This window comes from Bacillus rossius, chromosome 1 (genome assembly GCF_032445375.1).
Source record: "Bacillus rossius redtenbacheri isolate Brsri chromosome 1, Brsri_v3, whole genome shotgun sequence".
Taxonomy (NCBI): domain Eukaryota; kingdom Metazoa; phylum Arthropoda; class Insecta; order Phasmatodea; family Bacillidae; genus Bacillus; species Bacillus rossius.
This window is the reverse complement of record NC_086330.1, coordinates 107,432,093-107,572,766: the sequence shown is the minus strand read 5'-3', so window position 1 is coordinate 107,572,766 and position 140,674 is coordinate 107,432,093. Positions and strand designations below refer to the sequence as shown.

The 140,674-nt window shown below is 37.1% G+C and overlaps 2 protein-coding genes across 4 annotated transcripts in view; one reads left to right on the top strand and one right to left on the bottom strand.

Moving 5' to 3' along the window:
* Positions 1 to 28,097: 28,097 nt before the first annotated feature.
* LOC134533161 (JNK-interacting protein 1) lies at positions 28,098 to 96,730 on the top strand. Its single transcript, XM_063370560.1, has 9 exons — positions 28,098 to 28,215; positions 39,353 to 39,534; positions 45,477 to 45,614; positions 50,538 to 50,654; positions 54,503 to 54,703; positions 65,466 to 65,749; positions 80,401 to 80,415; positions 95,123 to 95,301; positions 96,658 to 96,730. The coding sequence occupies exons 1-9, from the start codon at positions 28,133 to 28,135 to the stop codon at positions 96,728 to 96,730; spliced, it is 1,272 nt and encodes a 423-aa protein (XP_063226630.1). The 5' UTR covers positions 28,098 to 28,132.
* Positions 96,731 to 112,135: 15,405 nt separating this feature from the next.
* The window catches only part of LOC134541615 (basic helix-loop-helix ARNT-like protein 1), a 453,028-nt gene continuing 424,489 nt past the window's right edge, over positions 112,136 to 140,674 (bottom strand). For all 3 annotated transcript variants that reach the window (XM_063385164.1, XM_063385175.1, XM_063385184.1), the window contains 4 exons: positions 139,190 to 139,304; positions 137,298 to 138,348; positions 134,515 to 134,765; positions 112,136 to 129,829 (listed from right to left, as the gene is read on the bottom strand). In XM_063385164.1, coding sequence (XP_063241234.1) covers positions 129,716 to 129,829; positions 134,515 to 134,765; positions 137,298 to 138,348; positions 139,190 to 139,304 — 1,531 coding nt within the window. In that variant the 3' untranslated portion in view covers positions 112,136 to 129,715. The remainder of the gene's footprint in view (positions 129,830 to 134,514; positions 134,766 to 137,297; positions 138,349 to 139,189; positions 139,305 to 140,674) is intronic.

The window sequence follows — 140,674 nt, the reverse complement described above, 5'->3', positions numbered from 1 at the left end:
CGGCACCTCAGCCGGGCTCCGAGTGGACAGCCGGCGCCCCCACGGCGGCGGGGAGCGGTGTATCGGACGCAAGGAGAGAATCAGGGCTATTTATCAGCGTGCGCGTGTGTGCGCGTGTGTGTCGGCCGCGGCGTGGCTGGGCGGGGAGGGGGGAGGGGGGGCTGGGCCGACGGAAGAGTAGCGCAGCGGCCGGATCACTGAATGTTCATGACGTCGCCTGACGTCAGCGGTATAACTCTCCCCGCCGTCAATTCCCCGGGGCCCATAAAACAAACCTTTGCTGGGGGGGGGGGGGGGAAAACCGAAATGCTCCCGCCATCTGATAAGGCAAGCTTCACTAGCTCGCCTAGCTTTCTGTTGTAATGTATCCCCCTCCCCCCAACCCACTCCAAGGACACGATGTACGGAAATAAAAAACCAGTGCGCCAGGGAAGGGACATGAGCCGGAAAACGAGGAACGACGTGTTCACAGCGGTCATGTTTGGCGTGGAGACCCCACCACCTTCAAATTACTTTACAGTTAATGTACATACATTACGACATAATCACAGAGTCCCCTAATGTATTTACAGTAACTGGTGTTTTTTAACATTGTATGACAAAATAAATTTAAGATAATTAAATACTTTTAACCTTGGTTAACATACGCGACAAAACTAACTGCAGTTAAATATGACGAATTATAAATAACATTCGAAATATCATTTGTGCGCTGATGCGGTCAGATTTAAAAAAAAATGTTATTATAAAATTGAGGCATGAATATATGTCTATATATACACACAAATATATATTATATAAGTATACAAAATTATGGGGTCCGATCCACCTTCGTCATTGAACATGACACTCGCCATACTGAAGAAGCCTTATATTAATTACGAATTTAAAATAATGTTTGTATAGCTATTCTCAGTTTTAAATTCAAACCCATAAGTTAGAAATGTGGTTACATAAAACTTTTTAAGATTATCAAGTGGGCTATTTTTGGTTCGTGAAATTTGGGACTTAATCAAGGTTAAAATGATAAGTATTAATATTAATTAAAATTTTATAAGAGTAAAAGTGAGGTTTAGTTTGCGGGTTACAAAAGATGTTTGTACGCGGTGATTGCAATATTTTCTGATGGCTAGGAAAACTTTCTTTTCCCATAAACTGCTGTTTGTTTAAGCTTTACCCTGCATGTTTTGATCACACTTCACATACCTCACAGAGCTCCTAAAAACCCAAAACACACGGCAAATATAAATTATTTAACGTTTTGCAATGAAACCACAACTATAAGAAGAGTGTACTTATTGAGCAAAAGAAAAATAAAGCAGTTGCTTGAAAATGTTATGCAACTCTGTTTTCTTTGAAATGTTTTGGGATTATTGCGTACTAGCAGTAATGTACTGCTTCTGGGACAGATAATTTGTGACACTTTTTGGGGTACTTGAACATTGAAACTAATTGGACAGGCATATGCTTGCAAGGAACAGAATAACTGTTCACAATATTTTCCAGAAGAGGTTGTAATAAAAATGGGCTCCTTAAAACCCTTCATGTGAATTAGTCTTAAAGCAACCAACTGAATATTTTTTAAAGTTTAATTTAATATTTAATATTTTGATTTACAACCTGGCATGAAATGACAAATTAGTAGCAGTCAAGGAGGTAATGAAAGAAAAATAACAGAGAAAGCGGGGCAGGAAAAGGTTACCGTGTTTGGTGCTGACATCGGGAACTAAACCCGAGACTTATAATGGAATAACAACCGCCCGACAAACCTGACATCGAAATAACGCATTATTGTGAACTTGCTGTATTTAACCACGCCACAAACATAAAAAAAAAAAACAAGTACAATATTTTTCTTCGCATTTTTTACGAGTTTCTTTAATGTACCTGTTCGAAAAAAACTTTGTTTAATCAAAATGTAATATTTATTCGGATTAATAATCATTTTACATAACCGTATTAAAAAATTTCACAAATGAATTGTGTAACAAACAAATAATTACTGTATACCAATGCACCAGGTTTAGCACAATTGGAAAACAAAATCCACGACGTGATAGAAATACGAGTATGTGATATTTCCTTCCTGAAAGTCTGTCGGTTCCGCCATTTTTGGCGCGCTGACGTCACGGATTTGTCCCATGTTATTGGTGACATTCGCTTCACATCCGTAGTGCTAGTGTGGTTCCAGCTTTGTGCATGCGGTTCGTTAATGGATAAAAGGGGGGTGGGGGTGAAGGCGAAGGAGGAGGGTGAACAACTCTCGCATTAAGATGCTCGTTGCTAGCATTTGAGCCATAGCAGCAAATAATTTGTTATGTAAACAAAAAAGGATTAGGTTTGATGGGCTGGTAAAACATTTAATGTGACGTTAATATTTGCACGGCTAAAAGGAGGAAAAAAGTTTGCTCTAAAACCTCGTTTGTCTGTTTTACAAAGCAAGTGATTTAATTTATCCGATTGAAGTGAGTTTAAGTTACTTATAACTTTTAGATAGAAAAATACATCTTTTTTCCCTACCATTTGTTGCAAAAGAATTGAGAAAGAAAATTAATGGCGTATATTTTTAACGTATTTTCATATAACTATTTATTTTTAAGATCAAGTAAACTCAAAAGCAGATTCAGCTTTAATTACTAGAAACGGCCTTCCGGACTATTCCAAATGACTTCGCAGAAATCATAATTCACTGTATTTCATGGAAACGAAGAGCAAACTTCTCGTAGAGCTGCTTGGCGGTAATGGATTCGGTCTATTAACTTGATGGACATGCGAAACTCATCAATCTAAACTCGCGACCAACTCACGAGCTGTGACATCCAAGCGCCCAGTCGTATCGGCGTGAGACCTTCGTTTATCCCTGTTTGGTGGTTGTTATTTGCCTTCGTTGGCACAAACTATTTTACTAACATTTCCTGAATTTTCAAAACCTCTATTAAACTTATACTTCGCAAATCAAGACGTATTTTCTTAATCCGTCACCGTTTCACACGACATTGAGAATACATGACTTATGCGTGGGGTTAAATATTGCAGGTAGATGGCTGTAAGATAATTATTTAGTTAAATTATAAGAGTTAGAATTAAGAGGTGGTTAACACCTATAAAATAAAAAGTCAAAATTTCGCATGGGAAGTGGTGCATTATTTTTTCTAGTTGATAATAGGCCTGATTTCTAAAGTTTTTTTAATTAGACATAATATTCTATACGTCTCTATCTCACTCTATATATATAACTCTATCTCTGTCTCTCTTTTATATTTAAATAAATTGTGTCATGCGTGCGCACTTATACAACAAAAACAGACGAAGTGCCGCTATATAAAATGAAATAAACACATTTTTTGACAGGATTAGTGCTCCAACTATTGAAAAATAGTTATACCATCTCAGTAAACTTCATGGGCATGCGCATAACAAATCACCAAAATTTCATCGCAATCGGATGAATGGTATAGGAACGCATACGACACAAACAAACGAAAATTATAGACATGACAAACGCATCAAACGATGGTGCGTTTAAAATTCAAGGCTACTCTATCTATTGACGAAGTTAAGAACAAAACTGTTATTAGCGCCTTTATTTTGCTGGCCGCTGCGAGCTCCACTAAGCGGACTGGTCTCACTAAGGAGAAAAATATTAATTTGCCAGACCTTACTGTGTGTATGATCGTGTGTCAGACATAGAGAAATGACACTCGCTCACTATTTGTATGTCTATGACCTATGATTTTTTCTGTTATAAAATGAAATTATCACTTTTTCACTCCCTTAGGGATGGAATTTCATATTAATATGGGGTCTATGTTTTAATCCAGGTTATAAGCTAGCTGTAGACCAAATTTCATTCAAATCCATTCAGTAGTTTTTACGTGAAAGAGTAACAAACATCCATTCATCCATACTTACAAACTTTCGCGTTTATAATATTAGTAGAATATATATGTATATTTCTGAAATATATATATGTATCCTAAATATTTCTCAACATTTTAGTTTGGTTTCAAAAGAATGAAGTCACCTGGAACCAAAAGTGCCATCAAAGGTTAAGTGTCGCTGGTGTCGCAGTAAATCAAGTCGCCAAGCGTGTTTGCCACTCACGGACGGCCTACGTGAAGTAACATGCAAAACATTTGTCACTTTACAAAGAAGGTATTTGGAAAACATTTCTTGTTCGTCTACGAATAAAACAGTGTAAAACTTTCAGTATGTTACTGTGGAAATATATAAAAAGTAATTCTCCATGTTAAGCGATAATAATTATTACAGTTTCCCCAATTATTACAAACAATGAGTTACAGCTTTTCTTATATGTCAAAAATACATTTTCTATTTTTTTTTTGTAAATTATTTCCAAAAAAAATCCCTTGTAAAACATACAAACATTTTTTCTGTAGGATTTTATGAGCGTAATAATCATCGTGGAGGTGATAGCCTCTCGTAAGCCCCAATTTTATTATTTTATTTTTAAATTAATGTGTTAAAATTTTTTCACAAAAAGGTTTTACAGAACCATTAAAGTTCAGTGTTTGAAACCATACACAGGAAAAAAAAATTCTGTGCTTTTACAAAAGATTCCTTTGGTAATCGGTTACCAAGAAATAATTTGAAATACTACAAGAAAGATATTGTAACTTTGTACAACATGTGGCTATGGTTATTTTGGCATAAATGAAATACGTTTTTCGAAATAATGCTGGTATGTCTTATTAAAATTGGCACGTGATTTTATTTTTAAAATTGATATACCATTCAAGAATGAATTTTTAAACCGCGGAAAAGATAATAATCGAATATTATATAATTTGACTTTATTTCGTTGTATAATGCTTATTATTCGCACAGTTAATACTGTAGAGTTATTCGGGGAACGGATTACAACGGATTTTTATGAAAATCTCTGTTCCATTTTCCAAAAAAAAAAAAAAAGGAGGGGGGTTGTCTGTAAAGTCGGTTTACGGACGATAAATTTACTTAATAACGTCATATCAAATTTTTTTAATTTCTTCTTTTAAAAAGCCCGCCTTAACCTGTTTGATATTATAGAAGATTTTCCCGCACGGTGGTTGGCCGGTTCTTGCACGCTCGGCTCAGGCGGAACGTGACAATAAGTCATGCTTTTTCATGCGTACAGCCGGCGTTCATCGATTTATAAGACGTTATCACGTCAAAAATTTGTGTACATTTGTAAATATTCCTAGGATAATCTCTGACTTATTTAATGGACAATTGCAACCTTTATTTGAACGGTAGTCCCTCTCGGCAAGTATTCCCGGACTCGATCCTGCCGCAGATACGTACATTCCTTCATTTAAACGCACGCGTTCTCTTTCACGGCGCAATAGTACAATATTGTTACAAACGCGAGAGTTAAGACAGCGATGCACACCAGGTTCGGAACGGGCTGGTGGCCACGCACGGTCAATGACTTCACGCGACGTCCATTGACGTTAGGCATGCCACGCGTGCCTGGTCGGATTAAAAGGGTTCTCCCTACCCCATCCCCCTCTGCCCCCACGCATCGTCCCACCACGGGTTATTATCACTTTTAGCAGCCTGGGAATTCCGGGTTTACAGAGGCCGCCGCGTGGAGTGGCGTAAATAAGCGTCGCCATTCTTGATGTTTCGGGCGTCGGGTCGGCTCATGATGGCGCGACTCGTCGCACCTCCTCTCGTCAGTTCGAGAAGGGCGTCACAAGTATATAAGCAGCGATTCCGGCCTCCGAGGGAGTTCCCAGCGAGTTCCTAGAGTTCGGAGAGTTCCGCGAGTGAAGGGAATTGCGACATCGGTGAAGAGGGTGAGAGACCCCTCGAGAGTGGCGCGACGAGTAGCGATGGGATCGAGGAGTGCGACTGAGTGGCGCGAGGCTGTGTGTGTGGACAGATACGAGATAAGGGCCGAATCATTGTCGAGCCTAGATCCAGTGAGGAGTGCGAACTGTGAAACTTGACAGACTTTGAGTAACTGGTGAATAATCATTTTTAATTGCCAGTGATTGGTGATCAGACATTTTTAAGTAAAATTATTTATTAGTAATGTAAATACTAGTAATTAATAAAACTGTTGCAAAATAATTTATATAAATAAATAATAGAAATAATAAAAATAATTGGGTGATCTCTTGTGAACCCAGTTCCGCCACATTAAATCGTAACAATATTTACACTAACAATTTATCTTTTATTTCAAGATATAACCGCGTATAAGAGGCACATTAGACCGACGTTTCATTCTGCATTGCAGCAGGCATCTTGAAGGTCGATAAATTAACTGAGAGTAATAAAGTGGGTAGTCTTCATACATATGTGTGTATACACACACGCGCGCGCTCGTACACATACATATTCGAGGGAATCTTAGGAGGCCAGTCAGGAGAAAACTCCTCTTATTGGCTCTAGTATCAGTGGGCTCCCCTTCCAGTGGTTTCTGTATCGGCCAACCATGTATGTTCTCATTTCATTGCTATGTTTCTCAACCTTTTAGTCAAGATAGTTTATTATAAAATGGTTGCGAAAGCCTGAAATACATATATTCACATACACTCGTACATAAACATACAGTATATGTAATGTTGGTAAACTATTCGCGGTTTATGGTTAATTTTTTAGCCCTGCTATCAGCAGCTGACGAATGTTCCTTTACGTCCTTTACAAACATGAGCAGAGGAATAGTGTTTTGGGGTCTCAATTGAAGGTTGTACCATATGCACACGATGATTTATAATGGTAAAAATAGGAGGTTATTTTAAACTACACTTTTATTCAGGGGAAAAATTGCGGTGTGGCTGATAATTGGTTGGAAATACGTAAGTGTCCTAAGAAGAGACAAAAAAAAATATCAAATTGAATTGTGAGCCTGCTATTTAAATGCCTGACATTTCGCGAGACAGAGCTGACTGCGCTACTCGCCACTGCCGCGCTGCTGGCAAAGACGCTACTCGGGGCCACATGCAGGCGCACTCCAGATGACGTCAGGAACGAGGTCTCAGAGGACACATGCGCTCGAGCACACCTCCTCTGCCACGTCAGGCGCTCGGTCGCCGGCGCTGAGAAGCCGGCCTGCCCGTTGCTGCGGAAGATACGGCGGGCTGGGTTGAAGTGGAAGGAGGGTTTAGGGGGGATTGGTAAATTGGAAAGCTACCCCGTCCAGGAAGGGAGTGTATGGGGTGGAAGGGAGGGGAGGAGGCTGGTGGCTCTCGGCATCGCTGCTAATGTGCTGCATCTCGTTTGTGGCCGCGCGCGCTTTTATAGCACCTCCCTCCCGCGCCAGAGCACAATCGCCGGTAACACTTGCGTGGTGATGGATTGTTTTGTGCCGGGCGCCGTAATGAACGAAGCGCTCTCTTCGGCCGACACTAACAACTGCCGCGCCGGCAGGCGGAGTTGTCCGGCTGCGACTGTTCCCGGCGGATTGTCCCGCCGTCGGTCCTATAGTCTGTCCCACGCTTAGATTGCAGTACAGTACATACACTGTTGCCAGAGTGATACTACTCGGCTTGTTAACATATTATTTTGTACACCATTGATAATTATAACAATATTAAATATTTAATTTTTATCATTTGTTAAATTTCTTAGACTATAAATTAGTGTCGTTTGACAGTATTAGAACAGTTAATATACATTCCGAAAATAAAATGTGAGCGAGTCTTCAGTACTCGAGCGTTGTGTAAATACCTAACCTAAGGAACGAGCAAATTCATGTGCTCTCATGTTGTTTATGTTGCAAATAAACTTAAATAATTATTCAACATAGAATTCTTCAAAATAATGCAGAGAATCATAAATATGTTGATAAATAAAATATTAGCTTTTAAAGTAACAAAATTCCTGGACGCGAATCACACACGTAATTTCTGCGCCCGCCGCTAGAATTCTCTGCCTGAATTGTAAAACTTGCTTGCCACAATTACGCGCAGATAGTAGCATGAAACAACCGGAAATTTGAAACTATTAGAAACGGCTCCGATAAAAGTGCAAAAAACTTTTAAAAATCCTAAACGCTAGCTTTGGAACTGATTTTCAACTAAAAATTTGGTTAAAATTCCGTAAACAGTTAATGCTATAAAGTTTCCGCACACGTTAGAATTCATACTTCTATGGCATTACTAAAATATCAACCTGAAAAATTTAAAACACTTATGGCCGGTTTCACCAATGTCCCCTAACTTTTAAGGGCTGCTTAAGGCATGTATAAGGGCTGCCTAGCACATTGAATCGTTTCACCAACAGTTAAGGAACTCTTAAGTAATCTTAAGCATCCCTTAGTTTAAGTGGTGGAAATCGGGCCCCTAACTATTTAAGCGGCACTTACTGTCACAAAACAAGAAAAATAAAATGGATGCCGTGGAGGAATACGAAGAACTAGCCGAAGATGTACATTTTATTTTTGATATAAATGTTATTGCTGAAGTTTCGGAACATTTTTAAGGTGAACTTAATGTGAAATCCTTTATTATAAATACATTCGAGAATGTTCGCATACTCCACTTTTATTTAAGAACTCATTTAATAAGGAAGTAATTAAAGGTTTTTCTTTTGAAAAGTCTTAAAAGAACATTTATTACAAGGAATTTTGTATGTCCTAAAGGAAATAAACTGATATATTTTTATTTTCATCTGCTATTAAAACTTAGTTTAAACTTAGACAAAATTACAATAGCGAATAAATTCTCCCATGCTGCGTCCTTTTCTTTGCTTGAAACAGCATCCGTCCTCTTATTTTCTATTATATTTTTATGCCTCTCAACTAGGCTCAACACCTTCATTTTCTCATCAGAAGAAAAGTTTTGCGTTTTCATTCTCTTTGTTTCAAACATTTTCACACTACTTTGCAACGTCCATATAGCTAGTACTTTCTGTGAAAATACACTAACATCGTAACATCCAATTACCGCGAAATTAATAAACATTCAGATATTTGATTACTGTTTAGTAAAAATATTTGATTGGCTTATGTATGTCACGTGACAACAAGTTCGAAGTACCAACCTGAAAACTATTAGTACTTATATACGTACGAACCCTCGCTCTATGGCAAGCCAGTCCCTAACTAAGCAACCCCTACATAAGTAAATGTTACGATGGTGAAAACCAATTTCGTGACAATTGACTTTAAGGAACGCTTAAACTTAAGCAGTCCTTTGCTGAGGGTGTGTTTAGGAGGCGTTGGTGAAAATGGCCATTATTATAACATTAAGTGTATGTTTGTATATTTGCTTTGAAATCAGTCTCTAAATACTTCCTACAAACAAACCTTAACCTTAACCTGGTTAAACATTATTATATTACAGTCGAACTTGGATAAGCTAGAGTTCAAGAGACCACGATTGTTTTTCGCTTATGGAGGTTTCTCACTAAGTACCCGAGTTTCTAGCTTATAGAGGTACAGGAGTGGCCTTTTTCAGTTATAGTGGTTTATAAAAGAACAGCAAATATGTAGTAATAGACATACATATGTATTGCATAGGTATTACATATTCATTAGAATGTCATAGATGCTTGCAAAAAAAATCTTACACTAATTTTTAATTAAAGAAATCCGCTATTTTCTTCTGCGTTTCTGATTTTGCATGTGTTTTTTCAGTTCATAAATTTTATCAAATACCGTCGAGTATTCAAAAAACTTGTGGACCGTCTCCAGTGCATTCAAAGCGTCTTGCTTCTTTGTAATGTTCTCTACTTCTGTATTCAAAATCTGTGATCGTTCGGCTTCATATTCACTGTCATTTCCGCCAGCATACGTGCCCACACAATTCTGAACGATATCTTCATCAGTGTATTCTCCAGCGGTAGCCACATCGTCGTCAATCTGTTGCATTTTGCACGAAAATCGAATAAAGTTGGTTGATAATATAAATTTAATCTCTAAGCAAATCAAGCGGAAGGTAATAAATCGAGGACGAATAATGTAGAACTGAGAAAGAATAAACTTCAAAAGAGAGTTAAAATTTAGTCAGCTTTGATTTATAAAAAAATATTATATAAACGAATCTAATCAAATTGGGGGGGGGGGGGAATATTTTTAGGGAAATTTTATTTATTGGTATTAAGCATAACTATTAATCTACTTACATGTACGATAGTAAAATTGATGCCTATCTGTATTATACATTTCAAATTAAGATGCGATAGATTTCAAAATCTTACAATAATGTAGGGGTCCGTAATGAAGTGAAAAAGGGTAAGTTTAATTTTAACCATTCCGTGAATATAATCAAATTAAATGAAAGTGTTAATTTCGGAGATTACAAAATATAAATTAAAGTTAAATAGACGCGCGTTTCACAAATTTTAAAATAGGCTAACTCATAAAATGCAAAAAAAAAGTTTTATTTCAGTGATTTCATATCTTTGAACACACTAAAACGAAAGTTATATAATTGGTGTTCTTAAACAATATCAAAAATTAATCAGTTTTACTTTTGCGGTGACAACGTCAAATAAATCGATGAAAGCCGGCTGCACGCACGAAAAGGTGTCCCGTAACACACATTGTCCCACTACGATGTGTCCCGTTACACTCATTGTACACTTGCGTCGCATCTCTCTTCCACGCGATTGGAACAACCATTGATTTGACTTTTCAATCATGTTTTCGTCGTTTGAATTATTAATATTATGTAATTTAACGATCGTCCACCGATTTTCAGCACAATCGGTATGGTTATTTAAAAGTAATGTTGAATTTTCAAATACGTTTTTGTACGAACAATGGTGTTTTACAGTTACACATAATAATTCAAATTACACCCGGGATATTTTGCACAATGTTTTAAAAAATATTGTAACACATTATAAATACGTTTGGTGTATTTGGGATGCGTATATGTTATAAAATCGTATTATAAAAACGAAATAATATTATTCCCCTACGGTGCTGTAATCTACGGTGACGGACGCGAACCGAACGTATCGCGCTATCTATCCGCTTCCGCGGCAACCAAGCACTCGTTAATACATATTTTCCTTTGTTTATCGCGAGGGGCGTTATTATTAATGAATTATAAATAAAATTTCGTGCCCGGGGCACAATTGCATATCATTTTGAGCACTGGAAGTCAAAATCGTAAAATATTCTCGACGAATTTTAATCTCGGCATCAGCGCACCTCGAGCGTCTGGGTTGGAGATTAAAGCCGAAATTCTTTCTTAAACTTACTAATACTTATTTTATTAACTGCAAGGGCATTTTTATTAAATTCTACGTTTAATTTCACGACGAACAAACTTCATCGTTAAATGTGTAATTGCGAAAAAGCGTAAAACTTTCTCGACGATCTTGAAGTTAAATAGCAAACATGTATAAAAGTTATAGTTAAAATAATCTCTTCGTTAACGTAATAAACATATTTGAATTAATGAGTGCAAATAAAAGTAAATTTATCAATTAAAATGTAGAATTCATTTCACTCCTTTGTATCCAAACAAAATAGTGATAATTCAATAAAAATGATTCAATTTTATTCATAAATGTATGCAATCATTTCATCAATGTTTTGTTATGACGTCACGTTAAACTATCGTCCGTAAACCGACTTTACAGACAACCAATTTTTTTACAACAGAAAGAGGCGCGGTGGTCGAGTGATTAGAACATTCAACAACTCCCTCCCCCCCCCCCCCCCCCCCCCCACCTTATACACCCACCACAAACCGAAGCGACCCGGTTTCGATTCCCGACGGAGTCGAACCCGGGATTTCGCAAGTGGGAAATGTGGTGGACGATGCCATGGTCTGTGGGTTTTCTCGGGGTAATCCCGTTTTGCCCACCAACTCATACTCCATCTCACATCACCTCATCTTTATCCAGGCAGGACGGGAAATACAGGTCTGTCCCCCGGGCGGGGCAGCCGGCTCCTGTGAGTGTCAGCCCCATTCCATCCATGCAGACCCTGTCTCAGGCAGGGAACATACACGTCGATTATCGAGGTACTTTTTGAAACATTACAAATATCAATCTTACATAATTTTGTTATGAACGAAATCTTAAAAATATCTCGTATTTAATGTGATTTTTGTTAGTTTGAAATATTGTAATTATTTACAAAAATGTCTGGCAGCTGTGCAATTATCAGCGAGGTCTTGAATCTGCCACGAGCAAAGCCGTGGGTTGTAAGCTAGTTGCGTACACGGAGCCGCGCCTGGTGTGTGCGGGGCTGGACCGGGTCTGGGTGGCAGAGGCAATCCCGCGGCCTGCTACGAGCAGATAACAAACAGCGCGGACACAGGCTCGCGCTGATTGCCCGCCGCGCGCTCTTCAGGCTTGAATGGACCGCCTTCAGCGCGGCGCTCAGGAAACTCGCTGTGGCAAGTTGTTTTGTGTTTCGCTCGGGCTTTGTGAGTTACTCACACACGAAAAAAAATAATTGTACCTTTAAAAAAGATTCCTTTGGAAACCAGTTCCCAAGAAATAGTTTGTATTATCTACCACAAAAACAAAATATTTGTACATTGGCATGACACAACCATGTGGTTATATTTGCATTTATGAAATACGTTTTTGGAAACAACACTGAATATTTCTTGTCGTCCTGAAAATTATTATTTTTTATTTGATTGATTTTTTTGTGCAAGCTTTAAATAATTGTAATCCACGTGAAATTTAATTGAATATTCAACCATGGGTGTTTATTTTGTTTTATAATGCTTATTATTCGCGCAGTTGATACTGGAAACCTATTCAGGGAACGGTTTACAAATAACTTTAACTAATTTAGGTACAGAGACAACACAAAGCATAAATGCCCGGTCAAGAATCCGAACCCAGTATTACTGCAAACCTTTTTTTATGTAGCGATACAGTTGCTTTCATGTTAATGCACAAATTTACAAATATTTGTAATTTTACATGATTATATCAGTTAAATTTACAAAGAATTTCTACAGTGCAGAGACAACTAATACAACAAAGGACAAAGAAGAAAGCGCACGAAAGCACGAATCAGTCATGGTCTACACAGTCTTTTCTTTTCTGCATTAGCATAAAAATTTCTTCAAAAGTGATGTTTTAACGGGGATTAGGCCCTGCCATATAATAATTTCTAAATATTTGGCCACACCTTACGATACAATTCCCGTATAACATATTTTGACTCGACATGGTATAGTTCATAGTTTAGGGCACGTATTGAAGCCAACTTTCGCGTACTGTACTAACATGACAAGTTCTTGATGCTTGTGAGAAATATGCCTACGTAGATATTTTTTCCCGGCGGTTACAGACTGGTACCTGCTAGTATTAATTTGTTACACTACACGTAGAATAGTGTAAATTCTAAAGTACATTACCATGATATAGGATATCAATCTAATGATTTAATTGAACAATAAATAATTATATAGTTTTCATTAGTGATGGGCCAAATCCCAATTTTCTCGAATACGATTTTCGAATCTAAATCCCAAAGAGTACCTCGAATACACCCCTTGAATCCGAATTTAGAGCACAAGGATCAAAAATAAAATAATGCACAAGAAATAAAAATTTTTGACTATGGTGTTGAAACATTCAACCATTTAAATTTTTGTTTCACAAAATACGTTTTCAGAATCAATACATATTGTAATGTTATTTATTTAAACACATGTGAAATTACAATATCTTGGGGGATTGGTAACAGGGTAGGCATGAAGAAAATAATTTGGCTAGTAAACTTCAGAGTTATCAGTGTTGAGTTTAAAAAAAAAAATTATTATTTCCTTTAAAATTTTTCTTTGAATATCGAATCCTTCGAACACTAAGGATTTGAGTTTTCCCAAGTTTCCATTCTTATGACAAGCATGGAGATTCTGCAGATTTTTAATGTTACAAAAATACATTGGCTGCTAATTTACGTAGTTACGGTTTTTGTTGAAACGTTCAAAACTATTTACTGCGTATAGTATGGAGCTACCCGAGAACTGCCAGGAGTGCGACTTGGGCAGAGCATGGCAACTCTGCACCGGGCTTGTTGATCCGGGAAGGCGCGTAGCTCATCCAAAACCTTGACTGCTCGTCACGAACTACGGCATCTGTTCGCTCCGGATGCCGAAACCACACCAGCAGCAGCCAAGACCCAGCTAGCCATGTGATAGCTGTAATCATATCTACTTTGGTCCAACTGGAATTCCACTCACATTTTCCTCGTTTAAAATGGTTTGATCAAAGAATACCTACTTGAAGCAATTGTACGGCCTGTTGGAATAATATATCACATTGTCCAAACTCAAATGTTGAGTTTGACGACTGCGCCGGAATAAAATCATGAAAAACTGAGTCGATATATTTGTTTCAAATTCATTACATTAAGCAATAAAAGTTAAAAAATGACAATAAGGGAAATAACACAATTAACATAATAATTTTTGTTTATAAACAAGTCGGAGAATTTTACTAACAAATGTTTTAATGCTGAAACATTTATCTGCCTTTTTTTTTCATTTTATGATTCATCTCAACCCATATGGATACATCTTCATTTTTAATACACGTTTAATGTCATCATTGCTACAGGAACTAGCATGTTATGTAACTATATATAATATAAACAATAATAATATAGGTATACTGAAAATAGATATTTTTACGTACGTGATACAGCGAAATACTCTAAACAAACTGAAATTGTCAAGGTAAGTTCCTAAGGACAACCCAAAACACGAGTCGACGACATATTCAATAAATATCCAAAACCATAATATTAAAGTATCCCCCCATTTCAAACCAAACTCAAACAAAGTCTATTTTTATGCATCAGGCTAATTATTATCGAAGTTTCATTTCTTTCGTTCATGTTTGGTTTTATGTTCTCTTTTATTACTTTAGGGTAATTTAAATTATAAATAAAAATTAAAACATTATACCCATCGTCATCACACTATTAATAAAATATATTTCTCTTGTTTATGCTTAAAAGCAACATGTATATCGTTATTTGCTCTCATTGTTAAAATAATATTGTCACTTGATTTTTGTTTTCGCAAAAATGATAACTGAAATGTTGTTTTATACAACGTATTTGATTCGTTTGAAAATAAACACGTCATATAATTTTTTTCCAACTAAACTTGTAAGAATAAATTGTATCAGTATTTATCTATGGCAGAGAATTTTCTAATAAAATATCTAGACAAATATTATAAACAGAGAGGGATATGGATTTTTTTGTAAAAAGTAAACTCGAAAGCTACTTGTGTGATTTAAAAATATCTTTTAAAATGTTGTAAATCTAATGGTTCCAGATGGATAAATGAATCGCTTAATTATGAAAGGGCATAAGTCAATTTACTAAAAGTTGTGGGAATATGCAAAAAAAACTATATATCTGTTATACGTTCAATACATCAAAATTAATATTTTTTCATTACTCTGTACCTAAATGTTAATACATTGACAAGTGCATGCCTTGCAAGTATTTCATTTACTGCGAGAAAAAAATTGTGAAATATCACAGACTTAAGCCTTTTTATAACTTAACCTTGCAAGTCAACAAAAGTTATGTAATAAAACATTCCAATCGAAAAACAATGATGTAATTCAACCTACATATAGTTTGGAAAACATGTACACAATGGTATTGAATACTTTAAAGCATTTCCGCTGACCTAATAATGCATAACATCACAGGCATAACCTTTTTACACAACACTACAAAAGTTATGTAATAAAGCATCATTCCACTTTAAACAACAGTGACGTAAGCCTACACATTGTTTTGAAAACATGTACAAAAGGTATTAATAACTTCTCACTGTGTATGTTCTAATGTAACAATGCCTGTTACAGTGACATGCTAGCTCTGTCTGTTTGCTTGGTCGGCCACTGGATAATCTCATCATAGAAGTCTTTGTGTTCATTTGAAACATAACGGAGAACCTTCTTTAAGTCGGTAATCTTGTTTGCATTAATTGGCACTTTTTTCGCAGGATACGCCTTTTGAACAGGAACAGTAGGATTCAAACCTTTGTTGGATGTTTGACAAAGCACAAAAGTATGTGACGCAAGGCCGTCAATGAATTCGTAAGCAACTACAGTACCTTTATGGCGACTGTTGTACTGGAAATCGATAAACTTTGATACAGCAAAATCTTTCTTTTGGCTCCGCGGAACTGCGGCTTTCCAATGACAAGCATGTTTTTTTTTATAATGGCTGGGCCACCAATTCTTGAAGTCCAACACATCAGATGTTACCATGTTGACTGTGAATTTTCCAGCAACCCCTGCAGATGTAATAAATTGGCAGACTTCCATGGGTACATAATACTATCGGTCTTTTTAAGAACACGTTTCACCAGTGCAAAGTCGCGATCACAAGCAAGATATGAATGACCACGTATCGGAAACCGATGGATAATAATGTCAAATCTGTTGGTGTCAGTAAGTGATAACAAGAATCTTACCATGCAATTGTTCTTATTCTGCCCTCCGCAAGCATCACTGTAAAGTTGTAGTTCTTTAACACATGGAGGCACGTTGTCGTTTAAGTATTTGTGGAAAAAAGAGCATGTTTCATTTGGCCCTTTATTTGCCTACCCTTCGTGATACAAAAAGAAACTCGCCTCATCTGTTTTCAGGTTATGTATGGCAAAGGGGAACACAGAAAGCTGGCGGTAGTAGAAAAGATCTTGTACTGGAATGCAGGGCAGTGAAATGTTCTGCATATAATCAAATGTTAACCCTAACACACTATCATTGGTTTTGCAAATGTTTTTCATGTCTTTCAAACTTGTGTAAAACTTTTTAGTCCTTCTTTCATGAATGGCCAGCTCGGCCATAGCAACTCGCTTAGCACAGTCATTAAGATTAGGATTTTTTATCTTGACCTTCAGTTGTTCTCTCCACAAGTGTCGAACTGTGGTCTCCCAAAGTGGAGGTTGAAATTGTCCCTAAAAATCTTGTAATAGAAAGAATACTTCAATTTAGAATCAGGAAATTTCTCTTTGAACATTGTATGCATCTTCATGTCCAACTGTGCATCAAGATATTTAAATTCTTTGTATGCATTGTGGCTTATCTTGACAGAAAATGAAGATATGTGGTCTTTGATGGCCTCAACATCACCAACAGGCACCGACTTCCCATTGTTTTTTTTTTGGCCCCGCATGTCTTTTGGAGATGTCCACATTGTAACAATGTTTGCAGTCTCCTTACCCTCTTGGCAGATACTCCATATAACTGAATGAATGCTTTCTTGCACACTTTCACTCTTCGTTCTTGAATAACTACATGGGAAGTGAAGGAGGATAACCTTTTCCCGGACTTGTCACCAATCCTTGGTCGGCGATGTTTAATTGGCACAGCATCAAGGAACCCCTGAAGAAATATGTCTTGCTCACACTTGCATGAAAATGAAAACGTTATCTGGGACCGTATTAATTTAAAATATTAGTTTTTTAATAATGATTCCTTAAAATACTGGCTCTTTTTCTAACATTTATCCACCCTAAGCTTGGCACCAGGCTGGTATTCCAAGTATGGCTACTTTTGGCGCACGAAGTTGAAGGGGGTTTTAAAGAAAGTCTCTGTGGACCACGATGACGCGGATGTTCTCTTGCGGTGTTTGAACTCGCGACTCCTCCCAGCGCGGAGAACGCTATTAAGCAGTGCTTGACCTGGGTTCTCACCCCCTCACCCCGTGCCAAGGGGGAAGTTGGCGCGGGACTGCGCGGCGTGTTGGCACAGCCGATGGCAGTCCCGTGTCCGTCAACAGTCGCGGGATCCCTCCAGCTCGCCGGAGCGCACGAACACCCGCCCCAGCCCCGCGAGACGGCTCTACCCCTCCCTCACCCTTCCCCTTCCCCCGGCCGCGCGGGTAGACTGCGGCCGGTATTCCAAGACGCCCGGCTGAGGTAGCGAACAAGCACTGCCTCGCTGGGACACAACCGCGTTGCAGAACGTGTCCAAACCGAATACCAGTAAGGAAACTAAACGGAAACCGTGTCAATAAACGGTGCCCTGCGCGAGGCTATAAACTGGTTTTAACGATTTATAGCGCGGACGTTTCGCAAACATCGATACGATTGTTAATGCAAAAAAAAAAAATACTGTATATAGCAGCATCATGTAATTTTCTCTAGCACATTTTTAGTTGTGATTATTTCTTGTTATGACCATTAAATTCTAAAAAATGTATTCCAAGATGGATTCTCTATTTTAAAATTTAATTTGGCACGTAATACGTTTGGTACGTCCCCCCAGATTCACAAAAAAAATGACTATACATGAGTAAATGGCGCCAGATGCGGCTCTGTCATCTGGACGAAATCAGCGAAAAAGTGAGCTCTGCGCATGCGCGGAATTTGGGCAATATATCAGCAACGGATAGGACATTAAAATCCGTTCCCTAAAAATAAGGGACTGGCCATGTCCTATCTTTCACTAGGAATACGGTTAGGGCACAGGTGTAGCATATTCAACACCCGAACTCATATTTGTGTATATTGGAATACCGGCCTGCATCACTCTTTTTTAAAGACATGAAAGAGATATAAGGAAATGCCATAGGTAGTGAGGGACAATTTAATTTATGTTTGTCTTCTTACCAGATAAATTATATATTACTCTATGAATTACATAACTGAATACTATCACAATTCATTTGTACTTCAGCAATCAACAGCTTTAGATTTTTTTATATCTTTAAGAAATATTACGAAATTATTTTTGGAAAACAACTGCAATGTAATAAAATTAGTAATTTTGTTATTTAGAAACTTTTGGTAGAATGTTCTCAGACTTCGAGAAGTGTGTAATCGGGCTGTGTGTAATATCAGGCTCATGTAAATGTCATATTAATTATTGAACAGTACCATTGATATGGAAGTATTTAATTGGATTCTACAGACAAATGCGGAATTTAACTAGTTTTTCAACGAAGAATAATTAATAATTTTTATCCTGCGAATGTATATTTGGAGAAGTTTCAGTTGGATCATCGTTTTGAACACTGGATTGTTCAGATACCAGAATCTACATTCCCAGCAATAGAACCAGACACCGGAGTAAGTGAGACTTTGAAGATATATTTCGTCAGTGACCATCAATTTGTGACAATGTTCACCACACAATTTTAATCAATACGCACTACTATTCGAGAGGCGTCAGTGTTAGTTGTATTTAAACTATAGTCGAAAATCTTTGACGGGGACTAGAAGGTTGTGTCTACGAGTGTAATATAAACTTTTCTTTGAGGCACGAATTCATTCAAGAGGTACCTGGTCTACATCTGAAATGAATGGACTTAACTACATAAATTAAAAGACAGAATTGTTCTGCAGTGCGACTGAAGATGCAGCTGAAATCGTAGTTGATTTCACAAGCACTAGTTTGGCAGCATCGGACTTAAATATGCTTTTATATAATTACAGACTTGGGATCCATTTGTCCAAGGTTATCGATGAAGAGGTGAAACATACAGGTATTTCCGGTGTAAACTCACGGTACGTACCATATATTAGTTTTTATAAGGATAAAGTACTATATGTGTTGTTTGGTTTAGCTTACAAAGTTATATTTTCTTCTCTACAGTTTCAGCCGCGTGTTAATGAACGCTTTACTATCACATGCAATTAATATCTTCTTTCTATAAGTTTGTGCACTCAATCTTACTTATTTTAGTCCAGAGGTTCCTGAACAGATAGTAGTTCTCTTTCCATATGCTCAATGATTTTAACCAGCCCATGATAATTTATAACTTATGTGTCCAGAGGTTTGTTTTGGAAGGATTGAAGAGATACAGTCATATATAATTAATTTGTTTAACTTTAGTAACTTTGTAGGTGCAAGAAACAATTTTGAATACCACATACAAAAGAGATCATATGTCCCTTTACCTAGTGTTTTGTGCGGATAAATCCATGTTTTTTTTGCAAACTGCTTTAAGCTTGTTGTCACGCCACAATGCATATCTGTGGACATTATTATAGATATAATACATGTTTTATTTCTCAAGTTTTATATTATTTCATTGCTAGGTATAGTTTATCATCAGATAGTTTCGTATACCAATAATAGTTCTAAATGTTAGATTGGCGCCTGGTAAATCAATTTATATTGTCAATCTTCCCGAACCTAACACACTGCATTATTTATTATAAGTTAATATTTAACAAAGAGATTGACGCCATTGCGAGGCGCTTGTAGCCTTGCAGTAATTTTGGCGTCTACGAGCGTGGTGTTACAGAGGAAATTCGTCAATGCTTCCAGGAGCGTGAACCAGGGAGAAGGTGGTGCAGTGGTAAGACGCTGGCCTCGAGTTGTGGGGGACCTGGAGTCGGTTTCCCGAGGTTTACCGAGGTTTCCCGAAGTCACTGCAAGCGCATGTTCGCATCGCTCCTTGCTGTGTCCTTGCTGTATCCTTGAAGTCCCGTCTCCACGGCCGGGCTGGCAACGAGACGCCACGTTTCAAATATATAAGCGTAACAATTAAATAAGCGTAGCGATAACAACTCATAACAACAAATACAGCGTATTTATTTCCTATGAGAGTCTTATTAATTACAGCTATTCCAAAAATTACTTCTCGCTAATTCCACATAGGCTATTTAATATATTCTATGGGCATTATTGGTGTGTAACATCTTAGCTCTCGGTATAGTTATTTGGTAGGAATCATTTCATGAATAGAACAGAAGTCGCATGTAACGAGTATGTGTAACCACGGTGCTGCCATCTGTGGCGGATGGCGCAAACCAAAATTCACAACGACATAGGGAAACTTTATAGTATTACCAGTAGCTAATATTGATTTTAACAAGATGGGCAGTATTTTAATCAAATTCTTTGTTGAAAATCACGTCCAATGTCGAGATTTAGAATCTTTTAAAGTCTGTTTCGCTTATATCGAAGCCATTTTATTATGTAGTTTAAAATTTCGGTCCGCAAATGTAATGTTTGTATAATCGACGTAACTGCTCCAGCAACGAATTTTAACGGCGGCAGTGGAAATTACTTGTGATTCGCGTCAAGAAATTTAGTTAAAAACACAATTTTCGTGTGAATTTATCACGCTCAGGATAATTTTTAAAAATTCTACGTTGAAATTCATGTCCGGGTTTTGTATATTGTATAAATGTATTTGCAATATGAGAACACAGGAATTTTCTCGTTACCGAGGTTATTTACATAATATTTTCTAGTTTTAAGTGACGTAAACGTTCCATTAGAGGTGTATACAAAATAAAATTATTATCAAGTGCCAGTTTAAAAAATGTTAAAGCTATGTTCCTTGAGAGAATGTGTATCATCGATTATGCAAGCATATTTTTGCACGTATTCAGACGCGCAAATGGTTTGCGAAAGGTCCTAGCCTAAAGCTCGCATGTATGCCGAATATGGAGCGACGACGGAACTAAAACCGGCCCGGGAAGGGAGGGGGAAGTCCTGATAAGGCACATCTGCTCACAATAAGGTCCGCCACTTGTCCCATTTGCGATAATATAGGATTTGACGCCACCGGAGTGTCTGACCGCTCGAGCACCGTGGTCTCTATGAACTCTCCGTTTGAATGAAATAATCTAGACGTTTCTCGTCTAATAATTTACATCTCAATATTAATAATATGCCAGTATATTCTTCGTGTATGTTGCTGTTGACGTGAAAATGAAAATTTGTTTGTCTTACGGCAGATTTGTAAACTACGTGAGAAACGCAAGAACGCAAAGCAAGCATCGGCTAAATTTCATCTTCTTGCGTCTCGACTTGTGTCTCCGCCTTCAATATTTGAAGTGAAGATTCCCAAAAATTTTGTTGACTTTTCAATTGTTGAACTCTCTCACAGTAGAGGAAAACTATACTTTTAATAAAATTATTGACAATGTTACATAATGACGTTAACTATCAAAAGTACCACAGGGAAGAATGTTTTCCTACTGTTTCACAATTTATATTTGTAGGGTTAGTGACGGTTTGCACAGCCATCATTTTCTTGCGTTGGTTGCGTCGTCGAGTCCATTGCGTATTTTCTTACAATGACTTGGAGCAGGAGAATAGGATTATAGTTGTATTTACAACCTCTGCCCTTTCAAGCTCAAAAGGTCTCCCCTCCCCCACTTATTTTATTCGTCCCCCTCTTCTAGTCTTCGTCGTCGTGACAGGTTATCGATGTTTCTCTGCGGCCTTGTTGGGTGTGAGTTGGGGCGACGCTGAGCGAACTTCATCCATCACTTTGTGTGGACGCGTCTACGTCATTATTCCGTGCACCGCGAGCCCACCTCGACACTCGGTTGGTTATTGCATGTTCTTGTCATCACTATTAATAATATACGCGTTAATATCACCCGATATTTACTAAACGTTTTTTTTCTAGCTGTAGAAAATCACGCAAGTGATCGTAATTACAAACACTTACAGACATTTTTACCGCTTTTACATAATATTTATCAAATTTCTGATTGGAAAAATTGAGCCAAAACATAAAACTTTAGAGAGATGTTGCGTTAAACTTACTAGTGAATCCCTTAAATAAAATATTGACATGTCCCGCTTTAAGCCCCACAGAGGCGAGTGGCCGCCAAGACTGACAACTAGTTTCAATGCTCGCGCGTAGAGGCGAAAAGGCAAGTGATTAACGTGATAGTGTCGCTCTTATCGCTCCCGCCGTTGCTGACCTCGTGCACCTAGTCGGCCGGCCACCTTAAACATCTAAGTAGGTATTAAGCGATTTTGGGCTACAGTTGTGTTGGGGTGTCGCGCTCTTTGTGGCCGCTTGTAATATCTACTCTATGGCAGTTCACATGGGCGGCGGTTTAAACGTTCTATTGGATTACTGAAGTGTGAATTTTCACTTAAAACTCGCGTGGTAACGCAATTATTTTTTTAAAAATAAAATTTGTGTCTCGAATTTTTACGCCCTCGCTCTCCTAATACTTTCCACCGAAACATGTCGTGTGATGGAAGAAAAAACAGTGCAAGGTATGGTTGAGTTTGAACGTCAAAATCATAGTGCATTTTTACTTTTCATGTCACGCAGAAAAATCATTAGATAAAAGTATACCATCTCAAAACTGATATGTTATGGGAAAACAACAATTTGAATTAAGTTCTCTATGAAGGATTTTCATTTGTACCCGAAATATTAGGTTACAAGATATAAAATGTGCGATTCATTTAAAGAAAAACTATACACTAAATTATAATAACCAACTATAAAAACCAAAACAGACATGCAAAGTATCACGTACACTTATCTAAATCTTCTTCGATGGAATTCGTTCTTTCGGCTCTGTGAACGCGATAATTTAAATATACACCGTGCATTACCTCGTTAGGAATTCCCATCGTCAAATAAACAGCAGGTTAAAGCTGGATCACTTAGTTACAGAAACAATAGTTTTGATCAATTTCCAAGCGTTTTTGTTAAATAACTTTGCTTAGATTTGCAGTTTTAATTTTGTTACTATGCCCAGTAACTGGATGGGTTTTTCTAAACCTAAAAACAATAGATGAGGCGCGCCTATGTACAAGTAGAATTTTATTCATGAACGGGCATAAGATATAATATATAACCCAGAACAACGTATATTATATAGCTCTTGCTTCACATAATTCTGGACGCTTTTATTGGCTACTGCACCAAGATCTCTCCATGCCAATACTGTAACAAAGATATAAAGTACCAGCATATCGGTTATAAAATAACAACACAAACATTATAAACTTGGGTTTTGTTTTTTGTGTGCACTGCAAATATTTTATTAACTGGTTATCATTATCCGGCACTAACATCTTATCCTAATTGACATACACTCGGTCAGAAGTTACGTAAAACTATTTTATAATCAGTTTTAAGAAGCTAACTCAAATGTACCAAGGAGCAAACTCGAGCTGTTTCAATAAAAATAATTATTTACAAATTAAATTGTAGCAGCTAATTGCTTTTCAAATACAAGTTGACAATCACACTAACTATTACTCAAATTATTGTTTCAAAAATTAAATAATTAACCATTTTATCAGCACACTATAAAATTCATAGTCTTATCCTATTTACTGGTATTATTTTAAAATGTTATTTTAAGGACACAAGATATAATAATACTCAACTTGTACGAAACTTGCAAACGTCTGGGTACTCTTGAAGGTCCGCGGGGGTTTATAGCCCCTCGTAATCAGAAGCTGTTAGCAAATGCCGACGCTTGCCTTGTGATCGCCGGCTCGCAGGGCGAGTTCCCCAGACTCGCTCGGGGCGGGCGAGTCGCTGCTCCGGGGTCGGCACAGCCGTGGGTAGCGAGTAGCCGCTTCCTTGGCGAACTCCCTGAAGTTGTGCCACGATGTCTTCCCTCTGGTGCAGCTGACGGCAGGTATGTCACTAGCGAGCGAGCAGGCTGCATCGGCGCCCTTGAACTGTCATCAAACACGTGGCTTACCGTTCACTAACGGCGAGCACATGCTTACCCCGGCAATCACGGAGTACATTACACTCGTTCCTCTCGCTCGTGCCGTAATACGTATCTACATGTGCAATTGTAAACACAAAGTATCATTTTTGAAATTCACCAAAAAACCTGTCATTACCATTTTTGCCCTTTCATGCAGAAGGGATTCTACCACAGCGGTTTTTTTTCCAAAACCGTAACCGTACTTCCGCTTACGTAGGCTACGTAACTGAACGTAGCCTCTTCGTGCCGGGCCTGACAAGTCTAAGTCCAGAGTAGGAAATGTTACAACTGCCACGCCGACCACCCACCAGCTCAACGACCAGACATGCCAACATTCATCATATGCCACCCGCCCATTTTTGTAAAGTCCCAACGTGGCTGCCATTTAGAAAATTGACCAGTTCAACTGCGACTCGTTAAAAGTTAATGTTCATCCCGGGCTTAGAATATTTTCCACCTGGGACTGCTGCACCTGAAAATATTCTATCACCGACTCCACTTGCTTTCATAAACTCTAAGTCGAATTTCGACTTAGTTTCTGGCTGTCATGCCAGTTCTGACGGGCAGCATGACGCCCTCGAAGAGTCGGAGGTCGGGGCGGCGCGAAGTGGGCGTCTCCGCGCTTCTCGGAGGCGGAGTGAGCAAGGAGCCAACAGTAGAGCCCCTTTTGTATCAACGTTCCGCGAACCTCATATAATCTGGAAAGTTTGGGCGAGAAAATATGGCCGACTTACTATGACGTCACTATTACTTCACTATGACGTCGTTTCCTGGCACTGGAGGGTGTTTTTACACTGCGACACTTCTTTTGCTGCCTTACGGCGGGTGGCCTATACCTCAGGCTTCACCCGCAACGCCGGTAGTCTACCTCCCAGGTTTCAAGTCGCTAAGCAGACAATCGCCGTGACGGCGATCAGTAACTTCACCCCATAAAATTTTAACACAAGGACGCCCCTCATGCTATGAATGTTCCTAGTGATTCAGAGATGTAGTAATCAGCAATTTTGCACAAAATTCAAAACAGTTTAGATGCGAACGTGTTAATTTCACTGGAAGAGCGAGGTGAGGGGGGGGGGGGGGAGGGGCGCGGCTGATGCTCTCGGCCGACCTAGAGAATTAATGGACAGAAAAATAAAAATGTTTGAAACCACTCAAAATATTTCTGTCATTACAGACATGACCAAATATTTCGAGTAACAGGCGATATGCCTAACGGCGGTTTGCCTAAGCATGAATTCTTTACGGTGATTTGCCTAAAGTCATTTCGCCTAAAGGCGTTTTGCCTAACTGCGATATGCCAAACGGCGTTTTGCCTAACGGCGATTTGCCTAACGGTGATTTGCCTAACGGCGTTTTCCCTAACGGAGTTCTGCCTGACGGCGATTTGCCTAACGGCGTTATGCCTAACGGCGTTTTGCCTAAATCAGATTTGCCTAACGGCGTTTTGCCTAAAATGTTACTATGATGGAAAAACCTCGTTTTGCCTAGCGGCGAATTGCCTAACGCCATTTTGCTAATGGCGATTTGCCTAACAGCGTTTTGCCTAACCTAACCTAACCTAGCCTAACCTAACCTAAGCTAACCTAACCTAAGCTAACCTAAGCTAACCTAACCTAACCTAACCTAAGTTAACCTAACCTAAGCTAACCTAACCTTACCTAACCTTACCTAAACTAAAAGCGTTTGCCTATCAGCTGTTTGCCTAACGGCGTTTTGCCTAACGGCATTTTGCCTAACGGCGTTTTGTCTAACGGCGTTTTGTCTAACGGCGTTTTGCCTAACGGCGATTTGCCTAACGGCGATTTGCCTAACGGCGTTTTGCCTAAACGGCGTTTTGCCTAAAATTAGGCAAAACGCCTTTAGGCAAAACGACACATGCCCAATATTTCGTGTTGACAGTAAAAACATTTGCATTGTCCACTTAGTGGATTATAAGTGGTAGTAAGTATTTTTTATGCTATATATTATTTTAATTTTGGCTATAATAATTAATTATTTATGAAGTCTAAGCCGATAAATATTTTTTCAGAGTAATCTATACTTACATTATAGTTTTTGTGGGTTTATTTGTAATAAATAAATTTAAAAACTACTGGCTGATTTCAAAAATTAAATCACTCTTATGAAGCTACATTATTCCAGATGGACAAGGGTTACTTTTATTTTTTTAATATATATATTTCCGTCAAATGTAGCAATAATTGTATCTAATATTGGAGAAAAAGAAGAATTTGACTGTATAGTATTGTTACGATTTACCACTGGTTCTTAAAGTATAGCCCATTTAATATATTTTACTACACACACAGTTTTATTTATTGTCACTATTTACATTACTAGCAAATAATCTAAAAATGACAATTAATCAATTGTACTTAAAAATGTTGCTTCCCCAGTCACTCGTTCCACACACCTCGCTGGGCCGCACCTCTGGCGCAACTCTCGCCGCAGCACCCCTCGTGGGCCTCTGCCGCGGGACTCCGTCGCCGCACTCCGCCGCCACCGTCGCACTTCCCTTCACCGAGGTCCGCTCGACGCCTCGCTCGGAACTTCGCTCGGGACTCCGCCACGCCCGCGACACTATCGCCCGGAACTGAACTCTCTGCCCTGGAACCTTCGTCCAGGGACTTCGCCGCTGTATCGCCCGGAAACTCCGCCGCGGGAAAGCTCCCGCCTGAACTCTGACTCAACTCCACTAAAACTCTCACTCTCCTGAGGCCGGCGTCCTCGTCTTATATATCAGAGACGCCATTTCTAGAATGCACGAGCGTGGCTGGGGCCTGTCGCGTCATTCCACGCCGACCCGACAGCAGAAATCTCTCGAAACACGTGTCGGCAGCTGCCAGGTGGCGCGCGGGACTCCGCAGCTGTGAGGTGTAAGGTGTCTATCAGCGCCGCGCGGGGAGCGGTGAGCTGGAGGGAGGGTAAAGCGGCGCTCCTTGTAATCTACCACACGTCTCATGTTGCGCGGCCACATGATGTCAGCCAACTGTGCACCTGCACGTGTCGCGGCCTTACTCACGTTCGTAACAGTATGTTGAAAAGTTTATGTTGTGAAATAAATTTCCAGAGCAACTTCCACTGTGTTTCTCCTTACCTGTACGTTAAATAATTATATACACGTACTTATACAACATATTTTGAATATGTGAGCCATCTAATGGAGTTTACTTGGATCGCTCACTTGACACAAATTTAGATGTCTGTTTTTATATAGATTCTTAAAATAAAAATGGGCATGTTAAAAATCTCAGCCACAGCAGGTGTTTGATAAAGATGGGTTCAAGATATCCGGTGAGAGGTGAAAGATATCCGGGGGAATAACGACTGACAGTGCAGTAGCGTCCAGACGCTACCGTGGTGGTAATGCCCATTAAAGATCCCTTGACTTGTTAAGGTTTGGAATGCAACCAGTGACCCTAGAAGCAAAATTATTTATCTTATATTATTCTATAATCTTTTTATTCCGTACATGTATTTATTCATAGGTAACTATATTTCAAGAATATGTCGGCACTCTTTAGCAGAGTGATGCTTTTAAGAGAGAGCTATTTATAAGCGGAGCTGCGTCTGAGCGGCGTGGGGAATTTAGTGCGGGCAAGTTGTCAGCCATCGGGAATTTCTAAAAGCAGCTGAGCTGGAGGTGCGGCGGCGACCAATCAATACCTTGTCTGGAGGCGGCAGCGCGCCTGCGCGGCGGGGGATACTGAGGAAGGGCGCAGCGGGACGGCGGTCGCCGGCTGGACGGAGGCTCTGCGCTGAGCCAAACAAACATGGCCGACACGGAGTTCGAGGAGTTCCGGCGCCACTTCGAGAGGCTCCCGCAGCACATCAAGGCCTCGGCGCACGTGTACACGTGAGTAGCCGCCCGCTATGCAGGGTCGCCCGCGGGGGAGGCCACTGCGCCGTCTGTGTCGGTGGTCACCCTCTCCTTGCGGCGCGCTGCACCAGTCCGCACTCGTGCAGGCGCCTGCTAGACGTCCTAGCTGCTCGTGATGGCCTTGTGAACTATCACGTCAGTGCAATCACAATCTTACGAAACCATCGTAACTGTTTGCTCACGGCGAAATTCCAAAGAATTCGCTGTTCTTTGAGCAACAGTTCTGTGGTCGACAAGCTGTTTCACTAATATGCGTCTCTCTCTTCCCAATTCAAACTCCAAAAATCTTGAAAAAGTTGTTTTCTATTTTCTTCTGTTAATCTAGTGCATTGGAACACCGATATTTTATTCGTAGAACAGCACAAACATCGTGATTTCAGTTCTCTTTTAGCCCCGACTTACATCGAAAACACTTTTTCCTGCATCATTCTTTCTCCTCCCAGGATTTGCCTGTCCTATCATTCTTTTAAATTTATTCTTCTCTGCTGTCCATGCATGTTTCTTTATTTTTGCATTACGTTTCTTTTTCCCTGGTATTACTTTACTCCTGTTTGGTTCATGAATATTTTCATTATTGTTCTGTTCAGAATGTGTCTGAGCACCATTGTCATTTGGTCTAGTGTCTTGTATAAAATTGTCTATAGAATCAGATTGTAGATAATTATTTACTATTCCATCATGTGGGATGTCTTCTATATTTGTCATTTCACTGCTTCCTTCTTTCTGCTCATTCGCTACAGTCTTGATGAAAGTTACTTCCATACCACATTCTGCAATACTTTCCTCTACTAAAGGCAAAGGTATTTCTAAATCAATAATGTCTTCCATCGACAATTCTTCAGACATCACATCTGTATTAGAACAATCATTATATTGCATATTCTCATATGACATTAAAAATCATTTTCTTCTGCCAAGAACATTTGTCGATCTAAATTTCCATCATCGCATGATGTATCTTGATTGATTTTAGGTGAGTTCTTTTCTGATGACTTTGAAATTGACTGTAAAATATATTCATCACCACAAGGAACCACAATGAATTCAGTCATTTGGAAACTTGCTGGATTAGTTGATCCTTCCATTAGATTTGAAGCATAATCATGTTCAGATGTTACATGTTCTGAGCATAATATGTGTTCATGGATGTCTAGAAAACACAAAATAATCCCTGCATTAATAATTATAAAGGTAGGCCTACTTACTACTAACCTACATTAATAATGTTTCATCTTGCATTTTTTGTAACGTGTAAGAGTTTCAGGTAAGAACATCAAACTGATTATACCTAGCCTACCTGTATTTGAACAGCTGCCACCACGGGACACAGTGCCAGAAATTAATTCCTGTCCTGTTAACATTACTATTATTTCTGTTTATCCAATGGCTTCCGAGTCGTGTTTATCCGTACTGTCAGCATTTCCTTTAACTTCTGAAAGAGAAGAAAATAATCAGATTGTAACATTAAAACGTATTAGTAAATAATGTAACATAATTTTACCATATCAGGATAAGGTGAAACTTTTTTGACAGTTCTGTGGAATTTAAATTTTTCATTGTTCGTGTCAAAAAGAGTCTTCATCTACGATCAGTATCAATGTATAAATACACCAGCATTATTCTCATTTGGCCAGTTTCGGTTACATTTCAGCCTGTCAGACTCTTGTTAAGACTAACCTAACACATTGTTTTGGTCATCAGGTGTACGCATTGCAACAGATTATTAAACTGGGTAGTTTTTTTCATTCCTACTATACACTGTCATCTGTTTTCATTGATGACCACTAGTACATAAGCACGATCAAAACAATTATAATTAAACTGTCTAAATAGTCCACCTTATCCTGATTGATAATTAATGTTAATAAATTATGCATACCAGCAATTTTAGAAGAGTTACAATTATTCTCTTTCTTTTGAACATTGTTGTCTTCTTGCATTTGGATAGCCAACTGGACCAGCAACTTACTTCTAGAGTTCATGTCCTACAATAAAAATAATATTTTATATTGCTTTCAGCCATTTATTTCCATAACTTAACTTATAATTTAACTGAATTTAACTTTTAATTTAACTTAATTTAACTGAAAGAAAAACTCGGATAACATTCTTGTTTCTATTCAATTAAAAGTGAAAACCTCGTATATATGATGTACGAGGTTTTCAGAAATACTGCAGTGACCATATAAAATGTACAAGGTTTTCAATGATACAACTGCTTTTATATTATGCAAAATTAGGTAGAAATATTATCACAATACAAGAAATAACTAACTGGCTTATCTAAGAGTAATTGACTATACAGTAAAACTGCTGATAAAATGATGAACAACTTCAAAAACATTAGAATACAGACCAAGTAAACTTACCGAACATACGAGGTTTTCTCTCTACAATGTGGAGTGCTACTGATATACGTGGTTTCTTTTTTTCCCGATATAAAGCAGTGAGATGCACATTTTATTTCTTTCAGCCCAATATTCTGTGAGATACGAGGTTTTCTAGCCAAAAACATAAAAAAAACGTATTTTCGTCTAAAAATTGAGATACGAAGTTTTCATTCTAAGCCATCGTTATATTTTATGGGTTAAATATTACCGCAGTGAATTATCATTAAAGAGTGTTTTTACAGCAATTTTATTGAAAGTATTTTAGTATTTAATAAAACAATTCTCTCGTATCAAACGAGTTATAGAATCCATATTAATGAATAAACATTAGATTATTACGAATATAAAAAAAATTAGAACAGGTTACAGGCTAAATCTTAGTTGTGTTTTTAAAACTATTAACGTATAAATAATTCGGTATTTTTCTGAAACATGTATTGCTTAGTGCAAAGAGAATCGTAGTCTACGTCTACTAAATAAGTTTAAACCTACTGTAGCATTAAGAAACTTAAAAGGCCTTAAGGATCTAGCACAGGGAACTAACGGGAGTACTGAACACAAACAAGTTCATTGCAAAATAAACCATTAAACATTAATTTTATTAATTTGTAATGAAGTTAAAAATGAAATTTTACTTTATAAATATACTGTATCCTATGTTTTGGCTTATTTTTAAACGATATTGTAAACATCGCATCGATTTTATGTGATGTGTACTTATAAAACATTAGTTTTTAAATTCCTATGAAAAGTTTTAAACTTGACTGTTTATTGATGGTCTAATCTTGACGTATAATGAAAATATGTTTTTTACATTTTTTTCAAAGTTTACTGCTGATACGCAAGAATAATAACAAAACAAGTCTGTTGGAAATAGCACAAACACATTGTTTGTTTCAGTAGTAGTACAACACCTGAAAACACCTTGTGTTTCAATGAACACAGATTTAATATCGCGCGATAATATATCTTTACTTTTTCTTTACCCTTGGTTCTTATTCAGTCCTATATGGTTGGTAATATTTCTCTGGACACGTAATGCCTGTATACCTCACCTTTAAGTTTAATTAACTTGCATTGATTAAATCAAACATAAAGCTGATACTCATGATGCCACTGTAGATTTTTTTCCCGTGTGTTTCCTTACAAGTAATGGCTTGGGGAATGTATTTTGCGTGAAAACATTTAGAGACTAGCTGAGAGATGAAACACTGTAACATTGTAATATGTGTTTCGTTATTGGGTGAGTTGCTTTAAGGTACATGCCGACTTTTACGAACACCAACAGAAACTCAGTGCTGAAGCAAGCGCGTCCTGAGCTGCTCGGTCAAATAAGGCAGTGGCTTCTCTCGCAGACGGCCGCCAATCACAAGGAAGAAACCGCTGGCACAGGCATACCATAGGCGTTCTTTTTTTCCTCACGAAAAATGCCTGCCTCTAGTAATGACTTATTTTCTTTGCCTGACCGATTAATCTTGGCGTTTCTCATCTTATTCCAGTATCGATAAGACCTTTTCAGAATGATTTAAAAGAATCTTGATGCTGACGTCACCACTTATAACCAAGCGTTAGCGATGCGTCACTCCTGAAGTCTTGTAAACCTGTGTTAGATCACACTTTATGTTTCGTTTTAAGCAATGATATTTCCTTCGCAAGTTAATATTGGACATCCCAGAGAACGAATGTATTGTAGGCATTACTTTAGTAATCTCAAAACATAATTAATAACCTCTGGTTTTGGGAAACAATAGATACCCTGCTATCTCATACTCATAAATCCAACCATGATTCACTACACTCAGCATGTACAGCTAGAGTGACCAATTAAAAATAACTACATTTTGAAACAAATTATTTCATTTATTACCAGATTGTTCGCTCAAATTATTTTTTCCATACCTTTCCTTTATTAGCATTTAATTATTTTTCCTCGCGCATCAATTAAAACCTACTACTTCGCCTGTTTAACTAAAATATTTGTCCTTGTTAAAGACTTCCAGGCTAGGTTGTTTTATTACTTTTACTATGAAATTAAGTTATTTTTACAATAACTTGAAAATGTGATTTAAAAATGTCTGAATATTCATTTTTATCTCTTTTGTTTAATTTAATATCTTATAATTTTATATGAAATGTTTTTGTTTAGGATCACACCTTTGTTCTTAATCAGTACATAAAAATAAACATTATTTTGTTTTTATTTACTGTTTTATCAATTTTTATAAAATTTTATACTTCAATGAGTAATTCTTTATAGTTTTGAAATCCTTAAAGGCCAATTCAGATTTCAATCCTAGCAAGAATTAAAAGCAAAAATTTGAATTTACATTTTTATTTTACTGTTCGTATTTAAACTGTGTCGTAAAATTCTTAATTTTAAGGTTAACATTTGGTTAAAAATAACTATCAAAACTTTAAATCATTTGCAAACACGAGGAAGATATTGAAACAAAATAATGTTGATACTACTCCTTTAAATGCAATTTCTTGGTTGTATGTTATTTCTGTCGGCTATTGTCATGCTGTATTTTGTTTTGTACTATAAGTATATTCGATTTGAATTTATTGTTTTCAAAGATTTCAGTCAATCGAAAGTCCCGTTTTGAAAGCAGGGTACTTTACAGCTACCAGCCTCTCCACCTTGGAAATTCAAATATTTTGAAACCGCTTGCAATAAAGCTTCCCTGCATTGTTTTTGTTTGGCATGGCATAGGACTTAGCTTTGGATACTTGCAGAATTCAACACTAGTGAACTAGTGTGAGTATCATATTTGAAGTCGCCCGCGTGAAATAATAAGATGTTTCCTCGCGGCGCTTACAGACTAGAACAGGGATAGTGAACCTTTATTGGCGAACGTGCCATTTTATGGAGAAAAGTGGCTAATACGTGTCAAAGAATCTTGATTTAGTTATAATAATCTAATATATAAAAATCAATGTTTGTGTTAGTATTCTATGCGGCGCTCACGCATGATTCATCCAATTGAGTTGAAACTTTGCACGCTTGACCTTCGAAACCAGGGGAATGTTACTGCCTAGGTGAGATATCGATATAACCAAGCTACAAAGCAGAATTTAATTATTTCTGAGGAAATTTAGTCATTTTATTGGTAACCAGCGACCCGCCCCGGCTTCGCACGGGTGCAATGCTGATACTAAATATACTACAGAATGTCTTTATATACAACGTTCATGGCTTTTTTGTCAATTGACAATACAAACATGTTTTCTTTAAAGGTTACTCTTGAAAGAGCGACATATAATTGGCCATGTGAAAAATATTCAACGCTCAAATCTAAGCCTGCAACGTTGAATGTTTGACCCTGCGATTTTTTAATGGTCATTGCAAAATATATCTTTACCGGAAATTGTAGGCGTTTAAATTGGAACGGTAAATCCGATGGTATCAGAGGAATTCGTGGAATCAAAACATCTTATCCGGTACCACATCCGGTGAGTATTGTCATATACCATCGTGGACTTTTTTGTAGACCTTTTTAAGGTGTACAATACTGTAGTACATTATTTTGATCTATCTCGTAGGGGTCAGGCAGTGTTTGCAATGTAAGCGCAAAAAATGTGTTTTTTTACATCACATTATAAATCTCTAAAAATATCAGTGTTTCTCTACTGTATTATGCATATAAACCTTCCTCTTGAATCACTTTATCTATTAAAAAAAGCATCAAAATCCGTTGCGTAGTTTTAAAGATCTAAGCATACATAGAGACAGACAGACAGCGGGAAGCGACTTTGTTTTATACTATGTAGTGATGCATTATGCCTCTGCATGGCAACGGGCTTTTTCATTGTTGATGCCTTATGCGTATCCATGGCAATTCAATGTGATGCGTGATTAGTATCGGATAATAAATTACCAGTAAGTATTTTATGACAGTTCCTCTACTTACTAATGGTATAGCACGCGAGTCGAGAGAGAGAGAGAGAGATAAATATGGATACGGAAATATAGAGAGAGTGACATATAGTGAGATAGAGAAATAGAGAGAGATATAAATACATACAGAGACAAAGGTAGATATTGGGAGATATGGAGAGAGATAGGGGAGAGATTGAGACATAGAGGCTAGAAAGATAGTGCTATGGAGATATATAAAGATATAGAGATATTGTTAGAAATATGAGTTAGAGCTATACAGGGAGAGATATAGAAATATATAGGGCGGTATAGAGAGATATAGAGATGATTTGTGTATGTGTGCCTACTTAAAACTAATTACAAAAAAAAAATGAATGAGGCATTGCAACGCATGCCGAGCATTAGCGTACACTGGATAAAAATAAATCTAGATGCTATTAACTTAAAAACTCTTTATTTGCAACTCGAAATTTGTACAGCAAACGAAACGTTTACTATTTTATGTTTATTTAAATAAAGTAAAGTTTAGTGTGATCTGGTGTTGCAAATTAAATGCTAAATATATTTTATTAGGCTCGTACTTTGTTACTTTTACCGATCAGGTACATAGATTCTTAATGGCGTGCCCGAATTATTTTGTCACGTGCCACCTCTGGCACGCTTACCATTGGTTCGCTCTCCGTGGACTAGAGCCTGTTAGTCAATATGTGGTTGCAACAGGCACAGAAGGGCTGAGAGATATTATTAATGCCTTGACATGCCAAAAATTGTGATAGATAGCTCAAAATTAGAATTACGGCAAAAATATGGGAAAAGCCAAGACGGCGGAGCCTAATTCCCCTTAAGAACAATTCAAGTAAAACTTTCGAAGCAGGGACATTTGAGGTGATGTTCAACTCTGTAGTTAACCGTTCTCGAAGCATTTTTGCTGTATTGTGATGGCTGTATTGGTGTTCAGACAACCCCTTACCCCTCCCCCGGAGGGAGGAATGTGGTAAGACCCTGGACGCGCATCACAGGGGACACGGGGTCGGCCTCCCGGTCCGGCCATCTTGACTTCGGCATTGCAGGGTTTCCCGAGTCATACCAGGCCGATCCTGCACTGTCAAAATTCTTTACCTTCAAATTACGAATAACGCTGGTTACAGATTCTCCAGGGATCTTCGTAAATGCACGGCTGACACTGAGTTCCCTTACTTTGAACATGAATCCAAAAGAATATTCTTTGCATATTAACAAAACATTCAAAAACTGGTCAAGTCTACAACAAGAACACTCATCTTTTGTGCACGCGTGTGTTTACATTTGATTATAACGAAACATACAAATCGGAAGTCGAAATACGGCGTGGTTTCTACGAAGATTCAGTTATCAGAAATTACGAAGAAATCTTCGTTTATTTGAGCTAAATTGTTCGTTGGAAAGTCCGTAAATTGACTGTGATCTCCAACAGTGAGGGCCGGCGGACAAACACACGGCGTGCAGAGCTCCTGAAGGAACCACGCTTCCCGCTTCCAGGTGTCTGTTCACGGAAATAATACAAGATTATGACGTTCTGTTTCCACATTTCATTTATGGAACGTTTTTATAGAAGAGTTGAAATGGCTAAAACGCGTGTTTTCAGAACAATTTGAGGCACGAAACTTCCGGTACGGACTCCTGAAAAGCACTCAAGGGACTTGCACTACACCTTTATCTCCATTTATTTCTCAACCATATTATGTTATGGTTACTACTTAAATATCATAGTCAGAGGCAAGGTTGTGTGGTTAATAGCGATAGCACCGAAACAACGGCGAAATTTAGTCAAAACACAGCCAAACACTGAAGTGGAAGTCAATAACACCGCATAACACCGTAATGCAGCGAAATTCCCTCAATTACATAATTATTGTGGTATTAAAATATATAATTAATTTCATACATCTATAGTATGTGTTTATCGCTGAGTTGTCCAAGCTTGTTGTTTGGCTTCTGCCTTTGTATCTGAGCCGTTATGTATGTGTGAGTATATATATATTTATATGTATAAATTTCTTCCACGGAATTCTTTGGGCTGTCAAGGAATTTAAAATTGGGCATAAGCTGATTTTGGCTTGTTCTCTGTTCTCTGTTTTGACCATTCATAAGGTTTTTTCAATGACGTGTGTCCGTAAAATTGATTTAAATCGATCTTCCCCAGTGCAAAAGTCAGGTTAAGAGCGGGCCAAGCCGCGACAAGCTCTCGTAGCAGAATGAGACGAGCACAGGGAAGTTTATTTGCCAGCCTGGTTGTGTTCGGCCGAGGCCTGGGCGTGCAGCCCTGCCTGGGTGACGCAGGCGTGACCTGACCTTTACCCGCGCCCCGCCGGCGAACACAGCCTCTCTTTGGAGAGTCTCCCGTGGGTAGTCGTTGATGAGAGGCCGACTGTTGCACTTGATAGCTACAACAGTTGCATTCAAGAGCGCGTACAACTCAAAACGGAAAATGTGCGAAAGGGTTGGGGTGGGGATATTTTTTTTTATATAATTCAAGTACTTTCGTCGGAGAGGGGGTTCCATGGTGCCCTACAATAATGAACAATAAGAGCATGAAGAAAATAATTTATTTAAAAAATAAAACAATTTTTATAATAAGTAACAATATTTCTCTAAATAGTCTCCTTAATCCTTAATTTGTTTTACAATTTGACCCCCCCCCTCCCCTTGTTAAACATTGGTTGCATTCCAAGCAGCGATTAATATACAGCATTATTTAAATATGGTATATTATCATTAGATCGATTAGAATATATACAAAGTTCTGATTATGAACAGTACAAATTTGCGAATGTGAATGTGGCTAACTTTATCTTCGACAGGTTAGTGCATACATCTTATAAAGCATGTTACCCTCCTCAGTTAATACGTTACTACGCCACTGCCCGTTACCTTCACTGAAGGTTTTACGTAGTAGCTTTGGGTTTGCATCGTGCAGCTTTTAGTAGGAGAGTTTGGATGTGCAGTTTTGTTTATAAGGATAGCGCTGTATTGCGGTAACTTCTTATTGAAACCAAATACAAAATTACGTTATAAAAAGGTTTATGATAGTTTAAAAATAATCTTTGCGTATAGTGCCTTGTTTAACACGCTCGACAGGCACTTCACGTATCAGGGACCCAGCGTATCCCAGTGTTCACGGTAATGGATTTAGCGATAAAAAGAAACAATGACGAACTTATGTTATTTGGCATTTAAAATTAATATATTGTTTTATACAATATTTTAAAACGCCATTAAACACGCAATTTTGTTTCTTAGTCTATACAGTGGTAAGAAAACTTCATTATAATAATTATATCTCTTCTAGGTTTGTTTATAAATGTATCGAATGTAAATGTAATTTACCATACTTGTATGGCAAATAACATATTCAATTATTTTACCAGAAATTTATTATGGTGAAGTAATGTACGTCGATGATTTCTATTTGTATGGCTGAAAGCAGATGAGCATTATTGTCAGCTTAAAACATATGTGCATTGCAGAGCCTCGGTTTTCACTCCAATCTTGCATCTGCAGCAAGTTTTCAATTGTATGTTGGATACACCCTGTATTAATGATTAGTGTATAGTTAAGAGGCCCGTCTATTCAAGGCGGGAATATAAGTACGATGTTCGCTGGTGCTTCTAGCGCAATATCGCCTCTAAGCGCTAGTTCTGAACTGGCATGCAGTCCTCTCGTGATGCATAGGACAACTATGAGATATAAGTGTTAACTATAACATTCTATGTTATATAAATAAAGATAAATGTGTAATTCAAGTCCGTTGAGTGCTTTCAAGAATCTGTAACAGGTGTTTCGTGCCTAAAACAGCGTTTTAGCCATTGTCGCGCTTTTAAAAATATAGTTTAAAAACTAAATTCTGAAACAGAACTACTCATCCACCCTCAGGGTATTATTAAATACCTTTCGTATACCTTGAGCAGGTTTCAAATCGCGTGGTTTTTTTTTATGAAACTCTGCATGCCCTATGCGTGTTCAGATAAGCGAGGGCCTTAATAATCAACCATTTCATTCAAGCGTTTACGTTGTAGAACTAAATCGGGTAAAATTTCACTTTTTATTTCCGGTGAGTGTATTTACAAACTTTGCGCTTTGTAAATCTGAATTCTAGAGATAATGATGCGCAGTGTTTGAGCATTTCCTAGCAGTATCGTGTTGTGTGGTATTTTTTTATTCAAAGTGCTGCAATCCGCCATGTGTACGCATGGTTGCCAACATTACCAATCCCTCCGATATGTCTGTCACATATTCAGTTGCTTGTTGTTTTTTCGCTATTGAATAAATTTCAAACTAAGTAAAATATCACTGGATCATTCGCACATTCAACAGGTTCGATTTAGTTGTTTTAACACCATTGTAAATATAATACAACAGAAAACCTAAGATTCACTAATATTTTTGTACACGCCCAAACCCTCGCCTTCGTGTAAGTCATGATTTTTTAACTCCGCGTGTGATTCCGTTCCAACGCTCGCCTGTGCAGTGACGCGGGCGTCGCCTTGGGACAGCAAGTAGGGCGAGTGCTTGTATCCCTAGAGACAGTGATTTCACGCGAGAATGTTTCCTCTTGAATCTTTTCTGTGTTCCGTGATTTGTTGAGTTTCTTTTAGGTACACGCCCTCCAGGGGCACACGAATCACAAATATTCTGCGCGGGAGAAAATACTTTCTCAATGGCCTGGCCAAACAAGGCAATGCCTTCCGTTGCAGACGGCTGCCACTGGTTCAGACATGTCGTGTTGCGTGAAATCACTGGCTGTAGCTGGCCGCCACAGTTGCGGGCAGCAGCGCCGTGTGTAGTGAGCCGTGTGCCCGCGCAGACTCGTGCACGACGTGTCGCCCGACGCCGGCTCCCCCTCGCCGCCAGACGGCGCGGGGCGCTCCCCCGGCCACGTGACGGCGCTGGACGCCGTGCCGCCGCCGCCGCCGCCGCCGCCACTGTGGGGCGACACGGGCCAGCGCCGCCGCCGCCGGCTGCCCGAGATACCCAAGAACCACAAGTGTGAGTCCGCCTGCAGTCCGCTCTCTGACCTCTAGAAAACTCACTATGAAAACTAAGTGTTTATGCCTTTTTTTAAGCAACTTAAATGTTAATAATGTATCACACACAAGCACTAAAAAGTAAAACAATTCGTTTAAAAAAAATTGAACTGACTTCACAGTTAGATACGGACTGAGGTGGGTTATTTTTGTTATTATTTATGCATATTTTTTAAGGTTAAGGAGTTACCGTAGGACCGCCACTGTGTTAGTCCAGGTTAATAATCTACGCAAGGACGCAACAAAATCACGTTAGTTTATAAAGCAAGTCACTATATGTCACCAACCCTTAACTTAAAAATGTAGAACAGTATAAAACAATTGTTTGTGGTGTATATAATAAAAGTAACAACCATGCTTCTATGCATAATACTTATTCGTCTTTAACAGTTTTCTGAACATTTTTATTTCAATATGGCCCTCGGAAACGCAAACCAAAACGCAAGTTGTAATTTGAACAATACTTACGTTGCGTTGCTGCGCTTTGCGTAATTTATAGACTAGTACTGGTTGCTGAACATTTAGCGTCTTGCGCTATTACGTTCTTGCCTGAGTCGGCCTGCTCAGTCGCGACTCGAGGTGACCCTGGGCGTAGCGGCTCTGGGTTGGGCTGATTGTTCTGGGGTGAGGTCGGGAAGGTCAGGACGATGACAACAGAGAGTAACAAGTGCAAGCTCTGGAGAGGGGGCGAGAGTCAGACAACTGTTACACTATCTGGAGGGTTTTCGTCGCCGAGCTTGTTAATAATAAAAACCTCCTGTGTGAACCTCGAGTATTTAGTTGTAAAGCTCAATAACTCATTGAAAATTTAGTATTTTAGTTAGAGGCAGCTAGTTTTTAACGAAAAATTCAGACCACTCATTATACTGTAATAATGTTTGCCAGGAACAACGGTTTCTTCCTGTTGACTGGCGGCCGCATGCAAGGGAACTTGTCCGGCCCATTCATGGCGCGTTTGCTTCCGCACAGAGCGGCTGAGATTCGTTTGCCAACAGTAGACATGCACCTGCAAGAAACTCGACCAGTCACGAACCTCAGACGATGCTACAGTGTTTTAACACACAGCCTGTCTCCAAATATTTTCGTGAATATCACATGCCCCTATTTAAAATTCAAGTGGGTTATTGGAGTGTGACGTTTCACTTCTACCGCGCGTAGCGGCCTTGAACCCATTTTTGCTTGTATTTTGTTTGCTTCACTGTCCAAGCCGACCTCATCCTGCTGTTGTTGGAAAAAGTTGGTGAGTCCAGTTTTTGGAATCTGTTGTTTAGTAAAAACCTCAAGACGAAGAGAGCGGCGTCTGTGCCCAGAAGAAGTCAGGAAGTGCAAAGCATATTATTAATGTTTTTTAAGGCATTAAATTTTATTACAAAGGAAAACCATGTTTCGTAGTTGACAAGAAAGTAGTTGTACCTTCTGCGTTAGTTTCCATCATTTTTTCCAGTATTCCTTCGATGTGTCTTCAATAATATTTTGAATTTGGAGGGGGGGCGGACGTGGTACACCAGATATCGTCACGATATTAACAAGGAGCAGAGCCAAGCTGTAAGATGACTTACAGGTCGTTTGGTTCCAATGACTGCTCAAATACAAGCATCAGAGACAAAATTGCATATGCATTAGCTCGCATGGCAAGTGGATATTATACAAAATGTTTGCACCAGCATTTCCTACATACAATTAAAACTTATACGATTGAGCACACGAATGAATACACGCGTTCCTGATTTAATAAAAATCAAGCTAAAGCAAAAACCCTTAAACATGTAGAATCCTAAACCCAGACGTAACTAATTGTTGCTTAAGCATTTGTGCTTAGTAACCTTAACATTCCAAGGATGTGAATAACAGTATACAACATAGACTACCAAACATGGCGGACAAGGGTGAACTAGCGAGGTGATTCTGCGCTGACCCGCCGTTGCCTTCTGCAGTGTGGAAGCGAAGGGAAAAGGGACAACCCAAACACCCAGACCTGAATCACAGCATTAAATTTTCCACGAGTTAAACACGCCCTGGCTCGGCCGGGAATCGAACCCGGGACCCGTGATTCACCGGCCAAAACTCTACGTAACCGCTGAGACAACATGTTGGGACTTTTGTGAGATAGACACCCTTCCATATCTACTCTGTAATGTCACCAAAATAAATTTTTAGTCCTAAAAATCCCGTTTGTTAGTGACACATGTATAATATAGGCCACATATATAATTAACATATATTACCACGCTTAAAACGCAAGAATACTAGGAGTTAAATTATTACCTGTTCATATGCAAAGCGTTGGCCAAATTTCAACTTCTTGTACTTAGGTTTGCGTTTCCGCCTTTTGTATTTCAAGTGAAAACTTTTAAAGATGCAGAGTTTAGGCTATGTGTATAGATAGAATGCCACGATTTTTTTTTTACCACACACATAACGTTATCACTTATTAAAATATAGTGCAGTGAAAAAAATGTAAATAAATAATTTAATAAAGAATGTAAATGTTTTGTGAAAAAAAAACATGTACAGGTGCGATATAAAAACTTTTTTCAACAATTTTAAATTTTCAATTGGTATAGTTGGTGATGTCTTGTGATTTGCGTGTTTTATAAACTACAGTGGTTTTCTTGGGTTGTTGCGTGTTGCGTCCTATTGCTCTTGTATTCCTCACAAAGTTCCAAGCGATGGTTTATTGGAGCCGATTCCCGCGGCGAGGTTGAAACCACGCCGGTTTGCGGCGCGAGAAGCAAGCAGTCGTGTGAAAGTGCGCCGTCTGCGATCGACACCAGCACACGCCAGAATAAACTCGAGCTCTCGACATCAGAGCACTCGCCTCGAACTGAGACCAGCCCCGTCTGCCCCCGGCTACGCCCGCCTCCGTCTCCGATCCCCGGGTCGCAGGCTCGCTCATTCCTTCACTGTTTGGCAGCCGTAACGTGTTTTGTCTCGCATTTAGGACAACCCAGCTTTCGAACCCTGTTCAGCTACCCCGATTTATGTTTCAAATATGTTACACATAGGAACCTGAAAAATTCGCGGATTCATTTCGTGATAGGATAAACTTCAAATATGTATACATCTAAACTGCTTCCGCTATTGGCACACAACAGGGAATCATCCTTGCCAATGAGAAACCCTCAACTCAAAAATCACCGAATCACAGGCTATCCAGCTGAGACTTCGTACCACTCGACAGGCAATGAACATGTGACATTTGTCCAAGTATACACTGGATTGTGGAGTCTTTCCTAGAGGTCATTTAAAACGCAAATTTTTCCAATCTCTACTTATACTTAGGGACTGGAAAAATTCGTGGTTTAGATGACCTTCAGGATATACTGCACAGTCATTTGTTTACTAAGGTCAATAACGTTACTTCATTGGCTGTTGGCTGGTGTGTCATCTCAACTGGTTTACCTGTGATTCGATACTTCTTAGTTGAGGGTTTCTCATTGGCCCAGAGGCGTCCAAATGAACAGTGAGCAATCACAAAATAAGCTTAAAAGTATATGTATTTCATTTTTAGCCTATCGCTAAATGAATCCGCCAATTTTTCCAGTCTCTACTTATACTGAATCACAACGCTGGGATAGTGTTTCACAATACGACTTAGCTGTGTACCCGACTCCAGCTACAAATAACACATGTAGGTCCTAACGTTACAAGAACAATAATTTCTTCACTCCACAAAACTAAAATAAACTTTCTCCATACGCTGTGTTCTTGTATTAATATTGCAGTCCTTGCTGCGTGACAACAGGACGCACCAGCATGTTCAGGCGCTGTGTTTCACCAGATCACGTGACGACTGCCACCGAGGCGATCATTTGTTGAGTCTTGATGGGGTTACGCCAGAATCATCCAAAAATTAGGAAACGTGGCGGACGTTTTCGTGAAACTTGTTGGGTTTTCTCCGGGTATTCCTGTATCACCACACTCATTCATTTTGTCAATGATTCATTCTCAACCCAACAATAAAGACAGGAAAAATTCTCGTGTTCATTTCGCGATAGGCTAAAATTCATATAGATGCACCTTTAAGCCGCTTTCGCTATTGGATCAATGTTTAACGGGAGGACTCGGGGCCAATGAGACACACTCAACCGAAAAAGTATCCAATCACAGGCCGAGACTGCTCACAGGCCAACAACTAACGAACTGGCGTTATTTGCCCGAGTATACTGAGGACTGTGTAGTTACCCTGAAGGTAACTGAGTCCGCGATTTTTTCCAGTCCCTACCAAACACCTTTCAACGTCTATTTGATTAGACATGCAAATGAGCGGCCCCCGAGGATTTGTCTACAACAGTGGTTTCCAAACATTTTCAGCCGATGCCCCCCTTTGAGATATAGCAAGTCACCACGCCCTTATAACTTCTTGTCAACGCCGCGTGGTGAAATGTAAACTGGACCTTACTTAAAAAGGAAAAAAACTTTTTTTTTAACAAGAATACAGTGAATGGTTAAATGAAATACCTTCCTACAGTATGTTTATATTCCAGCAAAATATATACAAAAATTAGCAAATGAGCATACCTTAGTATTGAAAGAAAATAAGTACATAACCACTTAAAGCCACACATTTTTATATTACAACATGTTAAGATACATCAGAAAAGAATGGAGGGCTCAATCATTTTATTATTATTTCCAAGCAACTTCAAGTACGACTGTGAGTGTATGTTTTTGGTCTATATATTTTATATAAGTTAATTAGCTTAATGTGTATGGTTAAACAGTTTTTTAGTTTTTAAAGTAAAACTGAGTAGTTTACATAAGTTTTATTTTTGTAAATTGTAGTTTTAGTTATTGTTTATTTTTTAATTTTATATTTATATTGTGTACTTTTTCTCTGTAATTAATCAGACCACCATTTAAGAGCACATTTGGAAAAAATTACTAAGTTAACTATACCAACTTTTTCCCGTAGTTAAAATGTGGGGTATTTATTGTCTTGGTTTAGTGATTTTTTTAAATAATCACTTCTTTGTTTTTTTTCTATTTATGGGTCCGCCTAGCCGGAGAGTATTTGTGTTGGTGAGGCGGGATGATAAGCGCGATATTTGCTGGTGCCTCGAGCACGGTATCGCCTCTAAGCGCAGTCTTCTCGTCGTAAATAGGACAACCATGAAATTTGAACGGTGACTTAAATATGGCGGAGAAATTAAGATAAAGGTGCAATGAAAGTCTCTTAAGTGCTTTCAAGAATATGTACTGGTTGTTTTAAGACTAAAAAATTACTTTTAAAATACGCCTTTAAGCCATTTTCAATCTTCTAAAATAACAGTTTAAAAACTTAATCCGGTAACCAAACCCACTTAGCCATCCTCAGCCAATTCTTAAGAGGCCACTCCAGTGTTTCAGGGGCACTACGCAACCCGCGTTAACCTCATAAGATTCAATGCTATTTTCATTTTGCTTATAACTAATTAACTAATATAGATTTCGAAATGATGCTTGCTTGATATGTAAGACAACGACGCTCTTATCAAAGCCCCTTTCTTCAAAAACGTGCATAAATTATGGTTTTATACTAATCTTTACTAATATGCATAAGTGTACTGTCTAGGTTTGAACCATAATTTATGCACGTTTTTGAAGAAAGGGGCTTTGATAAGAGCATCGTTGTCTTACATATCAAGCAAGCATCATTTCGAAATCTATATTAGTTAATAAGTTATAAGCAAAATGAAAATAGCATTGAGTCTTTTGAGGTTAACGCGGGTTGCGTAGTGCCCCTGAAACACTGGAGTGGCCTCTTAATGTTTTTCGTAACCAGACCCCACTCGGATCTCAAATCGCGATGTTTCGCCTGGAGCTCTGCGCACCGCGTGTGTGCCCGGGCAGGTGAAGGAAGTATTGTTTGAAAGGTGTGGCCAAGTGCGAGGCAGTGAGACAGGGCGCGGGTGGTGCGCGCAGCGACCCTGGTGGCGGCGGTACAGCCCTCGCTGGCGGACGAGCTGGGGGGCGCGGGGGAGCGGCCCGACTCCTTGCAGTTCGCGCTGGGGGCGTGTGCGCGGCCCCTCGTCGTGCTCAAGTGCCGCCCCTACCTCAGGGGTGAGTCTGCATTGCTGCACAGCATTCACGTCACCTCAACAAGTCAACCTCCTCAACATCCTCATTGACTTAAAAAGCCATAAGGAAAAATCTTCATTGACCGGAACTGGGCGTACACAAATATGTGAATTCCTTCTTTTATTTATTTATTCGGTTCCGTAATATCCCACACAGAGCCTAACACTCCTAAATGAATGAAACACATCAATAATCACCCTAAATACTTTTACTCACATGACTACATGAATTGAAGTTGACTTAGTGGTCTAGCTTATTCAAATACTATAAAAAATATATTTCTCATAATAAAGCTGTACTAAGTGTACATATTAAATGCACAAATTAATTCTTGGTCATGTTTCAAAATACAGTAGTTGTAATCAATTATTTGTGTTAAAATTTACAAATCAGGTCAATTTAACCATCGTTCCATTTCGAATAACTTCTGTTAGATAAAAAAAATTACTTCACAGAGTAGGAATTATGTTTTTTAAAGAACTTGCTTTAGTGCTTTTTAATATTGTTTAAATGTTAATGTTTGTTTTATTTTGTGGTGATATAATGGATAGATTTTTATGTTTTCTCAAATTCCATGATATTAATATCTGGTTTCGTCAATTTTTCTGAAATTGTTGATGTGTTGTGTATGTAAATATCTTGTATATACAGAATGAGTCTAAATTCAACCAACATACTTCGGCTACAGTTTATTCACTACAAAATAGGGTTAAACCTCTACACAACTTATGGTCTAAAGTGCTTCCCAAGTCTCGTATACGCATTTGAAGTTGGGGTTGAACAACAATTTAATTGTAAATAATAGATAAAGTATTTGAAGATAAAAAAACTGTTTTAACACTGAGAATTTTATGGCTGTAGCTAATTATTTCATTGAAATGATTGGGATTAACACCTTTATTTTAGACATAATTTTATGTGTAAACATCTTAGCTTCTGGTAAACGGCATTTTGGTATGCGTAATTTCGTGAATGAAACGAAGTCAAATGAACATAAATGTGTAACCACGATTTTATTAATGCCATAGAAGTATAAATTCTAACATGTGTGGAAACTTTATACATAATGTAAACTATTTAATGAAATTTAACAAGATGGACAGTTTTTTTTTAAATAAAATGCATTGTGAAGAATTAGGTCCACAGCTGGAGTTCAGGATTTTTTCTTTCAAGACTTTTTCGCTTCTATCGGAGCTGTTTCTTTATATATTATAAATTTCCGTCTGTTTCGTGTTCCTATCGGTGCATGATGGTGGCAAGCAACGTTTACGATTCAGGCTGCGCATTCTAGTGGTGGGTGCAGAAAGTAAGTGTGTGATTCACATCTAGAAATTTTGGTGCTTGAAAAGCGAATATTTTATTGATCAGTATATTTATCACGCTCGGCATTATTGACGTGACAACGTCTAATAAATGGATGAACGCCGGCTGCACGCACGAAAAACCGTCCCGTTACGCACATTGTCCCGTTACGCTGTGTCCCGTTACGCTCATTGTACGCTTGCGCCGCATCTATCTCTCTTCCACTCAATTGGAACAACCATCGATTTGACTTTTTCGAGGCACATTAAACTTGAAACACTCCCATTCGTTTCCTACTTTTCCTATCATCGTTCTATCCTTAACAGAATAACACAGATTAGAAGAAGTTAAATAGCAAACATTATAGTTAAAATAATCTCTTCGTTAAAGTAATAAAGATATTTGAATTAATGAGTGTAAATAAAAGTAAATTTATCAATTAAATTGTAGATTTCATTTAACTCCTTCTTTGTATCAATACAAAATAGTGATAATTCAATAAAAATGATTCAATTTTATTCATAAAAGTATGCAATCATTTCATCAATGTTTGGTTATGACGTCACGTTAAACCATCGTCCGTAAACTGACTTTACAGACAATCAATTTTTTTTAAAGAATTCTACTTTAAAATATGTGTTGTACGTTTATTTGCAACGTTACCAAGGTTAGAGATTTACACATCACTGGCGAGTACGGAAAACTCGCTGACCTTTTTTCTTTGTGACGTGTTACTACCCCCGATTATTTCAATTTAAAAATTTTTCCACAGTAACAAATTTTGCAGTGGTTGTAGAGCTTTGATCAATTAAACATAATCCAAACGCTCAAGACCCATCTTAAATACTTTCTCTATTATTTGCAATAATATTTGTTGTTCAAACCCAACTTGAAAGACGTATACCAGGCTTGGGAAGCTCTTTAGACAATACGTTTTAGAGATGTTTTAAATTTATCTTGTCTCGTAATGGACCTGCAGCCAAGGTTTGTCAGTTGAGTTCATACGCACACTGTGTATATGTTAAGGGCGATGCTAGAAGAAGTGAACATATGTTTACCCGGTTTAAATTAGAATTATCCACGTTTGTTGGGCAAAGTAAAAATAATCACAAAAATAAATTTGAAAATCCGTGTACACTTATGCCTGTCCAACGCTGACTGGTGTAGAGGGATAAATAGTAGTATAGTGTTTGCTGTGTATATATGTATAGATAGATTAGTATGATAGAGTTGTAGTAAACAATATATTTTATATATATAGTTATCAGATGTGATGTGTGTGTATGTTAAGATGGCAAAGACACCACTTAAAACTATTACTGTGTAACTTGTAAGCATACACAAACAAATATTAAAATAAATAAAGTTGTAAAACAAGATTATTCAATCATAGGAAGTAACAAAATAACGAATAGCAGCTGCTGCTGTTTTTGAATCTGTGATATACTGTACGTTTAGTAAATTGTAATTCTTGTAGTGTCAATTGATGATATAACTTTATTTATATCACTAACACATTGGCAGTTTTAGCATAGAACATGTACACTAAACAAACTTAACCATTATATCATAAGAAACAAACAAAACATAAAAACATCACAGAACAATCAGCACGTGCAAAAACAGAATGTTTTCAATATTAAGATCTTACCTTTACAATTGTTTTATTTACACTACATATCAAATGATAATCGGGACCTTCTACAATTTTGCTCGAATAGAAAAAATATATATTATTTTAACTATCTAACTGAACAGTCTGTGATCACTAACTTTTAAAAATCTTTCTATATTTTATATTATTAACAGGGTATATTTCAAAAACAAATTATTTTTGTCCACGACTAGCTGGAGGTTTGCATGACAAACTAATCCCTAGGACTTCTAGACCTGAACTCACAAATCTGCAAAATATTATAGTTCATTACCAAAATAATGTCTGTGGTGCGAGTATTATGAAAAATATTTGAACAGATGAAGTTCATTTAAATATTTTAATTGTTGATTAGCAATACTTCATCAATTCTAAAATGCCTGTTTAATTCAGTACCAAAACTGCTAATAAATAAAATATGAAGGCTCACCAGTCTCTTCTAGTAATGGTTATAACATATAGAACCAATAACATAGCCATACATACATATATGTATGTCTGCAAACAAATCTTGATTAAGTTGCAAAATTTCCACGCCAATATTACGATAGCTTAATGCACTCCAATATTCAATGTTGGTGTGTTAATCAAAACAGGAATCGGCCTAAAAGCCAAATAATTCCTTCAAAAACTAAAGCCAGACCTGAAAACTAAGGTCTTCCATCATGGTTTACAAAAACTTTTTTCTACTAAACAAAATTCTCTCATACTGTGAAAATTTCACAATATACACTCCAAACATGAAAAACATACTCATATTAACATCAATCTCTCTACAGCATGGATGTCTGATACTATTATAATATTAAAATTAATGTTATGACTTTTTTCAATACTATGCAATAGTATTGACAATTAAATAACATTAAATAAAATTTTATACAAAATACTTAATTGTCCAAAATAATACATGAAAATAAAATATCACTGAATACAACCAATAGATTTGCCAAGGAGAACATTTTAAATTCAACATATATTACCAACTACAAATATAGCTTTGCACATTAGTCCAGAGAGAAACTAGCTAAACAATATAAAACTTTATAGGGTAGCCCTGTATGCACAATGCGTACACAGGGTAATGTTAAAAACGCCATTTGATTGATAAATTTAGTTTAATTTGTAATGAATTTAACGACCGACCAAAATTAACCAACATAGGCTTACCCTATGCAAATAATTTTGATTGTTAAAATTCATAATGGAATATAATCAAAATTATAATTATGTTAATAGTTCACTAAATCGCTTTAAATTAATAACAAAGAAATTGTTATTTATTTGAGTAAGACAAACTGCCGTGACACTTATAGCAAAATTTCCCTGTAGTCTTGCATTTACAATTCTTTGTACACGCTTTGTTTTAAAATTACACCTTTTATAGCCTTGACCTCCTGAAAGCAATTATTCATTTGCAATTTGTTGTAAGCTTTTTTTTCGGGCGATACATTTTCAATATTAATCAGTTTATCCTGACAAACCGAAAATTGGTTCCTTGAGAACATTTCCTCGATAATTCCATGTTCGTTAATGTTAATTGTTAATATTTTTCGTTGTTAAAGTAAAAGCAATCCCGTAACTTCAAAGACAATAACTCTTGGAACTTTAAATAAAAACGTTCACGGAACGCCGTACGTGCCCTCTGTTCGGCCGCTGTTCTGTCACCGAGCGGCGTGGGGGATGTCGGCGCCCGCGTGTCTTGTACCACGTGCTCGAAAATAACGCAACACCTAACATCACCCAGTCAGCGGTGGGTAGACATAGGTGTGCACAGGTGAACGCCATATTCATATGTATTTTAATAATTTATTCGGACTTGGATAGTGCTAAGTTAACCCGGGTAAACCTATGTTTACTTCTTCTTCTAGCATTGCCCGTAGCATGTGCATGGATGAATGTGCCGAGCGTGGCTGGGGTGTGGCTAATGAAGCGCGTGCCTTGCGCAGACGAGGACAGCTCCCCGGACTCGGAGTTCTTCCACAGCACGGACGTGGACTCGGGCAACTCGACTGCGCACTCGCCGGACGGGCCCAAGTCGATGTCCCCGCAGCTCGCGACGAGCGGTGAGCGGCGTCTGTGGCCCCTCGCTGCGTGAAGTCTGGTGCTACAGTGTCCCACTTACACACGCAGAAAACAAGCCAAAAGCAGCAGATGCCCAATGTTACATGTATTGACAGCAGTACAGAGAGTTCCGTTTCTCTGACTGATTCCTTCCACGGAATTCTCTGTATGTCTATACTTTTATATTTGATGTCGATTGATCTTGGCTTTATTTTGGTATGTTTGTGTACTCATCTTTTGACGTGACAACGTCTAACAAATCGATGAACGCCGGCTGCACGCACGAAAAACCGTCCAGTTACGCACATTGACCCGTTACGCTGTGTCCCGTTACGCTCATTGTACGCTTGCGCCGCATCTATCTCTCTTCCACTCGATTGGAACAACCATCGATTTGACTTTTTCGAGGCACATTAAACTTGAAACACTCCCATTCGTTTCCTACTTTTCCTATCATCGTCCTATCCTTAACAGAATAACACAGATTAGAATAAGTTAAATAGCAAACATGTACAAAAGTTATAGTTAAAATAATCTCTTCGTTAAAGTAATAAACATATTTGAATTAATGAGTAGAAATAAAAGTAAATTTATCAATTAAATTGTAGATTTCTTTCACTCCTTCTTTGTATCCAAACAAAATAGTGATAATTCAATAAAAATGATTCAATTTTATTCATAAAAGTATGCAATCATTTCATAACAATGTTTTGTTATGACGTTGTCACGTTAAACTATCGTCTGTAAACCAACTTTACAGACAACCAATTTTTTTTGGTGTGTTCTTCGGGTTTTCTCTGTCACATAGTGTAAGCTAGCAATGGTGGTTGACCAAAATAATTATGTAAATTAATATTTCCTATCGCAAAAATTCAAAGAAAGTACAGTATTTTTTTGTATTTATTAAATTTTAAGTGCAGCTAATTGACACAGTTCATAGTTAAAACTTAATACGCCAGTAATGGAATGTCAAACACCCACTGACATAAAACTCGGACATACAAAGTACCTACTATGAGATATCATAAGCTTTACAACTTACCAACTGCGTCCGCAATGACACATATACTTGACAGTTCTATTGGCATCTATTTTAGTACTAGGACCAAAAGTATTTTACTGCACAGCTTAGCAGTGATGTCTATCCATCATTAGTCTATAGTGTAGCGCGCGTCTGTACGGCGTAGTCTGCGCCAAGTTGTTAAACGTACCATAATCGTGTTACTTGTACTATTATTGTGAATGTCGTGTATTATGATACGTAGAGCCAGGATTATTTCGTAGATTCATTGGGTAGCAAAATAGACTTGAAGCACACGTACATCTGTTTCACGTTGATGATTGGACTGCAGTGTTCTTGACGACCCTGGGCCAGTCGTAAACAAGGAGAAGTGTTGAAACACTCATGTGTAACCCGCCAAAGGATGTGACCATGTTATCGACCAATGAGAATTTTTTTTTAATTATTATTTGAGACTTGCAAAATTCGCAGCAGCAAATGAACACGTGAAATCAATTTAATTACGCACACGGTTATGGATTCTAACTTGGCACCAGAAAATGACACAAACTTTTGCAGGTGTCTATTGCTTACACACAGGCATGCCAGGTATGCCAGATGAGGGCCAGACGACGCATCGCCCCTCTCCTTCTCGAAGCAAACCCGTCACTCGTGTTTACAACAATTCTGAGCCAATTTTTGCGTGTTTCACACACAAACAGATTATTTAAACAAGTTAAACAAACTAATTATGGTTGCACTGTTAGAAAATATAGTAAATTTATGGTTTTTTAACGAAGAAATTACTTCAAATAAACTAAACGTTCTTCGTAATTTCATATAACCGAGTCATCATAAAACCTACGGGGTACTTTGACTTTCTGGTTGCGTGCGCCGCTGTGAACAGGGTCAACAGTCAAGTGTAAGTATAAAGGGCATTCTTGCTGTTGAATTAACAAGTTTTGTTGGGTTGGCATGTTACATTGTGGAAAACAATATTTTAAAAGCATTGTATTTGGCTTGGAAACGCTTAGCACAAGTATTTATGGCTATGAAAAATAAAACAACAAAATCCGGTGTGATGGTGATGGTGGTGCGTGCGCCTGTGAAGCAAGCTGAGTCCAGCCTGTCCTGAAGTGACCGCGGAACAGCACAACAACGAGGACCGTCATGGAGGACTAGTAGGGGCAGGTATCTGAACACTATAGACTGCAATGAGGTATGCCCGCATCAGCAGTTTCTTCTTTGCAACTGGTGGACGTCTGCTAGCCATTGCCTCGTTTGGCAGGGCCATACAACCTGCTTTTGCTTCCGTTCGAAAGTGCTGTGTTTCGTATGCGTACAGTAGACATGTATATCTGAAAGAAACTTAACCAACTAAAAAACATAGACGATGCTTGAGTATTTTAACAAACAGCTTATCTCGAAACATACACAAGCACCTAGGGATCAGAGAAGACTACAGGCTTCCATGGCCATAGTCAAGTAAACTATCTTAGGTTTTGAGGGACGAGCCACGCCGAAGTGGCGGATTGTCCCGACATGTCGCTCTGTACCACTGCAGGCGTCCTCACGGTCTACAAATCATCTCAACCTTGAATATGCATGCTGCGATGCAGAGCGAAATGTCGGTACAATCCACCGCTTCGATGCGGCTCGAAGCCCGAAAGCCAAGAAATAGGTACTTATAGGAGGAACATAGAGACTCGGAAATTTAGCGGATTCTTTTGGTCACCAGTTAGAATGCAAAGATCTGTACCTCGACAAGGCCTTAATGAATGGACCACAATTTGCCCTACACTTCCCTCTACGACTCTTAAGTCAGTCGACTACCAACTAGCAGAAGAGAGACCGAATCATGTAGACACACGCAATATAACAGGATGTTCCACAGCAGTAAATCAGCCAATAAGGGAAAAGCGTATGAAGGTAAATTGTACATAGGACTGTGAATTTAAGCCTGACGCCAAATGAATCCTCAAAATTTCTGGGACACTCAAACACAAGGTAGAGACTGGAAAAATGTGCGTTTTCAATTACCTATAGGAAAGACTCCACAATCTTTTGTGTACTCGGGAAAATGTCACATGTTCATTGGCTGCCGACTGGTAAGAAGTCTCAACTGGATAGCCTGTGATTCAGTGATTCTTGAGTTGAGGGTTTCTTATTCGCGAAGATGCGAGCCGATGTGTGCCGATAGCGGAAGCAGCTTAGATGTGTACATATTTGAAATACATCCCATCACGAAATTAATCCGCTAATTTTTCAGGTCCCTAACAATAGGTCGTGAACTGTATTTTTCGCAAAAATCTCTGATAGCTCATTAGACTGCAATAAAGCATGCATGCGCTAGTGATTGTTCCCTTGTAATTATCGGCCTTCTGCCTTATCTGGCCGGGCCATTCAGAACATGTTTCCTTCTGATCTGGATGGCTATGATTGGTGTGCTGACAGTAGGCATGTATCTGAAATAAACCAAGCCAAATCACGAAACACAAACAATGGTACAAAGTTTTAAGCCACCTTTGGACAGGAAATATTTTCGCGTAAATACATGGCTTTAACAATAAGTACTTATGATCCGATCTCAAAGGCACCAAAAAAAAATTGTAGAGACCCGGATATGTCTCAGATTCGTCTGGCCTCATCAGGGTTGGATTCAAAGACATAAGATGTGCTCAACCCATGTTTGCTTTCCTATTGGTTGAATTTTTAGCAAAAAACATTTTTATCCTTGTTAATCGGCACTGCCTGATTCGCTTACTTCTCTCCTGGCCGGGCATCGTTGGCTCACGGTGGTGGAGGGGCGTGTCCAAGTAACCACGGTGCGAGAGTGTGGACGTGCCGCAGCGCCGTGCCGCTGCGAGTCGGGGTCGCCGTCGCCGCCGTCGCCCGCCAGCTCGGCCAGCGTGCCCTACACGCAGCTGGAGCTGCTGGAGGCCACGCACCGCGGGCTGCACAAGTTCGTGCCGCGCCACCGCGACGAGCTGGAGCTGGAGATCGGCGACCCCATCTACGTGCAGAAGGAGGCGGACGACCTCTGGTGTGAAGGTACCGCTGCTTCCAGCGCCGTCCGCTGTTGCCACGTGCACATTCTCATGTAGGCCTGATAACCGGCGTGCGTTGCAATGCCGCAATACCTACATTTTTTTTTTTTGTAATTTGTTTGAAGTAGGTAATGTGCCGCCAATTAGCATTTCTCGGCACAATTGGAGATTTGAATGTTTAAATTATTATTTTAGCAGGAATTTTACAACCAAAATTTTAAACTTGTTCAGCACACTACACACACCCACTTAATTTTGGTTCAATTAGTTTCTCGAGTCGTTCCCAGCGCCGTATCTGAAACTCTGCCTCATTTTTCCCCGTGCCCCGCGCCAGAATCCTTTTCGCAACTCGGTAGTGTCCTGGCCTGCCCACTGTTACCCTTCCGCGGACTACTTGTGAAGTTGTATATCTACCCCCCCCCCCTCTGGCCCTAATACTTCCATGTTTGACCTGCCTCGAGCTCTCGCACTACTTTCGGCTCCATGCGCACTGATACACAATGCATCCCGTGTCCCTCGGCTGCCGCCGCGCCGTGATGCTACATAGTGAATCCTTCACGCCAGACGCAACCACCGTGCTCGTCGAGTTCTGTTGTTGTGCAAGTGTGAGTGCCGGATGTGAATCAAGATGTAGTCATTCCAGGATGGGATGAGTTCCAAAATTTTATTTATTTTTATTATGTAGTTATTTTGCTGGCATATAATTTTTTTATTTTAATCTTCAAGTGTGTAAAACCACGCTTCTAAACTTGAACACTAACATGTTCCAACTTCTTCTCGTCATGTCTTGACATGTTTTCTACCCACATAATAGTGGGTTCGCGAATATTACGAGTTTCCAGATGTTCACGATTTTCCAGTTTTTCAACTCTTTTCTACTGCATTCCTGTGGAAGTCATCTCAATGCACAGCTTCCGGGACATCTCCTGAGCTCCTGTTTAAGGGAAGCACATTTTTTTTATAATAAAATATCTGAGAAGCACTGAAAATTCGATACTCATGACTATTTAAAATCAATCATTTGTTTTATTACAATTTTGTTATTTTAAGTACATTTTGTACGACGGGCCCTTTATTTCTATTCATTGCGTGATAATGTTGATAATTCAATGTAGTGTTAAAATGCTTATTATATGTCCCAAAAATAAAAGACCAGCAAAATACATAGTAAAACGTATAGTTGTTTTATTTTTATTTATTTAACTACAAATCCTTAGTATTTATAAATACTCAGATTCACTTAGTACTTTTGTAAAATCTATCTCAACATCTATTGATTTGCATTTGTTAATTAATTCTTATTTATCAATGTGCTACAGACAATAATCTGTTATTTATAAAAATAGATATATTTATTACATCCAATGTGTAGGTAATACTTTAGCATAATAACATAGTACAGTAAATATAAACGATCCGACATGTCGAGAATGTTCATGGGTTATAGTGTTTTTGTTAACCTTCCAAGTCATCAACGTGGTTATGTGAGATTCTATTGTGCGGACCCTTTTAGTGCTTTGTTTTTGCGAATGTCGAATGTGGGGAAACTTAATGTTATTACAAATGCCCCCCCTTTGATGGAGACAATTTAATTATGTTGGGCTTACTTTCTCTGTGTAAAACAATACTGCTTAGGTAACATACAGTTGGCATGTGTCAGGAATAATTATGCCACAGTTAGGGATTGGCTTAAAAACATAGGCATACATAGGTATACACTTGGATAGATGAGATAATAAATAACATAAAACCAACACACAATTAAAAAATTCACTTATTTATTTAAAACAAAAATATTTCAAATTTTCGCTTACTATTAATATTTAATTATTAGTCTCGAATTTCCTAACTGTTCATTGGCATCGCATTACACATAAAATTACCAACTGACAGGAGTGACGATGCGCACATTTCATAACCACGCAAAAGTCTTTGGTTAGGGTTCGACGATATTTACACAGTTTTAGTTCATCAAATTTGGGTTCTTTATTGATTAATTGCCTCGGCTAGATAGGTTTAATTAGGTCGGTAGAGCTCAGAGTCTCTCGCTCATCAGACCTCTGAGTTTAGTTAAATGTGTGTAAAAATAAAATAAATTATATAAAAAAAAATACAGTTTCTCGTAGACAATATTATTTAACTTCAATTCTCAATGTTTATATTTCCTTTAGGCCGCGATGTGACGATTTTATGGGAGGTACGTGACGATTAGCATTGAATTGGAATGACAGACTCTTACAATTCTTTTACTCACGTATTTATCACTCCTAATGTCTTCTTTTTAGATAAAGCCTACTTATGCATATATATATATATATATATATATACCCTAATAATACATCATTACCATCCTTAGTCCAGGATGCCTACTACTTTCCAGCTATTTCGTAGGAATTAGATTCATCGACGTCACGAAGCAGTTCTAAGCCGGCCATTACATTCCTTATCAACCTTCTCAAATTAAGTCAATTAACAATGCTTGACTTACTTTCAAATAGCGGGCCGCGATTGGCCGATTACCAAAAACAGTTACATTAATTACTAATAAACTTCAGAAATCCGCGGGCAACAATAGCGAGGAACACAATATTTCTCATATATTTTAAATAGACAAATATTAAAATAATAATTTACATTAAATAATAACGGCGTTAATTTTACCGTTTACCGTTTCAAAGTCATTACCTCCTTAGAGGGGTCTCGGTAATTGTTCATATTTCAAACGTCTATTTAGTCCATAGAACAACATTCTCATAGATATGCATTTAACAGTAATTACCGTTTTTAAATAAATCTTTGACATAGAGTACACATTAAATAAAACATAAATAATAATAATAACTTAACATGGTAAAAACATTAAATGATGCAGTACACTATAATCGCTGAATGAATTCCAGTTCCAAAAATACATGTAATATCAGTACACATATACAAAGCATCTCTCTAGCTCTCTCTAATTATCTATCCCTCTATGTATCTCAAAGTTTATCTATAGAACTGCATCTCAATTTATATATATCTTCTCTATATGCATGTATCTATATATCTCCATATCTATGTATGTAACTCTATAGCAATGAAAATATTAAAAATCAATGTTTTTATCTACCTGTATTTTTATATATATTTTTACCTGTCACAGATGTGTAATAGGTATATAAAAACACGCGCGTATTTAAATGCAGCAATGTGTCAAAATTTAAAAGCAATTGGTGAAGAACTTTCGGAGATTTAAGATTTGGAATGAAATATTTACATTTTTATTTATACAGATGTATAGAAATAATTGTATTTTTAAGTCAAAAAAATGGAATATGGGATTGTCAGAATTCTTTTTACTGTTGTATTTCATTGAGAGCAGCATCTGTTAATTTATTTTCTAAGGAAACGTACTTACTTGAAAGATACCATTTGGTTTAAACCATTTTTGCTGACTAGAATATTGTCAGTAGAATTATTTTATGGTCTTAAAAAAGTATAATTAAAAAAGTTAACATTATAAATAACGATGGTGTGCAAAATAAAACTTCAAATGTTAAGAAGCTGGATAGTATCAATATGGCAACAGTGTTCACCATTTACTCTGCAGATACAGCAATCTAAGCATGGAGCAGACTATAGCGTCGCTAGTAGCAAGCACTGAGTAAAATAGCGCTTTAGCGGATCGCATGTGCAATACGCGACTATATAGCGTCCCTAGTAGTTCCTGCAGATATTCATATCTAGAGAGACAGGAAAATTTCGCGAATTCATTTCTTAATAGTATAAAATTCAAACATGAATACATGTTTGCTGCTTCAGCTATTGGCTCACAGTTTATCCGTATGACTCAGACCCTGAACCAAAGAAGTATTAATCACATAACCCCATTCCCCAATTTTCAGGTCAGCAGCCAATGAACACGTGACTTTCACCCAGAATACAAGGAACTGGGGATTCTATCCTAGAGGTATTTGAACCCGTGAATTGTTCCATTCCCTATTGATATTCATTAGCCATTTATACAAATAAATAAAAAATCCCTTTCGGTGCAGTCTACAGGCGTAGGTCGATTTCGAAGTACCTATTTCTTCTGTACATACTTAATTTAGAAATTTTTATAATAAACTACTGGAACATTTTAAGAACTTAATGTAGCCTACATAACATCATATATGTTCGCCAATATAAAAAAAAATATTTTCTTATACTCCATGCAGCGAAAATGTTTTGAATGCTTTTAACTTATTGCATCCACCATTTCATATTACCTATGCTTACTAAGGTAGTTATGCAATTATTTTTTACCTTCAAACACTATTTTTCATCCCTTGCACTAATACTTGAGCGTATAATTTTTTTTAGACAAAGGTTTAAGTTAACATTAAGATGGTTATTAGTAAAAACCGATGAATTTGATACTAAGAAAAATTGAATTTTTTTTTATATTTCAACCGTTGGTTTTTACGATAATAGTTCGTTTCATAAAAATATTGTTTCAGCCAAATGTTTTAATTACAATTTAGGCATTTTACAATAAATCATCATTATTTTGATAGTGTATCTATTATAAAAAAGTAATGACATTTTTTTTTCTTTCTACTTTGTTATGTCCGCCCCTTGAAGCAACGGTTTCCATTATCAAAAATTGTTTCAGACAAAAGTTTTAGGTAAAAATTATATTTACAAAAAATCTGATATTTGATAAAGTACGGTACCTACTAAGGGAATTATAATTTTTTTTTTCTATTTGTCTTCCAACCCTTGTTTATTCTACCCCTTGCAGTAATGGTTGGTCGTATAAATAATTATTTTAGACGAAGATAGTAGATAATAATTTAAGATTTTACAATAAAACAAAATGGATTTAACGGTATACATGGTATGTAAATTATGCATTTTTTTTATTTTACCCCTTTATTTTTCTACCCCCAGCAACAATGGTTCGTTAGTAGTACCTATGTAAATGGTACTGGCACTGGTGCCAGTGTTTAACTGTGGATGGGGTCAATGACCAACCGAACTCTATTGTCACGGCAGCCATTTTTTAGTTAAAATTTCATAAAAATTCCTCAAAAAATTGACTCAAAATGACACAAAATTCCGAAATAAATTTCCCTATTTCGAAGGAAAATTTTTCCCTTTTCATTCCAAAAAAAGTTCAAGAATTAGAAATGCCCCACTGAGGATTAAATACCCCATGGGCAAGCCTTCAATAAGCCTTTGGTGGGGAGCTTTAACATGACCTTGAACTCAATCGCCATCGTAGCACTTCTCGTTATGGCCGCCATATTGAAAATCTTTAATTATTATTCAATTTTAATGGGATTGTTTTTAATTAATAAAAATTGTATAATAAACTCATTTTTTTAAATTCCCTCATTTTTAAAACTGGCATCTATTTTGAAAATGCATAATTATCCTATTTTAACAGAAAAATTTTAAAATTAATAAAAAATTCATTTGATTAAAAAGTATTTGCGTCATGGCGTCCTTTGTTCGAATCTGAAAATGGCGACTGATAAAAATTACGACGGATCCTTCCTCTGCTAAAGCCACCGACAGACTAAACTCTAGTGGTGGGCAGTGAAATCCATACCTGTTACTTTTTCACCGATATCAAAATTTCACGGGTATACCTGCGACCAGTTTCTAAAAGTATCAGTGAAATTCGGTGAAATTGATTACCTACAGTAATACGACCACTAGCTTTTAGTGTCCACATAATCGTTGAATTAAGTTTCTGACGTTTTCAGTCTTAGTACAATCATTTTTTTATGTATATATTTTGAAGTAAAACTGTATGTGGAGTATACGAATTGCATACTTGTAATAATTACAGTAAAAAAAAAAAATCACCGTTCACCGAATGAAAGCCTAGCCGAATATCACGGAAGATAATGAATTCTCATAAATGTTTTAAAATTAATATGTGTTCGTTATATTATTGAACTGAAAGGACAGGGATATAAATATGGAATGAATATTATTAAAAATATTTTAAAAATAATTATTATGTAGTATTTTTCAATTTTAACTCGAAATAAACTCAAAACAAAATGAAAGGTTTCTGTGAAAAACATTGCATGTATTTAATTTCATCATTCACCGAGAGGCAGTGATTTCACTTATCCCCTTTATTTCACCATTTTTCGGTGCGAGGAAGCACTTTACGATTACGAGCATTACTAGAGAGAGATTTCACCGTTCACCGTTTAATTTCACAGGAACCTAAATTTCACTGGAACCGATTTCACTGATACTCAAAAGTAACAGGTATGCCCACCACTACTAAACTCCCACCACTAATGCCAATGTAGATATTACGTCAGTCAGTATAACGTCATGACAATCATCTTGTTTTCGCCTGCTGGAGGCCGCCATATTGGATACGACATATAGTTTTCGTCTGCTAGAGTGCGCTACCAACATATTAGTTCAATTTTTACCCGCTGGAGTACAGGAATAATTTATTAAAGTGGCGTCCACCATCTTTTCATTTGAGTGCCATTTTAAAATTCCCTAATTATTAAGCTAGATATTGGGGGAAAATTACAAAAATAATTTTAAGAAATTATTAGTTAAAATAATGATTAATTCGATTGATATCAGATTTTGGTTCAATATTTGTTTGATGCAGTAAAGTATAATTTAATTAAAATTACCAAATTATAAATAGAAAATTTATTACAGAAATTTAACAAGTACAAAAAACAAACAAAGTACTAACATTTCTCGATGTTTACAGTCTTCTTAGAAAGCGAAGCGAGTCCTTTACATGCCTTGACATGTGTTTTCATGCATTTCCACATGTAAGTCGATTAACCAGCTACGTCCAGTCGGTGACCATGCACATCAGTCGGTTGGCCAGACACGCACGACCAGTCGGTTGGAAAAGAAATCACGTCCAATTGGTGGCAAAGTAAGTCAAGTCGGTAGCTAGACACGTCTATTCAGTGGTCAGGAACACATGGCCAGCCACATCCAGTTGGTAGCCAGGAATATCTCTTGGATACTGACTGGATGTGTCTGACCAATTACTATATCATCACAGGGATACGGCACAGGGATACAATCTCATCAGATGTATACGATCTGTCGCAGGATACGATAGGATTCCAATAGTATGATGTGTTCGATGGAATCCGATTGGTAGGATATGATATGATACTTCGAGAACTCATTACTAGTTAAAAATCAGATTACGAAAAATAAAAACAATACTTTTTTGAAGTCAAAATAATTGATTTATTTGTCAATTTAATACACATTCAGGTAAAACAGGTCATTATTGTATGTGGCCTGCATATCTTAGTTCACGTAGTATTGATTCATCTTAGGAAACTTGTATCATTTTCTTCCTGTAGTACGATATCTGGTGCCATTTCTGCGATGCTGAAATCTCATTACATTTCAATGCAGGCGATGCAGATGACCAAATGTGATTATTTATGCCAACGGTAAATATATTTTCGTCCCAAAAACTGACTTTTTCTCAGTAGACGAAAAAAGTGTAACTTCGCAGGTTTTCATGTTTTTTTTTATATCACTTCGTCCAAACTGAAAGCCACAGTTGTTGCAACGTAAAATTTTCAGCAAAGGACTCTTTGCACAATTGCCTTTCTCATGACGTCCAGCATCATTGGTTTTAGTGAACGAAACGCCACAGTACCAGCACATAGGCCCTACATGCCGACGACGACACTAGGACTGCTTTTGGAACCACGCTGACTGTTTGTGATGACATCAAAATCTTATTCCATATTTCCACCAGAAAATTATATAACCAGTGTCGACTCTCACTTTCAACGTCTTTTTTTGCCAATATTATTGCTCTTATGTGTATGTATTTAGATATTTCGTCAGCGATTTGTTACAAGTAGTTCAGATTATTGCCAACAGAAGTCACCACATGTTATGTTGAGATAAATATTATTATTATTATTATTTTTAATATATTGGATGCGGGATGCTCTCTCACTGTTGCAAAAGAAGGATGGCGTCGCTAGACATCAAGGAGAAGGAAATTCGATTTGGAGGATTGTGTTTTTCAGCTGGCTTAAGGCTAGTAATTGACTGAGTAATTACTTATTTTTTGTTTGAATTCCATCTGATTAAAATAATATTAGTTTTAATTCGGTAACAGGAATTTACCGATTAAAGGAAGCTCTTAATTGAATTGCATGTCTCATATAGAAAATAATTGCTTGCAGCAATAACGCGAAGCACACGAACACCAGCAGTATTCTTGCCAAAAATAATCTGGATCCCACGGGGAAATCCAACAAAATATTGTCAGGAACAATCAGGAGCACACGGAGAAAACCAACGTACGTCTTGCTAAATCAAGCTCAATGAATCACAAAAAATTATATTTAAAAAATATATACAAACAAATATATCGCTTTTGCTAGAACTCTATCCTTGCTGAACAAAGAAGTTCACAAGCTGACGCCGTGGCGGAAAACACCTCGACACCTCAACCAGGAACCATGTTCCAGGAGCCCTTTTTATATACTAAGTAATTACGTATTGGATTATCATTTCCTTGGAAAATTTCAGAGTAATGATTAAATTGTTTTACATGAGTTTTAAGAACCACAAAGCTATAATACAAAATATCTGAACGACCTACACAAACACCATAGGCCAGTATTTTGGTAAAAGTTGACTACCGCGGGAAAAACGAAAGATATTATAATCTGTCCGTCCGTCAAAAATAAGAGCTTGTCAAGCTTTTGACGAGCGGACGGAGACGATGCTATTGTTGTTCCACCTTTAGTAATCAGGTCCGCTTTTAATAGACGTGTGTTTGTTGTTCCAGCGGTCTAAAATGGCTTATAAACTTAAAGACTGAAAATTCCCACCAAACCTTAAACATATAGACATCATGCAAAAAAAAAAACCTATGGCGTGTGATGGATCCAGCAACCCAGAATTTTTTAATATATTGTAATATTGTACTCGTATGCATACTGTGTTTAAAAATTATGTTCACCCGATTTCGCAAGGCTATAACTCCTATACAACATCGAGGCAACCTCGGTTGCCGACAGGTGTCATCCTGTTGCCGCCACGGCCGGAACTGCTAGCACGCGGTCAGTATGCAGTGATGTGGTGACAACGCAGCTACGTAAAGCGTTTTACGTTCTTCATTTCAATGAGTGCGAGTTAGTCATAGATATTCAACGGGTTTCCGTCGTCGATCATGGCAGCAACTTTCCTGCCGCTCTGAGCCTTCGACGGTGGCGTCGGCAGTTTGAAGAGCCAGATTGTTTTACGAAAAGTAAATAAAACTTTTCATGGGCAACATCTAAGCTCTCGGTATACGGCATTTGGTAGGAATAATTTCGTGACTGGAACGGAAATCGCATGGAACGGAAATGTGTAACCATGGTGCTGCCATCTGTGGCGGATAGCGTGCACATAATTTCACAAAGCCAAGGGCAAACTTTGTAGTACTTAGGTATTAAAGGGGTGTTTACGATTTAAAATTAAGAATTAAGACTTAAGACTTAGTCGTGTACTTACCATATGACTCTATGTAAACTAGTGGAATGGTTTATGATTGTCGTGTGTGAATTTTGACGGGTCGTGTGCGAACCATATGATGACTTAAGACTTAACAGAAATGGTTATATATTATATTTTTCGTTAAGACTTAAGGGAAGCGACCAATCACAACAAACCGGAACCTTTCGACCGGAAGTTTATGCCTTATTATTGGACCGAGCGAGGCAGTATTTTGGGTTATAATTCGTATATTTGTCATTTGTAATCATCATCCATTTCGAAAAATAGATATCCCATTTGTCAATAACTTATTTCAAACCTGCTTCTCCGTTTCGAACAATGGCCGACCATGTGTTTTGTGCTGTGATTGGTTAGAATTAACGACTTCTATGTCAATCATAAACTGGAAAATGTAGTTTTAACTTAATCGTGTGCTCGATGTTAAGTTATAATTCTTAAGGAAATCAATCGTAAACCCAGCTTAACTGTTTAATGAATTTTAGCAAGATGGGCAGCATTTTATTAAAATTATTTGTTGACAAAATTAGGTGTAAAGAAGGGGGTTAGTATTTTTTCAAATCTTTTTTCGCTTTTATCGCAGGTGTTTAATTATATGGTTCAAAGTTTAGCTCCGCAAACTAAGTACAGAGGACTTCTATCATACTGGTTTTTAGGCCATATTACATACATTCTGTTTATGTTAAACATGCACGAATTCATAACAGCTGTGTGTATCCTAAAAATAAATTTATTTTTAATCTTTACAAACAAAACATACAAAATTATGTACCTGTTGTATTTTAAAGGTAAATAGGTATGTACATATTATTTTGTTTTAAATAAATAATTTAAAAATTATTTTTCAGATGTTGGTATGATTTTTGATATGTACCTAAACTGTAAATATTACAATCATTCATGTACAAAAGACATATTACACGGCCATATAATTAGGGACTGGAAAAATTTGCTGGTTCAATTCGCGATATGATAAAATGCAAATAATGATACCTTCGTGCTGGTTCTGCTATTGTTTATCTGTTAATCTAGATGACTGTTGGCCAATTGGAGACCCTCAGTGAAAGAAGTATCGTATCACGAGTTACCCAGCACAAGTCAGCAGCCACTGAACAGGTGATGTTTGCCCGAGTAAGCAGAGGATTGTGGAGTCCATCCTAAAGTCATTGAACCCGCAATTTTTTTCATTTCCAAGCCATAGTAAAAGGATCGAATGAATAAATAAACAGTGAGCAAGCAACGAACTGTTCCAGGAGTGAACCTGAGGTCCGGCGTGCAGGGCATATTCCCGTCGGCGTACGTGGTTGACATGGACTACAGCGACTTCGACCCCAGCACGCCCAAGGTGAAGCGGGAGCGCTTCCTGCTGGGCTACCTGGGCTCGGTGGAGACCAGGCAGCACAAAGGAAGCTCGGTGCTGTGCCAGGCGGTGCGCAAGATCGTGGGGCCGAGCAGTGCGCCCAAGCACAAGCCGCACTCCTGCATCCTCGAGGTGTCCGACCAGGGCCTGCGCATGCTCGACAAGCGGAAGCCCACGGTTAGTCGTCCCAGCCTCTTTCAAATACACTCCACTCGTATCAGCACTAAGATGCCATTCTGTGTTGGAGAAACACCTGGCCAAATAAGTAAATTGCTTCTCTTGCAGACGGTCACCAATGATAAGGAAGAAACCGCTGGTTCGGGTGTACCTTATTAGAGTCTAATGAACTTCCAGATATTTTTTTCACGAAAAATACATGGCCCTTTATTATGGTATGAGTAGAACCATGCACTTTTCGCGAAGAGTTTTCCAGACCAGATTTGTGTTAACACTTTGTAACATTGTCTGTGTTTCTTTCTTGGCTGGGATTATTTAACATTCACGACTACTGACAACTCTCAAATCATCAGTGCGGAAGCAAACACGTCCTGAATGGCCGGGCTAAATAGGGAAATGGCTTCTCTTGCAGACGGCCCCAATTACAAGTGAACAGTCGCTAGCACAGACATACCTTATTGTAGTCTAATGAGCGATCAGATTATTTAGCGAAAAATACACGCCCTTAGGGATGAGTCTTGACGTGAGTACAGTCAACACCATTGTGATAATAGCCATGACATTCCTTCGCATGCCAAGGAAGGATGATTCTATGGTGGTTTGCCATCCATGAGATGAAATTGAAAGACACATCACAAACACTGAGTCCTGAACCCAGGGAGAAGGTCTGAAGGGTTCCCTGGCCCACCAGCCAGACACGCTGACCACTGGTCCAAGTGTGCGGACATGGGAAAGCTTGAGACCTACAAATTTAGTGTAATTTTCTGGCACCAGGTTACAATCCATAACCTTGTGCGTAACCAAGTTGATGACGTGTCCATCGACTGCCGCCACATTTCCACCTCTCCAGGTTTGGTAGATTCAGTCGGATTCTTTCATAGGTTTTTGTCATTGGCTTTTCGTCCCTCAGAGAGCATTGAAGAAACCACAATCCATTGAAAATGTCCACAAAGTGTACAAACAATTACATTTTAGATAGTCACGAAATAACAACGAAAATTTTGCAGAGCTCTAGGGATAGCCAACAGTGGTTTATGATCCTGCTGTGGGGTTAGTTGGCACAGAGATAAGACACTGTATTCGCATTAAAGGGGACATGAGGTCGGATCCTCCAAGGTCGGTGTCACACTGTGGGGTTCCTCCAAGACTGGTGTCGCTCGTGCAGTACCCCAAGGTTGATGTCACAATGTGTGGTATCCTCTAAGGCCAGTGTCACACTATGCAGTTCCTCCAAAACCTGTGTCAATCTACGGGGTTCCTCCAAGACCAGTGTTAATCTACGCGGTTCCTCCAAGGCCTAGGCCTCTCTGTGCAGTACCTCAAGACCGAGGTCAGACTGTATAGTACCCTTCAAGCCTAGTGTCACACTTTGAGGTTACTCCAAGACAGGTGTCAATCTGTGGGGTTCCTCCAAGACTGGTGTCACTCTGTGCAGTTCCTCCAAGGCCGGTATCAGAATGTGCGGTTGAACCGGAGTGGTTGCCTTTTTCTTCTCGGTGATTTATTCTGGAAATCAATTGTTAGGCAGCGGAAACATTTGCTGTTTCAGTGACTTCTAAGATAGACTCCATAATCTTCAACATACATAGGCAATAATACCTTGATTATTACTTGCTAATTCGAGATTTGTGCAGACTTTGTTTCCTGTAATTCGACGCTTCGTTGGCCCAGAGTCTTACAGATAATCCGTTTGTCAACAGCAGAAGAATAATAGTACTAATTGAATTTTAGCCTATTGCGAATTGAAGCAGTGAAATTTTCCAGTCTCTGCTAATGGTTTGCATGCTGATAAATTTATTTAATACTAGTGATTTCTGGTCTTGTTAAAAAACAACCCAGCCAAAAAAAATGTTGCCGGAGTTTTACCCGCAGTGACAGAAACGCATAGTGCAACACCGGACTTAGGGCATCCTAATTTCAGAATTTCGTAGTTTTCATAAACCACTACAGGCAAAAGCTGGGACGTTTCCTTACAATTGGTCATGCACGGCCGATTACTAGGAGCATGCATATTTCGCGAAAATATTCCGAGCCTATTCGAAAGTTAAATACTGTAGCATTTTCTGTGTTTCGTGATAGGGTGAGTTTCTTCACCGATCACAGTAATTCAGTTCGGAAGCAAAGATGTCCTTAATTGCTCGGCCCAATAAGACAAATAGGTACTTCTCTCGCAGACAGCCGCCAATCACAAGGAAGAAACCGCTGGTGTGGTTAAACCTTGTTGCAGTCTAATAGGCGTTCAGATTTTATCGCGGAAAATGCCAGCCCCTTGTATTGACGTCGTCCGACCGAAGGCCACCCTAAAGTCCGATCTGCAACCGCCAGTATCCGATCCCGCTAACGGAATGCACCCCTAGCAATTGCCCACCTGAGTCAGGCGAGCACCGCGGAGCAAAGGTAGAATTAAAGCCCATGCCTTATTCGACCAGACAACACGATTCCAGTACATTGTAAATTCAACATTCATTAATGATCACATCACTTTTAATTAACAACCCCGTGCAAAGGAAGTGTGATGTAGGAGTGCCTGGGTCACTCATGTGTGGTTTCTTATTGATACAATTGTGAGTGCTCCCCTTGCGGCCTTCAGCCTAATTTAAATAAAGTAGTGTGTGACTTAATTAAAACCGTCCCAAATTTTCATGTATCATTCGCCACTGGAGCAGTCATCAAGCGACAAACAGTCTCCAATGTGACTCAGATTATTCAAACTCAATTAATGTAAACTTGTTAAATCCAATTTCCAAAATGTATATATGTATTAAGTTAATTGTTAATTTTTAATGTGTGAATTTAGAGTCACAATATTTTGTTAATATAATATTTTACGAATAACGGAACTTTAGAAACCTGGGTGCGAGAGGATGCTTACTCCTCCCCTCGCGCTAGGGCCAGATGCCAGTACAGAGCGACTCGTGGACCGGGACGGACGTGCGTCCCACGGCGAGCCTTCGACCATTGTCTACACTGATTTCATTCTGGTAATTATAGTCATGCTTCAAAACCTTTTTTTTAATTAACTCCCTGTGTGCGCCCGGTCCTTTTACGGTGTAGGGCCTATCCCAGCCGCTTAAACATAAAACTCCCCGCACAACGCATTATGTGGGGCAGTGCAGCATACGGCGCGGGCCGACTCCCGCAATAACAGACATTCGATTAATTGCCGAAGTGCACAGGCACTGGCCACATCTAGTTAAAGACTTTTAACTAATTTCCTAGCGAGCCGCGGTCCACACAGGTGGGCCCGAGCGTCGCCGTTCGCAATTTACGGGATTGGCCGACTCCAATCGAACTCTCCCCCTCAACCTCGACTGACGTGAGGGCTTAACCTTAGTTACAGCGCATCAAAGCGCTCAGTTTAAACATAGTGTAATTTGTGTAGGGAAAATAGTGTACCTGTAACTGCAAGTGTAATTGCCAAAGTTAATTAAACGTCCACTCCGCACACTCCTTGCGCGACGTGTATACGACAGTGCAAACCAGACTCGTGTATGTTATTTGTGAACCTCCCCAATCAAGTTAGGGATCAGAGTGCTATGCTGTGTAGGGCCAGTAGTGCATCATTAATCAGGGACCCCTAACATCACGACCACCGCCGCCATTCATAGTGGGCCACGCAGGGGCATTCGTACCCAACGACCCACCTCGTGGTTAACCACCGAGTTAGCCTGGCGCCCTCCCGGACACGTTTCACGTAAAACACCAGCCTTCCCGCTAGGAACTACGCCGGATCTCGAACACGAGAACCCGGGCGACGGCATTATGTATCATCTTAAAAATAAATTTCCATAGTCTCTTGTATTTAGAGTCTAGTCCAATTTGTTTGGTACTTATACAAAAAAAATCTTTAGAAACCAGTTGCCAAGAAATACTATAAGAACACCCTCATAAATTTGTTCAGTATAAACAATTTTTTTTTAAATATATGACATACGCTTTTGGAAACAACACTAAATATTTCTTGTTCTTCTTAAGATGATTTTAAATTTTGATTTATTTTTTATACAAGCATAAATCTTTTAAACCATGGAAAAATATTTGAATATTCAACATTTTGACTTTATTGTTTTATTATGCTTAAAACCATAAAACAGGGTGAATATTGCCATCGTACGGGTTCTCGTGTTCGAGACCGGGCGTGTATCCTAGCGGGAAATTGGTTCTTATTGAAATTACGTTCCGGGAGGACACCAGGTTAGCTCAGCGGCTAACCAAATGTGGGTCTTGTGGGTGCGTTGCCCCTGCGTGGCCCGCTAGGATCGTCGGCGGAGTTCGTGGTTGGAGGGGGCCCCTAGCTGGTGTAGGGATGCTGAATTCAATAATAGACACGGACTCGAAATTTAGATGGTTATTGGCACGTCGCGCATGGGGGGTGCGGAGTGGCCATTTAATTAGATGAATTATTATAGTCGCAAATTACACTTACACTACACTTGCGCGTCGCACACAGAATTACCCTACAAAGTTACAATTAGTTCAATATGAGTGCTCTGACGCACTGTCTCTAGTTAAACCCTCACGCCAGTCGAGGTTAAGGGGAAGGTTGATTGTAGGCGGCCAATCCCGAAAATTGTTAATTGGGCGGTGTCTGGATTCACTTGTGGGAATCGCGGTCCGCAGTTAAAATAGATACAAAGTTCACTCGTGGTTGTCGTCGGTGTCTATGCACTCGACGTTAATGAAAGTTCACTGTTAGCGGGAGTCGGCCCGTGCCGTAAAGTGGACTACCCCGCGTAATGTCTCTTGCGGGGAGTTTAAAAATTAAGCAGCTGGGTTAGGCCCTACACTGTAAAAGGACCGGGGACGCACGGGGAATTAACATAACGAATAAAATAGGTTTGGGTTGTATGACTATAATTACCTGAAGTACTGTTCAGTATGGACAAAGGATGATGGCTCCCCTTGGAACGCACGTCCGCCCCGGTCTGCAAGTCGCTCGGTACTGGCGTTTGCCGTTGGCGCGAGAGAACGCTGAGGCCTCCCCTCGCGAGGGGAGGCCTCAGCGTTCTCTCGCGCCAAAGTTGCTAAAGTTACGTTATTCGGAAATTATTTTAATAATAAGAAGCTGAGAGCAGCTCTAAATTCACACATTAATTATTAATACTTAATCTGATTGGCAGATACGATTTAATAATTATGGTTAACAAACTGACGTAAATTAAGTTTAAATATTAAGAGTCACACCAGAGACTGTTCGTCACTTGCTGACTGCTCCAGTAGCTAGTCACACATAAAAAACAGGGAGGTAATATTTACGTTAACACAACACTATAATTAATTAAGGCTGAAGGCCGCAAAGGAGGCACTCACAAACTTATTAAGGTAAGTTCCCACGTGAGTGACTCGGGCACTCCTGCGTCGCACTTTCCTTAGGCGGGGGTTTTAATTTATAGTGGAGTTATTATTAATTTGTGTTTGATTGTTCATGAACTGCGGTCGAGGTGTTTAATTAATTAGACACGGCTCTTGGTTCTACCTTGTCAACAGGGGCTCGCCTGACTCGGGTGGGCCATGGATAGGGGTGCATTCCATTAGCGGGGTCGGATACTGGCGGGTGCAGGTCAGGCTTTGGGGTCAATATAAACAAATTAAAAAATTTAAATAAAAAATTTACTTATTGTTTGTTAAGTTAAAACAAAAAACAAAAATACTACCCAAACCTCGGGTCTCTATTGCCCCATATCAGCTTATGATATTATTATCACATTATTGTTTTTTCAATTTAAAAAAAAAAACATGGTGCTTCTGATTACCCCGCAGACAGGTGTGAATAGAAATAATAGCTATAAAACCATGGTTGTTTCTTTAAAACTCAAAGAGAGATGAATAGAAACCATGAAATATGTATATTTTTTTATTAGAAAATAAATAGATAAACATTTATTTCACAAGATAATGATTTATTAATGTAAAAAGCAAGAAAATATTGGTACAAAAATTTTTATGTCACAGGGTTAATGTATTCAAACTTAAGGTGAACAAACAGAACACAACTCTTTACCATGACCCTGATGCCATATCATTAATAAACTGTTAAATCAGACAGAACATCCTCAAAACTTAGCATGTCTTTGAAACAAGCACTTGAACTAAGAACTGGCGGCGACAGTACTTGTACAACATCGTTTGTCGAGACAAAAGAATCTTCTTCAGTCATTAGGTTTGTTTGACTCGAGGTCTCTTTTTGACCTGTCAACTCTCGGGGCGCCCTTTTCCGGAAGCAGTATGGCGGATGGTCGTTTTACTCGCGGGGGCAAGTTGCTCTCAGGTCACTCAGGACATGCTCTCGATGCTCCTCCTCTCGAGGAAGAGTTGCGAGGGCAAGTCGTCTGCTGGTTGTTTTGGCGCGACTTTGACGATGGAGTCAATATGTTATCAAGCTACATTTGGTGATGACGGTAATATTTTAATAGATGACGACATTGAAGCGGAAAAACATTACAATATAACTTATTTGGCGTCCTTTATTTAACAATCAAAAGATTTGCAATAGTTTCCTAGTACAGGTTAGCTTATGCATACCACAGGCGGTTTAAAGTCAGAAAGCAATATTTATATATTTTTTTTACCTTCATCAAGCTCTCTCATAATTTGTAGTCCATTATATGGTAAATCAATAGCTACTTCATCTTCAGATGAATCTTCATTTCCAAACAAATTTCTCACGATGTCTGCTATATTTTTCGCCATCATTGTTTTACAACAAATCGCGTTTTCTTCGTGTATTAAAAGTTACCGACTCTTTTTGCCCTCAGGTCAACTTGCTCCCAACTCTTTCAACTCCCGAGGAGCACGAGAGACCTCGAGTCAAACAAACCTATTGTGAACTTTTTGATTTGAGGAACTATTTTTTTTTAAATGTTCCAACAAAACCATCATCAATAAGGTATCTAACTTTGCAAACATAACACCTAAAAGACGTTTTTGTTTTTCCATATACTTTGACCACCATATATTCACCGTGGCTTATGGAAATACCAGTATTTTCATCTTGATCAGAAGAATCTGAAGATGATAAAATCTGATCTTCATCATTGTCCTGCACTGAGAAGGTACAATCATCCTCTGATGATGAATAAAGGTGTTTTCTGTTTTCCTTGTCATTTTTTTTCGTTGGCTTGGCCTGTTAGATGTTAAAGGGCTTGGGTCACTGTAAACTTTTGATAAGGGCAGGGGGGTTACATCTTTCCCATCCACATCCTGTCATCAATGGTAACACTTCTGCCAGTTGGATATTTACTTTTGTCCTTTTTTCTTTTGGTTAAGGAATCTGGTTTTGCCTAAGATTTTGAAGGGATTATTTAAAGATCTTGTCAACAGCATTAGTGGATTCTTCAAGCTTGTTCATATACTGGTTTTTGTGTATACCATACCTGGGAACATTGACAACACATTATTGCGGTGTAGAGGCGCAGTCCTGCATTTCCTAAAACCTGAAATAATATTTTCTTTCTTCAAGGAGTGACACAACGTTTTCAAAAGCAAAGGAAATTTATCCTTAGGAACTGTTGCTTCATTTCTTCCTGGACATTTCTTCCATTCCTCTAATATTTGGCGTCCAGCAGTTCTAAGAGGCCAAAAAAAAAAGACATGTCCAACAGCTGTGTTAGGTGTGTTGAATTTGCTGTTAGGAATATAAATATTATGTCGTTGTCGTGACACAGAGCTTAACTGATTCTGATAGGTGTTAAGATAAATTGTCTCCAATGAGAAAATTTGTCTCTTGTAGCTTTTTCAGATATGGGACAGCAACTATAAGGACCAAATCCTCTAAGCATAACGAATCGAAACAGCCAGATTTCGTCAGATCATATCATGCATATTTTGCCCCACCTTCGGTCCAGATTTGATTTAAATGCAAAGTCTTATACACAACATATGGGAGTAGTACAGTGTCATCTACAGCAGCTGTAAACATCACGGAGGTTGATGCCTTTAAGGAGTTCATGACCCTTTCAGGATTTTTAGTTCCCCCTCCTTATGATTACCTTTCGTTTTCTTGGATCATCCATGAGCTTGGTCTCGTCATAATTTATTATATTAGACGGCAGAACATTCTCCATTTCGTTTGACAGTTCATCGAAGTAACTGTTGAAGGTTTCTTGTGTTACACCGGTTCTAAAGCGTTTTATGTTTTGGCATGTTAGCACTGCCAATTGATCTTTGTGTCGTCTAATAAAAGATTCTACAAAATCACGACAAGGCAGATCAGCCTTAAATCTTTTCACTTCCCACTTCTCGCCAGAAAGTCCTTTACTAGAAGTTTTAAGGTTGCAGAGTCGATATGATAGCCCCTTTTTCTGCATATTTTCAATCTAAAAACAGCTTCTCATCTTAAAAGGCAAGGCAGTTAGTCCACCCTGATGTTTATTGTCGGGTCCTCTTTTTAGGAGTCTGAATTGTATATTATAGTGAATTCCATGTTTTCAGCTGCTTTCCGCAGGCTAACGTCAGATTAGATGTCAGAGGGCATTTTTTATATTGACAGGACAGTGTTTTTTTTATAACCGCCTCCAACGATGGGTTTGTATTTCCATGGAATATTGTAACAGCAAATCTAAAACAAGAAAAATATTTTAGTTATGCATGTAACATAACTAGATAATGGATGATAGGTTTTTATATAGTATTGCCGTCGTCCGGGGTCTCGGGCTCGAGTCCCGGTGTGGCTCCTAGTGGGAAAAGGCGGCTCTTGATACGTATGGTCCGGGTGGGCGCCAGACTAGCTCGGCTCTAGTCGTGAATTTGGGGTCGTGGATGTATGTGCCCCTGCGTGGCCCACTAGGGCCGGCGGCGGTGTTGCGTGAGATGATTTTAAATAAGAGACGTGGAGTTGAGGTGGCGGTGTCGTACCTTTTATTCATAGGAGCGAGTAGTACACAATACAACACTCTACAGAGGTCCCGGGGGGGGGGGGGTTTACTCGTTATTCCGTGGCGCCGTATTGTTTGTGTTCCGCGTTACGTGGGCCTCGGACGCTGTTATGTCTCATACGTCTCACTGGTTACGCGGGTAACGTAATTTCGTAACACAAAGGCGGGACACAAAAGTACACTGAATTAAGGGGGTGCGCACAAGTTACGTGGCACTCGTTACTCGGGTAACGTAAGCTAGTAATACAAAATACGGGACACAAAAATACACTGAATTAAGGGGGCGCGCACAAATTACGTGGCACTCGTTACTCGGGTAACGTAAGTTAGTAATACAAAATCCGGGAAACAAAATACACTGAATTAAGGGGTGGACGGTTGGAGACGGCCAATCCCGTATACGAATGTCTCTGCGCGGGTGTTGTGCCCACTGTGGTGAAACACGCACCGCAATTAAGTTTGTCCAAGCTCCCTTGCGGGTTTGTGGTCAGCGCCGTGCGCGTGACCTTAAGTAAAGTTCTGTGAGTTGCGGGAGGCGGCCCGTGCCGTATACTGAAGATCAACCCCGCTGACCAAGTGTGGTGCGGGGTGTCTTTAAACTGATGCGGTCGGACTAGGTCCTGGACCGAAAAGGGGGACCGGGTACTCACGGAGAGGTTAAGTAAAAAAAGGGGTTCTGTTAATTAGTGACTATATTTACCGGACGTTACTTTCGATGAAGACAAAGGCTGTTGCCCCTCCGTGGGACGTAGGTCCGCCCCGGTCCGTGAGCTGTGCTGAACTGCCGAACTGGCATGGCGTCCGAGGGAGGCTCGGCCTCTCTTGCGCCAGGTTTGACCTCATTACGCTAGACTCTAAATGGGTGTGTCTGGAAGAGACTTTATTGTCGCTAAAATCCTAATTTAATGTTTCAGGAGGAATGGGTACGGTTCTTCTCTTGTCTACTCAGGTTTTCACGGGTTTGCCTTTAATCGCTGTTCAGCTCGCCTGACTCGGGTGGGCCATGGCCAGGGGTGTGTTCCGTTAGCGGGAGCGTATACTGGCGGGTGCAGGTCGGGCTCTGGGGTGGTCGTCGGCCGGACGACGTCAGTATTAACATGGCATACTGGATTTTTTTATTTTGCTGATGGATGAATAGAAACACCAGAATTGTTGTGTTTCTAATCACCCCCACAAACTTTAAAAACATAACCTGACAAATTTGAAAATTCTCAGAGCTGATTTAGTTAAAAGTAAAACTGTTTAGGTATATTGATGTTATAGGTAGTATTTACAATGCCATTAACTATCACATATAGAATACATGTTTACTTACCATAGAAGTTCGACATAGGTATGAAAACATCTTGAAAACTTCCAAGACAGTAACTCGGATAAACATCCACCTACAGTTCTGCAAACAAACAAAACATAATTTTATTGTTCGTCTAAAGTGTTGCCAATCCAAAAACAATAAAAGTTAAAAAAAAAATTCCAGTACAAACTTAAAGTGACGTTCCCAGGGGCCCTTAGCCCCTTCCCGGTCCCCGATTTATGTATGAAATATGGATTATTACGAATAACCCGGCTAATCCAGTGAGAGTGTTGGGGTTCAGGCCTACTGTGGTCGGGACCGGGAGCTGAGGAAATGAGGTTCAGATTGGCTGGAGAAGTTGGATGTCGGGTCGAAAATTAGGAAACGTCTGCTAATTGTTCACACACTGATTTATTTTGCGGCTTGTCCGCCTTAGCCCTGACCGCACCTGTCCCGCAGTCACGGAACACACACTTTCCGTCGCACCGCGAAAAGAATCTTCCGCCGAAACTCTTATTCGTCGACGTAGATGGACGAGTATTTTAACTGTCGAAGACTACGAGTCGATACATAAGCCCGTGCACGGCTGCGGACGTCAGAACTCGCGGATCCGCAGGTCCGCACTCCTCGACAGCCAAGCAGTGATTGACTCGCCCCTCCCGCGCCCGCCTCGCGAGCGCCCTGCGCCGTGCTAGGGGAGAGAGGTGGAGGGGGAAAGTCGGTGCGGAGAGACCGCCTGTTCGCTGCGAGCCAGGTGCGGCCCTTACATAACTATACATGAACCCTAATTAACATATAATTATTATTTAAGTAAAATTTACAATATTGAAGTGTTTTCAGAATTTTCCCTTTTCTTCTGTTATTTTTCAGACAGCTCCAAGGATGAGCGACCAAAATTTCAAAAGGGTGTGTCACCGTTGGGTGATCAAAAATTCTATAAGTATTTTTCCTAAAATGCCAAAATCTCTGATGTAAAATGTGGTCTAGTTGGGCGCCGTGAAAACTCTATAAAGTACTAGTGCTGTGATTGTGTATGTAGCACAACTACTAACCTCTACAGAATATTAACTAAAATATGTCTTGTTATGTTGATAGTGAAAATAAATTATTCTCAAGTTGTATGTACTGGTGTAGTTTGACTCAGTGTGAATACCAAACAATAAAATGTCGTATAATTCCTTAGCAGTATGTCTCCTTCTCTTTGGTGTAAGTATTCTGACCTTAAAATCAACAAATATAAGTAGTGTGTTTAAAAGCATTAACTTCTCTATGACTGCTGATTTCAGTGTAATAAAAACTAATTATTCTTTCAAGACAATCCAAGCTAAATATTTCTGTCTATCTGGTTTAACATACACATGATATGTAAGTATGGTTATCAATCGGAAAAATAAAATATAATGAAAATTTAACTTTTTACTAGGGTCAAAATCATGGTTGTATGGGTGACAATACTCTTTTGCAACATATCCAACTGTAACATGAAAAGTGACAGAGTCAATGATTAGCAAGCAACATACAAATAACTTTGAGACAATTATTCATGTTTACATAGGTTTTTCATTAAACAAAATTTCAATATCCGTTATACTTAAATGTCTTTCAGAACTAATTACGTTTTACGTAATTGTATCACTGAATAATAGTTTGGTTATCAGTCAATATTTTAAATATTATTGAAACACATTTTAACTGGCAAATTAGTCTTTTCTTTGTTTTTACTAGCTCAGTCTCTTTCGGTAGATCAAACTGTCTCAAGACTTCTGGACCTGGGACTATTCTTTAAACATTCAAGACAATTAATGACTTTAACAGATTTTAACTTTGATATCGTACATATTACTGATCAATGTCAGTTAACCAGGTCCAGTATGTACAAGCTACAAGTCTTTACGTAGTTAAGTAGTATTAAGTTGTTTTAGCGAGTTTCAAATTAGGTCTTGATCGTAAACATCATAGTTTAAGATATCTTGCCATTAAAATAGGACAGGTAACTTCTCGCTGTTCTTGTTAATTCGGGGATGGGGCAAACAAACCTCGTCGCGTCGTTACAATACCAAGAGGCTGTGGAAAACCTCTCCGAACCCCTGTCTCTCCTCCGATGTTGCTGGTTAGATCTCACTCTCCTCCGATGTCGCTGGTTGGGTCTCCGTCTCGATGCACCTCCTCTCGTGCTGCTGGTACTCCAGCAGGACTGGCGTCGGTCACCTGGAGTCGTCTAGAAGGATGATGTCCTCCGGTACACCGTCTACGATGCCGTCTACCGCTGTCGAACTCCTTCCATCTCGAAGATTGATAGTCCTTTTCTTCTTTTCTTCTTAATTCGTCGTTGATCCAGTTCTATTTATGCTGTTAGTCAAAACTTATCGTCGTCGTCGATTCTTTAGTAGAGCTTCGAACATCAGTAACTACCTCTTCTTCATTGTGTAGTTCCGGTATTTATTATAAAATCATCAATTTCACGTAGATTCTAGCTATTCAGTCGTCGTACCAATGTTTTACGTGATATTCTTACATTCATTTATGACTAAATCACGGAGCTCTTTCTCTCTAATCCTTCTCCCATGATAGTAGAACAGAAACTCCAGTTCCAATTTGTTTCAAACAGTCAAAGCTTTCTCTATTGAACACTCTCCGAAATCACACTGGAAATACTAAATTCTTTAAATAAAATATATGCGCAGTCGAGCGTCCAATCACATATACTCTTTCCTCAGTAATGACCCAAAAACAATATTAAAAGGTGTAAGCTCATTTCCTATTCGTCGCCGTTTAACAAATGTTTGCAAAGACATTTCATAAAATTATTACTTAGATAAAACATGAAAATACTTAAAGAGTAAAACCAAATTGACCTGACCATAGAGATACAATACTGGTAAATATAATTCATAACAGGACTAAGACAAAGTCATAGAGGTAAGAAGTAAAATAATAAACGTAAAATTCATTTCTATTGAGGGCTTCTCAAATACCTCTATAGAATAGTCCCCTTCAGAAATGTGACTAACGAACTATACTCTGATATAGGTCTTAGGACCATTTCTCATCATACAAACATCTCATCTATATTCTAATTATTTGCAGAAAATTTACATTTCATATTATTGACCTTATTTACATACTTACTTGCAAACATAGAGTATTGTCACCGATATATGTCTTCAAACGGACATATGTGTAACAGTGTATACTATTCTACAGGAGTGTAATATTTCCTCAACTGCGTTATATTATAGTGTCCTATTACTTGTTTCGTTTTAATGTCAGACAGTTCGTAACAGTTACTTCTAATAATCTTCGTGATCATATATGGTCCATCGAAGAGTAGAAATAGCTTCTTAGTAACGTACTTCCAAAATTGGCTTACTGGATTCGTTCTCTTGAGTACTAAATCTCCACAATTAAAACTCATCTTGCTGGAATCTTTCTGGTATTTTCTCCGAAGATCCGCCGTGGATGTCAACTTGGCTGCGACCAACTCTTCAGTTTCCTTCTGTATCTCGACTAATTCTTTATCTTCTGCGGCCAGAGCTTCATCGTGATGTCTCGGTAGTAACGATGACGGTATTATCAATGATCTTTTTCCTGTCAACGCTTCATATGGAGTAACACTGGTAGAACTGTGTACAGTATTATTCAAAATGCATTTTTCCGAAACTTCCCAATTTTCAGTAGTTTTCGTATTTTCTGTGTCATCCATAGCAGTTACCATCCAACTTGCAAAATTCAAAATTATTTTATGGCTAGTTAGAAAGTCTACACCGAAAATTACTGGTTTAGCCAATCCTTTTACGATTAATACATTAATGTACTTGGTGCTACCTAAACCTTCTACTTCCAATAAGGTCTGACGATTAATGATGGGACTAGCCCTTGATGTAACCCCTAGAATCTTTAAACTCGGTACTGGCATTCTCGGTAATGATATTCCGGTGCTCTCTATCATGGCTACGCAGTCTTCGCTGATGCAGGATATCTCTGAGCCGCTGTCTAATAGTACAGGCACTTTAACTCCGTTTAAAGTTAACGATATCTCCGGGCATAGCGCTTGTTTCGCTTGAACTTCGGTTTCTGTGGGCTCGCTGAGTAAAAATTCACGCTCGTTTTCTTTGAACATAATGGTGTGTATGCTTCGACAATTAGTCTTGTCATTTGTGTCGGGATCCAATTTTATACTAGCCCCGTCTAACTTACAATTAGGGACTGACGTGCGGAGCGGGTTTTCGCCATCCCTAATTAGTTTACCGCACTGTCCTTAAATCCTCTAATTTGCTCTTGTGACAAATTAGCAAATCCATTATTTGCATTCGGTGAAATCAAAAATGTGTTATTACCTCCTTGGTTTGTATCTGAGCTTCTGCTAGATTGCATGCGCGGCCATTCCGTGTTGCTTTGCTCGTGACTTGGCGCTATAGAATATGAATTTCTTTCTCCTTGTCGCGCGTCGTGAATGGTGGTGCTAAAGCTGTTCCCTTTTTCAGACGGTACAAACGTTTGTGCATTTATGCTGTACTGACCTCCGGAATGATTATTGTAATTTGCCGATCGTTCTTTCGTTGTTCGATTTTCGCCTGAATTCTCTCTGAAATTAACTGTCCCCTCCTGACGTTTATTCTCCCACTGTGATTCATTTTCGCGTCTGTCTTGTCGCTTCTCGTTTCTACGACGATAGTACTGTGGTTTATAAAATCCGTTACCATATCGCTGACCTCGATATCCATTGTGATACCAATTACTTCCGCAGTTTTCAACGTTCAGTGTGTGAATTTGAGGTTGTTTGTGTCCGCTGTTCTGCCCTTCATTTCGGTTACGCCAGTTATTGTATAACGGTGTCTGTTGGTTCGTGTTCTTGCGCTCGTTAGTTTCTTTGTGCGTTACCGTTTTATCGAGCTTAACGAGTCGTTCATACGTTAACAGTTGTTCCTTGAAATCTACAATATTACTGTATTGCCGTCCACTAAGTTGTAATTGATAATTGAGTGGTAATTGCGAAATTATCATGGCAATAAACTCTTCGTCTTCCATACGGCAATCAAGATAACGAGTTCTCTCGTACATATCGCTGATATGCGCCTCTAAATTTTGAAATTTACGATTTTCGAATTTTTCAGAATGCAACTGTATTCGCAAATTGCTTTGGATACGAGTATTCCAAAATTGGGATATGAAAGCTTTCTGAAACGATTCGTATGCGTGTACCGAATCTTTCGCCAACTCCCACCAATAATATGCCGTGTTTTTCAAGCAGTGGCTAACGCATTTCAATTTTTCTGCGTCTGTTAACTTAAATGTGTGGCAATATTCTCCAAACTGATTTAAGAATCTTCGAGGGTTTTCATTACTTTTCCCTGAATATGTTGGAACGTCATCCAACCATTTCTTAGAAGGGTGGTGTAGTGTAAGTACCGGATCTGCTGACATAATTGCAGTACTAATATTCGCGGGATTTCGCTCGGCTTCTATCGTTATCGATTTGTTTACCGGCGTGTCTTCCTTGTCGGTATTACATTCGCTAGTGTGGTGAGTCGTTAGTTGGGGCGAGAATGTTGCGATGTGTCTGGATTCTCTTTCTATTTCCCCTATTTTCGCCTCTACCATATCTAACCTTCCTGTTAGACGCTCGCTTAAGTGTACTACTTTATCGTCAGTGCGTTTACTGAATATTTCTACACCTTCAATACGAGTGTGTACACTGGAAAACTTCTGTTGCATCTCGTGCTGTGTTTCAGTTAAGTCATGCCTGATTTCTGCTGTTTCATCTGCAATCCTGCCTAAAGTGTTATTTAAGACTTGCACTAAATTGTCTAGTCTTTCGGCGTTTTCTCGCTCCTTTTGTTCCCTTTCTAACTTCTCCTCCTGTTCTATACGCTCCCGTTCTTGTTTCTCCCGTTCCCGTTCTCGTTTCTCCTCCTGTTCTTTACGCTCCCGTTCTTGTTTCTCCCGTTCCCGTTCTAGTTTCTCCTCCTGTTCTTTACGCTCCCGTTCTAATTTCTCCTTATTCATGAACTGGAACAGTGCATCTAGGGTAACAGTTGGTGTCGGCGGCGAATGACCCAACTCCATTTCCTGCTGTGACTCCATACCAGTAGTCTCGATGTGCTGTTCTGGTACTACTTCTCTAGGTTCTCGTTCAGGACTAGCGTCAGAAGTGTCATTGCTACCTCTCAAAAAATATGACTTCCTACCTGTGTCTGTCATCTTGACAAAATAAAATTATTGTCTGTATTTTTCAAAGTGTCTTGAGTTGTTCAAAAAAAAATCATAAAATAGTCCCTAACGTTGGCTTACACGTTGTGCGCCAAAAATTCTGAAGTGTTTTCAGAATTTTCCCTTTTCTTCTGTTATTTTTCAGACAGCTCCAAGGATGAGCGACCAAAATTTCAAAAGGGTGTGTCACCGTTGGGTGATCAAAAATTCTATAAGTATTTTTCCTAAAATGCCAAAATCTCTGATGTAAAATGTGGTCTAGTTGGGCGCCGTGAAAACTCTATAAAGTACTAGTGCTGTGATTGTGTATGTAGCACAACTACTAACCTCTACAGAATATTAACTAAAATATGTCTTGTTATGTTGATAGTGAAAATAAATTATTCTCAAGTTGTATGTACTGGTGTAGTTTGACTCAGTGTGAATACCAAACAATAAAATGTCGTATAATTCCTTAGCAGTATGTCTCCTTCTCTTTGGTGTAAGTATTCTGACCTTAAAATCAACAAATATAAGTAGTGTGTTTAAAAGCATTAACTTCTCTATGACTGCTGATCTCAGTGTAATAAAAACTAATTATTCTTTCAAGACAATCCAAGCTAAATATTTCTGTCTATCTGGTTTAACATACACATGATATGTAAGTATGGTTATCAATCGGAAAAATAAAATATAATGAAAATTTAACTTTTTACTAGGGTCAAAATCATGGTTGTATGGGTGACAATACTCTTTTGCAACATATCCAACTGTAACATGAAAAGTGACAGAGTCAATGATTAGCAAGCAACATACAAATACCTTTGAGACAATTATTCATGTTTACATAGGTTTTTCATTAAACAAAATTTCAATATCCGTTATACTTAAATGTCTTTCAGAACTAATTACGTTTTACGTAATTGTATCACTGAATAATAGTTTGGTTATCAGTCAATATTTTAAATATTATTGAAACACATTTTAACTGGCAAATTAGTCTTTTCTTTGTTTTTACTAGCTCAGTCTCTTTCGGTAGATCAAACTGTCTCAAGACTTCTGGACCTGGGACTATTCTTTAAACATTCAAGACAATTAATGACTTTAACAGATTTTAACTTTGATATCGTACATATTACTGATCAATGTCAGTTAACCAGGTCCAGTATGTACAAGCTACAAGTCTTTACGTAGTTAAGTAGTATTAAGTTGTTTTAGCGAGTTTCAAATTAGGTCTTGATCGTAAACATCATAGTTTAAGATATCTTGCCATTAAAATAGGACAGGTAACTTCTCGCTGTTCTTGTTAATTCGGGGATGGGGCAAACAAACCTCGTCGCGTCGTTACAATACCAAGAGGCTGTGGAAAACCTCTCCGAACCCCTGTCTCTCCTCCGATGTTGCTGGTTAGATCTCACTCTCCTCCGATGTCGCTGGTTGGGTCTCCGTCTCGATGCACCTCCTCTCGTGCTGCTGGTACTCCAGCAGGACTGGCGTCGGTCACCTGGAGTCGTCTAGAAGGATGATGTCCTCCGGTACACCGTCTACGATGCCGTCTACCGCTGTCGAACTCCTTCCATCTCGAAGATTGATAGTCCTTTTCTTCTTTTCTTCTTAATTCGTCGTTGATCCAGTTCTATTTATGCTGTTAGTCAAAACTTATCGTCGTCGTCGATTCTTTAGTAGAGCTTCGAACATCAGTAACTACCTCTTCTTCATTGTGTAGTTCCGGTATTTATTATAAAATCATCAATTTCACGTAGATTCTAGCTATTCAGTCGTCGTACCAATGTTTTACGTGATATTCTTACATTCATTTATGACTAAATCACGGAGCTCTTTCTCTCTAATCCTTCTCCCATGATAGTAGAACAGAAACTCCAGTTCCAATTTGTTTCAAACAGTCAAAGCTTTCTCTATTGAACACTCTCCGAAATCACACTGGAAATACTAAATTCTTTAAATAAAATATATGCGCAGTCGAGCGTCCAATCACATATACTCTTTCCTCAGTAATGACCCAAAAACAATATTAAAAGGTGTAAGCTCATTTCCTATTCGTCGCCGTTTAACAAATGTTTGCAAAGACATTTCATAAAATTATTACTTAGATAAAACATGAAAATACTTAAAGAGTAAAACCAAATTGACCTGACCATAGAGATACAATACTGGTAAATATAATTCATAACAGGACTAAGACAAAGTCATAGAGGTAAGAAGTAAAATAATAAACGTAAAATTCATTTCTATTGAGGGCTTCTCAAATACCTCTATAATATATACAAAATTGTCCGTCTTTGAGCGGTCCTTATCATAGCCGTAACGGCACATGCGGGTGCGTCCCTAATACGTCGCACAGCACTGCACTGCACTGGGGGAAACAGGGTGTGCCCCCTCAGGTACCCAGCGATGGGCAGAAACGGCCTCTAAGCCTAGGAGGGCACGATGACTGTCGTCAATAGTATTCAAAGTAATGTATGTAAATATATGTATATGAAGTTTTGTCTCTATTCACCCCTCTGTTTCTATTCACCCTGTTTTACGATAGTACTGCGAATATTTTTTTTTTGTAGCGGTACAATTTGCTTTCATGTAAATTCACAAATATATGTAATTTTACATGATTTTTGTTTTTATTTACGAAACTTTTTACAGTATAGTGCAACAATGGGTTGCACGCTTAAGTATTTGTTATTTGAACCTGGAGCATGGGATAAGTTTTGGTACCAGTATCAGTGTTTGAATTAAACCTACAATCGTGTTTGAATTGGTTACGATTTTGCTAGAAACTTACACAGTATTTTCCAGTTTCATCAAGTGATTATATTGTGTTTCTGCAGCGCAAAAAACTTTAGTTTCCAGTACCGTAGAATGGGGTGAATAGAATCACTAGGGTGAATAGGATCAATATTTGGGAAATTGTTTTATGGTTATACATTGTTCCTAAATTTATAAATATACAGCCACATGTTGCTCCTTTTTTTGTTAGTATATCTATGACTCTATATAATGGTATTCCCAGTCTTTATGTTGGTTCACCTGTTATATTAAAAATATTCAACTGTTTTGGAGCGAAAAAACATAACCTAAAAAACTTTGTGTACCTATTCACGTGTTTTATTAGCAGGAGCTAGTAAATATTTTTATTTTGTGCCTCAAAGGATCATGAAAGTAATTATTATTGCATTTTTTGAAAGATATGGCTTACCAATTTATTTTAATTGGATCAGTGTAATTTTCGTATTTTGTCGGGGTGAATAGAATCACCATGCCACGAAGTTATAAACTAGTTCCAGGTGGTAAGACATACACAGAATTTAACAAATTGGACGTTATGTATGCAAATAATGCCATAAAAAAGGTAGGCGTAGTATACGAAAAGCTTGTAAAGAATATAATTTATCATAGTCTGTGCTTTATCATTTTAAAAAAGGAGACAATGTGAAATAACAAGATCTAATAAACTCCACTTTCAGAAAGTGAGAAAATAATTGTTGACAGGTTATTAGTTTGTGCTGAATAGGGTTATCCCATTGATGCCTTCTCTTTATGATTGTTTATTAAGGACTATTTGGAAAGAAAGGGCAAAACAGTAAAAAAATTAGCTAAGAGGCAATATGCTGACGTCCCTCGGCCTGAGGTCCCTAAGTCCCTGTTGCGAATTGTCCTGAGACTCGCCCTGATTTGCCCGCGTAGCTCAAGTCGGAGAGAAAGTGGAGTTCAGGCCAACGTGGCTGGAACTGGGAGGGAAATTTGTATAGGTAAGAGGAAATGTAGAAGGTTGGAAGGAGAAGATGTTGCTGTCCGTTTTCACGAGCTCCTTTATTCCGTCGAAGCCCTATCGCAGCCTGGTCGACACGTTGCGGAACGAGTGTCTTCCCTCGCAGCGACCTGAACTCCCGGAAATACACTATTAACAACTGGAACACGACTCGATGAGACTGCGGAGGCAGTCCCGTGACAAAACGTACTGATTACGGAAGTTCAGTTGTGCAAAGCGTGCGTCTCGAGCGGAGCAAATTGCGAAGTGAAGAAGACGCGATCTGGTTGACGAGATTTATCACTGGAAATCCTGTCACAGCCTGGACGATCACGTCGGGTGACGGACGTTTCATCCACGCTGCGACCCGGACTCCGTAACGTACTACTTCTCGCGGAGCGGAGCGAAGCAGGTCTGCTCCGTGCGGCAGCCAGATGGCAACTGACACAGGGTGTCCACAAGGAAAAAATATTTTGTACCAACTTAGGCGAGAAAAAAGTACTAGATTAGAAAAAAAGTACTAAATTATAATTTGTTATGGTTTTTAACAATTTAAAAAGTTATTATGACATTGTAATGCTCGAACTTAAATATCACACCACACACACATACATTCCATAGTTTTTTAAAAAATAATTATGCTTAGTAATAAAACATATTGGAGTTACAATAATATTATATTAAAGAAAAATGTACTAGATCTGTACTAAACCACAAAAAAAGTTATAAAAGTACTAGATCTAGTACGAAAGTACTAACTGTGGAGACCCTGAACTGACACTGCGCCGCCCGCCCGCCCGCCCGCGCGGGCTGCGGAGACGAAGGGGAAGCGGGCCGGCGTGGGAGAGACGCGACTCGCGCGGCGGGCCAGGCTTGCGGTTCTACATGATAACATAGGCACTGAAAAATATATACAAAAATCTTTAAATGCAAATTATTAATGAATTACGAAACATAAATTACTTTAAAAGACGTAAACACAAGTTAAGAACTATGACAACATTACAAAGTATTATACAAAATGTATTTTACAACAGGTAATACACTGACACGATAATTATAAGATAGAAGGAATTATTTACATACACGTATTCGTTTAAGGACGTTCCAGGGCGCACACGGGTGCGTCCCTGATCGTAACCACCACACTACACTTCACTTAATGCAAGAGAGGACGCTGACGAGGCATAACGGCCTGAAGGAGCCGGGGAGACACTATGGTCGAGTCAATGCCTGGAAAAGATTTCCCTGCTAGTTTCATAAAAAGACAAGGATAAATTAGCTTTAAGAATGTGTCAAAACATCAAAAGTTCATGAGCAATTGTAACTTCTACTACCGTGGAATGGGGTTACTTTGATATTGAGGGGTTTCTTTGATCAGCTGCTACTCATATTAAATTGGCTCCATAACATTGCCAAATAGTTGAATGCAGTGTTGCTTTCATAGTAAATGCCAGCACAAGTATTTTCTAGGCCATAATATCATTTCTTGGTGCCATTTTGTTTTTGTTTTCTAAATGGAATGCCTATTTGTTGATGGGAGCCAGTTCATACATTAATTTTTGTCCCAAAAAGTGTAAGTATTGTAAATACTGCTAGCTTGTTCTCACTGTTTTAAGAGTTTAAATGTTTAATGTATGGTATATATGTTTTAATTTTGTGGTTTGTACAAATTTATGCATACCCATATGTTTATTATAACCAGTGGCGAAGGGTGAATTTCATAGTGGGGGAACCAAGTATGTTCACTGTTACCCCCTATGAAGGTGAGGGGGCCCGGGGGTCCTCCCCCGGAAAATTTTGATTTTAAGGTGCAAATTGGTGCTATTTAAGCGGTTTAACGTATCTCTTTTGTAGGAAATTTTATGCTCTTTAATTTTGTATCAAATTTATTTATTTTTTTTGCTAAAACCCATAGTTTGGAAAATACTCAAGCAAAAGCGATGAATTGTACCTTTAAACAGCCCTCCCATCTCCCATTCACCACCGACCAATGGGTCTATTAGTATGTTTTTCATCTATTTTTCTTTTGTTGCCTCGACTAATAAGGTGGCTTCCGCAGCAAAACAATTTTAAGTGTCGATGAAAGCTAGGCCTAAGAGTTTCTCTTCAAAATGTTAAGTCAACATTTCCTATATTATAATAAAATTAAAAATCTGGTATGACTAAAACTTGAGCAATCGTCGTTACACGCAGCAAGATATTTTAATGAGTGAAACAGTGAAAGATACGCTCGGAAACACATCACCAGCATACCTATATCAAAATTCACGAAATTATGATTTTGGTAGTCAGTGCAATACATGTTATAGTCACACAGAATTTAATAATCTTAACTCTTACTTTCAAGCATGAGCATGTATGGTCATTTTGTTAGGCTATTTCACTTATTAGATTTGAAGCGTCTTTTGCACTGCACACCGCTTGATTTAGCATTTGTTACCATACACGATGGCTGTATCCGAATACTGGCCTAATGGATCCCTTAGCTAAGGGATCCACTAAAAGTGCATCGTAGTGGACGCGGCCATTTTTGTGTTGAATCCGAATTCTCACAAGGGATGCCGATGCATCCCTTCACGCATCCACTAATTCGAGATTTCTAGGGATGCGACACTCGCATCCACTAACGCGTCCCTACATCCATTAGCTTCGGAATCGGGTTTTATTTTGTTTGTGTATAATATTACTTCAGATTTTCAGCATAATATTTGTTTAAAACATTATAAGCGAAAGTGATAACTTAAACAGAGACAAATGAATACGTTAATAAATATAATAAAAATACGAATTTAAACTTAAAGGATAATTCAAAACTCATAAGTATTTTTAAAGTTTACAATTTATAAAATGTATTTTATTTGGATCGCTAACATGTATAACATACACGTTACATTATTTTTTAATTCGTAGGTATTTATTATTTTCGTTTTGCTGAATATTCGTAGATATCCCTACACAAAATGGCTGCGTGAACATTAGTACGACTGACAGTCAACAGGTGGTGCTAGTAGTAAAAGTATTCGGATACTATCCATCCATTAGAAATGCGTCCTCTACATTGTGGCTGCATTTGCTAAGGGATGTAGGGATGTGTGTGCTAAGGACGCATCCCTATGTATTCGGATACAGCCGATATGTCTGGCGTGGGTCTACCTTGCAAAATTAAAACTCGTTTTTGTTCGAAACTTTTAGCAAAAAGATGAAACAAGTAAATTTTCTAGAGCTGTAGAAAACCGTATGTATTGGGTACTGAGTAACGGGTGCGCCATCTAGTACCGAGTAACGAAACGTTACACACTAGAGCTGTAGCAAACCGTATGTATTCGGCACTGAGTAACGGGTGCGACATCTAGTAACGAGTAACGAAACGTTACACACGGCTGGATTTCGTTACTCGCATTTTTCGTATGTTTTACGCATGCATGCGCATATTCGATGAATTTACGTTACAAAGAATGATATTTTTTTTCTTAAGTAAAGTATAATTTGGAAATTCGTCGTCCCAGTTTTTTACTGTTTATATGAAAGTATTTTTTTTTTACAAATTAGAAATAAGTATGTTTTTGTTTTTTATTATCGCGTATTTTCACGTTTTTATCTTAAAAGAGATAATATAATAAAACCGCTGTAATAGAGATTTAATTGTTTCTTGGTTACCATAAAATGTTAATTATCAAATATTGTTAATTGTTTATATTCTATTTATTATTATTTACGCGACGTCATACTGTACGTGTACGCAATACGACTCGATTCGTTGCTGCAACATAACATAGCATGTTATGCGGTATCAGAAGTAACGAGTAACGATACGATAGTAACGAGTACTAATTGTTATAGTAACGAATACATACGGGTACGCTTTTTTTCGTTACTTTTACACCTCTAAAATTTTTCTACCACGCAGTCACAAGCGCGTCTGTTTCCTGCCGCTCCCTCCCCTACTGCGACAGCTTCGTCCCTCCGCACTCCCCTTAAAAACCCTTCCATGGCCAGGGCCCGCAGAATAGACTGTTGGTTCCCTTGGCCAAGCCTACCGCAATGAGAGAGTTCAACAATGCTGTAGCTATGTGGCCACTTTTGAATTTGACGAAACTCTTCACCAAAAACTTGGGACGTAATTAAGTATTATAAAGTACGTATTCTTAATGTAGTAAATCTGCTTTCAGGCTGTCAGGCGAGTTATTTTACGCAACGCGAAGCACACAATTTCTCTAGAGAATATGCCACGCGGCACGCGATGGAACCAGCCCTCTGGCTTGGTTCCCCAGGTCGGAAGCCGAAGCCGAGTGCTCACGGAAACACCCGAAGGCGAAGGCGGAGAGGAGTCGGCCACCAATGAAGGCGCAGAAAGCAATGGTAGTGCCGGGGGGGGGGGGGGGGATGTGAGAGCGGAGAAGGCAGAGAGAGAAAGAGAGGCGTGAGAGAGATAAAGCGATAGCTGAAGAGGTTCAACGCGCGAACGCGCCTACACAAAGTGTTAGGGCGAGCTGTTCAAAAAATACGAGTTGAATTATTTACGACAGTAGACAAGTAGTAATATATTTATTTTATTTATTTGTCAGCAGTAGGGAACCAATGGTTCCCTTGGTTCCATGGAATATTCGCCCCTGATTATAACCTATAATTTAGTGTGGGGTTACTTTGATCACTTTAGTTTGAAGACAAGTACAACATGTACCTACCTACTGTAATTTTGTAAACATAATATTTAAACCATGTAAGCATTATTACACATATTTTTTTTCAATGTTAAAAGAACTAAACAGATAGGCTTCTAAAATAAAAACAGTTAAATAGTTACAAAAACAGAGAGAATGTGGACCTGTCAGGATTCCGAGAAAGAAGAAAATCACTGTCACACCTGGCAAAAGTGTAGTAGGTAGCAAGCTCTTCAGAAGATAGTGATGACAACGAGAAATTGGTGTCTTCTAGTGAGAGTGAAAGTGATGAGCACTGTGAGGAAGAGGAGGTTTTTTTGGAACCAGTCTTAAGTGATGATATTTGTCCTGGCCAGTATGCCCTGGTAAAATTCTACGGAGGATCACGAAAAAAAAACTGTTTTTAGGTATGCATGTATCATCCAGGAAGTCAATAATATGGATATTAAGGTAATGGGAATGAAAAGTGTGGATAATGGGAAGAAATTTTTCAAGGGAATGGAGAATGATATTTCAAGCATTACAAAAGAAAATATTCTCGGATTTTTACTGATTCCAAAAATTCAAATCGCAGGGCAAAGAGTACTGTATGACTTTGCAGCAGTGGTGGATGTGAAAGAAAGTTTAAACTATGTCTTCATTTGTTAGATATTCGTAATGTTATGCTAGTTCTGTTTTATTTTCCAGCATTCTTGGAATACAAAATTAATCTGAAAGTAGGACAGTGCGCCCTGGATATCTTATGTGAAGCACCACAAAATAAAACTTTTCATACAGTATGTTTGTGTGTTAGCAGGAAGTTAATTATAATGGCATTTTGAGCTAAGATAGAAACTGTGGCTGATAGGAAGAAGTTAAGGCAGTGGAGAGTAATATTGCATGCATAAAAAAGGACAGTTTTGGATTATTACCAACCCCACATATTTTGAACATTGGGGCAACATTGCAGCAGAAGTGGATATGGAAGAACATTGAATTGCAGTTTTAATGATAATGGATTTTTATATATTTGTATAGAAAAAGTAGAATAAAAATCAAATGTTTACTTTTGCTGAAGTGTGTGACCAAAGTAACCCCCACGACATAAAATTATATTGTGAAGATACTATCAAAGATGTTCTCATGGGGGTTACTTTGATCTACTCCATAAGCTTTAACCTTACTTTCTGTGTAGTTAACCTCATAGTGATCAAAGTAACCCCAAACCAGGTGTATCATTGATCACACATTTAATAAGCTGTATCATTTAAAAAAATATTAATTAAGTGAATAACTAAATTTTAACAAAAAGTAGGTACTTGTATGGCTACACCAAAAAATAATTATTTCATTCCCTTAAATAAAATACTTTTTATATGGAAATGAGAACAAAGGGGACATGTGATCAAAGTAACCCCATTCCACGGTACTGTTGTAGAATATTTCAAGAATTTGGAAGCAGGGATCAAAGATGTTCCACATTGTAATGTGGTTAATTACGATGAAACGACTCATAGTGACGATCCCACACACAAGATAATCATTACAAAACGGGGTTGTAAATATCCAGAGAGGATAATGAACTTTTCAAAGTCGGTTATGTTTGCTGGTTCTGGAGATGGTGCCCTCTTACCTCCATAAGTTGTGTATAAAGCAAAACATGTGTATTCAACATGGATTGAGAATGGGCCAAAAGGATGCAGATATAATCGTAGCTCATCATGATGGTTTGACTGTGTATGTTTTGATGACTGGCTCATTAAAATTGCAGTTCCTTATTTCAAAAAGCTAGAGGGGAAGAAAATATTTCCTGGGGGTAACTTATCTTCACATCTGACAGTGCATTCAGTTCAGAAGCTGGGTCTGGAAAGAATGAAAGTTCTGTCCCAAAAGATGTGTTTCCACACCTTCTAAATACACTGATACAATCTATCTCTGAACGCTCAGCTTCAAACATCAAAAATGAATTTGTGAAATGTGGGGTGATTCCTCTGAATGCAGACAAAGTGTTAAATCGTTTACCAAATGAGAACCCTCACAATATGGATGAGATAAGAACTGCTATGGGTGACTCCCTGAAAGTGCTGCTCCAAGAAATGAGACATAGTTACTCTTCCACACCACCAAAGGAAGAAGCAGCTTGATATTCCGGCTGGAAAAAGTGTGTCAATGGATGACTTTCATCTTGAAGCTGATGGAAGAAAGAAATGATCCTAGTACTCCAAATACCAGTGAGCCTGTTGACCCCTCATCTAGTGATGAAAGTGAAATAACTTCAAGATCGACTAAAGAAGCAACTTCGAACACTGTGAGAGTTGCAGTTGTTAGTGAATCATTTGTTGATTTTAATGTTAGGGGATACAGGCATGTTTGCCTTGTGAAAGACACTGATATCAGAGAACAGGACTGGTTACTGGTTGCTTTAAACTCGAATGATACTTACTGTGCCTGGTTGTAGCAAAAAAACATTGAATTTTATTGGTGTTATGAATATTGTAGATAGATGTGAATGGTGTCAAGGAATTGTATGGCTCTTTCCTAAGGCCAAAATGTACAAGAGACAGTTCTGGTTTCATTTTGGGCTTTCCTGACATCAGAGATGAATGTAATTTTGGCATTGAAAATGTCATTGGTAAGCTAGAGGAACCTGAGAAATATGGCAAGGGTTTGCTCAAATTTTTCTGTGTGCCTTAAATATATTTGTTAAAAGACCTGTAAGTTTACTGCCAACATTGTGTATGTGTAACTGATAATGGTACTGGTATGACTTAATCCATTGTGAATGATTGTTGTGGGTTCCATAGAACTCATACAGCAACACTTAATTTAGCAGTGACTTGTCTAACACTGCTTACCTGTAAATTATTTTTTTTTAATATATTTATAAATAAGTTTTACAATTTTGAATTTTGTAATTTTGTCTTTTTTCATTAAAAAATGTTTTTAAGGTGTCATGAAAGATGGCCTATGGTTAATAATGATTTAAAATACCTTTCAGTTATTCTATTCACCCCAACAAGAGGTTGAATGGAAGATACATTGAAAGTAGTAGACTGATTCTATTCACCCTGACTTATATATAATTACAGAATCATAAAGTAGGGGTTATAACTCATATATTGGACCAGTGTAGATTGTTTTATAAAATTTATATACATTCAGGGATAGTCACAAAAGTTAAAAAGTGGTCCTATTCACCCCATTTTACAGTATAAGATGAAACAGACTTTTGAATAGGCCTACCTACTTAATACAAATAGAAAAAATTCACGATCATATAAATCGTAAGGCTACTTGAATTTGGCCGCGAAAGTAGCATAACTTTGCTTGTTAACATGCAGTCAAAGATATTTTTGGGCACATTTTATGAGGAAAATATGTATTGTGGAAATGACCACACTGTGTTTATGAATATTGGTGTCTATGTGTGTATTTCACTGGTCATCCAGAAGTTTTAAAAACAATGTGGAGAGAGAATAGTTTGAACAAATTTTCTTTTAAAATAAGCAGTATAGTGAAAGACAACATATTATTAAGTAAAGTGCGAGAGATATAGCACAGAGCACCACCATCACTATCTCACAGCTGTTTCGATACAAACATTACGAAACAGGCTCAAGTTAAGTCATCTTTCTAAAATTAGTTACTCCTCACCCCCCTTTTCAATGTACAGCCGTCCCAGTGAAGACGTAAGTATACTGTGACGTAAGACGACTAATCATATAAGACGAGTAGCAACTTTAAACTCTCCAAAGTGACACAAATTATTGGATTATACACAGAAAAATACAGTGCATTTTCAACAAATTTAACTATTGGAGCATTTTTTTTTGTCCGAACAGAAGGATAATTTCAGCCTTTTTTTAAACTGGGGTGGCAAAGCATACCGGAGGGGTGGGGGGTTTGGAATACCTCCACGTGAAAGGGTTGGCTGGGGGTCCTCCCCCGAAAAATTTTAAAAAACAAGTCTTAAATTGTTAGTTTTTTTTTTTAAGCTTTTTCAGATTATTTTCACTACAAATCACAAAATATTTGCTAACATTTCCTATTTATCGTAGAAGATTCATTTTTAATTATTTTAATTAATAGCCAAACCATTTGTAAAGTAGATATAATTAACACACAACTCAAGAGTATGCCTATTTTTAATTGATTGAGTGTTCTGCATGAACTTTTATCATGTAAGTTAGTTGTAAATTATTGATTTTTTTTTTACTTTGAAATGGGGTGACTAAATACTGGTTTGGACAATGCTGCGCTGGCAACTGCCACCACTTGCCACCCCCGAATTATGCCTATGCCAAGGACCCAACTTTATCATAAAATCTCAATATGAAGACACTTTGATAATAATAAAAATATTTTGAAATTAATTTAATACAATCTGAAACCAAACACCACTTTATTTTATGTGTTGTATATTTCTCATGAACCCAACTAAATTTTGTTATAATTAACATTGGCACCTATCAAAATATTGTAAGAATATAGTGGTACCCAAACGCATTGAGAAGAGTATCAGGGGACTGCGGTATTCAACCATCTACGTGAATACTTTTATAGCAATGGTAAGATGTACTTTGTAAATTATTTCTTCTTGTGGACTTTCAGCCTCGTGACGTACCTTGTCACGACTACTTCTACTCGTTGAAGAACGTCTCTTTCTGCGCATTTCATCCCCGGGACCATCGCTACTTGGGCTTCATCACCAAACACCCTCAGTTCCAGAGGTTTGCGTGTCACGTGTTCATGGGTTGTGAATCTACACGGCCTGTTGCAGAAGCTATTGGGTAATGAGTTCTGCAATAAGATTACGTTTTTAATATTTTGTTTCATGCTCCCTGTTTACAATAAATTTAAAAAAAGCCTAAGTACGATACACACATGTTTTTTTGTAACTATTCAACTGCATTGTTATTGTGTAAGTGTGGTACATGTGCCAGCATTAGGTAAGTGCTATGCAAACTAACAATCTTCCTTGCAAAATGTAACAGGAAACTAAACATATTTTAGCTGTTACTAACAAACAAAATGCACAGTACAAAAATTATTTCATCAAATATTTTATTAAATATTAATCAGCAGCAAACTCACCTTAAGGCCCACTTATTCTGGGTGTATTTGTGTCAGTGAGGCGGGATGATAAGTGCGACGCTCGCTGGTGCTTCTAGTGCTGTATCTGGCTCTGAGCTTGCGCACAGTCTTCTCGTCGTGCATAGAACAACTATGATATTTGAGCGGTAACCATAGCATTACATGGTGGAGAAATCAAGATAAATGTGTAATGAAAATACCTTCAGAGCTTACAAGAATCTGTACCAGGTGTTTCATGCCTATAAATTATTCAAAAACACACATTTTGGCAATTTTCACTGTTCTAAAAATACAGTTTATAAACAAAATACTGAAATAGAAGTATGTACTCATTCAAGCTCAGCGTAATCTTAAATGCTTTTCATAAACAGACACCACTCTTGATATCTTATGCAGTTTTTAAATCGCCTGGTGTTTTCTGAAGTCTGGACACTGTATGTGTGCTCAGGTATGTAAGGGCCTTAAGGTGTTCAGGCTATTCAGTATTTCTTATTCAGATGTTAAGTGAGGCACTGTGATAAAATCTAACATTTTCTACTGATGAATCAATTTTAATTTCATTTATATCCCAAAATAATATCAAACATTATCATTATGTTTGATAGTATTTGTCCAACATAAAATCATTCACAACATTTACTGTACCTATAAAATTGCGAAGCACACCTGAGAGCACAGATCTTCAGTTCCAAGTATAGCTTGAAAATCTCCTGCCAGGGTGCACCGAGCGTTGGCTGAGCTAGCACAAGCATCGCAAACATGGAAAACTATGGTACATAACCACTGTTTGGTACATAAGTACGCCTATTTAAAAGTGAGATTGGCCCAAAAAAAAATCCAAACTCACTATGAACATGGAAGTTGTGCTATCTTAATCAAACATTGTCTCTGATCACCTTGATGGTGATATGTTAAACATTATCACATTAATGTGATTAAATCATCCTCCCTTTACATAACCCAGGACACAACACCCTTACATTAGTTTCAATTTTGTTGGAAAATGTATTGAATCATAAAAACACTGCTTACATAATGCATATTTGTTTCAGGCGAGCCTTTCAACGTTTCTACACAAAATTCATTGAGACAGCTTATCCAATCGAAGACATCTACATTGAGTAAACATTCAGATCTACTTCACGAAGAGGATCACTTCAATGTCAACCACAAAATGAGTGGTACATTAAAATATATAGTTTGAGTGGAGATGATAGAATTATTTTGTAGGCATTCCCTTACATGTAAACTTTACCAAACTTTTGATATTTGAAATACTTTTTTTTTAAAACCTATTGTTTTTAGTGATGTTTAGCTTTTAAATTCACGTACTTTTACTTTAAAAATAATTTAAATATTTTAATGCAAAAAAATTTCATTTGCTGTTTAACCCATTCGTGCACAGATCGGTCTGTCAGCCGTCGCATTCCTAAATGACCTCGTGCACGAGTCGGTCTGACAGACGTCCAAAATCCATAGCATTTTTAAACTTTTTTTACAAATTTAGTTCCTCGATTTTTCACTAGAATGCGTGTTTACTCTCTTTCCTAAGTATTATTCTTTGCTTTGGTGGTTAAGTCTTATTCTAATCTTTGCTGTAAACAAATATATTTGTTTTTATTCACGCACGTGTTTTTGTTATGACATTTGGTGACACGTGACAATGTGTTCAAAACGTAAGCGGATTTTTGATGACAGCAATGCGGTGGATGAAAGTGATTCTGATGTTGTGGAAATGTCAGATAATAGTGATAGTGACAGTGAAAGTAGTTATTCTTCATCAGTGAACATTTCTGAATTAGAAGAGTGCGGCCAAGGCGACAATCTGTCAAAATCTGACACATCTGCGCCTATCGGTTCTCGCGAATGGTCCAACGAAAAAGGTAATAAAATTATAACTAAAATACCATTTCACAGTAATGTTGGTGTAAATCCAGTGGCTTTACTCACCCACAATTTTCCACCAAACCCTACAAAATTAGACTGTTTTCGGTTAGTGTTTGATCATGATTTGTGGCAGTCAATCTGCACTGAAACCAATGACTATGCCACAGAGTGCATTGCAGTAAAACCAAATTCTAATTGGTTTCCCACCACTTGTGACAAAATACAAGCATACTTCACTTTGTGTGTTATGATGGCACAAGCAAAAAAACACAGCATTCGTTCATATTGGAGTGGCAAAGGTATGACTCGTACACCAGGCATTCGTGAAGTTATGTCTTTGAAGAGGTTTCTGGACATCTCCAGGTATCTTCACTTCCAAAACAACAATGCTCTGAACAAACATGATCGTTTGTGTAAAATAGCACCAGTGCTAGATTATTTCAGGAAAAAATTTCCTGAGCTAAATTGTCCAGGGGAAAACCTTTCATTGGACGAGTCCCTGATGAAGTTTCGAGGCCGTTTGTGTTTTGTACAATATAACCCTTCAAAGCGAGCTAGGTTTGGAATAAAAATATACAAACTTTGTGACTCGAAAACTGGGTACTGTTTTTCCTTTTCTATTTACACAGGGAAAACAGAAGGCAAACAAGCTACACTAGCCAGTGAAGCTATTGTAATGAAGCTAATGGAGCCATATCAAGGGGTTGGTCACACACTGTTTGTGGATAACTGGTACAGTTCGCCAAAACTTTTTGAAGAGTTACATAATCATGGAACTAATGCTGTTGGCACTGTTAGGCATAACAGAAAAAACATGCCTAAAGATACTGAATTCAAACAGAAGTTGCACAGAGGGGAAAGTATGATCAGGTACAGTGAAAGTATGAGCGTTGTAAAGTGGATGGACAAAAAACCAGTGAGTGTTGTCTACATGCAATAGTGAAATTGAAAATGCTATGACAAAAAAGGTAGACAGGAAAACAAAGATGGCTGTCATGAAGCCGAGAGTTGTAATCAACTACAATACTTGGATGGGAGGTGTAGATAAGCAGGACCAACAGTTAGCATCCTTTCCCATCATGCGGCGGTATGTAAAAGGTTACAAAAAAGTTTTCTTTTATGTAATGGACATGGCACTTTACAACACATATTTGCTGTGGATGTCAGTTACTGGAAAAAAGGCCAAGTACAGTGCATTCAGAATTGATGTCATGGAAGAACTGATGGCATCACTGACTTTGCCACACTATCAACGGCGGGGACGCAGATCTGCGGGTGACACTCCAATGAGGCTTCAAGCTGCTCACTGGGCTCATTTCCCAAGATTCATTCCACCGAATCCTGGCAAGCAAAACCCATCCAGACGTTGTGTTGTGTGCAGTGCTCATAATAAAAGGAGCGAAACACGGTGGGAATGCAAGCGCTGTGTGGTTGCGCTTCACATGCCAGAATGTTTTGAGATTTATCATACAAAAACCAATTATTGAATCTTAATTATGGTTTGATATGTTTATTTAATCAATGCACAGTTCTGTAATAAGTGGTTCTTAAAATAAATTTTAATATGTTGTGATCGAAACTATTTTTAACCAGTAATTTTTCCCATGATAATTTTTGTGATTTTGGACTAAATTAATTGGTGTAAAAGGGCCGCGTTTGTAGTGAAAAATAAAGTGAGCGAATGGGTTAACAGCAGCATATTCAAAAGGATAAATAAGGGAGCCCAATTAACAATAATTGCATAGTCTTAAAGATTATAATTAAGTGGATAAATTGCTATTCAGCAGTGATATGCTGTGATAAGGAAAGACCCTAACTGTAAACAACCTTAACTGTAACCATCTGTTGAAAAATTTGTTCATGTCTTGCTATTGCATTACTAGAATGTTATTTTGTATTCTCGTCTAAGAATTTTTATCATCTTTGCTTGCTACACCAAACAAAATACAAACCTTAACAGGAGTATTATACTACAATTGTGTAATAGTTCCTAGTGAGTTTCCCATTTGGATAACCACAGCTCTGGCTGAGTCAGGTCTAAATTCTGTTTTTAGCTTTGCTCCAATTCATTATAAGACTGAAAAAGTATTAGATGGGCAACTAACTACTTATTTGACATGTTTGTGTTGTGTGTAGTTTGAAACACGTGAACAAAGTTTTCTAGCTCATGTTGTATTTATTATATCATGGTCAATCTAGGTACAGAAAAAATAGATGAGATTGACTGTAGGTCAAAATACAAAAATACAATATCATGAGTAATACATTGTTATTACTTAATATGTAATTTTTCAGGAAGAAAGGAAAAGAGTACTTACATATTATTCCCTAGTTTTATAATTTAAAAAATTTCATAGTAATCCAGGACATTTTATTCTGGTCATATTATTTTTTGCTTGTAGGAAATATGGAAATACATTTGAAAGAAGCCACAGCAAAAGGTTTTACGTATATTTTAACCATTTTACAGGATTGCTATCATTTTTTGTTGTTAAGTGCCATATCTTTAGTAGTACAGTATTTCAGTTTAAAATATACCATACATGCCTTTACTGCACCAAACAAAACCGAATAAAATAAGGAACTCATATAAAACATTTATTTCAAGAAATATCACCATTTGTGGCACCCTTCATGTATAATTAGGTTTTCTGCTATGCTGCTTTCATCTTTATCATATTATATTTTTTGTATCACCTAGTAAAAACATATTGTATTTGTTTAAAAGTGTTTTGCATCAGATACTAAATCACACAAGGTAGAAGTTATTTTATTATGTAAGCAATTGAAAAAGTAATACAAAATTCCAGAACATTTTACATATTTTTTTTCTCCAGTGATTCTGTTAATTTTAAACTGTGTCCAAACTACATTCACTGTGAATTTCTTATGGAATGTTACTGTAAATTCACCAAACTTCTTCCATTTTCCTAGTTCTGGGAAGCCTTTAAATTACATATTTCTAAGTGCCATTGTTATTTACCTTGAAAGTTAGTGCTGAAAATATTGTATCATACCTAGTAATGAGTTATAATAACATAATACTTCTTATCATAAAAAAGTTGTTTTTCTACAGTTCATGAATGTAGATATAATCAGCTAGTTTCAAGATCACTACAGAGTTAAAACATGGCTGAGATTTATGAATATTTTTCTCTTCTTTAGGAGTAAGTAATTGTTTCAATTATATTAATTTTGATGTACCTACAAAAAATTAAGATGAAGTAGTCTTATATCGTCTATGTATCACCCCAAAAAAGGCTCACATAATACGAATTGCAAAGTCAAAATTGTATGACATACAAATACCTAAACAATTATTAAATATATTTGTTTAGGTTTAATACACCAACAAACCAGCTTTTTTTATTTTGTAAAAATAATATATATTTCTTTTTTCAAATTGTACATAACTGAACATTATTATATTTGTTGTAAAAAATCTGTGTTTAAAATGGCAGTGTTATTTTGTGCAATAAATTGTTTATGTACTGGGTTGGAATTTGGAATTGAATTTCATGATCTATCACAGTTCATTAACTACCACTTATTGAACTAACACTTTTATTGAAAAATGCATACTTAGAACCACATGGTTGCAGCCCACTCTGTGTTGTCAATGAATTTTTTTTTTTCTGTCTCCTAAAATTATGTTTCAGTTTGTAAAGCAAAATAATGTTAGAAATGTTAGTATGTACCGTACCATTTTACACGGAACAGAGATCTCTGCATACTTTACACATTTAAAATTTCACTGAGACGGCAGTTTTTTTTTTATTGCTAAGCTTAGAGATTAAATTCTAGATAATTAACATATATAAATTTGGTTATGCCCAGATATATACTTATAAATACTTACATTTTCTTACATTAACAAAATAAGTCACATTTTACTTTAAATGACACATTTGACACCTGAATAACTGAAATAAACGACATGGTTAAGTTGTTGAGTTCCTACATTATGACAAGAGTTATCATACATACATTATGTTAGTTGTTTGAAGTTGTGGAACATCATTAAAAAGTACTCATGTTAAAGGATTTTTTCACTTTCATTATTAAGTACCAAAACTGTGAGTTTTTCAGGTATGTTGTTTAATTAGTTAATTTTTTTTTATTCTGTGGATTCTACCTAGAGTTTAGTACTTGAGGATATAGAACAAATCAATTTGTACATGAGACATGTTTTAATGAGACTTCACTAATTTATTTTCAGTTATTGCACAGTACTATAATTTTCAATTGATTGTCTAAAATATTGAATGGGAGATATAAGTAATCACTACCATCACCCTCTGAAATAGTCAATTTAAATTTAGTATCTAAAAGTGTTATTTTTAGTGAAATGTATTTATTGCAATATTTTATGTTATATATTTTTTCATATGTTAAGTTACATGTAAAGTCTCAACAGGGATTATATTCTAGGTGTTATATATATATTTTAAAACATTTATGGGCTGAAATTGTATGCTCAGTATTTCTAGATTAAAGATTAGTATACCATAACTACAATTTGAAGATGACAATAATTTTTTGCTTTTGCATTATTTAACCTTAAAAATATTTTGAAGACTTCAGTAACACATAAAAGGGTTCTTTTTTTTTCTAGAATTTTTTTTAAACTGCATTGATATTTTTATTAACAGTGAATTGAAAGCTATTTCATTGAAGCATTTTCCTCATTAAATATGCACTTTAAATAATAAATAGTCAAAAAGAAAACATTAAAAATTAATTTGTTGGATTTTTTACAAATGAAGCCCCATGGCATGTTTTAAATTTCTAGGAAGATCTTATTTATCTATTTTTTGATTTTGTATATTGTGTATAATCACTATGTGAGTGCAAGAGAATGAATGGTTTGCAAAGAAAAAAAATGTAACCAAATAATACGACAGCTACAGTATTTGTTAAATAAAGATGTACATTAAATTCTGCTTTCTTTAACCCCAGAAACCAACGTAAAGAATAGCTCACATCATAAAATGCAAAAATTTTCAATACACTATGCATATACAGTAGGAATCTGCAAATACTCGAAAAGTATTCAATATTCAGGAATAATTTGAGATTTAATATACATGAATAATTTGATATTTGATTCAACGTTTCAATTGATTATTTTTTTTAAATTATAAATAGATAGCTGTACAACCATGTGGAACTCATTCACAAAAAAAATTTAAAGAATAAATGTAACATGTATGAGGCTAAGCTGATTTATTGAGACATTTAGAATTGTTTTCTGCAAAATTGATCATATATTTATTTTATATTTAACAAATAATCATTGTTAATGATTTAGATTATTAATAATTATTATTTCCCTTCATTTTACACCTATTTATTAAGGTTCCAATGTCCCCTTTTTTTATTTCACTGTAGTTTGGAATTTTTTTTTGTACTCCTGTGAGGTATTAAAAATAAGTTTCACTGAGTGTTCAAATTTGACTGAAATATTTTATATTAGTGAATATTGTGATATTTGAATCAAATGAAAAAAAACTTCACGGAAGCCTATTATACAACTCAATGTGAAGTTTGTATTGATGCTTTGTATACATTGTGAACTAACTAAACTTCATTTTTAGATAGTTTTAAGGTTACTCCAGATGAACACGCACACCAACACGACCACAGGCAGTGGCAGTCCTGGACGGGGCGAAGCCCTGGGCCATTTACTTCTGCGGGGGTTTAATATTTTTCTCAGAGAAATGGAGCCCCTGGAAAATTTGAAAAATAAACTTTTTAAAACAACATTTTTGAGCTATCTTGTAACTTAAATTCTGACAATGTTTTTTGCTCATTTATTTTTATAAATTATGGTATACTTTTCTCATAAATTATACTCGGATTAGTTTTATAAATTCTAACCAGTCAAAGTTGAAAAAATTTGCATAGTGTATGAGGCAATGAAATCTTTGAAAGTTTTTCTTTATGAAATCATGAAAACTCAATTTAAATCAATAGGTACTGATTTACCAGCACTTGATAATTACAATTTAATTCTTCCTTTCCCCATTATTGCTTACTTTCTCCACAGAAAACTGGGAAAGCAAGGAAAATAGAAATGAAAGGGCAAGCATGAGGCCATGGAGTCGCCCCTGACCACTGGTACCAGGGAAGACGTTGGCGGAGGCTCAGTGAAGAGTATCTTGGTGTGGGCCTTAGAGTGACTTGGCCATTTCTGGAGACAATGGGAAACCTAGCTCAGGATGGGTGAACTAGCATTCCAGCTGGGTCCTCTGGAACGCACTACACCGTCCAACGAGATTTCACTACATGGAGCGGCGGGAGTCAGGTCACCAACAGATTCTAAAACATCAAGCAATATAGGAAAAACATTGAAAAGATTAAAGTTCCTTTCAGGAGCATGGCTCCGGCCACGCAAAGGGTGTTTACGATACGTGTTCGTGGAAAGCAACAGAACTCTTCTCTGCTGGTGAAACCAAGTAAAACCCAAGCAGGAAACCACTGGCTGTGAGCTAAAGCAGTGGGTGTGCACCACTACAGGTCTGGTCCCAACTTACTGTTACACTTTTAGTAGAAAAAGACACAGAATTAATGTTGGGCTGATAGCAGGGCAGTGTTTAGAGGCCAAGGGGCCACATGTTTCAAGGGCCATACACGGCCATCAAGAATCCCTGGGGCCCGGAACTTGGGGGGGATTAAGTTTCTAAATTTTTTTATGTGTGAGTTTACTCTGATACGACAAAAATTACAAATCTATTGCTATTATAATTAATTAGAAACCTTGCAAGATATGTATTACACACAGATTACGTTTGTTTATTTTTTCGTTAATTTATTTTTATTGGTGAGGTTTTTAAAGTTGTACATTAGGTACTTAGGTGAAGCTCAACAAAATTGTTTGCTCCTGGGCCCATAGTTCTTCTTGAAGGCCCTGGAACCACAATAATTAAAAAATTATTTTGAATATAATAATAAGAATGGATTGACTTTATTAAATTGTTCATGAAACGTTTTGTAACTCCTGGATACAGAGCCGTTGGACTTTCTAAAAATTTAGTAAATGCTAATAATTTTTTTCTGACACCAACAGATTGTTTCTAGATCAGTGAAGAACTTTCTTGTAAATTTTTTTTAATGAATTTTTGCATTTAATATTATAGTGTTGATTGTACGTAGTTTAAAGTAGGCTTTATTCATATATATTTATTCTAACAGCAGCCTTACTATAACTTTATATTTACGAGTGGGCGAGTGTATGTGAAGGAGTCATTCGCCAGCCACGGCACGCTAAAGTTCTCTGCGAGCCTGCTATGGCTGTAATAGTGGGCTGTGTTTCACAAGTAACTTAAATGGAAGATGTGCAACATGTGTATTTGTTGGGCCATGATTTGGTGTGTCGAATTTACGTACGTGGGGGGAGAAAATGTGCAAGCTGCCTCGTGGGAAAGGAGTGTGTGAGTGCCAGTGTAACTTCAGCATCGAGCATTGTGGAGTATGCTACGACGACTAAGCAAGTAAGTCTTGTCAACCTATGTCCCGTTAGACCCCTGCCAGAAGTTTTTTTTAAGCACATCTGTGGAAAACAAAAGAGTTTAAATACAGTGATCAAGTGTGTCCACTTAGAAGTAACTTTGTATGTGAATGAGAGACCGCACTTGTAACGTGATAGACAATTCACGTGTTTTTCACATTTTGGATTCACACTGAAAATGATTTTAGTTTGGTTGCACAAGGCCTTGAACTTTTTGAACTTTTGTCTTTTCTTTGCTTGTTATCACCCCAACTTAAGCACTTTTCCCACACAGACTACAAACACTTTAAGATTGTAAAAAATAACCCGAGTTTAAATTCTAAATTTAATATTTTTTTAAGGCTATTCAATATGTTGGAATGTTATGTTAACATAAAGGTATTTTATGTGGCTACTTATTTATTAGTAATATTGTATTTTAGAGTGTTTAAAAATTGTAATATTTATCCTTATAATGTAAGCATAGTAATTTAATAGTGCAAAATCTAGAGGTGTATAACTATAAACTTTCCTCTTGCATACTGGTATTTTTTGTATGCGTAAAGTAATTTATTTATTAATAATATTTTTGTTATTATTATTTTTTTGTGCTGAAAACACTACTTTAATTTGAGAAGTTCTGCTTGCTGTTATTGATTTATGCCTTTTGAAAATCAAAGGCATGGCTTTAAGAATTAACATAATTTTGTTTCTTTTTGCATGTCATGAAAAACAGACACAAACTCCAGGAAGGGTGCGGGAAATTGTGGGTACTCGCCCTGGGAAAGGGGAGTAGCTACAGTTTGAGTTCCCCTATAATTTCTACAGGTAACAAATAAAATGAACAATAACATAAGCCTTCGCTTTACGATATTGTTGCAGGTTTTTAACAGCACATATTATAATCCCACTTGTATTTATGACGTAACGTGTACACAAAAAAAAAGATGTAAGTTTGGTTCATCTTCTTTCATGGCAGAAAAATTTATTCCAGTGCATTTTTTTTTGTTATTGTCATGAGAAAGTAGAAATGTTTTATAATGATTTAATGATATAAAACTAATATCATGACTCCATAAACCGGCCCTGGCTAAAAGTCTCCCCATTTGAGAGGAGAGTTACATTGCTGTAAAGTAAAAAACCAGTGAACTTTATCTTGACAAAAACTGTGAAAAAATTGAAAATGTGACCCACACACAGTCACTGCATTGTTTGCATTACCTAGATTATTTTTAATGTTTGATAGACAATGGGCAGCTAAAACAGAGCATTCAAATGGAGCAAAGATGTATTTTTATATCCAAATACAAAATACATGAATTTATTAAAAAAAACATGCCAAACACAGAAATTTAATTGAAATCAATTATAAAAATAACAGTCTGAAAATTTACACCAAACATTTTATTAATGCAGTGATACAGAATTGACAAACTTGCAGGCGGAATTTAAAAACATTAACGTAATATAACAGCTTAAGTTTCCATCTGGGAATAATCATACACAACTTTTAATATTTCATTGGTAAAAAAAATATGTAACACTTTTTCTCCCTAGAATATTGATTGCAACCTACTCAAGCTATAACAAAATTTTACAAATCAAGATATAGTTATTTCATGGTTATTATAGTAAAATTCACACATGATAATTATTAACTAATTTGTCAAAAGTCACAAATAAGAACCACTGATATTGTGTTGTAGCTATAATTACAAACAAATTTTATACTATAATTGTTTGTACAAATCAGACTTGTCTTGTAATTACTACTTATATTAGATACACAGTCTTTACAAAGTGGGAGTTTAAATAAGAGTTTACGAAAATGCTGAAAACATATTACAAATGCGAAATGCCAAGTGAGTTTTCATGTACACTACTTTATATGCATGATTGATTTTCAATGTAACTTGATGCAATTTTTTGCTAAATAATTTTAACTTACATATTTTCTCAAGTAGTACGACAAAAAAATTTTCTTTTAGGAAAATATATGTAAGACTAATGGTGTGAACAAATAAAAAAATATATATAAATTCTGTACGACATATGCCATCGCAACCTGAAAATTGTCCTTGTGTTAAACAATCATTCAAACCATTGTGATACCTACTTAATAAAATTAAAATCGTTGCTGTAATGTTTTAAGATTTCATGTCTACATGAATGACTCCGTGTAATTAATAAAGAGATTTAATTAAATTCCCATGAAAAAAACTTAGTGAAATGAGTTAAATAAAAAACAAAACACAAATAAATGTCATTTCATTAGAAAACCTGACATGTAAATTTATGTCCAATTCCAAATGTTTAGGATTAATTTTTCTCCACCTGAACAGCAAATGCTTGTTTAATTGTGCAGTAACCCATGTCATGAAATAAGATGTAAATGTTATTAATTATTGTCACACAACCTGCCACCCCCCCCCCCCCCCCCCCCCCCCAATAATCCCTGAAATGTAAATTATTTTAAAATACATACGTACATACTGAAACAGCTAAAAATATTGGTTCCTTGTTTTACTATTTTATTACTTTAACATGATCATTAAAAAAAATTATGCAGTATGAGCAGTGTTAGTCATTTTTGAACACAGTTAAGTTGCCTGTTTCAATTTGAGCAGAAAGAGCTGAAATCAAGTGTCCATAACAGACTAAAAGCTAAAAACAATGGACTATCAGTTCTTCATTTCTCCAGATAGGTAAGAAGCAATTCAACCTCCGTTAATTTATTATAACGTACATTCTCCTTGTATAGCTGAGACATACATATATTGTGACTTATAAACTATAAGTTACATTTAAGTATCGACTTTAGTGAGAAGGCACATATTTTACAAATTTACTGAAATTAAGTTGAAATAATTTTTTTGTCACTATGCACACAGTAATATTAACATATTTCTGGGAATTTGTAATGAACCTACACCTGAGCATAAAACATACAAATGTGACATTTATGCCAGTTGGAATAAAACTTTTACTTGGAACTTATCTTAGTAGCATTGTATAAGCCATAACTTGGACAGTACACACAGGCAGAATTTTCATTAAAATGAGCTTCATTGCACATATTTTATATTTAAGTAATTTATGGTAAAAAGTTCATAAAAATATTATTGAACTCAATTACAATTGCTAGGGAAATAAAGGTACTAATTACAAGTACTGAATATTGCCGAAGAAAGAAGCCAGTATAACAAATACAATAATTTAGCAGTGATATAAAATCTGTAATGCTTTTATTTCTAAGTATTTTAATTGTTTACCTACCAACACAAAATATTATATTTGAGTGCTACTTTAAATAAAATCTTGATTATGAAGAGAGTATTATTTTCAATAGGTTGTTGCCTTGGAAGTTCAAAATAATTTTTCAAGCACTCATAAGGAAATACTTGTTACTAAACACTAAATACATTTTTTTTTGACAAAATCATAATCATTACTTTTATGCTTGGCCATGTAAAAGGTTATTCATATGGAGCAGTAATTTAAGAGGTTAAAAGTTTTTAACAATATTTTTGAGGCCCATGTATTAAAATGTGAGTGTTCTTTTCTTACACTACACTAGTCACAGCTCCTCTAAAGCTTGCTAGATTTGCACGATGCCTACAGCTGCAGTGGCTTGAAAGAATTGATCATCTTTGCAGAGTAAATCACATTTTGTTGGTAGAAATGACATAGGTTTTATTTCTTAGACTAAATAACCAGTGTAGTTTAACTGAACAGAGTAGTTAAAAAGTTATTTTAAAACCACTCATGGATGAAATACTGTAGCATTTCTATTACTTTGTATTATTAAAAACACTGACATCATCACAGACAGTAAAAATCACTATAAATCTTAAGAATACTCCTCGAGTTTATAATATGCATGCATATTACCGCCTTCACGTGCAATTTTAGTGGAATCAAAATGTTTAAGCCAAATCAATGTTTCAAACCAAAATGTCTGTTAATCAGAACTGAACAAATTATAATGATCAGAGCCGTAAGTTTCTCATAAACTTGTTGGATTTTTTTAAAATCATATAGTTTCCCTGCACAAAATTATGAAGTAGTTACAACATTTATATAGGTATAGAGCCCTTATGAGGTGTTAATAATAACATAATGTATATCTCATTGAAGTCAGATAGCACACCATAAGTAGAGACAAGATTTCATGTTTTTATTTTTAGTCCAATATCCTTTTTAAAACAGAGGATTTCAATGTAATTTTAATTTTTATAAATCTGTTTTGTAATACTTATTCCACCAAAATAGTGGTAACATTTACATTCTGCATTTTCACGATAATATAATTTGTAATAAATTGGTCTAAAATGGATACATTCAGATCAATAATAATAAATTAGCGAGCATTTGTGGTTTAAAAGTGATTCAATGAGAGCTGCACAATAAAACAAATGAAATTAATTTCCCTGATCCATGCACTTCAGTAAAATTTTTTGTTGGAAATAATAACATTCCTTGAATTTCAAACATTAAAAGATTAATTTTTTTATGAATTTGGTTAAATTGTTACTTAATTCCAAGACATAAATTGCATGTTGGTGCTATATGGTGTATTAACTTGTGTTATACGATGTTATTTGGGTTTTATCGCAATGCACCGTATAATCTTGTCCCTAACCACACATTTAGAGAGCTGACAGAATAAGAGCAGTGTGTTCTCAACAAACGTGAAAATAGACCCAGTAAGTTGCGCAAACAGGTGCAACTGCGAGCTTTCCAACAGCTGCTGAATCTTCTCCCTCTTCAACCTACATCAGGGTTACTACAAACTTGAAATTCCCTGACATTTACAGCTTTTCCAGATCTGAATCTACAAGTTTCCCAGACCTTCCAGACACAAATTATTCCGTGGCACACTTGGTGTTGCTTTTTAGGGGAAAATATTGTGTGTTCTTTCAAATATGTCACTTTAGAAAAATTAATGCCATTTTAGATGGATACATGTGTTTGTATACAATTGCTCTAGATTTAACTAAAGCTTTCGAATGGAGGTACAGTAAAAAGACCAAGGTTTCACATAAAGGAAAATCAACGTAATTTTGTGATTAGTAAACATTTGAGCAGTTTTTGAGGTGCCTAAACGTTGGTGGAAATGGTATTTATTTTTTGTTTAATTTTGCATCCACGAGAAAAAATACAGAAATATTTGGTGATTTCCCTGACTTTTCCAGGTATTGCCTTACCATTTTAATTTCCCCGACTTTCCCCTATTTTTCTGTTTTCTATACCTGTAGCTACATTTACCAGCCGAGGTCTGGCCCTGCCCGAGATGGGTCTCTGAACGGCTGTACTCAGCCTCACGGGGACGAAGGAAACCTACTTGCAGGGACTGCAGTACAGTGGCCAGTATACTGTGAACGAGGGGTCAATTTTCTTTATAATTGATTTTTAAAAGAAATTGATTATAACACTAAAATATTCTCAGGGAATAGTAGACTTTTAAAATGCCACCGTTAACACACAGAAATTTGAGTAGGTAATGAATTATTTTGCTTAAGAAAAAAAAATTGAACATTTCACACTTTACTTTTTACGTAACTGATTTTAATACTTTGTTATTAAGTCAAATGTTTGAATATTTTGTTGAAACAAGTCATTAATACAAATATATTAATGTTATTAAATACAAGAAAACACAATTCCTGCAGCTTCTGTGCATGAGACATGTCGGGCTATAATGGGGAGGAAATACATTAGCAGCCCACTAAGGATTTCAATAATCTTTCTAAAATTAGCATCTATTATTAAAAAATCAGCGTTTTTAATTCAACTTATTTGAAACTTAATAACTAAAATTCTAAATGTTTGTAAATTAATAGTTACCTACAAATAACCCTCTATTTCAATTTGCACAAAAAAAAACACACTTTTTTCATGCCTTTCTAGATCAACACCACAAAATATGTTTAATTTACTTAAAAAAATTGATATTGCAATATGCAAGAAAATATCAAGTCTCATGTTTAATTCATAGAATCATACACAAATGAAATGGATTAATTAGGTGGGGCTTATATTTTTAAGTTATTTGGGTACATGTAAGGTTCAGACACATAGCAAGATCGCGGATCATGTTGGTGCAGAGAACAATGACCAGAAAACCCCCACATGGTTTAAGTGAGACTTTGGAAGAACACCAAGCACCTGTAGCACTGCTGATGTTTACTTCACACTCCCGCTAGAGTGCAGCCTGTTTTGTTTTCACTTACTAGCCAGCCACACACCTTTCGTCTGAGATGAGTAAATGTGCGGCAAAGATGGTTGATGTGTTATGTTTGTGAATTAACTGAAGTTCTCATAAGTCTTAAGTGCTGTACATAAATTAAAATAATTGAATTACACATGAGCATGTGTCCTAGACAAACTGCAAGGTACAAATATACAGGTCACTGAAAGTCCACAAGACTGGGTTGTCTTTCTGAGTGTTAAAAGATAGATTTTGTACAAAAATTTTGAAAACTCAAAAATATGTAGCAGTTAAGCGGCAGGCGCTTTATAAAGGATTTTACTGCAAATGAATTGCATTTTTAATAATCAGCTGAAATATGTATTTATAATAGAAAATAAGATAAAATAGCACTTAAGTTGAAAATTAGCATAGTAAATAGATCTACAGCAAAATGCTAATTTTTCTGGCTCCTACAGATAATTTGCTGTATTATCTTATTCTGTCTCGGGTTGTTTTTATTTTAAATCCTGGAAGAGAACCCCTTCCCCCCCCCCCCCCCTTCCGCACACTGCACGCTCAGATACTCTCTGTTGACATCTGGGCTGCTCCAAGTGGCCAAGCACTGGGCCTCTCTACACCAGTTCATCTCGGAGCTGCGCCAACCGTCTACGAGTGTCGAGTGTCAGCTGGTTGACTGTGGGTAGCTGTGGGTAGCACCACTTTTCTGTATGCCAACGAGTCAATTTTGCAGGTAGCCATACCACAAGTTTTAAAGTCTCACACCATTGTCATTTGAAGTGGTTAGCACCAAATCTGCATGTGATTGTAATCCTCTCATTCCTTTATAAAAATTCACACAAAATATTTTAAGCTCCGATGGTATTATGTGCATGAATTTTCAAACTAAAAAACTGCTATCCTTATATTAATGCTCATCTTAAGTTTTACTATCTTGTGCATCTTTATTTTTATAATTGCATCCATTTCTTTATTATTATTATTATTATTATCATCATCATTATCATCATTAATTTCAAAGATACATAAATCAAAAGCTTGACCAAATCATTGCACTCAATATTACAACTTATAGTTTCTCATTTATTTCTGAAAGAAACAAATTTATCACCACTGTCCCATCAGGCAACCACATTCACTCCAGACACTGTTTAGCTCATTCCTGTGTTTTTCTGTATAGTAGTATGTATTTTATATGTTTAGCACCTCTGCTCATTCTAAAATAGCATAGCAGCAGTTTCTTCTGTTTATGCATTGGAGGCATAAGTTCTGAAATGAATTTGCAAATAAAAACATAATCAATTAAATACATAGATAAATTGCAAAACGTCCATGAATTATCTTGTATGGGACAGAGGGAATATTAACTACAAATAATAAATTGCCCATATCTGAAGATTGAGAGATCCATATTTCTGATAATTAACAGCCACTAGAATACAGATTACTGTAACTTACATACATCATCCCAAAATTCACCGAACAATCCTAACTTTTAAGGAGAACGTGGCCTCTACTATGCATTCCACATAATGTAGGCCCCTTAAACTTTTATTCAAACAGGATTTATTTGATTAAATCTAAACTTCAATTAAAAATGGCATTTTCAACTTAAGAATAATTTCAAAGAGAAATAAACAAAAAATGTGTCAATATTAAAAATAATTACTATGAAAAGCAACTCATTAAATAAAAATTACTAAGCATCAACCAACAATTAACTGATTTAAACTTCCACACTGTGTAGTCTGCATTTCAAGGTATAATTTTTTTTCTTTTGTAATTTTTCAGTCTTTATAAAATCAGTCTGTGGTCACCAATTGAGCAGAATTATATGTACATAGCCCCTAAAAGAAATTATTTCCTACAAGAACCACAATTTACATAAAGAGATATCACAATTTACAACCACCAACCACAGTTAAGTTAATAACTCTTCTAATGCATTACACTGTACATAAAAACTAAAACCTGCTTACAATATCAAAAACATGTAAAATTAATTTGACACAGAATGGAACAAATATTAAAGAAATGCTTTAACTATTATTTATACATTATTATTGTATAACATCTGTAAAAGATACGGAGTATGATGATGTTCACATTTTGTTTAAATTAACAAATTTGAAATGTAGGTCTTAAGCACATACATGCCATACACAACTCATCATGATCATATATTTTATTTCCATATGTGTTAAGATTTTAAGTTGTTAGGTTGTAATAATATTAATAAATTGAAAACAATTGGTAGTAAACCTTTTTACATTGTAAGGTTGGTACTTTGAGAATTGTGGCATACAGAAATATTTTGTGGTGATCAGAACATTAGTCACATTTTCAGTGCACCTAAGACTGGCTTAGTTACTAAAAAAAGCATGAAAGCATTTTAGAAAATGGAGAACACAAAGTTAAAACAGCTTTCACCAATTTTAGTTTATTTTATTTCTACTGGAGATTGTAGCTTCTTTTGCAGTTACAAGCATTGTGGCTCATTGAACATGCTACAAGGAAATTATAAAACTGTTGCTCACGACAAAGTGTTTGAAGATGTTCTGACAGGAAGAAAGCCTAAGGGCTCCATCTACCGGGCACACACACAGTTGTGCAGAGATGCAGAAAACACCACACGATTGAAAAACTGCTCAAGATATCATAGTGACATCTATTTGAAAATCATTTACAAATATGATGAGGCCGGATAAATACCTAGTTCTGTTTCCGGATTTTGCTTTAAAACTGTAATATTATGAGTGAAAATTGCTTAAACTTGCGTTTTCAGAATAATTATTAGGGATAAAACACTCGGTAGATATTCTTGAAATCATTCAAAGGCCTTGCATTACATCTTTATCTTAATTTCTCTGCCATATAACGTTATAGTTACCGCTCACATCTCATAGTTTCCCTATGCACGACGAGAAGACTGCACGCCAGTCCCCAGCCTTGCGCTTAAGAGTTGATACCGCGCTAGAAGCACCAGCGAGCGTCGCACCTATCATCCCGCCTCACTCACACACACACATCTGACTAGGAGGGTGCCCGAAGGCTTCCCATCGTTCAGGCAGAAGCTGGTGTGGGACTTGCACCTGGTGACGGAGGTACGGGTACAGAGAAGTGTACGAGGTGATGTGGAAGGGGAAAAGGAAGAGGAGGAGGATACGTACAGGCCTTCCGTGATGGTCAGAGATCTGAAGGGAGGTACACTCAGGTAAGGCTGGTGAGACTGTTCAAGGAAACAGAAAGAGACCATGAATAAAAGATACAGAGGGTGTGGAGCAGAATGGAAAGGAAAGCACACTTGCTTTTGAGGAGCGCCTGGGCAGGCGGGAGTTGACTGGGATTGAGAGTAAGGTACTGAAAGTGTAAGTGACAGTAAAACTTAAGATGAAGCTGAAAGGTTTGAGAAGAGTTAAGTCATTGGGTGGAAACCAAATTGCAAGATTACAATTTCAATTCCATTCAACATTTTGTGTATCTCTTTACACAGGAAATGTAACTGAAATAAAAGAAAGGTTTATTTAATTTACAAATAATCTGTCACAGGCTGAATCATGAAATAAATTTTTGTGACATCTTAGGTTTCCCTTCTAGTCAGTTATTTTCTTTGCTTTTTTTAAATCAGGCAGATGGATGTATAAGTTGAGGCCTCTGAAATATGAGAAGCTATACACAAATGAGCAGAAGTTAAGCTATACATGACTACATGAAACTTAACAACTAGTATTCAGTACCCAATTCCTGTTACTGTAAAAAGGCGTAGTTTAAATTTTGTTGGTGGCAGTACAAAGCTATGAAAGATACCGTCAAGTGGGGTTACTTTGACCACTGGGGTTACTTTGACCAAAAAGTAATAAAATATTGTAGCACCTCTGGTGGCAATTGTATGAAAATTATCATATCAAACATGGCGTACTTTCCATTGTGTGAACTCTTTTAAATGTTCTCTAAGGACTAAAAAAGCTTTATATAATATTTTATGTTTATGTTATCTATGATGTTCATCTGTTATTTTTGATGCTAATTAGAAGCCAGATAAAATCTGCATGGTGAAAGAAAATCTTCACAGTTTCTCATTGTTTTACGATTTGGTAAGTACAAATTATTTATCCTGAATGGATTACAATAAATATTTACATGCTCATGGATGTTTAGTATGCAGTATTCATAATTCATTAAAACATGGCATATTTTTATGTGAAATGGGGTTACTTTGACCGGTCAAAGTAACCCCAGTGTCAAAATAATATTCATATTTTTTTTTAATATGGTAGGTACACCAGCTTCTACATTGTTTTGTAAATCTGTTCACAGGAAGATCATTACAAGGAAGTATATTAGAGAACTACTCAATAGGAAATACAATAGTATTTCTAAAGATGTCCTCAACATTGCAATGGCCGAAGTAAAAGCAGGAAGAATGTCCATAACACAAGCTGCAAAACACTTCAAAATTGCAAAAGGTACATTCATCAACCGACTGCACGCAAAACATGAGCAAAAGGTAGGTAAGCCTTTATGGCCCTCTTAAAAAATACTGGCACCAAATTCTTGATAACTGGAAAAATGGGCTGAAAAAGAAAACTCAAACTCTGTCAAAAGACAGTTTCCCTTCATTGTTAAAGTTTTTGTATGACAAAGTGAACGGTCCTGGTGAAGATGGCTGTAGTTAAAACCTTATATCTGGATTTAGAAAGTGTGGGATAAGTCCTTTTAACCCTGATGAAGTTTTGGAGAAATTGCCCCAGGAGGAAGTACAGATTTGGAAGAAATTATGCCTAGGGTTTCTGAAGTGGTGGTTGAAATGCTACAAAACATGAGGCATGGTAATGATGGTACTTCACAACCCAGAAGAAAACGCACCAAGGTAAATGTAATACCTGGGAAGAGTGTCGGAGTAGAAGACATTGGTAATAATCCGTGTGGATCATTTTCCAGAGAGGACAGTGGTTCTTTTGCCAAAGAGGAATTGGTTGATGATCCATGTGGATCTGTTTCTAGTAATGACAGTGATGTCAACAATTCATCGGAACCATCCACAGAACAGGCTACAAACAGCGAACAGGCAACCAGTTCACAAAATATCAACCCTGGTGATTTTGTGGTCTCGTGGATACCAACTATGCACAAAACACGCAAGATTTTTTGTTGGGGACAACTCCGAATTGCAAGTGAAATTCCTGAAACGACAAAGGAATACTGGTAAATTTGTGTGGCCTGAAATTCTTGACGAGAGTGTGATTTCAAGGGATCAAGTTGTCAGTGTGCTGAGCAAACCCGATCAGCTGAAACGTGATTTGCATTTTTTTACAGGATGAACTCAGAGGATTTGATATAAACTAAGTGTGTGTTACTGATGTGAAAAACTTTGAAAACATTTATGTTCAAGTGTTAAATGTGTTACAAATATTTTATGTGAAATATTGGTTCCTAGTTTTTAAATATGTCATTATTAAAGTTGCATGACACCTATAATTATAATATTTGAATATTTTATGTTTAACATTCTTAGTTTGAAGTAAAACAGAATGTAAAATATAGTATATAACAATATTAAAGCTACATTTTATCATTTAAAGGGTCAATCATTCATCCCTGTGGGGTTACTATGACTCAGGATGCCTCAACCTGAGGTTTTTAACACGTGGTCAAAGTTACCCCACACAAGGGATAACATTGACCATTTAGAAAAAAAAATCCTGTTCCAAATTAATGAGAGATAATTAAGATGTACACATTTGCACAGTTAGCTTAAGTGCCAGCCCCAAATGTGCTATGTTTGGTTTTACTTTCTATCAATATGCTTACGAATTATTTACATTTTTTTAACAAATTTGGTCAAAGTAACCCCACTTGACGGTAGTTAATACAGTTCTGAAACAAAGTTTTGTATGTGAAAATCTTATAAATGTTTTTTTCCAACTGAACTAACAATAAGAAATTGCCTGCACTCAGCTATCGTTAGCTGGCAATCAAAACTAATTAACTCCTGCTGACAGTGAGGTTTTAAGACTGGACCACAGCAAGGGAATGTGTGAGGTTTCAGAAAACACACACCAGATGTCACTACAAGTAATGTGGGTCGACAGGCTGTGAGGCATCTTGGTTGGCTGTGAATCAATGAAAGGAAACACATTTATTTTAGTTAAAAATGGAGTTGCAAGGTTTCAATTGCCAGCCAAAGCTAGAATGTACTCTATGTAACCTGTGTCAATTTTCTGTATTGTATGAAAAGTTCCAAATGCCCATTCAAACATTCACACAGACACATATTTCACGCTGCAAATTATTCACATCAACTTACAAAAACAAAAACAGCCCAGTCCAAAATCTTACATACATGCTATTGACATGCATATGTTTAGTGGACTTATGTGCTGTTATGCAGTACCTATTTCCATATGATTCACTTTACAAACATATATTACATACCAATGTGAAAAATACAAGTTAATTTTAGTTTTCTAAAACTACTATGTACAATAATTTACAATCAATGAACATGTGCAGTAAACATGCATGCTAATTTAATGTTATGTACATACGTGATATTAAAAGCAGTTCTTACAATTTACAGAAAATATATAAATTATACATGGCAGTTTTGTAATTGCAACACTTCATGTTTTATTTATTTACAATCCACCACCATCCGATCACATAATGCCTTTGCATTTGTTGACATTAAAATATTTGTTTACATTACGTACTTTGTTTCCTTTGAATACATCTCACTAGCTAGGTAGTTACAAGTGTTTATTCAATGTCAAATCTTCCATTATATAAATATCTAGAAACCTTAGCATGCAAAATCAATAACAGTTCAATCCTGTTGATATATGTTATCACTTAGATATATTTCTTGCATACCAGTACTTAACTTAATAAATGTCCCACAAATAAAAAACAAATTATTTCAAACGTATAATTGTCACATAATTTCAAACCTGCAAGGCAGGTTGAAAATAATAATAATTTCTGGGTTAAAAGTAAGGAGAAGATGTTATTTGCATAAGAATGAAGCACACTAATGTTAGGTATTCATGTTCAGCTGAATGTTAAAAATCCAGTAAGCTGCTCTGCTGATTGCTGGGCCTATGCGATGCTTTTTTTTATGCGAAGCAAATATCAAATTGTATGTTTAAAATATTCGCGAAGTCAAATAAAATTGCAAATATGTATTGTTTTCGGCGAAGCTGTATTAAACTTATTTAATAAATACAGGATTGAAGTAAAAAAATAATTGTCTAACATTTGTAATGTTTGAACCTTAAGTGATTAACCAATTGGGCCCTATATATATATATATATATAACATCAATAAAAATTACAAAATAACTATGCCTAATATTAATATTGATCATTCAAAACACCAAACGGAGTGCCAACTTTTGAATTTTTTTTATCAAATTAATTTAACCAACACACATACAACACAAAAAAAAAACTAAATATTTTTCATGAAAGAATCTTAAGCATCCAAAGTTTTGCAATAAATGTGAAAGCTTTGCATCACTAGTGAAGCTTCAATTAAAATGAATAGCAAATTTCCCGGTGAAGTCAAATAGAATATCAAAAAGTGCTTCAATTGAATCGCTTAGTTAAAGCTTTGCACGGGCCTGCTGATTGCTGAAATGAACAGGGCTGAACCTAAGAACATGTAATGCTATTTGCAGTTCAGGTAGATTGTCTCAGGACTAGGGTTATTTTGGCTAGTGTATCTTCAAAACAAATTGACAACTCAGTCAGACACCCTACAGCAATAAAGTTTCCTCCAAAATCATTTTGTCCATAATTCATTTAACTTAAAGAAACAAAAATATATATATATATATATTTATATAAACATATATTTTTACTGTGAAAATGAGTCACATAGTTACTCATTTTTATAGTGTTTTAAATATAAATCTCAAAAGAGAGAAAAGTTCTGAAAATTAATATTTTGGAGTCTATAACAGTATTAAACAGAAATAGCCTTCCTGAGAAGTGGGTGACAGTGATTTTTGGAATCTAAGCGAGGACATTGGGATAAGGAGACTTGTACTGCAGTGCACAGAGCACTGGCTGTGGCGTAGGTAAACACAACCTAGCAGTGGTGTCAAATAGATGTCAGCATAATTAATAAGTTCTGCTAAAATATAACACCATTAATACCATCTACCATTTTACTTATAAAAAGACAATGCATGTAGAGTTGGTTCACACAAAAAAATCATTTGGGAAGGGAGCCCTTCCTAAGATCTACTTTCAACTCACAGCGCAACCTTCCACCATAATCAAATCTGATGTGGACTTAGTAACTTGCCATAGTGGATCACATGTAGGGTTACCAGACACTGATAATAAAAAAGGAGGACATTCATCTCGCAAAAGGAGGGCATTTCACTAAAAAGGAGGACAATATATTTTTTAAAAAAAGCCATGAATTAATTACAATGGAGTACAATATATTACAATGTTTTGGCATTTAATACAGTTTCAGTATAAAGAATCAAACAAACTACGAATATACAGCATATTAAAAACACGTGCTTCTGCATGTGTTGCTAACTGTCAAGCTGTCATAGAACTACTTACTAGTGGGATGACTCTGCGGACAGCGCGCGCTTTACTCAGAGTGTAACTGCAGGAATTATCTCACTTTATAAAAAAGCCAGACATTTTGGAGCATTAAGGAAAATCCGGCCGGACGCAAAAAAATACATAAAAAGGAGGACATGTCCTCCTTTTGCCGGACGTCTGGTAACCCTAATCACATGAAAGTGTGAAACATAAATATGTGATTAAGTTTATTTTTATTATTATATATATATGAAATAGAATGTAACAAATTTCAGTGACAAACCAATAGAACACTATATTTAAAATAACGTATGTAGTAGTAGGATTACTTTCCATAGCTCGCTGTTAATTTAACTCCATGCATGCCAGGTTCACAGAAATATTCAGTGATAAGTTACATTAGAACTGAAGTATTCCTCTTAGATAATATCTAATTAAATGCAAGAAGCAACGTCCACATATTCTTTGAAGTGACACATTACGTTTTATAAGTAATTGAGACCTGGGTCACAATCCTTCAACTAATGCTATTGCTTTCTACCCGACGGGCTTACACCGAGTACGTATCTGTAATGGCTGTAGAATATCAATATATCTAACATTGAAATGCAAGTCAATACACCATTTAGCACCAAAATTTAACTAAAAATGTGAAATCAATCAGCTTTTTGACAAAATGTAACCCAAATTTAAAATTTCATGTTTTATCATGACAAAATCATCAAATGTAATTTATTTAGCATGAATTTTGTAGTAAAATGTATTACCTAAATAGATGGAAAAATAATTAATATTGTTCAATTTTGCGTGTCTTACATTAGTAACACGTTTTACATAAATGATGTCACATGTTTCAAACACACACAAAAATCTCCAATTTATTTTTATTTTTATAAGTAGTTCTGTACTAGAAATGCTTTTTACTAATGATTTTACTGCATTTGTGCATCATTTGTCAATCAAAATGAGACTATTTTGGTAAAATAAGCACTAAGAAATATTTTAGTTTCATATTTTTTGAATATCCCATTTTTGTTTAATGAATAAAGAAAATATATAAAAATAAAAACAAGAACTTCGAAATCTCCTGTTTTAAAAACAAAATTGTCCCTGAGTTAAAACCATAAAATCTTGTCCTTACGAATTGTTCATAGCAAGCAGTAGGATGCAGTGCATGCGTGTGATACATAGGGCATGTACCTACATGATGTCCATCACATGGTAATAAAAACCACGCTACTTGCAATCCAGAGGGCCTGCATTCAGATCCTGCTCCATTCATCCCAATTGTTGGTTCTCATTGATTACCAAAATCACTCCTTACAATTCAACTGCAAATTCCTTCCATAAACACACACCAATAGTTCTGATTTGTGTCATTGTGTTACCATCTCTAACAATCTTGCTTGTAATGAGAAGTGAAGCACAATTGTTCTGTTTGTTTCAGTTCAGAACCAATCCAACAAATGAACACAAAATGACACTAAAAAAAAAGTATTTCTGTGTACAGAAAGTCAGTTCAATACCCCCTGATAACCTTCAATGTCTAGTTCCTTAGGAATCTTATAAATACTTTTCTTGTTTGCCTACTGTAAGGTAGACTGCTTAAATGGATTGATTTTGTTGTAAATTTATCACACAATGGCCATCTCCAAAAAAATGTTACAGCCAACTGTAAATCACACATACATTACACTTTACTTAAAATTATTATTCTCAATTTGTAATATATAAATTACTGATTTTTACAAAACTTTTCACTGTAGAATTTTAAATAATGATGTTGCCAACCCTTGTGTGTGACCAGAGACAGCAGAGTAAGCAGTTGGTTCGTGACTATCTCACTCAATCTTATGGCATGTCCTGGGGTTTGAGGAATATGCACATATTTGTAATTATGAACCTAATCAACAATTTACGTATTTCACTTTTAAACTTGCCACTCCTGCCAAAACACAGGATGCATACAGTCCACCTAGCAGTGCTATGTGCTCCTTCAATCTCATCCACGCATTGCCTGCAGACACAAGGATAGCGCAGCAAGGGCTTCCGGGGGCCACACAACCATACTTGCATCTTGTTAACACAACATGCATGAGCAGTCATGCAAAATAAAGAATTGTAACATTAATGTATTGAGTCTTATTTACCAACTGTGTTCATGCAAGTAGAAAGTTGAGATGCTTGATTAATATGTTGAGAGAGAGTAAACAGAGTAAATGTGTTACAATTTGTTTAGTACAAGTTGTGTTAGTACTAAGTGTCAGCATCATATTATGTAAATTAATTAGGTTTTGCTGAAACGGATGAGAACTCCACAATGAAACATTCTCTCATCTTACTTGTCAGCACTTTCCCATGCAGCCAGTGAACAGTGGAACCAACTTTTGGAGTGCCAACAAAGTTAAGGACCATTAAACAACACAAGTGCTACGTATCAGTGCTCATGAACAAATGGAATGACCAAAACCCAATTTTAAAACAGCAACCAATGCTTAACTTTCAAGACAGAAACAGTCAAAATGAAAAAAGACTTATTACTGCATGGGTTTGATCATGCAACGCATGGGCACAGAATAAACAATTGGTAACAGAAGCGACAAAATGTGGTTTTATCCTTGGTTAGTGCGTACCAGCAATCTGATGCTCTCGGGGCGTACACGAATGTAAATAAACAATGTTTTCCCATTGAAAGTAATGGGCGTATGATTTAATGAACAGTTTGTGTGGTAGTAAATACAATAATTTGTCGTAATTTCACAAATATGTTTGAATTCATAGTATTTAGAGTATTCATGCGTGATTCCAATTAACATTATTCTTTTGTATTGGAATAAATAAGCTAGTTCGTGCGCATTCTAGCATGTGTTCCGTGATTCAGGGAATTGTGCAGTAAATGCCGAACAAATTTATTTCAGAAAGAATGCATAATTTTTGGTGTAACTCGTCGACATGTTATTAAATAATGATTGAAAGCCAGTAGGCGTCTTCTTGTCTATCTCGTTTGCTGGAAAGAATGTGTGATATTTGTGTAACTCTGTGCTTACTGCCATGCAACGTGTTTCGATGCCTTTATTTATTTATTTTTTGCCACAATGCACCTAAGACTACAGTAATCAAAATGTAGAGTGATTTTTGTCTATAATTTAATATGCCATTTGTATTACAAATGCCACACTTAACATACGTGTGATTTATTTTCCTGTAGGCCTAATGTAATATTGTTGAGAGTAAATTTCTTTAAGTCGTTGCTTTTAATTGGCCCCTACGTTATGTAGTTAACACGTATAAAATATGTATTTACATACTTATAATAAACTTTGTAAATGCACATCATATCTAGGTATTTCTAATGTAGGCCTAAATAGCTACCTACGTTTTTTGGCTTGTTAAATAAGTAGAATCTCATAACACAAATTAATTTAACATTTAAGTTTACTTAACCATTTTCTTATTGACACTAACTGAAGAAACTTTCTTGTCTGTAAATTTTAGCTCTTAATGGGAGGACAAAATATCATTGTCATTTTGTTTAGTTTATTTTGTCCATCTTGTCAGATCTTCTGTGTGTACACGTTTGTACAAAGATATTAGACGTCAATACAAAACAAAAAAAAAAACCTTGCATAATGTTAATCAATGTACGCAAATGTGAAGCCTACATAATTAAATCATTTACAATGCCAGAATTCACTCGCAATCATTAACTAATACAGTACTTAATTCAAATCCGACTAAACTGCTATCCCAGCATTGGCTAAACGCGCCCCGAAAAGATGGAGACCGAAAAGTAAACAAACTATGAGCGAGTACGCGGGTAAACCCACTTTGTCGCTTCTGTTACTGTTTATTCTGTGGCATGGGACAAAACTGTCACTACACATCATGATTCAAAAATGGAGCATAATAACTTAGATCTGTTCCAATGTGATGAATGCTTCACTCTGTTTCAGAAAATGTCACGAGTGTCAAACTTGTTATGTTTTCTTTTCCATTTGAGTTCAATCAAATAATAAAAAAATGAAATTAAGACAGGAATTTATTATAAATTAATATTTATTTCATGGAGATCTCTTTGCACCAGGTATTTCAAAAAATGTTTCATTAACCATAGGTACCTCAAAATAAAATAACAAAAATTTTACTTCATACTAAAGCCGTACTAGAAGTCCTGTACAAGTAAAAAGCCTTGTTTGCATATGAATTATTTTTGAAAGTGTAATGATTAATAATAATCAGATACACAATATGTACTATGTTTTAATATCCTTTATATGTATAACATACAAAAATAATTCTTATTCTCTGCATTAATAACAATAAGGTTGATACCAATTAAGCATAGAAAAACTTAATGACTCTACCTTCCAACACACTATAATAATATTTAAGGAAAACCATTTAGTAGGTACTATAACATATTTATTGTAAAAAAAAATGGTTCTTTTTATTATTTATTATTTATAGTCTAAGATAACACACTTTTTGGTGAATTCGTGAAATCAACCTCAACCATAGAAATTTTTTTTTTTGGGATGGGGGGGGGGGGGAGAAGGAGGGGGGAAATTTGATAACCCTACCCTATAGTTGGAACTTATTCATACTTCTTTCAACCTTGGAACTTGTTTATACTTCTTTCAACCTCTTCACTCAAGAAATCATCCACCCTTGTATATTATGAGCTGAAATTATAAAACTCCATGAGTACAAGAAGAAGTTGGCCTGAAACCTATATTCTGTTTACAAAGATGACTTTAGTTACAGAAAATTGTTTTCCGATTGTATTTTAACAGCAATATAAATGCCAAAATACCTCCATGGGTAAAAAAAAAAAATTATCAAGCATTGACAAGAACAATAAAGAAATGTTACTGATTAAAAAAATATGTTTGTATATTTTACTTACCTGTTAAGTTTATAACCTAATGGTAAATTAAAAAATAGCTTTAAATCTACACCTTCTTTTACAATTTGTGTGCAACATAAAACAAAATAAAAAACCTAGGTATTATTTTGAAAGGAAAATAATTAATAAAATGCATACCTATTTTTTAAAAACCTTTGTAACACATTACAGCACAAGACAGTAATGAGAACTGCATGATAATAGCACGTGCTTGTAAATAATCTGGTGAGATGAAAAAAATGCAAAGTAATTAAAATAAGATTACTAAAAAAAATATTCAAAATATGACATACTATCAATTTTAACATGTATATATAGCCATATACACTAATAAAAAATTAACATAATAAAATTGTCAATTAAAATAAAATACAATAACTTGAATACAAAATTCAAACAAACACCACTCCCTTTGTACCTCAGTGCAAAATACAGGTGTACCATCTGTACTTTGATAGAAGCTATCATGATGTTTAAAATTTTAATGAGCATCTATTATGTAGGTGGTATTCCAATCCATGCTTGTTTCACATTTTAAGTTTACATTTCGTACATTTTTAGCACAATACAATGTAAAAGTATGAACAGGACAGGCAGTTTCTGTTACATCTCATATCATATGAAAGGTGCTGACATGGGTACATATTCAAGAGTTGGCACGGCAGTGAAACTCCTTCAGAATAGTAGATATACAGTAAAATCTAGTAGATGATTTTACCATAGCTATGAATGATGCACTTACAGTGAGATGATTGGTCTTTCATACAAACCACTGGATGTAAAAGAGGATCATAGTCCGACATCATGGATTTAATATCTTTTTTGGCTATAATTACTGGTTTTAAATATCTGCCCTAATTATTGGCACAATTGGTCATAAATAAAAATTTGACAACATCTGCAACCTGCCTTCCAGCCCAATATGCCACGTCACATAGCCCACCGGCAAATATCAAATATTGGCAGCAGTGTGCACGTGTCAGCTGCCTTTTATAGTGTATGTGAAGGTTTACGTGTATTTTATGTACTTCTTTAAAAATAGTAACAGGCTCCAGCATTACCAATTTTTTCATATGACTGACTGCATTTGACATGATATTTACAGAATACTGCTGAGAAAAAAAAAAGAAATGAATAACAGCATTGGTGTATTCTTTCTGGTACAGCACTAAGTGGATGGTCAGCCAGAATGATCAAGATGGCAAAGAGCAACTATAGTTTGTTTGCCACTTTTGAGAGCAATGCTTATCTGTATTCACCAGCTATTTGTGCATCCTCGTATTGATTATCAAAACACTCGCTAATGTGGGCCTAATGAGATGTCTCCATAATTTAATTACATGAAACTGCAAATATGTTAGTAATTTAATCAGAACTTACTCGCTAAAGGTCACTCTCTAGTGACAAGGGCAGCTAGCAGGTTCGATCCCAACACCCCGACATGACTCAAATTTCTGAGCATGTCTTTGACACCCCAAGTGTCTTTGTTCTTTTGAAGGTACACTCACCATAATGCTATAAGGCATTGTGCGTTGGGGTGTGATGTAAAATCCCTTTATTAAAAAATAATTCAATGGTCACCAATTGCAACACAAGACATTTCATTAGTAGGGACAAGATTATATGGCGAATTGCGATAAAACCGAAATGAAACTGCAAAAGATGTCAATGCACCATATAACATCACAATGCAAGTAAAGCACCGAAATGCAACTAATATCAATAAAACAATAAATGCTTTACCAGAACTTTACTTAAATGTAAACAATTTTAATTTTAATGTATTAACTTTAAAGAATGTTATTTTGCCAGCATAAAGTTTGAACTAAAATGTAGCAAGTAAAAATGGATTGGAAAAATTAATTTTGCTTTGTTTAAGCTTTATTTTCTTATAACATTATTAGTAACTCATTTACACTCCTAATGTTGGTACATTTTCCAAACACACAAACACCTGCAAATATTTATCTTTATTCCAAATGGTTCTTCCCTAGGCATACTTACTAGTTACTACAAATTATTTTACCGTAAAAATGCATCACATAATAGTCAAAATGGTACTATTCTGGTGAAATTTGAATTTAAAAATATGAGTTCAACATTGGTTGAGAAACACACTATCTTTATGAACAAAATGGATTTATAAAAATAAAACCATGAATTCTCGTCCCCAATCATTAGGCAGAGCAGCACGCAGCACCTGTCCCACACCGGCAGTCAAAGGTCCAAAAGCGTTGAGACTGGTCTGGATGCGCGGAGAATAACACCAGGCCCTTGTCGACAGGGAGTCGGCGAATGGTGCCCGAGCAAACAGGATGGGGTGGAGGAGTGTGCTGACAGAGCAAACTCGTGAGCAGTGCATCTCAGTGTCGCACTGCAAGCTGCGCAGGGGTGGTTTGTGTTAAGTGGAAATGTTGGATGAAGGATAAAAAAAAGGGGTTTTAAAACTTTAAGTGAAGAAACACAGATTGGAGGCATCAAGTAGCTCTACCCTAGCCCATTTGCTGACACAAACTACTGAAGCATAATGCCATTGTTCATCCAGGACGAAAATGCTAGCATATTACTAGGAGCATGTAATTTTCGTGAAAAAATCTTAATGGTCATTAGACAGCAATAAGGTATGCATGCGCTAGCGATTGTTCCCTTGTTAGTACCGGCCATCTGCAAGAGATGTCATTGCCCTGTTTTGTTGTGCCATTCATGATGCCTTTGCTTCCGCACTGGATGGCTATGGTGTGCTGACAGTGGTCATGTACCGGAACTAAACCCAGCCAACCACGAAATACAGATAATGTGGCAGGTTGTTTCAACACACAGCCAGTCCGAAAATGTTTTCGCTAAAAATATACGACCCTACACATTATATTAGACATAAGAAATCCATTCCTTTTACGTCATGTCAAAGTTTAAGTGCTTGCTGGTCATCAAAGTGGCAAGTGGAAGTATGTTAAGTGTTTCTTTTGAAATTTTTTTTTCATGCTAAGTTTTACATTTTCGAATTGAAACAGAGTTTTTTTGTGGTTAAAACTAGAAGTCTTCAATTTTTATATCAAAACCTAAATTTTTAATTTTAAAATATCCAAAAATTAACCACTATAGTAAAATTACACTTTTTTTTTTGTCATGGGTAAAATCTACAGCCATAAAAATGTGTACCGTCAGTTGGGGTAACAACATATGTATCATCACATCTAATAAATATTTTGAAGAGTTGTAACATGGTTTAACATTTTTTTTTGTCTTGGGCCAAAGTTACCCTCAAAGGGCCAATGTTACCCCAACTGACGGTACAGAGGATTGGTATAAAAATTGCATGAATGTTCACAGTGAATTTCAATCAAGAAAATTTATATTTTGTGGGCAAACTAACAATAATTCCAATAATACACTTACACTACATTAACAAAGCATTATTTTTAAAATGTATTTCAAAGAGTATGCTGTGGCAAACCTAAAAAAAAAAACTAGTTTGCCACAAGCCTGGCAGTAATCTGATTCTGTGTGAATGTAAATTTGAATACCAACCACTGGCATACTAAATATAGCATATAAAAATTCTCTAGTAGCTCTCAAAATGGTACATTTTTATGTGGACGAAACAGTTGTATTTCTTTTTTGAGGAAATTCTTAGTTAAAAAATGAAAACATTACAGAATTATATCCCACAACACATAGGTAATGTCCTAAAAATAGTTAAATATATAAAACCAGTCTATTACAAATATATTTGTAAAATCAACACAAAATCATCAGAGATCATTGGACTAATAATGATGGAATAAGATTAGGTTATATATGTTATGTTTAAACATTACAGGAATAATTATATCTGGTCTTCATTGTATAACATTTGCAAAATATACTATTTGCTTGTAGTTCATATCAGCTTTCCCTAATATGTAAACCTGCAGTTACTCCTTAAATTGCTTGCATAAAAATATTACACATATTTTATATTTAAGTTTGAGTATCTGTATAAAATCATGGAAAAATAAAAAAATTCAAACAATATTAAATTAAGAGACTGATCACACCTTTGTACTAAAAATAAATAAAAAAATTCAAATTATTATTATTATTATTATTATTGATAATATCAAGGCATCAAACATAATTTTATCACAAAAACACGAGAAGTAGTAAAATGTAAATAAAATACTGGTAACAATATTTTAGCCACTTATGACTGACTTTGAAAAGGTAATGAACGTAATATGAAAAGGCGATGATAGTAACCTGAATAGGGGATGAGAGCAATGATAGCACATACTGGAGCCACGACAGACTGCATTACATAATACAAAAAGAATTACATGTTAAAAAAGAAAGGCAGAAAAAGAATTCCCATTATAGAACCTATTAGCCTGTCTTACTTCCTGGCTATAAAAGTTTCAGGGATTACAAAATGTTATATAAAACCTGCTTAAATGACTGAACAAGTTTTCTATCAACTAAATATACAAATCATATACAGTCTGTGCACATGAAATGCTGAAAATATATTGATACATCATATTGCTAGTAAAAAAAACTTTTTTAGAGCAAAAAATAGTTTTTTGAGTGAATTGTCAAACTGAGATAGGATGAACAAAACAAAACAAAACATATCGGTGATTAAATCCCATCCGAACAACTGAGGATCGGATAAACGGGACTTTACTGTATGTTCATGCTGTAAAATTAACAAAAATTATACATGACCGTGAAATCTCCTAATCATTCTTTATCTAATACCAATTAGGAAGGAGAGCTCAGCTGATTTCTAGAAAGACAAGCAGAGTTACAACCACCAGAATTTCACCCTCCACGAAACTGCGCCTTTGGGGTTGAAAAACTTCCACAGCTGATGCAAAATACCGGGATAAGTCAGATGATGTAGGACTCTACATAAGTTTCACTTCTACGGACATGAGACAAAGACAGTCGAGGAGACGTTCGAAATCCCTTTTCCCGAACGTCTCTCAGTCTTTTTGCTTGAAACGCGAGCAGGCGACGGCACGGTGAGCTCGGGAAGCGGTAACGTGACACGGTGCGCGCGCGGCTGGCTCACACGCCCACGTCCTGCTTCACGGTGCACACCTTGAGCTTCTCCTTGCAGTGAGAGCCGCGGTGGTCCTGCTGGATGCTGTGTAGCAGCAGCTGCTGCTTGCGGTGCTCCGCCTGCAAGCAAGCCACGCGTACACTGAGACCACAGCACTCGCTCGCTCCCAGACCCACACCCTTCCTGTGCTGTAGTTACTTCAGAGAAAAAGTAATCCCTTTTCACAACAGTTATGTGGTTTGTACCAATTATAACTATCAGGGGCGCAACAACTAAATTTCCAAAGGGGGGGGCAATATACCTTTTTATAAAGAATCATCGATCCCCCCTATTGAAGTGGGGGGTCCGGGGGTCCTCCCCCGGGAAAAATTGTATTTCAAGGTGGAAAATGGTGCTATTTAAGCAGTTTTATTATCTAAAAATTGATTACACAGCACTTTCTTTGCCCCCGTTTGCCACCACTTCAAGGTTTCAGAGGGGGGCCAAAATACCCTTGCCCCCCCCCCCCCCCCTGTAGTTGCGCCCCTGATAACTATATATATATATATAACAGTAGTGTGGGTACCAACATGATAACACCACACACATAAAATTACAGATGGTTGCAGAATATACTTTACATATTTACTTATTTAGGTTTGGTAATAATGGTAAATAATAAAATATTAATTAGACATTTTAGATAGTTATATGAACACTCATAAAATAACATCGATTGAATCTCAATTCACCTGACTTGTATGTTTCTTTAAGGATAAAATTACATACACATATGATCCCTTCTCTACGAGTATTTTAACAGATTCGATACTATTCATGAAATCATTTATGTATAACATCCACACATAAATTCAATAATTAAAACGCTCATGGATTATGTTCTTCTGGTCATTTTTTTTGTTTAGCAAATATTGTTTATGAGTTTAGGTAGTTACTCTTTATATCATGTAAAGGAAGAAAGAACACGAAATATAAAGAGAACATTCAGAATGTATCAACTTACGACTTGCTAATTCGTCAAGGAATGTTACGTAGCGCACATCTAAATAGTGTCCATGCAAAAATAAAATATGTTTTTACCATTGATAATACAAAAAGGGAATTTAACTTTTTAAATCAAAATGCTCCAATTATTCAGTCAATAGAAATGCATGATACTCATTTAAAGGACTTCTGGTTTAAGAATCTACCTGAAATGTCTAAAAGCTATTATCAATGATTATAGTTATTTCTGATTTAAACACAAATCAATTCACGAAATCATACCTAGTTTGTAAATATCAGACTTGATATCAAACTAGCATCACTCGAAATGGCGTGTATGTAGTATAGCTGGACTTAGTATGACTTACTGCAGTTCTTCTTTGCAGCACACACAATGTGTGGGATAGCCCAGAAAATTAATTGCAAAACACTTTTTTTAAAATGTCTACATTGAGACATATAACTGAATCTGAAACAAATATTTCAGCTCAAAGTCACCATATATCTTATTTAGTCAAAGAAGCACGATCCTGACAATTGGTCATTTTAATTTTCTTAATTTCTTACATGCAGTGCTCTGATAGGTCCAAACTGATAAAGGAAAACATAACCTAGTCATATAAGATATGAAATACACACTTCAAGTTACATAATATGTATTACTCACAAAAGTTGGTTTCTAATATAAAATAATTTCAAAAATCTATGGTCAAAATAAACAATTTGTTTCAGTGAAATGTAGCATAATTATCATGCTCTAAGAGAAATTAAATACTTAAACATCAACTGTTGCTCTGTGGTCATGGAGTTACTGCCTAGTAGAACAGTCCAATGTTTATCTACAATTCAAATATGGCTGTAGAAACATAATTTCAACTAAGTAAAAACAATCACAGATAACAATAAAAGTAAATTACATGCTTCTGTGACAGTGTTTTGGCACAGTACGTTCCACCTGACCTCAAAATATTTGGGGTTTAATGCAAGGTCCAGCTATAGTACGTTCCACCTGATCTCAACATTTTTGTATTGACTGCAAGGTCCAGGTAGAGCACATTCCACCCGATATTAAAATTGTTTGTGTTGAGTGCAAGGTCAAGCTACACATATCTCAACATTTTGGGATACAATTAATGAATTAATTAGTGCTTAAGTCATATCAACTTCATCCTAACAGGGTTCCCACACACTTTTGCTAATTACCCTGTTTTCCCTGACCCATGTAAAATTTTTTTTCCTGTTATAACTATCTATATGGCAAAATAGCAGTATAACTGTTACTAAAATAAAAATTCCTTCAAAACATATTTTCGACAAACATACATATAATAATGAAAATTTGACTATAAAATGTTTTTCTTTGCAATATACAGTTTGAAGTAATATCATTTTGATCAAAACTATGTAACCAAAACTGCTAGTCTGATAAAGATTATGAATACAGTTCTTTGATTAAACTTTGAAGTGATACATACAGATATTTAATTTTTACACTTTGCACTGCGCAACTTTTGGAAAACATTGAGGATCTTCGGTCATCACCTCTCCATACCCCTACCTCCTCCTCCGCCAACATTCTGACTTACCTTGTATCCCTCCGGTTCCTTCCCACACCACCCCTCCCCTGAGTTTTGCACACGCGTGTGCTTGTGTAATTTTCTGGTATAAAAGCAGAGGACGGGTGAGTTATGGCAAAGTAATTTTGTAGTGTTTGTTGTTGGTGTGTAGTGGCTACACCTTAACAATGTATGTTTAACTTAGTTGATTTTTCTTTCAAATTAAGTTTTCGGCCGCCACTGTCAAATTTTTGATCTAGTGAACTTGCGAGTTTGGCTACATGCTTTTGTTTGTATTGCCATGATGTTCCTCAAAGTTATTCCTTGTTATGCTTGTCATCCACTCTGATGATTGTGTTTAGTTTCTGTGGTTGATACAAATCTTTAGTAAGACTTTAAAATCCCCCTTCTGTTTGTGACCCTTCATCTTACATGCTGGAGCGTACTGTATCATCTTTTTTAAATATTTATGCCCTTAAATTGTAAACGTTCACGCTTTGCATCATACTTATTGTGTTTAATTTTATTCCTTGTAAAATTCTGAGTAAACATTCAATATGTATTATTAACCTAAATTGTTCTTTTGATAGTTTTGCATTTTAAGCTTTAATTTAAATTTTCTGTGCATATGTTAGGTTTTGAACATGCTTTTGTATAGCTTTTAATCTATCTTTTGGCCTTACATAACATGTTTGTTTTTACTCTTGTTTGCTATCAGCCCCAATGGCATTGTAAATATTGTAAATATTTAGAGCACTAAAATTGTTAGTATAGCTTTAACAAGTTGTCCTCAATAAATTAAAATAATAAGCTTTGTGTACATTGAAGATTATTTCAGACTTTTGTGTGGTCTAATAATGTTGTTTGCCACATTGCGGTCTAGTGATTTCACAAGCATTATTTGAATAAATCTGTGTGGTCTTTTGAATAATATATTTTCTCAGAATCAAAACATTTTTCAACATTTATATACTCCTCTAGCACCTCACTATACCATAAACAATTTTTGTTTCCACTCTCTCGTTAGCGAGACTTGAACTGTATTGGTAGCGAGTTCACACCTCTACACTTTAACTTCATCAATGTTAGAGAAAATCATTTAAGGATACTAACAAACAAATTTGTGATGAAAATTATTTGGTTCTAAGATTTCTAATACTTATTTGTACTTAGATATTGATAATTTCAGTGTGTTTGAAGAAACATTTTCATTTCCCTGAGTTTTCAATGTACTCCAGGATTTCCTTGTCTGCAGAAACCCAGCATTAGACATGAAGAAGAGTGATAAGTGAGATGACATAGGAGCATGGATGGAATGAATTTAACGGGGAGGAGGAGAGCATCCACAGAAAACCCACAGTGAGAAATATCTGCCACATTCCCCACTTACAAAATATCTGGGGCTGACCCAAGTGAACTGAACTCGAATCACCTCGGTGGGTGGCGTAAGATGTGACTAAATCACTGTGGCTTCAATTATGGAATTGACTTCTGACAGTCGTCCAGGAATGCTGACTTCAAGTGTTCAAAGATAAAACCTATGCTGTGTTGAACCAAATTATTTAATATGGAAGCTGTACTGTATTGCCAACAGTTTAAAACACCAAGATTGGGGATAGGGGGGAGGGGGCAATCCCCTTAAGAGGTCCGCCTAGTCAGGGCCGTATCTGTGTCAGTGAGGCAGGATGATAAGTGCGATACTCGCTGGTGCTTCTAGTGCGGTATCACCACTAAGCTCAAGACTCTATAAACAGGCATCATCATGCAGAGGGAAAATATGAAATTTTAACGGTGACCATAACATCATACGGGAGGGAAATTAAGATAAAAGTGCAATATGAATCCCTCGAGTGCTTTCAAGATTCTGACACAAGTGTTTCATGCCTACAAATTATTCTGAAACCATGCATTTTTAGCCGTTTTCACTCTTCTAAAAATACAGTATAAAATGTATGTTATGTTGTCTTGTCTTTGTTTTTGTCCTACTATTTATTGTTCTTATAATTGTTTTGTTCTTATTTTTGTTCTGTTACTGTATTTGTTTTTTTTACTTGTCTTACATGTTGTGCCCACCGTTGGAGCCTTGTGCTGTTGGTGTGGCATGTAACAAATCAAACAAATAAATAAATAAATAAATAAATAAAATAAATAAATAAATAAAATCCTGAAACAGAACTAATCATCCACCCTAAATGTACACCACTCGGATGGCAATGGCGTGGTTTCTTCTGAAGCACTGTACTGTACACCGTGCGTGCACTCGCCTTGAGCTCGGTGATGTCGGGGCCGAACACCTTGTCGGCCCGCGGGACGTGCCTCAGCCCCTGCACCATGGAGCTGAGCTGCGAGCCCTGGCGGTCCATGCGCGACTGCAGCGCGTCGTGGCTGCGCGCTAGCTGTTCCTCCACCAGGCGCAGCGCGGCGCCGTGCGTCTCGGGGCGCGGGGGAGGAGACGCCGGCGGGCACTCGCTCCCCTCCGGGCACTTCCCGCGCTCCCCCGCCGCCAACAGCGCGTCTGCAAGACACACGTACACGACTCTTTTCATTGGGGCATTTTATGGTTCGGCACATACTGTAATTTGGCATCAATCAACCCGCTCCGTTTCAGATTCATTCAGGTGGATTCAAGACGTTAACCTTGGCTGCCAACATTTTTTTTAATTCGCTCAAAGTTTACCCTCACTTTCGGGTTACATTTCACTTTTTCATACTCGGTATTTTTGCAAATAATATTGATGTTCAATAATCCCACAAAATCTTTAATCAAGAATGGTCGCTGTCTCGCATATGCCGAATTAAAGAGCTTTCACTGTACACCTATCCCTCACTTAGCACGTCTTCAGATTGCGCGGATTCATTTAGCGCGATGTGAATTTTACTGCCCCGGTCTTGAATAGCACGTCTTTAAATTTCAGTTAATACGAAATCTCGGCAGGCAAAAAAAAAAAAGTGGAGCACGATGCCACGAAGTCTGTTTCAAATTCTGTAAACAACAGATGTGCCATGGGATACAGTTAGCCAAACAAGGGGGGAAGAGATGCGTGCACAATTCTGTCTACGCTATCAGCTATGGCAAGTTAAATTGCGGCTATGGAGTGTAAAGGACCAAATTTTTTAACGTTCACGCGTATGCCGCCGTGCCGTACCATTTTCGCCTGGCCACAGACGAGGCCATGAACTCAGTTTAGCCAGTGACAGGAAATTCACACAAACAAAAGCAACATCTACCCATTTAGCTGCCGGTAACTGTACGTGCTTGATCACTCATTATGCATCGTGTTCAAGTATTTGAGACAAAACTAGAAGTATCACGACGCGCAGATTGTCATGAAGGCCACGCTTATGTTGGTCACACTTTAGTTTTAGCAAGTCAACTGTGCACACAATCGTACGAAATAAGGTGACTTCATACGCAGAAGACATAAATGTATCTAGCTACAGAATAGGGTAGCTGTTGTTTCTTCCACTTTGTAGCACACACAACCTGGTAACATAGTCTGTCACATTGACAGTAAGCAGTAAAATGTGGGTACACTACCAGAATGTTATATTACATTCACAATTTAAAGTCTTATGAATGAAATCCAGTCTTACTTGGTTTGATTACTTACGTATAAAAACAACACATACCATATAAGTACATTAATTATTCAAAACTAAACTATCATAATTACCAAATATTTATTTAGGCTAATAACCCTTTCATTTGTAAGATTTCTGAATCCAACCATATTTAAGTGATTCAAAATCATCAAAATCTTCAAAGTTTTCCAAAACAATTTTATTACAATCTTGTGATACGTATTCATTGATTGCGAATTTTGAACACTATTTCTTCCATTACCTCAACTCATTCAAAAATACCTAACATTTTCTTGAAGGCACAATATAAATTTAAAACACTCTTTTGAATAATTTTTTTTTAGATTTAAATGAAGAAAAGGTATGAGAAAGGTAACAATAGTATTTCTAACAAACTTTAAGTAGAAGAAAATCTAAAACAAAAATGATTGTATGATAATTGATAAGCTAAGGACATAACAACCCAAACTCATACTGTTCTTTTAAAACAAATAATTTTTTTCATTATGTTCATGTAATTGCTCTATTGATTATAAATTTTCTAGTACTTACAAGCGAAATTAATTAATTTTAACTACCGCAGTCAACTTAAAATATTTCTAGCATGCATTCACAAGTGCACACGCTAGAGAATTTGGGTCTCGGAATACTACATCACACTAAACAAATCGCTGAGTGACTAACATGTATAATGCTGCAGTTCGATTTGGAACAACAGTGGGTCATCGACTTTCTTGCTGATAAGGAACAACAGATGAGTATGCGAGGTTAAGAATCTGACGCCACTCAGCAGAAAGTTCATTCTTCTTAAAGATAAAAGCCAGAATCAGGGACGTAACTAGACTAGTTTCTACCCGGGCAAGAACTCATCAAGGCAACTCCCCCTTTTTTTTTATTTTTAAAAAAATCAACCAAATCAAACTTTTCCAAGAACACCTTGTATTACCACCACATATTAATTCTACTATTTTTAAAAATTGTTATTCAACTTCAATGTTAAATAAAAAGATTTATTTGCAGTCATTTCATTTTCAATACATCGCAAGTTGGATAGTACACGAAAAATACTAGTTTTTAAATATTTGATGATATACATATATGTAAATTAAACTAAATTTCAAAACAAATAATTCAGTTCATTTGCTCTCCAGGATTTTTTTTTGTGTTCTAACACTATATTATTCAAGTAAATGTCAATAGTAAAAATTATCCTGCTAGGTGCCCGGGACACAAGCCCCAACTGACCACCTCTAGTTACCTCCCTGGCCAGAATACATAGAACTTATGAGAGTTATTAAAATTCTGCATTTCATAAATCTGCTTTAATAAATTCAAATTTAATGTGTACTATGAATATGAAATTGAACTACATACTTTTATCGACTTTTACTACCACACATGTTTTTGAATACTCATACATATATCTTAAAGGATGCAGAGAAAACAGAACTCATGACCAGCTCACCATGCACGTTGAGGATCAAACCCGCCCTCAGCACGTCCGCACTTCCTGAAAGCACGTCCACACCCCCCGCCAACATTTCTTCCACAAAATCTGTCCCGTTGTCCTGCTCCATGAAGATGGACGACAGGAGATTGTTCTCGCCTCGAGGGCTAGGCACTACTATGCTCTCGTAGCCCAGCATGTCACCTCCCTCCATGGGGCAGTCCAGCGCATGGAAGGGGGAGGGCGACCGCTGGTCCAGGATGATCTCGAGAGGCGAGGATGGGCTCCTGGTGCGAGGAGGAGAGGGCGGGGGAGGACTCTGCGACGAGTAGCGTCTCGCCAGGAAGCTGGGCACTGCTCTCGGGGGACTCGTCTCTCGCATCATGATCACCCTGTGCTGCTGCTCGGGGGTCATCCTCGGCCACTCGCTCTCCCCGGTCTCTTCGCGACCGTCCGACTCGAGCTCTGACCTGCACGAACGGTAACTGGTGTGGGGACGCTTGGACGCGGACGAGATCCCGTCCGTATCTGTGACGCTGCTGGTCCTCTTCAGAACTGTGGTATTCGCCACGATGGCACTCTGCTTCACGCACACGCTCTCTGTCCTGACGGGAGGGGCGACGACTGGGACAGACACACGGGCCATGGGGTTCACCGAGAACACGGACGGCCGCTCCGTGATCACGCTCTCGCGCAACACCGTCGGCCGGTCCTGGGAGCAGATGGATGCGGTCTCTGGAGTGCTCGGGGCAGGGGACACGGGGTAGACGCACTCCGGAGATTCTATGCTCTTGCTCCTCTTCCCGCTCTTCTCGTGGTGGGGCGTGGGCGTGTCGACCACACCCGCTTTCGCCGCCTGGAGTCGGGGCGGCGGCATGGCCTTGGAGAAGTTGACGACCTTGATGTACTGTATGTCCGGCAGCGGACTCACGATGTCGTTGTGGTCTTCCCCTGCGGCAGGCGAAGGGAAGTTGGAGATGAGTTGAGAGATGGCCAGGTCGAGAGGGTCCTGTCCATCAGCTTGCGGGACATCTTCCGAGGTACTTGGCTTGTCGGACCCACTTCCAAGCTGGATGAAATAAAAAGTAAATTGGGTTAAAATAATCAAGGGCAAATGTCAAAACAAGTTTATTCTAAAAAAAAAAAACAAATTTTCAAACAAAATGTTACCATAAAATACATATTACTTTTTTTTTTTAAGTAACTATCTTCTTAGCAATTTTTGTTTGTAAAAACATTAAATATATATGGAGAAACATACATGCTGATGTGCAAACAATGTCAACATTTTTAAACATTTACAAAATTTATTGATTTTTTTTTTACAAATTTAAACCTGGAATTGAATTCCTTAACGTACACACTTAAAATATAACCCAAAATATTTTACAACTTGATTATGTACCTAGTTGGTTAACTTCCAGCAGATTAGTTGTGACAGTGTAGCAATGTATACCAAGCACGATACAGTACATATTAACAGACTACGTGTAACAGATGTGGATTATCAGACATACATATATAGTTACAGTTTTAATTTCCCTCTTAATGCTACAGTATCATTATTGTGGAGATTTTTCCTTCATTCAGTCCAGCCGTTCTGATTTTGGTTTTCCTTGGCTTCAAGAAGTCACTCAAGGCAAATGCTGGGATGGTTCCTCACTACAGGCCGAACAGAAAATCCATTCCCAATATTACTGGTCTACGTAATGTGTTTACAATCTCTAATGATCTTAAGCAAAATAAAATTTTAAAAAAAAAAACTGTTATCATGAACTACCTATAATATTTTAGACAATATACCTTACAGTACAGTGAACACATTTTCTCTGTAAAGTATGGTATATTTCAACATCATGAAACAACCAATCACACTCGTCCCTTGATCACTTGCACTTGTGTTAACTTACACCTGCGCCCTCGGGTGAAGCTGCCATACCCATCAGGGCAGCACGACCCGTAGCAATAATGCTGGCAGAGTACCTGGACTGCATTTCCTTCAGCCCTGAGACACCTTCTTCTTCCCTGGAACAGAGGAGCATGGCATTCCATCATCACCCTACTGGCCTTACCTAATATGAATTACCACTTGGAAAATAAAAAACAACAGATTAATGTAAATTATTTACATTTTGGGGGCTTTCTGAACGCACATGCACAGCTGGTCTGCGCTAAAACAAACATTTCTGAGACCTCATTTGGAAATGTACTTTCACCCCATAGTGTATCCTTCTGCAGTGTCTGAATTTAAAATGACTGCATAGTGGGCCGCTAAATGGCATACAGGCAGGCGCAGATTCCGGGGGGAATGGAGGATCAATGGATGCAACTATTTTCCCCCTCCCAAAAAAGGTTTTGTTTGACAGAAAAACTTCAAGTCACAAGAAAATTTTTAAATCCTGAAATTTTAAATAGTGTTATATCTAAAGCAAAATTAATGAATAGAAAATATTTGACCATAGGTCATTAATTGTATCATCAGAATAGAAATTTTACAATTTCATTTTATATAATATAAAAAAAATTATATTAATATTTGGACAGTCAATATTTTTTTAAGCATTGCCATTTTTACTACTAGAAGGTTGTTGTATTTGCTTTAAAAAATTAAGTTTAAAATGTTCATTTGTTGCTACGTTGCAATACACCTATCCCTCACTTAGCACATCTTCAGATTGCACGAATTCATTTAGCACGATGTTAATTTTAATGTCCCAGTCTTGAATAGCACGTCTGTAATTTTCAGTTAGCACGAAATCTCCGCAGGCAAAAGAAAAAAATAAATAAATAAAAGTCGGGCACGATGCCACAAAGTCTGTTTCAACTTCTTGTGTGTTTCAACAGATGTGCCGTGGGATACAGTTAGCCAAACAAGGGAGGAAGAGAAGCGCGTGCAGTTCTGACCGCTATTGGCTGTTGTACAAACATCAGCTATGGCAAGTTAAATTGCAGCTTTGGAGTGTAAAGGACCAAATGTTTTTACGTCCGCGCGTATGCCGCCGTGCCGTACCATTGTCGCTGGCCACGAACTCAGTCTAGCCAGTGGCAGGGAATTCCCACAAACAAAAGCAACGTCTTCCCATTCAGCTACTGGTAACTGTACGTGCTTGATCACTCATTATGCATCGTTTTCAAGTATTTGAGACAAAACTAGAAGTATTACGGTGCACAGATTGTTATGAAGGCCACGCTTATTTTGGTTGCACTTTAGTTTTAAGCAAGACAACTGTGCGCACCATTTTCTTTTAAAGACGTTTTCAAATGTTATAACCTTTATCTGTTTGTCTGCGTCGCCGGTATGTTCCGCTTATGAAAATGTAGCCAGGACTAATTGGCATCATTTATGTTTGGATATATTACATAAAGTATATTTTCCTACAGAATTTTGAAACAAA

Excerpts from the sequence above, each read along its gene's own strand:
- LOC134533161 (XM_063370560.1), top strand. The coding sequence starts at position 28,133 with ATGGCCGACACGGAGTTCGAGGAGTTCCGGCGCCACTTCGAGAGGCTC. Across the intron at positions 28,216-39,352 it reads GCCTCGGCGCACGTGTACAC|ACTCGTGCACGACGTGTCGC; the intron begins GTGAGTAGCCGC and ends GTGCCCGCGCAG. Across the intron at positions 95,302-96,657 it reads CCTGTTGCAGAAGCTATTGG|GCGAGCCTTTCAACGTTTCT; the intron begins GTAATGAGTTCT and ends TATTTGTTTCAG.